Raw genomic sequence first — 144,179 nt, forward strand, 5'->3', positions numbered from 1 at the left:
AAAACAGATTCAGATATTTCAAGACTTACTTTAAAGTATGATTATAAATTATCAAAATAACAATAATGCATTGGCTTTGTGGACACACTAATGGAAGCCTTTTGCAGGGGGAGAGGGGAGATAGGAAATCAGAAATGAATTGCCTTTATTTTTACTTAATTTTTTAAATGTTTATTTTTGAGAGAGAGAGTGCATGTGCACACGAGGGAGAGGCAGAGAGAGGGAGAGAGAATCCCAAGCAGGCTCCTTGCTGTCAGCTTAGAGCTAGAGGACTAGAGACTTGATCTCAGAACCACCGTGAGATCAGGACCTGATCCAAAATCAAGAGTTGGTCACTCAACCATGTAAACCACCCAGGTGGCCCAGAAATGAATTTCCTTTCATGAAGGAAAGCTGTTTATAATTGAAGGAAAAATAGGAATGTAATTATTTGCTTGTTTAGAGCCTGAGTTGTAAATTCTTTCTGTGTGCTGATGAGGAAACAGAATTTATGATCTAGGTAAATGAGTAAGTGGTCTCCATATTTTTATGACACCTCTTTTCCAGTAAATATTTAAGTTATTGTATTTGGTAGATCTGCCATAACATGTATCGAAGGCTTGGTGGATCAAACAACAGAAATTAATTTTCTCACAGTTCTGAAGTCTGAAAGTCCAAGATCAGTCTGGAACCTTGTTGGCAGGATTGGTTTCTTCTGAAACGTAACTCCTTGGCTTATAGATGGCCTCCTTTTCCCTGTTTCTTCACATGGTCTCTATACTGTGTGTGTTTATTCTTAGCATCTCAGCCTGTTTAAATTTCCTCTTTTTATAAAGATACCAGTCAGATTATATTAGGACCCACCCTAAAGGCCTCTTTTAACTTACTCACCTCTGGAAAGAGTATTTCTAAATAGTCACATTCTGAGATACTGGGGCTTAGGGCTTCAACATACGAATTTTGAAGGGATAAGTTTCAGCTCCTAACAGTTATATACATGTTTGGCTGTACTTTGTACATGTACCTCTCCCTAATTTTTTTTAAGTTTTTATAAAGTTAAATAAAAATACAAGTTATATTTACTTCCCAGTCCCAGTGGATTGTTTGTACATACTACTTTGGGGACCAAAATAATAAAATGAGAGTCTCTGCTAATTAGCTACTCTCCTGAGGTGAAATTTCAAGATTGCCTCTAACTATGCTTTGTTCTCTTGCTTTGATTGTGAATTTCTCTGTTTTGTTTTTCTGCCATTCATTGTAAGGAGCTAATGGTCTTTTGGTATTAGATCATTTTACTGGAAAGCCTGTCTTTACCTTTTTGACACACAAACCTCTCTACAAACATGAGGGTTTTGAGAAATGTTTTATGTAAATATGAAAATTCATAAAACATACAGAAGCCTATAAAGTATACCTATGCTGAAACACTTTTTTAAAATCTTTATTTGTTTTTGAGAGAGAGACAGAGAGAGACAGAGCCTGAGCGGGGAGGGCAGAGAGAGTGAGACACAGAATCCAAAGCAGGCTCCAGGCTCTGAGCTCGATGTGGGGCTCAAAGTCAGGAGCTGTGAAATCATGACCTGAGCCGAAATCAGCCGCTCAATCGACTGGACCACCCAGATGCCCACTGAAACAGTTCTTATATCAAATGGCTTTGTGATAAAATTGCTTAGATATGTAAAAATTCCTTTCCTGCCCAGTGTAGGTCCTTATTAAGTTGCTTTATTCTTTAGTAATAATAATAAAATATATAATTGCTGGTATTTGTGTCAGCTCAATTTGTTATATCTGCAGTGATTTAAAACAAGTCTGCTAACAGTTTCTATTTTTAAAATTCAGTGTGGAGCTTTGTTTATTCTTCAGTAGCTATTTGGTGTGAGATAGGGGAAGTCCACTAACATTCTCATGATACATTAATGTTGATTCTAGATAGAGTAATGGGTTAAATATTAAACTGTAAAGAAAAAAAAAAAAGGAAGAAACAAATAATAGCTTGCCTCTGTGAGAAGAAATTTCCAAGCCAAAAAGCAATGGAATCAATTACAAAATCAATTGCATAAAACTTTAAAGTATTTCCACATTTAAAGTCAAAGGATTGTAAGAAAAAATGGGAAAGTACTTGAAAATGTGATATGGTTAACACTCTAATATAAATAAAAATAGCACTCAGGCATCTATAGGTAAGTGGACATGAGGTGATATTTACAAAAGATATGTCAAATTAAGGACATAATAAAAAAATTTATAAGGCTATCAGACATGCAAAGAAACATGAACAAAACTGTTGATCCATAGTAAGGGGATAGCTAGTGTAGTAACGTCCATACCTTGGAATACTGTGCAACTTTTAGAAATGATGTATATGAAGAATTTTTAATATAAGAAAATGCTTATAAAAACAGAGGATACATTATACATATTGTTTGATAAACCTTGAAAATGCAGGGGCGCCGGGGTGGCTCAGTCGGTTAAGCATCCGACTTTGGCTCATGTCATGATCTCGTGGTTTGTGAGTTCCAGCCCCGTGTTGGGCTCTGCTGACAGCTCAGAGCCTGGAGCCTGCTTTGGATTCTGTGTCTCCCTCTCTCTCTGCCCCTCCCCTGCTCATGCTCTGTCTCTCTCTGTCTCAAAAATAAAAAACGTTTAAAAAAAATTTTTTTAATGCATAAAATTAGAGGAATACACCAATATAACAATAGTGATGATCTCTAATGGCATCATGCCCATTTTTCATTCTCATAGGCTTTTGTTTTTACATTTTCTTCGGTAATCATTAGCTTACTTAATATCAGAAAATAGAAACATGCTAAAAAAGTAAAAATATAATAGAACAAATATGACCTCTTTCTAAGCGTTACACATCCCCTTTCCCTAATAGAAATAAAGTATATGATTTCTACTACCTCCTTAAAAGTCTTGACAATGTCTATTTTGCAAATATACTACCACATTAATTCATTAGATGCAGGATTCTGTAATGAGCACAGAAAAAATATAAAATCTCAAATATAGAGGCTGAAAGGTAGACTAATGACTTTTCCCTACACAACAAACTGCATTTAATCACTTGGCTCAATACTATAATTTTCTTCTGCACCAAATCTAAATGTATTTTTAGAATATGAATTCATATGCATTATTAGATTTAAAAAGGGGGGATGTGTAAATAAGTAAATATATTAAGCTTCTAATCACATTAGAGGTGATAAAAATTTTCATTTTACACTGTGCTAGGATTTATACTTGTGATATATGCCTATACTGACATTTTGAGCATCAGAGGTCTCAAAATGATGATGCTCATTAGATACCAGGGACCATATGAAGCCCTGATTTCCTGATGAATTGTTGATTGCTGTTACAAGGGAGCAACTGAATAGTAACACTAAAAGAGCAAATAAACTGGGTGTAAAACCTTCCTCAGAACCAGTAACACTGCCCCTAGTAAAAGTGGGTGGGAGGCTAGTGTGTAGGGTCATCTTGGTCTTGAGGCATTTGGTATCAGAACGTGATGATAACACTCTCGAAGATCATGAGAGTGAAGAGAATACATAGCAGCAGCTAACATTTGGGCATTTACTGTTTCCTCCTCTTTGTGCTAAATGCTTTACCGTATTTCAGTTAATAATTTAACCCTCCCTGTTAAAAGAGATTATCCCAATTGACCATCTCGAGGAAATAGGTGCCTTAATTTCTTCATCATATCCATCCCTTTTACCCTGAGTTCTGAATATCTGAGCTAAGTGTGAGGGTCATCAAACTTGGTAGATTAATGCAGTAACTAGCTTAGCTCCTGAGAACATTTTTCAACAATGATCATTATACAAATCCTAACAGTAACAAAGACACCTTTTCCTTTTCTTTCTTTCGTCTTTTTTTTTTTTTTTAAACTGAGCGGCAAGCACACAGCAATCCGTTTAATGTGAAAGGTTCAACTTGAAGCTCTGGCCTCTCAAGGCTCCGCCCCAGGATCTAGCCACGCCCCTGGGAGTAAGTAAGGCCTTTACCTGCCTCCCGAGGAAGGAACTTCGCGCGTGCCTCTCGCGGGATCTTTTTGGCGAGATTTCTATAACGCAGGCAAAGCAGTATCTCGCGGGAAGTTGAACCGGAAAAGTGAGGGTTGGAAGCGAATGCGGGTGAAGCTCGCGCGTGAGGCTGTGCTTTTGGTTTCCTGGAGGTTTTGGATGCTGGATGGTTAGACCTCTTGTTTGGCATCTCCCAGCGGGATAATGTTGACCCGGGTGAGGGCTGGGACCCAGCTGGGCGCCTCGGCGAGGGTGGGGGTCGGGATGGGGGGACTTCGCGAGCTGTTGGTTTCTCTGGCTTCACTGTCCAAAGCCCTATAATGATGCTGAATGCTCTGATGCCTTCTCGTGAGCGTTCTCAGTCGTTTTCTCCCAAGACTCCCCTGCACCCCAAGTAACTTGTCTGCAATCCAGTCTTCAAACTTTATGACCTACACCCCTCAGCTTTGAACACAATGCAAGCTCCTCAAGGGCTGAGACTATCACTGTTCTGTCCTGGGAGCTTAGAACGATGTTACGTACCAAGCCCTCGATTAAGTTTGGATGAGTAAGTGAAATCCAATTGCAAGGAAGTTTCCACAGGAATCGAGTGACTTTTTTTTTCCCCCCGAAATAAGCTCTTTTGTTTTAGAACACTTTACAAAAGTTGCAAAGATAATACAGACTTCCATATGCTTTTCACCCAGTTTCCCCTAATGTTAACACCTAGATTGGCTTATTTAATTTTGTTCCTTTAACACAGCTTTTGTTAATGCCACTAATTCTTTAACCTTTGTTTTCCATTTGAGCAATAATTATTTGAAGACACCCTCCTTTTTCATAAATAGCATGTCATAATACAGTTTTGTTGCATTTGAGGTACTGCTCCCTTGCAAGAACTAGTTATTATTTTAAAACATGTTCTTAAGAAAATAACTGTGTTAATTTGAAGTTGAATAAATTTGTAATATTAGATTGTGTCAGCAACGTTTTCTTGTTATAGCTGAAAACAAAATCAGAGAGGAAGCTTGCAAAACAAATTTGCAAAGTTGTATTGGATCATTTTGAAAAACAGTATTCCAAAGAACTTGGAGATGCCTGGAATACAATAAGGTTAGTGTAATATATCTCTTGATGCCTATGATAGAACACAAATAAACCCTTTTGGGGGGGGTGCTGTGAGGATAAGGGGTGAAAGAATCTAAACCTGGCTTTCTTTTTCCTACAGGGGCTAGAGAAGGAAAGAACTAGGAAGAGATAGATGGAATCGTAGGAAAATGGAAAGGGGAGAAAGAAAACTTTGTAGTGATAGTAAGAAAAAAATTGTTATGCCCTTGCTTGAGCAACTGTTTTGATCTTTGAAACAAGAATGCCCACCAGTTTGACAAAATTAATTCTGTAGCAGAAAAATCTGAAAACTTTTGTCTGGCTTCTGAATTCAGAAGAAACAACCTATTTACAGCTAGCACTGCTCTGTCTTAGCTAGAGTGACTTTATTTGATAATCCTATGTCTTCCCCGTGTCCATGTCTGGCTATGTTTTGAACACACGTGCACACACACACATACACAGATTCTTTAAATGTATTATGGAAAACAAACATTTCATGGATAGAAGTTTGATTTGTGTGTTTAGTGAGTTTTACCTTTGGTCAGAGTGTTACTCCATGGCTTCTTTACATTGAGTTCTTATATAGTATATCCCGTGCTCTGTGGTGTACAAAGCGCAAGACAGTCCCCGTGTCTAATTTGCTTGCAGTCTGGTGTTCATAGTTTATAAATTACTAATTTTGCAAATATCCTGATAGAAATAGGCAGGAGTACCTTGTCTTATTTAACAGAGCCTGAGGGTGCCAGCAAAGGCCTGAGGAGAAGCCAGGCCTTGGGACTTCACAGGCGTTATCTCAGCAAAAGGAACCAGGCAGTTTAGCCTGAAAGAAGATCCGCTAGTTCTGAAGCCAGGGGCAAAAGCTCAACACGTTTTGCTCAGGGAAAAGAAGAAGTTCTGTGGCTGTAAACAATGGAATTTGGTTGCATTGTTGTCTTAATCTCTTGTTGGATCAACTCTAACAATTTCTCATTTACAAACGATAGCTTTAAGCGTTTTTTAAAACAGATTACACAGTGACTGATGGTAAAGTCTGAGGCTGTTCTGAGACCATTTTAGGACAGATGACGCTGTTTTAGAAACTTGTAAATGCTAGAATATGAAAAAGTCGTTGATAATTGTGGTTTTTATTTCAAAAGTAGATTTTAAATGGGTGTCTTCTGGCACAGAGAAAGAGGAAAGAACGAGAGTGAAGTGCAATAAATTCATTATGTTTTTGGCGTGCAAAGTTACTTAACGTACTATATCCAAATAACCACACACCTACTGTATGTTTATTATGTACCAGATGATATTGACTCTGTGTGATCCTTAGAACAAAGCTCTGAGGTTTCCCGTTTCCCACCTGATAAAACCAGAGCAGGGATTTGTGTCCAGTCTTTCTGGTTCAAGAACTCCCACTGCTAATCCCTATTTGCACACCTGGGGTGTAATTAGGCATATATGGATGATTTAAAAAAAAAAAAAGATTTTGAAAGGTATATTGTTTTCAGACTATAGTAGTCTGGCTCCTCCTACCCTGTAATGAGTTATTTTTCTATTTAATGTGCTCAGACAGATTTATAAATTATTGTTTGACCCTAAACAAAATGAGCAATGAACCTCAAATCCATCTAATTAGCTGTGCCTTCTGCTTCATCTGTCTTTTTATTGGGTTTTCATGGTAATTTAAGTTTTGCATAAATGTGCTAAATTTGCCATGGGCAAAATAAAGGCTGAGTTTAGAAAATGGTCTGAGCATGGAAGATGGCATGGGGAAATAAAAACAAATATTTTTGGTTTCTTTAACTTTTATTTGGAAGACATGGTATCATGCTTGCAGAGTCTGTTTACTTCCAGGGAAAGGTGAGTGCATTTTTGTCCTCTGCCTAGAAATTTACTCAACATTTTTTGTTTCCTTTCTTATCTAACAGATTTAGATAGTGGGGAAGATTTAATATTTATTTAAATTTTATTGTTTTGTAATAGCTTTTTTTTTTTTTTTTAAACAAGTCACCCTTTGAGAATCCTTTAAAGTTGTTTACAGTGTGTTCAAGTTTTGCTGTGTTTGTTGCCTACATGTTACCCTTCAGGTAAGCCCATTCATGGTAGGACTTTAAACTTCCCTCAATATGCTGCCATCTCAAGCTTTGCGGTCCTCCACAAACTTTGTTCCGTAGTCCTCAGTATATTCTGGTGACTTCACTTGGTTTCATACTAGGCAATCTCAAAAGCGTGTTATTTTTCCCTTCCAAATCTGTGTTGTCATTTGCTGCTTGCATATCTTATCTCAACTGAAGGTGTCACCATTAATATGTTTCTTCTCCTCCACACCTTCAAGGTACAGAATGAACCTGAATCAAAAATAAGTTTGGCATTTGCCCTCAGCTCCTTGGAGGTTATCTGTAAGCCCTTGGAATGTCCCGCCTGAGAGTGTCTTTGTATACCCAGGGGACTAGGCCACACTGGAAAGTCTAACTGTGGTTTATGGTGGCGGCTGTGGGCCATGGTATCAGCTCGCCCTCTGACCTGCGACCTCCAGAGGAGCTGGAGACTAACGATTAGCCAATTGATCATGTTTGTGTGACTGAACCCCAGTAAAATCTACACTCCAAGGCTCGGGTGAGCCTTCCTACTTGGCAGTACAACATATTGACACATGTTGTTGCAGGGAAAAGTTGTCCTCGTCCGTGATTCCCCTGGAAAGGACAGCCGAAACCTTCACGCTTTGATCTTTCCTGCGCTCTACACCACGTGTCTCTTACCTGGACTGACTTTAATCGGTCTTGGGGGCTCCCAAACTATGTACTCCCATACACCACTACCCTGCCTCCATCAAAATTGAAATGCCCAGCTTTTGCTTCTTCCTGAGAAATTTCTTAATTTGGATTTCATTTTTATCCCCTCTATTACTGTTTAGTTAGGCCTTCATCATTTCTTACTTGGCCTATTACATTAGCTTCTTTCCATAGTCTCCTACCTTTAGTATTTATCTGTTGGCTTGTTAGCAGCTGCTTTATGGCATGATACTCCAGGCAATATTCTAATCACTTTTCAAATACTAACAATCCTCTGTACAGCCTTCTGAGGTAGTTATTACTATTGACATTTTACAGATAGGAAAGCCGAGACAGATAGAGGTTACTTAACTTGCCCAGTAATACACAGCTTATGTTTGAAAGAGCCTTGGGAGTTAGTTTTACCCTCTGTGTGGTGCTGCTTCTCATTGCCATCGTGTGCCATTGGGCCACCCCTGGAGTACACGCCTCCTCTGCTCCCCTGCTGTCTGCAGCATTCTGTTTGTACTAAATACATTCTCCTGGTAGACAGGCTCCTTCATCCCTTTGGGATCGGATATGCTATTCCCTCTGCAAGGAATGACACTCTCCTTTTTCCCTCTGTACAGTGGTTAAAGTATGGGTTTCAATCCTACCTCTGTATCTTGTAGCATATGACCTAGGTGAGTTACTTAACATCTCTGCCTCACTATCCTAATGTGTAAAATAGGATCTATCTCGAATAATTATTTGGGAAGATAAAATGATTTCCTATACATACACAGTGCTTAGAATATTATTTGACAAACTGTAAACCCTCAATACGTGATAGCATTATTTTTTTTTTTTTAATTTTTTTTCAACGTTTTTTATTTATTTTTGGGACAGAGAGAGACAGAGCATGAACAGGGGAGGGGCAGAGAGAGAGGGAGACACAGAATCGGAAACAGGCTCCAGGCTCCGAGCCATCAGCCCAGAGCCTGACGCGGGGCTCGAACTCACGGACCGCGAGATCGTGACCTGGCTGAAGTCGGACGCTTAACCGACTGCGCCACCCAGGCGCCCCTGCATTATTTTTATTACTATTACTGTTATTACCCGGTCCTCCATCAGGCTGTCTCATATACCCTTGACAAAATTAGTTCTGCCTTTGTGTTTCCATTGCATTTTGTTGATAGAGCTATTATAATTCTTTCAAGATTGTATTGTCATAATTTATTAAGTTGTCTCCCAACAAGGGAGGGTCTTGAAGAACCAATACCTTGAGACTTGAGCAATTCATCTACTTACTCACAATTTAGTGTTTAATAAACCAGGCATTGTGCTAAGTATTGGGATACAAAGATGGATTTTATATATATATATATATATGTATGTGTGTATGTGTGTATATATATATATATGTATGTATGTATATATATATAAAATACGGATGAATGAATGAAATATATATGTATATTCATTCTGCCTTCAAATATATATGAGGAGAGGATTACTTGGAAATCTTTACATGAACTTTGGAAATTTTGTGTGTGCTTTGTAGAAAGCAAAACAAAAGAGCCTCAGTTAAGTCTGGCATGTCTGTAAAATATATATTTTTTTTATTTAGACACTCTTCTCATTAATCCAGAGTTCACATAATTCACATATGGGGGAAAAGGTATTATATAACCAGATTCCATTACCAGAATCTGTGAAGGGAATAGAGTGGGATGGTTGGGGAAAACAGAAATGAACTAGTGTCTGTATTTCTTATTTTGTTCCTTATGTTGGCTTTACACAAATATTCAACTTTAATTTGTGCAAATTCCTGTGAAGTAATAACTTTTAGCCCCTTTAAAATTCGGAAGTTAGAAAGTACCAATTTTAATGGCCAATTCAGGCCTGTGATTTTAAAATCCATGCCTTTTCCTCTTACCGCATGTGCTGCTGTGAAGGGTCTGGAGTCCCAGCCCTGGGAGTATGTGCACACATCTCCTGATACAAGGGAGTAGATATGCAGCATTTTCATCCTTTTGCTGGTCTTTACCAGAAATACAAACCTTCACTCAGGACTTCCTATCTGAGGTACTGTAGATAACAAATATGGACATAGATTACCCTTCTATGAGAGATACTAAGAAAACAATGGCAAGAAACAGTAGGTGGTCAGTTCATCATTAGAATCTCTGAAGAATAAAAATAAAAGTCTCAAGCATACTTAGATGCTCTTAAATGAATCCATGAATTCATTCATTTCTAAACCAGACTTTTAAAATGATTGAATGACCACCTTCTAGTGGATACCAATAGTAATAAAACAAAAGGTTTTTTTTTTTTATGTTTAAAAATATTTCTTTATTTTGAGAGAGAGCATACGTGTATGTGGGGTGGGGGTGGGAGGGGCAGAGAGTAGGAGAGAGAATCCCAAGCAGGCTCTGCACTGTCAGAGCCTGAATGGGGCTCATCTTAGGAACCGTGAGATCATGGCCTGAGCTGAAATCAAGAATCTGGTGCTTAACTGACTGAGCCACCCAGCCTCCCCATAAAAGGGATTTTAATTTTTTTAACCATAAAAATTTAATTGATTTTGTAATTGGCAGGGTTATACTAATTTTGCTTAGCAATACCTAGATAAAATGATTTTTCATCCTCATCATTAGGTAGGAAGGTAGAGTGGAGAATAGAACAGTAAGAAGAACTCACAAAAAAATTGAATGAAAATAATATCAATGTATAAATCAAATAATTATAAAATAATACATTATATAATTTTTCAAGGGATATTTGGGCACAGGCAAGTTACAGCAATCAACTTCTAGATTCTCAGTTTTCATGTATGCTCTTTCAGAAAACCAGTTTCCTTATGTGCCTAAGAGAGTATTTACTCTCCTTTCAAAACCTGCCTTTCTGTTACTGTCTTTCTCCCACTTTACAAAAAAAAGACACACTTTAACCATCCTGACTCTTGCACATTGCATTTTTCCAGGGTGTCAACACCTCCACATGCCAGAGGCTGTTGGAATGTCATTGTAAGGGTTTAGAAAGTAAATGACTAATGACTAACAAATCTTTGACAGGTCACTGTGGTTTCCAAGGTTTGCTTTTAACAAAAGTAAGGAGCTCCAATTGAGTTGTCAATTAACAGATCATTTAAAGTATTTTTGAAGATAGGTCATTAAATAATTTGGGAAAATTACTCAGGAAGAAATACAAGTCAAAAGGGGAGATACTGCTATAGGAAAACATTAAATTCCCACCCATTTATGTAAGTGAAGTTTTTTTATCAACCTTTGTGAAAACAAAATAGGAATAAAATTGATTTGAACCCTGACTCAGTATAGCACTAGGTAATATTCATCTCTGGATGTATGGGGGCAGGTGAAGCTCATTTCATTGAGATCCATTTCCTATCACTTTTCCTTTCTTTAAAAAAAATTTTTTTTTAAGTTTATTTATTTAGAGAGAGCATGAGTGGGGTAGCATTAGAGAAAGAGGAAGAGAGAATTCCAAGCAGTCCCCATGCTGTCAGTGCCAGAGCCCTATGCAGGGCTCATATACCATGAGACTATGATCTGAATCGAGATCCAGAGTCGGATGCTTAACCAACTGAGCCACCCAGGCACCCCTCACCTTTTCTTTTTATGTTTAATTATTATCAAATCAGTAATAGGTTATTTTGATCAATTTTGTATTGACAGCTCTAACAAGTTTCCATTTTAACAGAGATTTAGGCCACAAGGAAAACAAATTTAGTATATATACACTTTGTGTGTGTGTGTGTAGCAGAGAAGTACAATAAGGCAATAAAAGATTTCAAGCACGAAAATGTATTAGGATAAAGTGATATGGGGAAATAGAATGTAAATAGAAAAAGGAGCTGTAAAATTTTCACCTGTTTAAGAAGAGTCAGTCCATGAATTTTTAAATGGACAATGATGGGTTTCAAAATCACTCTGGTATTTAGGTTCCATTGGATACATTTTAAAAAGTGGTATAATTTATATTTTAAAATGTCAATTTTTATAGTATGCTGGAAATTATATTCTTAAACATGTGGTGAAGATTTTGATGTCAACTTAAAGTGTGCCAGAGGGTACATAGTTTTTTTCAAAATGGTGTCAGTTGGAGGTACGAGCAAAACATTTGCAGGTCACTCATCTTGTGGGTCCCAGTTCATCTGGCTGCTGATGTACTTGAATTTCTGTCATTGAAGACCAGTAAGTGGAACAGCTTCAGACTCCTCATGAATCTTGAGAGTGGAGAATGTCTTCTTGAGTCCTCTAATGTACACCCCCTCCACTGTCTGATGGGTTACTTGCCCATCCAGTTAGAGTTTTGGACTTGAGTAGCCATTGGCATGCCAGCCTCAGGGGCATCATCCTGCCATCACAAGCACTGGAGAATTGTTTGTGTGTGTGTGTGTGTGTGCGCGTGTGTGTATGTGTGCGCGTGTGTGTATGTGTGCGCACGCATATGCCCATGCCGGAGGGAGGAACGCCACTGGTAGCTGGGTGCAGGGGGAGCTGAGATCTACATTAATAGGCAGTTTTGTTTTCTCAGGGCTAGGAAGCACCAGCCTGAGTAGCCCGTTCATCGAGTGGTCACATATCGGGTCCTCAGGGCAGTGTGCGTCAGGCTGTTCCCCAGTGTTAGAAGTGATGGCAGGCCACGGCGCTGACACTAAGTGAGGGTTAGGTGCAAATTCTCTGTCTCTCCCTGTGGTATGCCACTAATGCTGCAGTACCAGATCTCACACTATGTCAGCCAGATTTTTGAACCAGGTACTTCTGGTTAGTAGTGATGTAGCTTTGGGTAAGTTGCCGAATTTCTGAAAGTTTTAGTTACCTAAGTTCTAAAATGGGTATCATAGCTCCTCTTCACGGTAGTGATAGTTACATGGGGTAAGCATGCAAAATGCATGTTGTAAGTATATAATCAGTATTTTTATTATTAGTATCAGGGTGAGGTGGAGCAGGTTAGTTGGGTTGTGGGTAGAAAGGCTTCCCTGGGGAGAGAAATCCTAAACCACCCCCCTCAGCAGAGAGTAGGGGAGTCAACCAGGCTACAGGTGGGTCATTGTAGGTCAGAGGAAGGGTCATTCTAGGCAGAGAGAGCAGTTTATCCTGAGACCAGTAAAGGCTAAAGACAACATGTTCCAGGAACTTCAAGTAGTTCAGTAGGGCAGGGTGTATGTTAGGAGGAATCAGAATATTTACTTATTTTTAAACTTGTTTTATTTTTAATTTTTTTTAAATTTGCATCCAAATCAGTTAGCATACATGATTTCAGGAGTAGATTCCTTAGTGCCCCTTACCCATTTAGCCCATCCCCCCTCCCACAACCCCTCCAGTAACCCTCAGTTTGTCCTCCATATTTATGAGTCTCTTCTGTTTTGTCCCCCTCCCTGCTTTTATATTATTTTTGTTTCCCTTCCATTATGTTCATCTGTTTTGTCTCTTAAAGTCCTCATATGAGTAAATTTAGTCATATGATTTTTGTCTTGCTCTAATTTCACTTAGCATAATACCCTCCAGTTCCATCCATGTAGTTGCAAATGGCAAGATTTCATTCTTTTTGACTGCTGAATAATACTCCACTATGTATGTTTGTATGTATGTGTATATATACATATACACATGTGTATGTGTATGTATGTATCTGTGTGTACACACACACACACACACACACACACACACATATATATATACATATATATACCATGTCTTTATCCATTCATCCATCGATGGACGTTTGGGCTCTTTCCATAATTTGGCTATTGTTGATAGTGATGCTATAAACATTGGGGTACATGTGTCGCTTTGAAACAGCACACCTGTATCCCTTGGATAAATGCCTAGTAGTGCAGTTGCTGGGTCGTAGGGTAGTTCTATTTTTAGAAGGAACCTCCATACTGTTCCAGAGTGGCTGACCAGCTTGCATTCCCAAGAAAATTTGTTTAAGCAAGTTCTTGTTTTATCTAGTTGTTAAAGAATGAGGACAATTTCTGAAGATTTCCTGCCTCATCCTGCCATAAGTGTGTGTTTTTAAATCCAGTGAGGCTGTCTTCCCAAAGTCCTTCAATAACTGCCCATCACATACAGGATAAAATTTTAAAACTTTATCATCTTATACTTGACCCATATAATCTTCCATAAACCACACTAGACTGTTTTTTTTTTTTTTTTAATGTTTATTCATCTTTGAGAGAGTGGGAGTGGGGAAGGAGCAGAGAAAGAGAGGGACAGAGGATCTGAAGCGGATTCTGCGCTGACAACAGTGAGCCTGATGCAGGCCTCGAACTTAAACACTGTGAGATCTCCACCTGAGCTGAAGTTGGACACTCAACCAGCTGATACACCCAGGCGCCTCTAAACTACTTTTAATTCCCCAAATGGGAATGTGCCTGTGCATGTGCTATTGCCTTTGCCCTTGAACTTCTTTCTCATTTTGTCCTGTAACTAATTCCTCCTTATCCTTCAAGATTTAGCATACTGTATAATATATGAAAATAACTAGCATTCCTAAACTAACTGTCCTTTTATGTACAATAAGGTTGAAAAGAAATATGCAAGATTAATAACCTTTATACTAAGGAATCTAAAAGAAAATGTGAATAAATGCATAAACATATAGTTCAGTGTGGAGAGTAACTGCAATAAGGGTGTTAATTCTTCCCAAATTTAGTACATTTAATATAATCCCAGTCAAAGTTTCTATGTTCGCAGATATTTTATAAATTATTAACTGACACACTGATTTCTGAAGTTCATCTGAAAGAATAAACATTCTAAAATCACTTTGGAAATTCTTAAGAAAAAAAAGGGAATAAAGATTTGCTCTGTCAGATATTAACCAGTTGAAAGTGACCTACCTTTGTTAGCTAAAGAGATGGACACATGTCAGCCAAGCCACTCCAATCTGTATGAATTATGTTTCTGACCCTTATTTCTCTGTTACTGTGATTCAAAACTGTGAGTAGATTTTCATCCAGTTTGGAGGGTAAGATTAGGATGTACTGAAGTAAGAGTTACAGCAGTGACGTTCACAGATTTCCCTTTTGGGTCCATTTTAATGCATTGGTTCCCAAAGTATGGCCCCGAAGATTGGCAACATCATTCTCACTTGAGAGCTTGCTAGAAATGCAAATTCTCAGGTCGCATCTCCGACCCACTGAATCAGAAAGCCCTTGGGTAGGGCTCAGCAGTCTTTTATAGACACTGGATGCATGCTAAAGTTTGCAAAGCATGTTCTTAAAAAAAGAGGCTGGGCGCCTGGGTGGCTCAGTCGGTTAAGTGTCCGACTTCAGCTCAGGTCATGATCTCGCGGTTCGTGGGTTCGAGCCCCGCGTCAGGCTCTGCTCAGAGCCTGGTGCCTGCTTCAGATTCTGTGTCTCCCTCTCTCTGCACCTCCCACTCACACACACACACTCTCTCTCTCTCTCTCAAAAAATAAAATGTTAAAAAAAAAAAAGAAAAAAAGAGGCTGTCATCCTCCAGAATTCCTAAAACAGGTACTGGGTCCTATGATGATGCACCATCATAGTAAGAGGCAGTGAAGGAGAAAGCAGTTTCACATATTAGTCCCCAGTTGAAATTCACATGGCACAATTCCAGTCGCAGGTGTTACATTTCAATCCAGCCATTTCTCACATAGGCAACTCCAGGGTGAGTAGCAGCTGGAATTTATTTAATTGACCATGGTTAATGAGGCTCCCAAATAACTCAGCTAGAAAGGTCAGCTTGTAAATAAATTAAATATTTCCTGCTGTATCATCTGTCAGTTGATGTGAGCTTGTGACTGTTAAGAGATCTAGATATTGGACTGAATAAGAAATTAGGAAGGTAAAATCTGCTGGTGGAGGTGTGTGTGGGGGGCGGGGGTGGGTGGCATGATTTTTAAATCATCCTTGGTTTTGTATCATCTGAGCCATTGAGCGCCTCATTAACTCTGTTACGATAGAGTTGACTATAGTTAGTTTTCCATACTTTGATTTCATGAGAGGAAGACTTTAACACTCACTCCTTTAAACACTCTTTAATGATAGTATTTTTCCTTCCAATATTAGCAGTCTCAGGTTTTAAATTTTGTCTTTATGAAAAACCCTTCCTTGTGCAGAGTGATAGACTGACATCTATTTTGATGTGTTCAGAGGTATGTAAAAACAGACGTGTTTTTGGCAAGATGTTCTGCAGGAAGGGACTAGGCTGAGGCATAGGAGGCATTCCTTTCTGATGCAGATATTAAGGGGCCCCTAAAACCCAATAATCAAAATAAATGATTCCTTAATGGGCACAATTGATGCAAAAGAAAGAAAACCTATGATGAATAAAATGCCAAAGTTTTAAATAAAGGCAGGATGTCATAACACCAGTAGACTGAGCCATATAGTCTGACGCAAAAGGGCAAAGTTGATGGTAATAGCCCTGACTCTGAAAAAAAACACAGGTAAGTGTAGACTAAGACCCCATTCACTCAATACTTACAAAATTATATCGGTGTCTGTAATACTAATGTTTATTTGTTTTTCTATTTCTAGGGATATACTAATAACACCATCATGCTGGCAATATGCTGTCCTTCTTAACCGATTCAATTATTCTTTTGAACTGGAAAAAGATTTACGTTTAAAGGGCTATCACACACTCCTTCAAGGATCTTTACCCTACTATCCCAAATCAATGAAGTGTTACCTTAATAGAACTCCAGACAGAATGCCTTCAGAAAGACACCAAATTGGAAATCTAAAAAAATACTATCTCCTGAATGCCGCCTCTCTTCTCCCAGTGTTGGCTCTGGAGTTAAGAGATGGGGAGAAGGTTCTGGATCTGTGTGCAGCTCCTGGAGGCAAATCAATAGCTCTGCTGCAGTGCGCTTATCCAGGTAGTGTGCTTTTCTTTCAGTAATTGACAACTCTGAAATAGCCATGTATTACAAAATACTTAAAGTACATGGGGAGAAATGTAAGATTGAGTTTGCAGACTTTGGAAGCCTGAAAATCAGGACAGTATGTAGAAGAATGGAAGTTTTAGCTGAGGGAATCAATGTAATAGCATTTTTTTTTTCTAGCTAAATACTAGCAGATAATTTTGAACACAACTGCAGCATTTTATAAACACAAATCTGTCAGATAACATGAATCCTGATAAGCCAATAACAAACATTTTTTATTGTTACTTTCATACTTAAGAATCTTGTATTGATACCTTGTCATACTTTTAAGCAACAAAAATATACACATTTAAAACCATTTTTTGTATCATTGGTTATAAGTTCTGTCCAGTAGAAATATAATATGAAGTGTACATAAAATTTTACATTTTTAGGTACTCATTTAAAAAAGGTAGAAAAACACAGTTGAGATTACTTTTAGTAGTACATTGTAGCCCAATACATCCAAAATATTATTTCAGCATGTAATCAAAATAAAAGTTATTAATGAAGTATTTTGCATTCTAATTTTCTTAGAATGTCTTTAAAGTGGATATTTTAAAGCACATTTCAGTTTGGACTAGCTACCACCTTCTAAGGGGTTATAGTCACATGTGGCAAACGGGAATGGTGTTAGACAATGCAGTTCTAAAAGATTTTGAAAAGTTCTTTGGAAGTAACTTGTTACTATTAGTACAAAAATGATGAAATGTATTTAAATGTACATTTTTATAAATATTAAAAGTAATGAGTCAACATTCATCAAAAATTCTTTTCTTAATTAGATGATGAGACTGTTTCAAAAAATTATTTCAGATTTCCCTAGATAAATATTACTTACAGCTTGAGAAGACAGGGTTTAGCAACAGTTACGTCTGGTTTTTGTTTGATGTTTTTATTTTTATAAATGTAAATGCCTTTGTTCATAGAGATAAGATGATGGAAATGGTGGAAATTGTGTTACAGTAATTTCACTAAGCTCTTTAAACTCTTGAGTTATGACCCCAGATCACACAGATATTTTTAATCAAGCATTATTTTAATGATCTGTTAGGCGAGCACTCTTCGTTCTGCTTTTGATATTGTTGAAGGCAAAGGATTACAAACCATCTCAATTACAAAAGGCTACATCGCCTAGTTGTTTAACTCATTTACTTTCTCAGCCAGGGTACCCATGTGTTTAACTGCCTTTGGTGCTTTGGAAGTTTTTACACCCTGGCACAATTTGCAGTAATAAGATTCTGGATGGGTGGGAAGCATGCTCCTCAGTTATGAGGTTGGTGAAGGGTCGTTGTGAAAAGAGATGCCCTGGTGTTCTGCTTTAGAAAGTTGATGATCTGAAATTGATTCTTCTTCTTCTTCCTTCTTCCTTTTTCCTTCTTCTTTCTTCCCTGTTCTCCTCCTCCTTCTCCTTTTTCTTCTTCTTCTTCTTCTTCTTCTTCTTCTTCTTCTGTTTATTTTTTTATTTTGAGAGAGTGAGTGCACTAGTTAGGGGGGTGGGTGGGCAGAGAAAGGGAGAGAGAGTGCTAAGCGGGCTCCACACACTGTCAGCACAGAGCCTGAGGCAGGGTTCAACCTGACAATTGTGAGATCATGACCTGAGCTGAAATCAAGTCAGACGCTTAACTGCTTAACAGACCGAGCCTCCCAAGTGCCCCTGAAAATCGATTTCCTTTAAAATTGTCCAAGCTTCCTTATCCCTTAGAAAGTTGTTATATATCCCTAGGGCATACATATCCCAGTTTGAAGACTAATTTATATCTTCCTTATTTTTTTTTTTAATTTATATCTTCCTTTGAGGGCACTCCCTGTTGAAATAGATTTCAAAAACTTTTATGAGAATTGTGAATCCAGTTGTACCAGTCATTGGTATGAATATGTATTTAGGAGAAGACATGCTGTGTGTTTTCGAATTGTGGTTAAACCTCCATTATTGAAGCTTGCTATATTTTTTAATGTAAGAAATCACAACCAAAGAGATCATTTTGTAAGGTTATTTTATTATTTTTATAATAAATATAATAATGACCTGAAGGTTTATGGAATCATGTGTTATAAGGAATATTTTTATTTTCACTCTTTTTGTGTTCTTTTGACAGTATTCTTATTTTGGCTGTTACATCAGTTTTGAATATAGAATTTTTAATATTGTAAAAAAATGGAATAGAAATGTTGAATTTGGGTACCATTTTGAAGAGAGCATTTTAATCCTAAATTATCCTCATTAGTAGGTAGGCTATAAATATTTTACATACTTATGATAGGGAAGGTGATTTGATTAGGAATCTGAATGCAAACTGATATTCTAGGAGTTTGAAGTGGAGAAGAATCTTCCTGTTCTTACATCAAGGGCAATGAACTACAGGCAGTGTTCCAAGTAAAGTAGCTTTTCATCTAAGTAGGACTAATGATAATGGTTTAGTAAGAAGTACAGATGTCTTCATGCTGATGCTCAAAGCCCAAATTAGGTTAGCTACAGTGCTTGAATTTGGAATGCAGAAGCAATGCTAAAATAAGCTTTTAAAAGCAAAACCTATAATGATGGCTGCAACTAAATGTGCATTTATACGATGAATTTCTTTAGATCAGCACTGGCCTTTATTCTGGGCCAAGAGGCTCACAGCTTTGAATGATTAAAAAGCTCATATTTTAGGATGATTAAGGAAATTAGTGTAGTTCTCTTTTGGTCCAGCTGCACCCACCTGTTAGCACAGTGATGGATTGTGCCATTGTTTTTTTGTTGTTGTTTTTGTTTTTGTCAATACAGCCTTTGTTATGTCCTGGTCTTGGTGGAAAAAGAGCAAAGAATTCTACTCTAAATAGGAAGGCATTAACATACTAAGAATGACCTAGCTTGGTAGAGTGGCTTCATCAACTTTCTGGCTGAGGGCTGTATCCTTCCATGGAATTCTCTTTGCTGTCAGTAATACCTTTGCCATCTAAGTTAGCCTTTGGTGGTAGAAAAGGTGAGAAAGACTCCTTTCTTTACTGAATTGCTTTTATTCTGCTTCCTGCTTCCTTTTAGGCCTCCAGGCCTTTTACACACCCTACAGATACCACTTTTCTCTACCTCTTGCCCTGCTTGCTTTTTCATCAGATTTTCACTCAGGAATCAACTTTCTTAGAAAGCCTTCCAGAACTCCCTGAATTAGGTGCACTTTTTATTTATTTTGTTAGTAATAAAAACATTTTGGAATACCTAGTATGTGCCAAGGACTGTGTTAATCACATTGCATAAATCAAAATTTCTGTATAAATACGTTTATGAAATCCTAGGGCTCTGAGGAACACAGTGTGACTATCTCTGGTGTACATGATCTTAATTTAACCCTGCAGTCACATTAGTTGGGCACTGTTATCCCCATTTTAAAGATGAAACCAAGACAAAGAGAAGTTAACCTAAATTGTCCTAGGTAAGTGGCAGAGAGCTGTGCTCTGAACTCAGGTTTTCACGAATGTGCACTTGACTCTGTTTTGAGGTCTCCTGATGTTACCAGAATCCTCCATTAGACAGCTTCTTGAGAATAGCGCAAGTTCTCACTGGTGTGTGCAGCTGCTAGCACCACGCCCATTCCGTAACAGGTACTTAGTAAACCAGGATCTTGATGTGGGTGTATTCTCAAGTGTATTTTAATCTGTCATCAACCATGTTTTAACATATTTGTTGTTACTATTTTGTTCTTTTGTGAATTTGTAACATTGCTTTCAGATATCTGGGAGAACCTTATCATTAGCTTTCATAGCACTTGTAATACATGGACAATATTATTATTTCAATATTTGTGTTGAGAGGAAAATCTAATTCCTCAGACAATCATAATTAGGGCTTATGGCTCTAAGGAATAACGAACAGAAATGAAAATAGGCAGAATTGTTTTCTTTTTTTTCTTTTCAAGTTAGTTGCACCAAAATAAATTAATAAATGAAACTATCAGCTTCAGTTTCTTTCCATGGACGAAGGCTACCATATACAGATGTAAAGCTTCAATGACTTTTGCAAGTATTTGTTAAATTCACTTCCTTTCCTGCTTAGATGAAAAATTACCAAGAGTTGGTTTATTTTTGACAATTTAAGCTTGAAGTTAATTCTGCTTCAATGTAGGAAGTCTTAGTATTATATATATATATATATATATATATATATATATATATATATATGTATACACACACATATTATATACATATACATATATATACACATATGTACATATATATAATATATAGTATTATATATATGTGTATATATATATATATATATATATATATATATATATATATGAGACTTGGGTTGTGATGTCTTATATATTACATATTTTAAAAAAGTTTAACCAATCTAAGATTTTTAAAATAAAATCTACATCTACACCAAACAGTAATACAACATAAAGCTATATTTGAACTAAGAGGTATTTTAAAATGCTATGTTGAGAATCTTGACAAAAGCTATAATTTAATGAAAAACTGACCTGATTTTCAGTTTTAGCAATTCATTCTTTATTATAATGTCATGTTTCAAATCAAGTTAGCTGCATTTAGTGAGCACATACTACACGTGAAAGGCATTGGATGTGAAGGTGTGGAGATGTGAAGGATATAGAAGTAACTAAGACTTCGGTTCTTGCAGAATGACAAACTAGATCTCCTAACGAAGCCTCCCACTGAAAACAACTAAGAAATGTAAGATATAATATTAAAGAAAAACACAGTCAATGATCTCTAAATACTCAGTGACCAAAATCTAAGAGATAATGGGAACCTAGGAGATCAACTAAGCATTGAAGCTAGCTTTTCACTTGAGAGCATTTGCTTAACCTGAAAAATTTGCATGTTGCTTTTCATTACTTCCTGAAAATGTAAGAATAGAAGACTGAGCCTCCCCAAGAGAGCATCTACTAGGAGGTTAACTTACATAAAGCTGAGATTCCAAAATGGTATACCCTCCATGTAAGGTAAACTAGGAAGAAATTGTCCTCTCCAAGGGACTGAAAGGAAAACCATCTGTCTTCAACTTTGATGATGAGAGCAGAAGAACTCTCTGAATTTGTGTAAGCACAACTAAGCCAGTGTAGACCATTATAGTCAAGTTGTAGAACACTGAAAATAAAGAGAAGATCTTAATAGCAGTCAAGTGGACATTTTACCTTCAAAAGACAACCACCTGAAGATTGACCTCTGAGAGTAACAATGGAAACTAGCATTCAGAGGAATGCTATTTTCAATGTCCTAAGAAAAGATGACTGCAAATCCAGAAACATATTCACCAAAATATCTTTGAAGAGCAAAAGTAAAATGGACATGGTTTTTAGACAAAGAGAGAGACAGTATAAGTTTGTTACCAATGATTCTGAAGGATGTGCTTCAGGAAGAAGGAAAGACATTGTAGATGGATGATAAAACATACAAGAAAAAATGAAGAACAAAGATGATGGGAAATATATGGGAAGAATCTGCCATTGACTGTAGAAGACAATAATAATAATTTGTGCAGTTAAAAAAGGTAAGCCCAAATAAAACCCAAATACACAGTAATAATAGCATCTAGTTTGAGAAGGAGAATTAAAAGATTCTTATATCTTTTAGGAAAAATGGTAAAGGTTGACTTAATGTAGATTTTTTTTTTTTACATATGCATGTTAAAATCTTTAGGTTTACTAATAAAATAATGGAAATGGAATGTAAAACATTTAAACCAGAAAAAGGGATAAGTGGAATGAAAAATAATTAGAGACATGTTTTTCTCCTTTGAGTCTCTTAGTATCTGATGGGGACAAAGTGTGACTTTGGGGAGCTGCCTTGGCCCCATTTTCCGCTCCACCACAGATATGTTTGGCTTCACCTTTACTGTCATTCCTCACGTCAGGGCTGGAGACACCTGAATTGTTTCCAGACTGGAGAAACCCTAGAAAAGATTCATGCTATTCCTGCAGGTATCTGCTGCTGATGTTACTACTGCCACAAACTGAGGAGCCTCCAGATAGCGGCCAGCTGACCAGCAGAAATCACCACACTTAAGTGGTTGCTGTAACTGGCCTTGGGACTCTCTGGCTAGGGCCAGGTAGCACAGACCTGAAGTGTGTGGGAGTTAGCAGCTATTGAGAGGGACTTTAACCAGGGAGAGGCAGGAGGCAGGAAGATGCCAGCAGATTCATTGTTCTTCCTCCCTATATTGTTAAACCCCATAGTTTCTTCCAAGGCTCAGTATTTTCAGACTGTGGACATATCCTGAGAGACTGACCAGTGCTGTAGCCAGCTTGATTGCAAACCCTTTTACATTTGTGCTCTCCCTTTGCATGATTTACTTCCTTTTTTCTCTCACTCTGACTTCCTTGGGATTGCATCCCCTCCATAACAAACTTTTGTCTTAGGTTGTTTTCTAGTGATTTCAAGCTTTTAGACAAGAGCTTTTAGCCTGTCCATAAGCTGCCTTAGCAAATCCTTTAATGCCTCCCAAAATAAACACGTAAACTAATTTTTTAAAATTTAAATCTATGTTAACATATAATAATTTCAAGAATAGAATTTAGTGATTCATCACTTACATATAGCATCTAGTGCTCATCCCAACAAGTGTTCTCCTTAATGCGCCTTACCCCTTTAGCCCTTTATATTATATTACATTAACATATAATAATTTCAAGAATAGAATTTAGTGATTCATCACTTACATATAACATCTAGTGCACATGCCAACAAGTGTTCTCCTTAATGCGCTTTACCCCTTTAGCCCTTTCCCCACCCAACACCCTTCCAGCAACCCTCAGTTTGTTCTCTGTATTTAAGAGCCTCTTATGGTCAGTTTTGCTGATTGTTTCCTTCACTGTGCAGAGGCTTTTTATCTTAATGAGGTCTCAATAGTTCATTTTTGCTTTTGTTTCCCTTGCCTCTGGAGACTGTCTACTAAGAAGTTGCTGTGGCTGAGGTCAAAGAGGTTGTTGCCTGTTTTGTCCTCTAGGATTTTGATGGCTTCCTGTCATATGTTTGGGTCTTTCATCTGTTTTGAGTTTATTTTTGTGTATGATGTAAGAACGTGGTTCAGGTTCATTCCTCTGCATGTTGCTGTCCATTTTTCCCAGCACCACTTGCTGAAGAGATTGTGTTTTTCCATTCAATATTCTTTACTTCTTTGTCAAAGATTAGTTGGCCATACGTTTGTGGATCCATTTCTGGGTTCTCTGTTCTGTTCCATTGATCTATGTGTCTGTTCTTATGCCAGTACCATACTGTCTTGATTACAGCTTTGTAATACAGCTTGAAGTCCGGGATTGTGATGCTTCCAGCTTTGGTTTTCTTTTTCAGGATTGCTTTGGCTATTCGGGGTCTTTTCTGATTCCATACAAATTTTAGGATTGTTTGTTCTAGCTCTGTGAAAAATGCTGGTATTATTTTGATAGGGATTGCATTGAATGTGTAGATTGTTTTGGGTAATATTGACATTTTAACAATATCTGTTCTTCCAATCCATGAGCATGGAATGTTTTTTTCACTTCTTTGTGTCTTCAGTTTCTTTCATAAACTCTCTATAGTTTTCAGTGTATAGATTTTTCACCTTTTGGTTAGGTTTATTCCTAGGTATTTTGTGTTTTTTGGTGCAATTGTAAATGGGATCGATTCCTTAATTTCTCTTTCTGCTGCTTCATTATTGGTGTATAGAAATAAAATCAATTTCTGTACATTGATTTTATATCCTGCAACTTTGTTCAATTCATGTATCAGTTCTAGCATTTTTGGTGGAGTCTTTTGGGTTTTCCACACAAAGTATCATGTCATCTGCAAAGAGTGAAAGTTTGACTTCCTCCTTGTGATTTGGATGCCTTTTATTTCTTTCTGTTGACTGATTGCCAGCACTGTGTTGAATAACATTGGTGAGAGTGGACATCCTTGTCATGTTGGGAGGAAAGCTCTCAGTTTTTTCCCATTGAGGATATTAGTGGTGGGTCTTTCATATATGGCCTTTATGATCTTGAGGTATGATCCCTCTATCCCTACTTTGAGGGTTTTTATCAAGAAAGTATGCTGTATTTTGTCAAATGCTTTTTCAGAATCTATTGAGAGTACTATGTGGTTCTTATCCTTTCTTTTATTAATGTGATGTATCACATTGATTGATTTACAGATATTGAACCAGTCCTGAATCCCAGGAATAAATCCTACTGACCATAGTGAATAATTCTTTTAACGTATTGTTGGATCCAGTTTGCTAGTATCTTGTTGAGAATTTTTGCATCCATGTTTTTCAGGGAAATTGTCCTGTAATTCTCCTTTTTAGTGGGATCTCTCTCTGGTTTTGGAATCAAGGTAATGCTGGCTTCATAGAATGAGTTTGGAAGTTTTCCTTCCATTTCTATTTTTGGGAACAACTTCAAAAGAATAGGTATTGACTTTAATACCTATTAAATGAGTGGTAGAATTCCCATTGGAAGCCACCTGGCCCTGGACTCTTGTTTGTTGGGGGATTTTTGATTACTGATTCAATTTCTTTACTGGTTATGGGTCTGTTCAAATTTTCTATTCCTGTTTCAGTTTTGGTAGTTTATATATTTCTAGGAATTTGTCTATTTTTTCCAGATTGCCCAATTTGTTGGCATATAATTGCTCATAATATTCTCTTATCATTGTTGGTATTTCTGTTGTGTTGGTTGTGATCTCTCTTCTTTCATTTGAAACACATAAACTAAATTAAAAAAGAGTATACTACCCATGCAAATGCAAATAAGGTGACTTTCTTTTAAAAAAAATTTTTTTTAATTTTTATTATTTTTTTAAGACAGAAAGAGAGAGCAGTGATAGGGGGAAGGGCAGAGAGAGAGGGAGACACAGAATCCAAAGCAGGCTCCAGGCTCTGAGCTGTCAGCACATAGCCTGACGCGGGTCTCGAACTCACAAATCGTGAGATCATGACCTGAGCCAAAGTCAGATGCCTAACTGACCGAGCCACCCGGGCACCCCTTTAAGGTAATTTTCTACTCTTTTCTGGTCCTGACAAAATTGATGCCATCTCCTGAGCACTTTCCGTATAGAAGTCACGGCACACTGGTAGTAGGAAAGGTAAGCAAAACACACACAAACCTCTATCCTAAGACAAATTATGGTAAGTACTGTAAGAGAGGTTTGAAGTATGTATGAGAAGTGGACAAGTCAGTCAAATTTGGTGGAGCACAGAGTATGTTGATAAAATAGCAGGAGGTCGCAAAATTGAAAGGTTGTCGTGAGAGCTTATTATCACAGACCTTGAAATAAATCACTAGTTTGAACTTTAATGGATGATGGGAAATCATTAAAAGTTTTTAATCCTGGAGTGGCAATCAAAAAACAACAACATATGTGTAGATATATATAGATTTGTAAATGCATATATATTTATACAGATATATATTTGAGCAAAGGGTTTACAAAAATATTTCCCCTCTACATTAGAATTTCACCTTCATTTAGTACTCCAGCTTTGTTTCCCTGGTAACTGGACATATTGTCACTATGTTTCCAGGCAACATTGCTCATGATAAAAAAGGCCCTGAAAGGTAAAATCCATGTGCACTTGGAGAAAGAATAAATAAGCCCAGAGATCTCATGGGGATGCCCTGACTGGGCCTTCCTGAGTACACTGATTCTTGTAACTTGGTGTGTCCCTCATGGGGATCCTGGAAGCTGTGCCTATAGAGTTGTTAGAGGAGATCTTGTCTCCTATGGGACATGAAGCTTTTAAGCCAGGACAGCTCCTACACCTGCCCAGTGTGAATCTTATCATCTTGCACCTAAATTACCAACTGTGAGGATTGCCCAAGGTCTTCCATGAAAGAGGAGTGTCTCACCCTGCCCTCTTGGCAAGCTGTGATTCCTGTGGGATGAGGCCAGACATGGCCTGCATGAATGTTGAGCTGAGTCAGACCTGAAAATCTAGTCTGAATAGACTGCCTTGAATAAGACCAAAAAACCTAGAAATTATAAAAGTGGTATGATTGACTATTAAAAATTGTGAAACTTATCTTAGAATTAAGATACTACAAATAAATTCAGAATGCAATTTAGGAAAGATTTGCAGATCACATGGCAGATAGAGAGTTAGTATCTATACTATGAAAATATCTCTTACCTAGTAGAAAAAAATACAAATAGTGGAACAGGAAAAAAAAAAAAGGACAAAGAATAAGAATAATCATTGACAGAAAAGCAAAACCAAATGGCAAATGGAAAATTAAAAGATAATTGTGTTATAGATCAAGGATTATACTACGACATCCCATCTCGTGTTATACTACAACACCACTTTGATAATAACACTTCTTGTGGGAGTTTGCTGGAAGGACCGGGTAATATTTACTAAAAGTAAAAAATTACCCTGCCCTAACCTATCCATTTCTCTGGAACTGTCTCATAATAATAAAATCATATTATAATAGGATAACTGTATAAAGATGTTTACTGTGTTTATTAGTGACAGCGATGTGAATGCCCAATGATTGGTAATGGATGAATAAAGGATGGTGTCTCCATCTCATGTACTATTTAGCAGCCTTTAACAATTACTTATATTTCTACCTGTTGACTTGGTATTGTTTCTTTTAAAGTGTTGGCATAGTATATGTGAAAAATGAGGCTTATATTGGGTTGATAATTTAAGTTCCTTTTGATGGGCAGCTGGTGGAGAGGGTAGATGAAAAATGAGATGCAACAACTCGAGGATAATATATAATTCCACTTATATAAGTTTTATATGAGTATACACATAAAGCAATGTGGTGTGATTATCAAAATGTTAAATGGTTACCTGAAGACAATTGGTTTGAGGTAATTTTTGATGTTCTTTGTGCTTTTGTGCATTTAAAAATATGCCTGTAAAGGTGCCTAAGTGGCTCAGTCAGTTTAGCCTCTGACTCTTGATTTCAGCTCAGGTCATGATCTCATGGTTTGGTTCATGAGTTTGAGCCCCATGTCAGGCTCTGTGCTGATGGTGTGGAGCCTGCTTAGGATTCTCTCCCTCTCTCTCTGCCCCTCCCCTGCACTTACACATTCTCTCGCTCATTGTAAATAAATAAATAAACTTTAAAACATATGCTTGTATTTATAGATTATATATTTATATATATCATATAACTTCTATGATATATATAAATATATACAAACATGTAAAATAGCTGTTGGTGAAGATGTGGAGAAAGGGGAAACCTTTTGTACTGTTGATGGGAATTCAAACTGGTACAGCCACTCAAAAACAGCATGGAGGTTTCTCAAAAAATTAAAAACAGAACTACCCTACGACCCAGCAATTGCACTACTTGGTATTTATCCAGAGGATACAGGAGTGCTGATTTGAAGGGCCACATGCACCCCAATGTTTATAGCAGTGCTATCAACAATAGCCAAATTACAGAAAGAGCCCAAGTGTCCCATTGACTGATGAATGGATAAAGAAGATGTATATATACACAATGGAATAGTACTCAGTGATTGAAAAAAATGAGATACTGCCATTTTCAATAACATGCGTGGAACTAGAGTGTGTTATGCTAAGCGAAATAAGTCAGAGAAAGACAAATGTATGATTTCGCTCATGGGGAACTTAACAGACACAGCAGAAGAAAATAATGCTCCTGAAACTAATACTACACTCTATGTTAACTAACTTGAATTTAAATAAATTTTTAAGTGATTAAATTAATTTTAAGAAAATGTGTACTTAGGGGTGCCTGGGGTCACTCAGTTGGTTAAGCCTACAACTTAGCTTAGGTCATGGTTTCATGGTTCATGAATTTGAGCCCCATGTTGGACTCTGTGCTGACAGCTCAGAGCCTGAGGCCTTCAGGTTCTGTGTGGCTCTCTCTCTCTCTCTCTCTGTGCCTCTCTCTCTGCCTGCCTCTGCCCCACTTGTGTGCATGTGCTCTCTCTCTCAAAAATAAAGAAACATTAAAAAGATATGTACATATATATTTAAATAAAGGAAAGACAAATCACTATTTCACTAGGGAATAAACCATTTATAGGTGCCTTCTATAGTGAGAAGCAGTATATAGCATGATGCTTAAGAGGAGGTGCTTAACGATAGGTAGGGCTCTGGAACTGTCTGGATTTCTGGTTCTGAACTTAGGCAAATTACTTAACCTCTCATGGTCTAAGTTTCCTCATTAGTAAAATATAAATAACAATAAAAGTACCATGGGGAGCCTGGATGGCTCAGTCCTTGGGCATTAGACTTTGGCCCAGGTCATGATCTCATGGTTCATGAGTTCAAGTTCCATGTCAGGCTTTGTGCTGACAGCTCAGAGCCTGGAGCCTGCTTCGGATTCTGTGTCTATATCTCTGTCCCTCCCCTGCTCATGCTTGCTTTCTCTCTCTCTCCTCCTCAAAAATAAATTAAAAAAAAATTTTTTTTTAGTTTTAAAAAAAGTACCTACCTCAGGTTTGTGAGGATTAAATGTGACCCTACATGTAAAGTTTTTGTTTTTGATTTTTTTTTTAATGTTTATTTATTTAGGGGGAAAGAGCATGTGAGCTGGGGCGGAGCAGAGAGAGAAAGAGAGAATCCCAAGCAGGCTCCACGCTGTCAGCGTGAAGCCAGATGTGGGGTTTGATCCCACGAACCTTGAGATGACCCGAGCTGTAATGAAGAGTTGGATGCTTGACTAACTGAGACACCCAGGCCCACCCCCTGACATGTAAAGTTTTTAGAGCAAGGCCTAGCGCTTGATAAGGACTCAAGAATTGTTAATAATCATAAACAGTTGTTACTACTACTTTTGCAATCCTATGCTAGAAATACTACTAAAGTATCACGTTTTAAACTGAACAGGTTTTTAAGGCAGCCAGTGTAGAGGAGATAAAATTTTGCTGAGACTGACATAAAACAGGTTAGTATAAGTAAAGCATATAAATTTTGTTTAATAGAATTGTACATGTATATGGGAGTTGCCACAAGAAAACAAAGATCCAAAAAAGTGGCCAAGTCTAAGTGCTTATATTACTAGGTTGAACATAAAGTGCCAGTTGTGGAAAAGTAACCTATGTGGGGGAGAAGACAGGAAGAATTTTTAACAAGGTCTATTTGTGCAGATTTCTCTGTACCCTAACTCCTCATTTCTTGATGATCAGAATATTTCTTTCCTTCTGGTATAGGGAGAGTGTCTGTCATGTGAGAGTTCATCTCCGGCTTTCAGGAAGAAAAAGGAAGGCAGAGATGCTCTTTGTGCATCTGCTGTTATTCAGGTGCCTTTAACTCAAAATAATCAACAGGGCAAAGCGGCATGTTTTAGAGATGCATGTTCTGAATCCCTTCACTAGGTATAATATCCATTTGACACAAAAGGAAACTGAGACTCTTAAAGAAAGCTAAGAAACTTCCCCAGAGTCTTATAGCTCATAACTTGAGCCCATGATTTCCCATAGAGCCATGTGTCTTTTCCCATATACCATATACTTTCTTTTACTTAATATGTTCTTTCCTGGAAGGAGAAAGAAGAAAGAAAAGGGGAAGGGACAGGAGGGGAGGAGAGGTAGAAAGGGAAGGGAAAGGAAGAGAAGGAGGAAAGGAAAAGAAGGAAAGGAAAGGGGAGAAGGAAGGAAGGAAAGAAAGGAAAACTGGGGTGCCTGGGTGGCTCGGTTGGTTAAGCGTCCAACTTTGGCTCAGGTCATCATCTCAGGGTTGATGGATTCGAGCCCCATCTTGGGCTTGGTGCTGATGGCTCGGAGCCTGGAACCTGCTTCAGATTCTGTGTCTCCCTCTCTCTGCTCCTCCCCGACTCACTCCTCTGTCTGTCTGTCTGTCTCTCTCTCTCTCAAAAGTAAACAAAAAAAAAAAAAAAGGAAAAGAAAGATCATACACCAAATATATCATTTGCTCTTTAGAGCTTTAGGGGAGAACTGTGTTTGAGGTATTGGTTGCATAGCATATCTTTAGGAATCCATAATTAAATTTGAATGAGTGTGTGGTCAGAGCTGATGGGCTGTGTAAGGCATGACTATTATAAATTTGTGTGTGTGTGTGTGTGTGTGTATTGCTATTTTTTAAACATAATCATAATATTTATCTCTGCGCCCTATTTCTGCATGATTATGATGAATTTCTTTCTGAAATTTATTTGGTCAAAAGTGGAAATTTAACAGTTCTATTGCATTCAGTTTAAAACTTTTTAATCCTTTATATTTAGGTTATCTTCACTGTAATGAACATGATAGTCTGAGATTGAGGTGGCTGAGGCAGACATTAGAATCATTCATCCCGCAGCCTTTGGTAAATGTAATTAAAGTGTCTGAATTGGATGGCAGAGAAATGGGAGATGCCCAGCCTGAAATGTTTGACAAGGTACTGTTATTACATTGTGACAAACTGATGGACTCCCAATGATACCGCTGTTATGCTGCTTTGTTGTTGTTGTTTTCCATCTGCTTCCAGACATAGCCTGATACAATTTCTCAGTACTCTGGGAAATTTTGATAAAGTGAACAAGGAAGCAGTTTTATTTGGTGGTCAGCATGGTTCAAAGGAAGCAGTAACATTGGGATTGGGGATTATTGAATGTTTTTCATTTCCAAGTGCCTCAAAGATACTCAGGAAAAGATCAGATGTTATTTGGGTCAGTGTACAAACATGTGCACTGTATTGCTTTAATTTGGTAATATTTCATATCAGTGTATGACAGTTGAAGAAAAAGAGAACATTTCAATAAACCAGAATTGAAATATTAGTTCTTAAGAGTAAATGCTGAGAATTCAGAAATATAGTTATGTCTGTTTAAAATGAGTAACTTCTGTAAAAATTTTTGCTGTAGTTGTCAAGAGTATGAAATGTGATTATATGTTAGTAGACTTTTAGTTCTCCTGTTACCTCCCCACCCCCCCACCCCCCGCCCCAGAAAAACAAACCCTGGAAGTGTAAAGTATTACTGAAGAAAGGTCATGAAGAATTTAGCATGATATATTTTTGGCTTTAAAAGAAATGACTTTATTTATTAGCTATTTTTTTTATCACATTTTACATAGCTTCTCCATGTACTACGTATTTGCATCATATATCCTTTTTTTCTCTAGGTGTTAGTTGATGCTCCGTGTTCAAATGATCGAAATTGGTTGTTCTCTTCTGATTCTCAGAAGGCAGCCTGGAGGATAAGCCAAAGGAGCAATTTGCCTGTTCTGCAGATAGAACTCTTAAGGTGAGGGCTATTAATACAAAAGTTTATTCCGGCTTTTAATGTAATTTAAATAGGCATGACAAATCATGACACAGAGAAGTCCCCAAATGGAGGGTTTCCTGTGTAGGTGTTGGTAATTATTCCTCCAAAGGCTGTATCCAGAAAATTCTTAACCTTTTTCCTTTCAGCTCTCCTGCTCTAAGGACTCACTACTCCTATCCACTCAATGAAATTTGGTATTGCTGTGTATTGTCATTTAAAATTGTTTGCATATCTGGGCCGTCTCAGATCTAGGGTTTGGCACCCTATTCTTTCTTCAGGACCTGAACAGCACCCCCATAATAGTAGCTTTGGACCAGGTTGTATTTTGTTGGTAATGGACACATTGTTCTGGATGAGTCAGCCTCCTAGGAAGTTGTAGTTTATTGTTTGCACTTATCTACCCTTTAAGAGTTTTCTAGAAGCATGCGACCACCAAGAGATACTTGGCTTTCCTCTAAAAAGAGACACTGTGGGACATACTGTCCTGGTTTTAAAAGAGATTTCTACTTATACTCCACTCTCAAGCAATTCCTGTTGTTTAATGCTGAACAAAAATTCTCTGAAATATTTAAAATATGGTTAAATGATGCATTATCACCTATTATCTCTTACATGTGGAATGAGAATGATTAACATTTTGTATGCACTGCTGACAATGTGGTTTGCTTCCAACTTCTGACTGATACACAACAATGAATACATGCCATTATCTAAGTATTACAGTCAACTAATATGTAGTCTTGTTCTTGTACTGGATTAAGTATCAGCTCATTATGGCTATTCTGGTTAGCACCCATTAGAGGGTTCTTGTAGACGTTACTCATCTGGCATTTAAACTGTTCATATGATTCCAGTGTCAGCCTTTCATCTACTAAATCCTAAGATATTTTGAGAATTTTATATCACTTTTCCCCTTCTACGTCTTGGGTTATTAGCTTTGGCATGTTGATCTGGCTTCTTGGTTAATTATTCCAGCTACTCTGGGCCTTGCTATTATTATAACTTATGCCTTGTAATAGACAATAAGTGTTATGATGGCTTGTTACCATTGTGACCTCTAATTTTTTTTAAAGTGTGATTAAGCAACCAGGCTTCCTGAGAATATCATTGTTCTTTCTCTCATGAAAAAGCCTCCCTATACTTCTTTTTCTTCCTGTTCATTATTAAGCTTTTTGTGTTTTATATTCCGTCGATTGCTTTTCCTCCCATTTTGTCTCAATTCATGGTAATCTATTTTCTGTTCCCTTTATTCTTCCAAATATATGCTTGTTAAAAATACTAAAGATCCATTAAATGGATAAATAGATATTTTTCGATTTTAATTTTACTTGATCTCTTGATAGCGTTTAAAATATATATTTTATTATACAACTATTAAATGCAAACATTTTCATTGTAAACAAACTCAGATAATAAAAATGAAGCAAAAAGCCCCCTTGGATGTAGACCCAGCCAAATACCAGCTTTGTTCACTGAGTTAATTGTTGGACTTAAGTTTGGGGCACACTCTTCCAAACTTGTTCTATAGCTCATTTTACAATTACATGTTCATAGAGAAATACATTAAAAAATAACTGCTATCGTTGTGTATATATTGATCTGAAACTTGCTTTTTTGTACTTAATTTTTCTTAGTTTTTTTTTTTCCTTGTAGATTTACTTTGTTCTTTTCAACTTTTGTGAAATATTAAATAGCGTCAGTCTATCCTATGCTATTTAATCTTCTAATTTTGGATGTTTACATTATTCTTTTTTTTTCTTTTTACTTTTTAAAAATGTTTATTTTTGAGAGTGAGAGAGAGAGAGAGACAGACAGAGGGTGAGCAGGGGACGGGCAGAGAGAGAGAGAGACACACACAGAATCTGAAGCAGGCTCCAGGCTCCAAGCTGTCAGCACAGTCTCATGTGAGATCATTATGTTATATATAACATCATATAGCATTACAGTCGTCATCATGAAGGTCCTGCATTTATATAAACCTCACATAAGCACCTTCTTATGCCTTAACAACGAAGTCTCTTCCTTAGCGCCCCTCCCCTCCCCCATTGTCTTAGTCTCCAAAAGGAGTGGCTTTGGCGCTACATCATTTTAGTAGCATATCGAACAGGTGCAAAACTGACCTCTCAATCACTACAGGTGTAGATTTTCATGTAATCACATGGGGAGCACCATCATACCAGCTGTCTCGTATTCTTTTCCTTGAACAGCTACTCTGCACTTCCTGTCCCTGATGCTTGGTCTGTGTGAGAGTTTTCAGAGCCACTTAGACTAGTTGAAACTTTGGGTCCCTTTGCTGTATGATTATGATGATACCAGGGAAAGCGTGGGATGCCCAAGCTCTAGGCACAGAAAGCAGTTCTAGTTCCCTGACATCTACAAGTCTGGGAGTTAAAAAGATAAAGGAAAAAATGATAACTCTAGCCACAATTTCTCTTGTATCACCTGCCCCTGACTCCAGAAAATGAAATATGTGTGTGGGTGTGTACACACATATATAGTAATTTTCTCATAGCTCTATCACCATACCACATATAAAGAAGTTTCCTACTTTCTTCGAAATCTTTTTCACCTAGTTATTGCCTTACCTCCCTTTAACAAAAGGTATTCCTTTTATTCCACAATAAGAAATAAAAGGCTTCAAATGCAAACATATGCAAGAGAGTAAATATATTGATGTGTGAATTTTAGTCAAAAGTATAAAGGATTGATAGTAGATCCTTATTTACATTTGCAAAGAGCAATTAGAAGGCAAGCAAGCAAATATTGCCTGGCCTGATATTGTGGACAGAAGATGGCACTCAGGAGGGAGAAAACAAGAGGATAATTGAGAGGCAAATAAGGAAAACTTTTTGTACTGTTTTTTTGAAGACTAGACTTGTATTTGCATTTGTCAGCTGACAGGTTATGGTACACAAAGATACTTTATGTTCTCTATGGCTGTATATTCATTTACGTTATCAGAAATCATTCATATTTATATTAAATAGGCCATCTACACACTGTTTGCAGTTGTAGCTTTTGAAAACACAATACTCTGTAGCCAAATATTAATCTTACATGTTTTTATGAATGTGATACCTAAATTAAAATTGGTACTTTTTAAAAGTTTATTTATTTATTTATTTATTTATTTCAAAAGAGACAGAGAGAGTGAGCAGGGGAGGGGCAGAGAAAGAGGGAGAGATCCCAAGACGGCTCTGCACTGTCAGCGTGGAGCGGGAAGCGGGGCTTGAACTCACGAACCACCACGAGATCATGATCTGAGCTGAAACCAAGAGCTGGATGCTTAACCTACTGAGCAACGCAGGTGCCCCTAAAATTGATATTTTTTTAATAGAAGTTTCTTGATTTACACTTTTTTAAAAGACTAATATTAGTAGATATGTAAGTCTTTTTTAAAAAATTCTTTTAAAGATTATGCATATAATCATGAAAACACTGATCAAACCTGATTTTTCCTTTTAGCATGAAAAGCTTATTAGAGGGCATAATGATGACAGGAGATAGATACCAGAGCATATGGCTTCATTGTACACTTATTGAGGACCCTTTGATTTATCCATACAGAAATGGAAAAATTAGACTCTTCTATTTAATTTACAATACAGGAAGATAAAACTGTATACAACTCTCTTACACATCTGTCCCCAAACCATTTTCAGAAGATGAGAATGTAGGACAATGATATAAGGAATAATTGAACATAAGACATTTTTATTAATTGAATACCATTTGAAAGTGTATCTTTATTATCATTTCTCAAAATAATTTCTGAGAGCAGTCATTTCTGTTACAAACTGTGTACATACATAATCAGGTTCTCTTGCCTCATTTTTATTTAAATGTATTAGGATAAACAGCATGAGAAAATATGCTGAAAATGATATACATGTTGTCTCTAGAAAGTGCCATGGTGTTTGTGCAAGAGAAGTTTACATGATTTTTAGGTGGGAAAGCACGAACTGAAGAGTATGATTTATAACAAAAATATTGGTATGTTATTGCAGTAATGTATCATGTCATCTATTTACCCAGAGAAAATCAATCACATTTAAAATACTGACCCCTTCTGGTTCTCTTTTCTCACTACTTGACAAGTAAAATCCAATTTGTGAACTCATTGAAAAAGGAAGCTTAGATTATTCGGTAACATTTTGAAAATTTGTATAAATCATCCAGATAACTATCCTTAAAAAGTGGTACTCTGACAGCAAGAATTGTGTTTTAAAAGAAACATTAAAAAAATAAAAATCACCAACAATTCCTCTGTCATGCTCTTGAGCTGAGATAAGGGATACCTGGTGACTGTGAAGCCTGAGTCTTCATCATTCATCAACACAGTGACTAAAACGTTGATATATTCATGTTGGAAAAATAATCTTTGGACATACAGGTCTATTAGAATGGGAGATTTCCACCAGTGTTTCAGTTATGTATATATTTTCTTCTTAAAGGTCAACTAATTCAGTTAGCTTTGCATACTATCATGATATGCTTAGTCATATGTTTGGAATCCAGAAAACACAAGCAAACCCTTAATACCCCTACGGCTACTATTGCTACTGCTAATACTTCTCTTACTCCCCTACCTCCTCCTTTTTCTTCTTTTTCTCAAGTTAGATGGCAGGAGTCAGAGATTCTCAGATTAAAAATCTGTTATTTGTTTGAGGCACCTGGGTGGCTCAGTCAGTTGAACGTCCGACTTTGGCTAAGGTCATGATCTCACGGTTCATGGGTTTGAGTGCCCTGCATTGGGCTCTGCGCTGATAGCTCAGAGCCTGGAGTCTGCTTTGGATTCTGTGTCTCTCTCTCTCTGCCCCTCCCCTGCTCACACTCTGTCTCTTCCTTTTTCAATAATAAACATTAAAAAAATTTTTTTAAATCTGTAATTTGCACAAAGTACACACTTCTTTTTATTAAGATTGTACAGATCAAAATATTCCACATTAAATACAATTGTAAAAGGTTGAAGAGACATCCAAAGTTTGTAGCTATTGTATTTTCAACACTAAAAATGTCTCAAGTATAGATTGACAATATGAAATACAATCTTGAGTGTTATGCTAAGTGAAATAAGTCATACAGAGAAAGACAGATACCATATGTTTTCACTCTTATGTGGATCCTGAGAAACTTAACAGAAGACCATGGGGGAGGGGAAGGGAAAAACAAGTTAGAGAGGGAGGGAGCCAAATCATAAGAGACTCTTAAAAACTGAGAATGAACTGAGGGTTGATGGGGGAGGGGGGTGGGAGGGAGGGGAAAGTGGGTGATGGGCATTGAGGAGGACACCTGTTGGGATGAGCACTTGGTGTTGTATGGAACATGATAAATTTCATATTAAAAAAAAAAGAAATACAATCTTGAAAATAAGATTTTATCAGCATTTATTAATTTATCCAACATTTATTAAGTACTTTATATCAAAACTTTGCTAGGCATTGCAGATACTAAAATATATATGAAATGCTCCTTGTTCTCAAGGTCCTCAGGGCAATTGTTTTAAAATGTGGCAAGAATGTGGTAGTAGAATAGAGTACAAAGGGAACAAGAGGAGGGACACCCAACTTTGGTCATGTTAAGGATGGAGTATGGGTGTAACAAAGCAAATTTTACAAAGTAAGCAACAGATAAATATTTAAACTGAAGAGGTTTATTCTAATAACCTTTCCTAACATGGAAGTAGTATAGTCTCATAAAACATTTGAAATATACAAAGAAATATAAAGCAGAAAATAAGCCACCCATTGAAACTTACACCGACTTAACTTCTTTGACTGCATATAGTATTTATAATAGAAATCAGAATAGAATTCAGTATCTTTGTCTATTTAATTTATTATGATCATGTTAATTATTATTTTTAAGAATTTGAGAGAGCGAGCATGTGCGTGTGCACAGGAGGGGCAGAGAGAGAGACAGAGAGAGAATCCCAAGCAGGCTCCATGCCATAAGCACAGAACCTGATGCCGGGCTGGATCTCATGAACTGTGCGATCATAACCTGAGCCAAAACCAGGAGTCAGATGCTCAACCGACTGAGCCACCCAAGTGCCCCATGAACATGTTAATTAGTAAATAGTCTTTGAAAATATACTTTTGAGATGACTGCATATTAAATCCCTCATTCATTCATTCATTCATTCAGGTAGTTAGGAGTATCAAAGACTTTCTTATGATAGGATATCATAAATGCAAGAAATAGGTATAGGTACAAAACATCCTAGTGGAGGGGCGCCTGGGTGGTTCAGTTGGTAAAGCGTCCGGCTCAGGTCGTGATCCTGTGGTTCGTGGGTTTCAGCCCCATGTAGGGCTCTGTGCTGACAGCATAGAGCCTGAGGCCCACTTTGAGTTCGTTCTGTCTCTCTCTCTCTCTCAAAAACAAGTAAACGTTAAAAAAGAAATCCTAGTGGAGATTAAAACATCAGCCTTTTCAGTGATCCAGGAAGAGCTTGATAACTCTCTGGGAAAGGAGTTAGCAGCTGGGCTGTGATCCATTTCTCTTGATTTCTATGGAGGCACTCCCATGGAAAGAAAGAAGGCAAGTGACCCAGTTAAACATGTTGATAACTGACCTCCTTGGTGAATAGACTAATGAATTTTGCTGTCAGGAGAACTCCTACTTATGTCATTTTTTGAGCAGAATATCCCTGATTAGGATTGTGGTAAACACAGCCTAGAATCTGTAGATTTGTGAGGCACAGCTTTCTGGAGAACGTCATTCAAGCTTTTCAACTCCTTAAGATATATTAGAAATATGACATCTCCCCCATTGTGTGAACTTACCTGTGAACTTTGCTTAGAGAACTCATCTCTTATCTGAGCTAGAAAACATTCTGAGCTAGAAGCTCTGTTTGAGCTATTCTGAGCTATAAGCAAGACTGAGGTAGCCACTTTGGATGTCCCTGCCTCTTTTGTGCTCTTTGATTACTTGTGTACTTGAAACTATTAATATATCTTGATAGTAGGTAGGTTCATGAGAATCTGATTTGACAATCCAGTCCTTTGTATTAGCTCACCCTAAACCCCAACCCGGTGCCTCTGGTGAAACCTCTTATTCCAGTCCCACATCTAACTCTTAGAATTCATTCAATTAATCAGCAAACACTTAAAAAGTAAAACCCCTTCCCCTTTATATCCTGTGCAGTGAAACATGATTAAAAAGATGAAAGGGGAGGACTTGTGCCAGAGGTTAGTCAGGTCCAAGAGAACAAGAAAGTTTGTGATGTTCCATGAATAGTGATTTTTCCATTTTGGCTCCATCACTAGTAAAAATAGTAACAGTGGATACCATTCATTGACTACATTAGCTACTTCTCCTCCTTGTTTGCAGAGGCTCAAGTAAGTAGGTGGAGAGTCTTGCATTGTTTACTCCAACAAAATGCCTACCCCTGCCTTGTAGGTGGAGGAGGAAGAATCTCCTCTGTCTTCATACAAACATGTGGCAAGGATGGTGACAGTTCTCCCCTAACCATATATTCTTTCTAGAAGTATTTATTGAGTTCCTTTTATGTTCTGGGCACCAGTGGTAAAACAGGGCAGATTCAAATTTTGTTTGAATTGGCTGCTATTATTTTGTAGGTAATTAACCATCCATTAGTTCTGATTTAGGAGTTTCATGTCTTCTACCAACATCCCTGTAACTGGCATGCTACCTGTGTAACTTGCAAGAAGGATGAACATCAGTCCCTTCACAATTTTGTGGCACAAATATCTCCTCCCATATTGTGGCATGGTGGCTCACCCTTTCACTCTTCTTGGTGTTTTGGTTCTTTTATTTTTGTTTTACAAGAAGAGTTTATTGCTTTTTGTATATAATTTATTATATCTATGTCTTCTTTTAGGATTAATGCTTTTTTGTGTGCCCTATTTTAAGAAGTCTTTTCCAAACCTCAGATAATTTCTTGTGTTATTTTCTGGAAGCTTTATTTTTTAACTTTTACACTTAGGTCTATAATCCACCTCAGCTGATTTTTGCTTAGTAGTGGGAGGTAGGAATCTTATTTTCTTTTCTTCCGTCTTTTCCTTCTCCATTCTTCATTTTTTTTTTTTTAACTTTGTGCATGGATACTTAATTGTCCCAACAGCACTTATTGAAAAGTCTGTCCATTTGCCAGGAGTCTGTAGTGCTACTTCTTTTGTAAATCAGATGTCCACATTAACATCAGTCTGATTTCTGTTCTATTCAATTGCTTTATTTATAGACCCAACAGCTAATGCTACACTGACTTAATTACCATGGCATTAATATCATAATATGTAGACACAGATATTCCCTTGTTATTTCATTCTGTTTTGTTAAGAGTATCCTGACCATTTTCAGTTCTTTGCATCTTTATATACATTTTAGAATCAGCTTTTCAAGTTTCATGAAAAACTTGGAGGGATTTTGATTGGAATTACATTAAGTCTACCAATTCAGACAGTTTTGACATTTTCCTGCTATTTCACGATATTGAGAAATTTATTAAGTCTAAAAATTTATAGATTCTTTTGGATTTTCAACAAAAACCCTCATGATTCTATAATATGTAGAAATATATATAGGTGATTTTTTTTCTGGATTCTGTGTGATATTTTGCTTAGGATTTTTTCCATGTGTGTTCATAAGTGAAACTGGCCTATAATTTTTCATTTTTGAAATATTCTTAGAGTTTGGAATTAAGGTTATAGTAGCTTCATAAAATGAATTGAAGAGTAGGTTCTCATTTATATTCTCTGGAACAGTTTATGGCAAGTTGCAAGTATTTTTTCCCCCTGAATATTTGATAGAAATTGCCGTGGAAGCCATGATGGGCCTGGAATTCTGTGGGAAAATTTTTGACCATTGATTTAGTTTCTTTAAAGGTTACAGGACTCTTAAGTTTTCTCTCTCTCTTTTTTTTAATCAGTTTTATGAGAGTTTGTTGTTAAGTAATTTTCCATTTTATCCAAGTCAACAAACTTACTGATATAAAATTGTATACAGTATCTCCTTATTATCTTCTTAGTGTCTTCAGGATTTAAAATGTTCTCTTTTATTTTTGTTAATCAGTCTTGCCTGAGGTTTGTCAAGTTTTATGTCTTTTCAGGATCTAGTATTTAAATTTGTTCATCTTTTTTTTTTAATATTTGTGAGAGAGAGAGCACACAGGTGAGTGGGGAGGGACACAGAGAGAGGGAGACAGAGAATCTGAAGCAGGCTCTGTGCTGTCAGTGCACAGTCTGACTACCTGACGTGGGGCTTCAACCCATGAACCTGTGAAATTATGACCTGAGCCAAAGGCAGACGCTCAACCAACTGAACCACCCAGACACCCCTGTTGATCTTCTTTTACTGTGAGTTTGTTTCCAGTTTCCAAACATATGGGTATTTTTTGGCTATCTTATTATTTTTTAATTTTTATTGTGATCAGAGAACATGCTATATCAGCCTGTTGTTTTCCTCTAAACAATTATTTACAATAGTGGCTTTTAACCTTTGCTCTATAAAGACATAGGGATTCTGTAGCACTGTTGTAGGAGCCATCTTGAGGGGAGGGAGAGGGATGACTTATACTAACTAGATCCAACTAGAGGCGTATCTTCATCTGGTTAAACTTGTAGGTTGTCATTTGAAGAAAGTTTCTTTTTACTAAAGAAAAAAAAAAGTTTGAAAAAACTTTAAAAGACCACTTAAATCTGTAAGAAGCAATCTGTCTTCATTTATAAGCATGTTTGCCATGGGCCAAAATTTAGTCAATTCTGGTGGTTTTCTTCAAAGCTTTTCATTAGTTCTTTTTCTTTGTATGAGTGAAGAGACAATATTTGATAGTAGATTAAAGACCCTACATAAAAGTTAGGCAGACCTAATGTGGTCTGTTGTCACTCTTCCTAACTTAAACAACACAAAACTGGCTTCCTTTATATTCAGTCTCAGCAGAGAGCTTTTCAAACTTAACCAACCCTCCTGTGCTCATCTTAATGAGGTAATTAACAATTGAGAAAATATACTAAAGATCTCCAAGTAGAAATGTATAAGAAATGTATTAAAACTTGTTTATAATTTATTTCAGGAGTATCTAGCATCTTTTATCACACCACTCTACCACATATAAAAATACTATATAAAAAATATTCATTCTTCAAGGTAAAAAGTTCTGCCAGTGGAGAGGAGATAATTATCAGCATTATTTTTGTTTCTTAGGTTGATAAAGGAATAGCTGCTGGGTATGGCATCTCTGAAAATAGCAAGCTTGGTCATGTTTCTCTATCTTGAATTTGCAGAACTTCTTTGATAATAAACAGTTTGATATCTAGAAATTTGATTACTTACTGTGAGCATAGTGAAGGGTACCCTCAAGGCTTGTAAAATAATACTTTTAAAACTGATGATAGCACTAGGTAACTATCAACCCAGAAATATCTGTGTTTTAGATGCTTAAAGTACCTGAAACTTAATTTTGAATCTGCATTTATTTGATAGATTGTACATGAGCTTCAACTTTTCACCTTAATGTTTTCTTTGGTCATAGTACATAATAGTGGTATTTGCTTTCTTAGACTGCTATTTGCCAGCAGAAATAGTAAACTGATACAAACAGTGGAAATGATGAGAAACAGGCCATGGAAAAATGAAAGAAATAAGGAACAAAAATAGAAAAATTCTAAAGGAATACGAGAAGCCAACAATGTAACATGGGAAAAAAATATGGGATGATAAGGAAAAATAAATGAAATGGAAATATCCTGAAATACTCAGAGGAAAAAATGATACAAAAAATAGAGGAATTAAACTTTTAGGATTGTGGGGGGGACAGAAAAGGAACAACTTAAACATAAAAGCTTTGTGAGCTCCTAACAGTTGGCTAAAGTTGTGGTTTTATTATTTGTTAAATTACCTTGTAGTAATTAAAATATTTAGTATATCAAATTAGGCTAATAATTTTTTTAAGACTAGATTTACTTTCTTCCTTTTAAATCCAATTGTCTGCCCCCCACACTAACTTTCTCTGTTAAATTTCCCTTATGTGTCCAGAAAGACAGCGTCAGGGATAACCTTCATTTTTAAGTATGTCTTAATGGTATTTTTGGTGTCTAAAAGGGTTCTGGTATTAATTCCAATGTGGTAGTTGGGGGGGGGGGAAGTTCTCACCCACACCACTAAGGAATTCTCTGTGATATCAGCTAGGTGTCCTACAGTTTAACTCAGTCTGACACTCTCTACCTGCGGTGTCACATCCCACAGGTTCAGTCCCACAAGGCTGCCCCCACCCACATTTCAGATGCCACTTACAGGTCCAGGTTTGTCACCCTGCTTTTAAACAATGGGCTATAAATCACAGGTTCCCATGACCCCCTTGTTGGTTCCGTTTGCTAGAGCAGCTTATGGAACTCAGAGAATACCAATTCTATTAAAGAAGACAGAATTAGTAGATACTGGTAATATTAGAGATATCTTCTAAAGATAGAAGATAGATATTGGTAATATTTTATTACCAATTCTATTAAAGAAAATGATAAAGGATACAGATGGACATCCAGATGGAAGAGATGCAGAATGTAAGGTATATGGGAAAGAGCAAGAGCTTCCATGCACTCTCTGCGCATGTCGTTCTCTCCCAGCTTCTCTACATGTTCACCAACCCAGAAGCTCTCTGACCTAAACTGCTGGGTTTTTATGGAGCCTTTATTATGTAGGCATGGTTGTTGATTAAATTGTTGGCCATTGGCAGTTGTTAAATCTTCAGCTCATCATCCTTCCCTAGGGATTCTAGGGTGAGGCTGAAAGTTCCAATCCCCTGGTCATATGACTGGTTTCCCTGGAAACCAGTAGCCTTCTTTAGCTGAGGTCCAAAGTCATCTCATTAGTGTAACAAAAGAAACCTTTGTTACAATCACTCTTAGGAAATTTCAAGGTTTTAGGAGCTCTGTGTCAGAAAAAGGAATGAAGACCAAGATCACAAGATCTTATTATATATTATATATCACAACATCACAATACCACTTATCTCAGTTTTAAAGTAGTGGCCATGGTTTTCCCTATGGAAAGTCAAGTTCATTTACTAAAATTTACCAAACTATTCCATTCAATCAGAATTGAGACCACAATTGTTATGTAGCAACCTTCCTTAATAGATTATTTTACTTTTTTTAGGAGTTTATCTACCCCTGTTAGCAAGGGAAAAAACCTTCCATTTTTATAAATATCTCATTTTTATAAATTACCTGTTGGCAAAAGCTTTACTATTTTTTTTCCAAATAAAGCCTCTGGCCTCTAACATTTCCATCTGTTCTACAACATGAGAGTTGTAGTTTGCTTGAGCTGTTTGTTCCCTATTCAGAATTTTTGAGTATTAGTTGCAATGAAGCATATTTCTTTTGTTTTACACTGAAAAGTTCTCTGCCTGACCTACCTCTTAATTGAGGTGGCATTCATTCATTCATTCATTTATTTAATGAATATATTTTGAGGACATACTTTCCAGTTGTGCTATACATGAAAAAAGCAACAATGCATATCATATAAACCCTGTTTTCAAGGAGCTGAAAACTTCTTGCTTGGGAAAAATAGAAGAGGAAGGAATTTCATGGGAAGTCAGTGGAAGTTTCGGAGATTATGTGAACTTTGAAATAGGTCTAGAAGGATGAATAAAAGTTTGATCGAAAGGAAACTGGACAATAATTATGTAAGCATTAGAATTTACTAAACACCTAGAAAGATGAGGCAAAGAATGAATTTTAACTCCTTTACTGACTTGATAGTTACTTACACAATACTGTCTCATTCTACAGAGACCAAGGTATTCCTGACTGACTGTTAGTTAGGGTTTGGTCAGAGAAGAATCTCTGTAAGTGAAGTAAGGGATCTTCTAGGAATAAGATCTTACTGAATCCATAGAAGCTGGTTAAACAGTCTGTAGAAGTTGTGTATAATTGTGCCTCTACTTCTGGTGTGGAACCTGAAGTTAACCAGGGCTAGTAACCAGCACACAAAGTGGGGGGGTGGGGGGGGAGTACAAAGACACACTAGAACCCAGAAGGACAGAGTAGCCACGTTTTTCTAGCACCAGAACCTTCATAGGTCTCTTATCACCTCTAATCATCTGTTTATAATGATATGGGTGATCTGCAGACTAGCACATGCATTTCATTATGAAACTGCACAGGAACATGGTCTAGAATTCAGGGAAGCTGAAGGAAGAACCCATAATTGCTGGAGGAGCTACCCCCTACCCCACCTACAAGTTGAGCCAGTGGATCTGTAACATGTGCATACACGAGGCTGTATGTGCGTTCAAGGAATTTTGACAGTTACATAGGCATGTGTAACCCACAACCTTATCAAGATATAGAATATTTCCATTGCCCAGAAAGATCCCTGGTGCTTCTTCAGAATCCATTTGCTCCAGTCACCAAAGGCAAACGTTGTTCTGACATCTCTTACTGTAGATTAGCTTTGCCTGTTCTCAAACTATATAAAATGTAATCAAACAGCATGTATTCTTTATTATCTGGAATTTTTCTCTCAGCATGTTTTTGATATTTATTCATGTTGTGTATATCAGAAGTATGTTCCATTTTATTGGATGAGGTGTGAAAGAAACATCTTTGTTTTTGGACTAAATCCCACTGTCCGAATAAGAACATTTGCTCAGAAGTGCTAGAGCGAGACTTGAGGCCACTGTCTTATCTCTGCAAGAGCTGCCTCTTCAGGAATACCTTTTGATCACTGCTTTACTTTGGGGCATGGAATCTGTCGACTCTTTCAACCCTAGCAAGGCCCAAATTATCGAATTTCTTTGTTGATTTAGATTATAACCCATGGGCAGAGAGCCTTCCTTAGGAGAGCTGTATTCCTTCCAGCGCTCCTTCCAAATTACTGCGATCTTTTCAGAGCTTTCTTTCATTAACCTAGAGTAACATTTTGAGATTTTGTTCTAGTCACCCTAGAGTTCTATAAGCTTTGTTTAGCATATGGTCTGTCTTCCAAGATATGATAAACAATGATTTTATTAAATGTTTTTCTATGGCATAATAAGGGTTACTGGCTGTATTATTCTGGGTTCTCCAGAGAAACATAGGATGTGTGTATATATACAGAGAGGAGTTTTTTTTAAGGAATTGGCTCACATGATTATGGAGGCTTGCAAGTTCAAACTCTGCAGGATGAGTCAGCAGACTGGAGATCTAAAGAAAAGTTGATGTTGTGGTTCAAGTTTGAATGCTACCACCTGGTAGAATTCCTTCCTGCTCAAGAGAGGTGTCAGTCTTCTGTTCAGGCCTTCTGTGACTGGTTGAGGTCTGACCTCATCATGGAGTGCATTCTGCATTACTCAAAGACCACCAATTTAATGTTGATTTTACCCCCAAATACCCAGAAATACCCAGAATAATGTTTAACCACATACCTAGGCACAATGGCGTAGTCAAGTTCACATATAAAATTAATAGTCACTGGCTTTCCAGCCGGTAGTATTGTTTGAACATGCCCCCTATTGCCTTCTTACTAAGCCAGTTCTACATTTTAGATTCTGCTAAAGCAAGTCCACGTTTGGTGCCAAATTCGGTATAAGATCATTTTCCGATGGAGAAAGAAATAGACAAAGGGAAAGACTCAAAATAATAGTGACTTAAGTGAGTAAAAGCCTGAGTAGGCTTCTCAGGGTTGTTCCAGCAATCAGTTGATTGCCAGAGTCCATAATCATCAGAGATCCATGCCTCATCTTTCTTCTATCTCATGCTCCAAGGTGGCTATTCCAGCTCTTGCTGTTTAATCTGCATTGCAACTAGTAGGAAGGAACAAAAGAACATACCTCACATTACTTCTACTCACATCTCCTGGGTCATACTTAGTCCTATGACTACCTTTAGTGAAAGGCAATTTAGGAAACTAGCCTTAACTGTACCTAATTAAAAATTGCATTACTACAGAAGAAAGTGAGAACTGGTATTAGGGAACAGTTAAAAGTGTTTGTCACAGTTGGAAATCCCTTGATCAGATAACAATAACATTGGGAGGCTACAAAGATTTACAAGAATACCCTTTAACAAGAAAACCAATTTGAAAGAATTTTACAGTAGTCAAGAATTAGATGCCAAAGGCCTTAACTAACTGAATAGTAGGGAGATGTGTGGTTAGATTTGCAAGATAATTTCAATGGAAAATTAGTAGAACTTGGCGATTGATTGGCTCTGGAGTGGGAAGGAAAAGAAGGTGTCAAGGGTAACACCTCGGTTAACAGCATGAACTGTAGAGCTCTATTGCCTGGATTTGAATCTTGGTTTGTGTATTTACTGAGTGGCCTTGTACAAGTTGCTTAGCTATCTTGCCTTGGTCTTCTCATCTGCAAAGTGAGAATAAGAATTCATGTCTCAAAACTTAATTGAAAGATTGAATGAGATAACATGTAGCACATCGTACTTTAGGAAGAAGGGAGCCTGGCTGGCCCAGTCGGTAGAGCATGCAACTCTTGATCTGAGTGAGGATTGTAGGTTCAAGCTCCATGTTGGGTGGAGAGATTACTTAAAAATAAAATCTTTAGGGACACCTGAGTGGCTCAGTCGGTGAAGCATCCAGCTTTTGATTTCAGCTCAGATTATGATTTCACATGGATCCAGCCCCATGTCATCGAGCTCTGCACTGACAGCCTGGAGCCTGCTTGGGATTTTCATTTTCCCTCTCTCTCTGCCCCTCCCCTGCTTTCTCTCTCTTTAAATAAATAAATAAACATTAAATTAAATTAAATTAAATTAAATTAAATTAAATTAAATTAAATTAAAAAAAATAAACCAAGGATAAAATTCTAGGGAAGACTTATATTTAATGGATAGGAAGTAGAGGAAAGGTGGATAAGGAGGCTGAAAGGGAACTTTAGACTTTTGTAGAAGGAGGAGTGAACAAAGTGTCCAGGAAACCAAAGTTGGGGAATGTTTCTTGAGGTTGAGGATGAATGACAGAATCAAATAGTATGGTAAGATCAAAGCTGAAAATGAACCTTTTAGTCTGGTTTTGTAATCATTTTATCAATAAACTTCTGAGGAAAATATTATTTTTTAATGTTTATTTTTGCGAGAGAAAGGGGGCAAAAGTGCATGTGTGCGAGCCGGGGAGGAGCAGAGGGGGAAAGAGAGATAATCCCAAGCAGGCTCTGTGCCACCAATGCAGAGCTTGATGGGGGGCTTGAAGCCACAAACCTCTAGACCATGACTTAAGCGGAAATCAAGAGTCGAATGCTGAACCAACTGTGCCACCCAGGTGCCCCAGGAAAACATATTTTTATTTAAAACTGTGTAAATAATATTTGGCTAAATTAATTTCCAGATTCTTTGGAATTTGGAGTACTTACCGAATTATTCCAAATTATTTGGAATTTTAATGGAGTGACTAACTCAGAGGTTCTAACAGTTGAGTGTAGTTTGTGAAAATTCTTTACAACTATGATTTAGATGTCAGACTGTGGCGAAGAGGTTCAAATTATGTGTCAGCATGAAGTAATTGCTTTCATTTACCTCATCATAAATTCTGTGCTATATAGCACTTGAATAGGTGAAGGTTGTATATTCTATAAAAGGAACAGGTAACCAAGAGTTGCAGGTCATAGTGCCAGACCTATTAATTCTTAGTTTCTTTTTGTTAAAAGTACCTGGAAGTATATGATTATTCCTCACTGAAGGTGAGTATTTGGGACAGTTGAGATGACAAAATGTATGCATGTGGCATGGTCTGTCTTATTGCCCTAGATTCCATACTTATTTTAGCAGTGGTAACATTTGCTTCAGGGTATATAGCAGTGGTAAGGCTTGCAGTCCTTTTCCTGGTATTAGATTAGGATAACAGTCTTTGTGCTACATTAATTAACTGTGTAACTTTGAGCAAGTCACTGAGTCTTTGTGACCCTCCATTTGATAAATTGGGCCAGAATGTTTACCCTGTGCATCTCATAAGGTTTTATTAAGACTCCATGTGTGAGGTGCTCTTTAAATTAAGTACCAAATAAACATAAGGAAACATTACTAATTAGACTGATCACTTGTCCTTCACTTGACTAACATAGGAATCAACATCTCATTTGATTCCTGGACCAAATCCATATTCCCATTGATTCAGGAATATTCTCTTTTATTCTAAAAAAAAAAAAAAAAAAAGTAAAAATTTCTTCACAGAGAAACATGTGCTGTGTGTGCAGTGTCCTCTGGAAGCATTTAACCTTTTCAGTTTTGGATTTAGTTTGTCATTTGAGTAGTAAGATACAAAGACTGCCAGTAGTATTCATACATTTCTCACAGTATTAATTATACAAATGTTTTTCTTTTCTGTACAAGTTGCTAGTAACCTTATAAAGTAGTCTTAAATAGAATCTCTGAAATATGAATTGAATATTAAATGGTTACAGGGGACCAATTTCAGGATTGATGCTCCTATGCTCATTTAAAATTTTTAAAATTAACTACAGTCTTACCTGGTTTTAAAAAAAAAATGTTTAATACTAGAGTTTCTAAGAGGAAGGGAATAAGCTTGGGAATATTGTGGCAATAAAGGAATCTTTAAGTCCATTTCACTTGATTGCTTCCCTGTATTTACATCTAAAGGGATGGTAGCTATTGCCTTGATGCTTTAATGTTGGTAGAAGGGAAGAGAGGAAAGATGAAGAATAAATATATTAATCACAGTAATGTTTAGCTGTATTCTTAATTTTTCAAAAGTACAGACATCTATGATTGCTTTACTTCTACACCAGAAATTGTTGTAAGAGGGTCAGTGACTGTCACTTCAAACATGTTACAAGGAAGATGTACAAAGATGTTGTTTATCTCCTGATAGTAAATCATGAGGAATTAATGAAAGGGGGAGAGAATCACTTTCTGCTTTGGTCAAAAGATGGCACTATTGCCGCGCTGATTATTTTCTTCTGCAGTTTGGTTCAGTCTTTTTAAATGCAGAAAACAGTTAAATTTAGTGATCTAATTAACACTGACCCTCCCAACAGAATGCCAGATTTCTAATCAAGGACCGAAAGAATAGACCAGAAAAATGGAATTTGTATTTTAAAAATGTGTTAGGTTGTTTTAGGAGCTATTCAAATAACATTCTCTGAGATTCAGAGATTTGCCTTAGGAACAACAGAACACCCTACATCATGTTTTCAATTTTGGTTAAGTTAAATAAATACCTTCAGTTTGGAACTTTGATAGCTGCCAGGGTTCCAAGACATGTTAGTTAGGGGTGTGTGTGTGTGTGTGTGTGTGTGTGTGTGTGTGTGAGTTTAGTTTTTCAAGGTCATTGAACTTATGCTTTGATTAAGGAAATAATACATTTTATTTTCAAGGTATGACAGTCAGGTAATGATTTTTTTTCCCCCACTCAGCCATTACATACTTTACTTCTTGGTAGCTGGAAGACTGTGGACCAGTCTGTAAATATAAAGGTGATCTCCCTTCTTGTGCTGGGAATGCAATGTCCCCTCATCTTATTTCTTTTTTTTTAATGTTATTTTATTTAAAAATATTTTAATGTTTATTTATTTTTGAGAGACAGAGCACAAGCAGGGGTGGGGCAGAGAGAGAGAGAGAGAGAGAGACAGAATCTGAAGCAGAATCCAGGCTCTGAGCTGTCAGCACAGCCCAACACGGGGCCTGAACTCATGAACTATGAGATCATGACCTGAACTGAAGTCAGATGCTTAACTGACTGAGCCACCTAGGTGCCCCGTTCTCATCTTATGTCTAAGCCAGTACCTTACATGGCTGTTGGGGTTTAATTCTCTGTTTCTCTTTAAGCAGATCTTTCAAGGATAAAGAGATTCAGTGAAAAGCAGTGAACAAAATGACAAAATAAACTCCTGATAAAAAGGTTTTATTATTGATTGTACAAAGTGTTCTTTAAAAATACAAAAAGAAATACAAAAAATAAAATAAAAAATACAAATGTACAAATCAAAACACTTTTTTAGGGAGAAGGGGGAATCTTTGGTGTATTGAGAGAACACAAAACCAATTTTTTTTCTTACTTGATGTTAGAATAGGAAAACACTGATGGACTCTTGTATACAGACTGAAGACGTACTTATCTGATGCTTTTTAAAGTTAAGATTTTAATGGTTTACTTTTAAAAGTAATTAAATTAAGCTTTCATCAGTTAACGATGTGGCTAATTTATCATGTAGATATAGTACAGAAGATATTTATGTAACTTTGCACTGTAACTCATTTGAATCTAAAATACAAGTCTAAAACCTTAGTCAAAATCATTGAGGCCAGATGTGTTTCAGAATTCTGATTTTTTTTTGGATTTTAAAAAGGTAATGTAGTAGATATTTGGTATGTCACCCGCTGCCCCCAGTAGGGTCTGAGGCCACACCCTGTCATCAAACATTAATATGTTTTCAACAAAACCTAGGAATAGTTATGTCACATGGGCTAAGTCTTGACCATAAATAGCCTCACATCAATTTAGGTCAGATTTTGAGGCCAAATGAGTCTGCCACAAACTTAGAACAACTGTAGGTTGCAGAGCATTTGGATTTCACAAAGGCATGTAAGAGATAGTAGACCTGAAGCATCGTTCGGTGTGCTCTGTGAAGTGCCAAAAATCAGCTAAGGTTTTCTGTTTGTAAATGGGAGAATTTAGTTTAACATTTTATTCTTAATTTCATGGCTTTTTAAAGAATATTTTTTATTTTGTTTTTAGTTGCTTCATTAACTAGGTGGTTCAAGCACAAAATGCTTTTCAGCTTATTTCATAATATACTGAAAGACAACCAAAGATTTGGAGACAGTAGTATAGCCAATACCTGCCATAAAGCAACAGGCTATCTAGCATAGGTTCTGTGGCAAGAAAGCCATCATTCTTTTTCTATTAGTGCTTGAGGTAAAAACATTTCCCACTTTATTCTGTGCTATAGTATTAATACCAGCTTTATTTCCTACAGCAGTGTTGTGAGGTAGAATCTTAATTTCTTATTTCAAGTAGTATTAAGTGTGATAACCACTTAGATTGGAGGTTTCTGAAGACAATATGTATGTTTCAGGGATATGATAGAGGGATTATATTATGTGGCATATCTGCTTCCTTTAGGAGTACTTCCCCCAGTTCTGCATTATAGTTAGGCATTGTGTATTCAGTAATATAGCTAACCCAAGATAATGTCTACTAGTTTCTATTTCACCTTAAGGTATTAGGTTAGCCTTCTACCTAATCTGATCAAAATAATACTTCTGCTCCATCTATTATAGTCAGTCATGACATCTTTTTCTGCCTTCTGCTGGCAAGTATAATTAGCTCTGCTGACCATCTCTCTAGCATCTGTTATAATTCAGTGGTAAATAATGGCAGTCTTAACACAACTTGGTTTGTAGTAATTCGATGCAGTAGAGTTAGTGTTCTGTCATAGATGAAAAATATCCCATTACTCAGGTTCTTGTTAAGCTGTGAAATTTACAGTCATTGAGAAACCACAGGGCCACAGCTCATCTGGAAAAGGTTAGCAGAGGATACCATTATGCCACAATGGATGTTGCTGAGTTAACTTAGTCTTTCCTATTATTAAAAACCAAAAAAGAAAAAGAACTTTTCATGGACAGAAATTTACACAATCATAGAGAACCTTTTTGCCTTCTACCAGACCCCAGATCCAACATGTCTTATTTTTCTTCTCTAGTCCTGACTTACGTATTTATATGGTCATGACCACAGCTTTGCCAGTTTACTTGTATTATTCAAGTCTCTCTGACTTCTAAATGTGTTTTCCCTCTCTCTGGAATTTTAAATTTCTTACTGGGCTTGTTAAGATCTATTAAGCAGTATCTTTCTTCCATTCTGATTGTAATCATTTCTGTCTTGAAGCATCACACCCTTCTCCCACCATACTGTCTAAAAAATAATATATGGTCTTTTTATGATTGGGATGAAGTAATAATTACTTGGTTCTTATGGACTGTTTCCAAGTGTGAATTATTATAGAAGCAGATGATTTATCCTAGACACAACTGTAGTAGGCAAAGTAGTGCATATTTAAGTACTTATATTTTAGAAGTGTGTTAATTTTCACTTAGTATATTGTAAAACACATACTAAATTAATTTATCAAGATGCCAATACCAGAAGTATTGATTTTTAAACCATTAAACTAATGTGATTATGCAGTTGTTACATACTGTAGCCTTAACTAAAATTAAGTACCTGTTGCCATTTATGTGTCAAACTGAAGAAACTATTATATGTTTTGATAAATGCTCATTATAAAGATATCTTTATACTTTACAATAATTCCCAGCTGTCTGAACCTTGGGAGTGAGTTTTTTCACATTATCTATTTTCCTTGATTTTTTTTTTAATGTTTATTTATTTTTGAAAGAGAGAGAGACAGAGCATGAGCAAGGGAGGGTCAGAGAGAGGAGACACAGAATCCGAAGCAGGCTCCAGGCTCTGAGCTGTCAGCACAGAGACCGGCACCGGGTGCGAACTCACCAGTCATGAGATTGTGACCTGAGCCAAAGTCAGATGATTAACCAACTGAGCCACCCAGGCGCCCCTTCCTTGATCTTTTAATACAAAATCATGGTATTCTTGAAATCTATAACTACTACAAGCAAAAGGACAAAAATGGTATACAAACAACCATCAGCAGCAGCAAAATAGCAACAACCATTTTACAGAAATCCCTAACAGTTTGCCCTATGGTGTTGAGATTAACCCAATTTGTAAAAAGGCCTTTGTGTTGCCACATATTATTTCCTTCTGTAGAAATTAATGTGACCAGTTAACTTATACCAACCTAATTTTAGAAACATAAGTTATGAATGTTGGAAAAAAAAAAACACAGAAGAATTAGCCAACATTGCCAACATTGTAGAAATTAATTAAATTTCCATTAGGCCAGGAACATATTGTTTGTAGATGATGAGGCTTCTGTGTACTTTTGTATGATTGTAATAAGAAAGAATCATACTTACTTGATTAGGCATTGGCTTTGCAAATTGTGGAACTAGGAACAAAGTCCTTTTAGTGGGGGTTTAAAAGATCTCCATTCAAACTGTGTATATATCCCTTACACAGTAATCTGAGTTTTTTAAAGAAAATCTTATACCCATTGCTATAATCAGAAAATGATCCAAAATGAGTGTAGTTGTAATTTATGCAGTTTTAGAAAAATCTGCTAATACCTTAGTAGGTTACTGTAAAAGAAAAATTAAAAAAAAGACAACCTGTCACTAGGTGTGTATTAATTTTTTATTGTTGCTATAACAAATTACAACAAAGTTAGTGGCTTAAAGTAACACAAGTTTATTATCTTACACTTCTGAGGGTTCTAAGTTCAAAATGAAGGTGCTGGCAAAGCTGCAATTCCTTCTGGGTGCTCTAGGTTGGTGCTATAGACTGAACATTTGTGTCCTCCCAAAATTGATGTTAAAATCCTAATCCTAAAGGTGATGGTTTTAGGTGGTGGGGCTTTGGGAGGTGATTAGGTTATAAGGGTGGAGCCCTCATGAATGGGTTTTGTGTCCTTATAAAAGAGACCCCAGAGAGTTCCCTCAGCCCTTCTGCCATGTGAGGACACAAGGACCATCAGTGAACCAGAAAGCAGGTCCTCACCAGACACCGAACCTGCTGGACCTTGATCTTGGACTTCCTACCGTCAGAACTGTGAGGAATAAATGTTTATTGTTTAAGCCACCCAGTCTGTTATTTTTGTTACAGTAGCCTAAACAGACTAAGATGGAGGGTTGCTTCCTTACCTTTACAGTTTCTAGAAGCAGCTCACATTCCTTGGTTTATGGTCTTTGTCCAGCAATCCTGTCACTCCTGCCTTAGCTATGGTTATCAACTCTTCCTCTGACTCTCCTGCCTTCTTTTTGATTTCTAAGGATTTGGGGGATTACATTGGGCATACTCAGATAATCCAAAATAATCTTCCCATCTCTAGTTCCTTCATTTAATCACATCCGCAAATACCCTTTTGCCACTTAACGTGAGATGTTTAAAGGTTCTGAGGATTAGGATATGGACAACTTTGCCGTGGCCATTATTCTTCCTACTACAGGCTCTACACAAATGTGAACACATTAATGGTTCACATGTCTGGTGTCTAGATAGGAGCCTTTTGTGTGTGTGGTGGGCGGGGGATGGGGGGGATATTTAGGGCACAGTGAACAGTTAAAAGGTAAACACAAGAAATTTTTTAGACACTGCCAACAAACACTGAAGGTTAAATAGGCTTTCAGTGGTAAGAAATTCCCAAAATATATTTTAATCAGTAAACGAATACATGAAGAGCCTAGAAATTCTGAATACCATAAAATTTTAGTTATCTGGAACCTCAGGGAATAAGTTTTCTAGAGAGTTAATTCCTTAAGAGTAAAAAAAGAAAATAACTGACATCTGTAGGAACATTTTTGCTATTTATCCTACTGTCATAGCTCCTTTAATTTGTATTATCATAGGAAATACACATATGAGTAAAAATTGAAAATAAAAATGAGCCTTTACTTAAAGGAAATTTACTCCTACCCCTCCTCCCTCTTTCCCTAGTCTTATTCCTCATAGGCAACACTTCTAATTATTTCTGTTCTTTACTTATTCTGTGCATAACTCCCAAACCTCTGACTAGTACGTTTAGCTGTCATTTCTTAACCTAACAGCTTTGGACGTTGACTACTGACTTCTTGCTCAGGTTTGTCTCACTTACGCCGCCCTTACCTCTTCACACCACACTCTACACCCTGAGTTCTTACCCTGTTCTCATTTCTTCCTCATTCAGCCTAGAAACTTAGTACACTGCATGCTTATACTTATGCTTCTTGTTCTGTTAGTATTGGAATGTGTCTCTGGCATACTTCAAGCTTTATTCTTTTTTGCAATAATCAGGCCACTATCTCCTGGTTTCTCTCTTTGTGTTACAAGAATATTTGTACTCCCATTCTGCCTTCCATTTCTCCCTCCCTTCTTCCCAATGTCTGTAGCTTTATGTTTGGGTTGGACAGTATTCTTTCAGGGACGTAAAAATCTGTTCTGAAGCATTACTAAGATCAGTCTATGCAATGATTCTGAACATTGAAGACCCATAATCAGTGTATGTTAATTCTGTAAATATTGTTCATTGCAGAATGGACAGATACTTTGGAATTAAATTTTCTTTTCTATTGCTTCAGTGTAATGATCAAGTGCCACTGAAAGGAAAATTTTCCTACAGTCCAGTTTGATGGGAAAATCTCTCTCTTCTTTTCCTCCCTCCCCCCAGCCCCAGTCTAGTTGCATATACCAGATCTTCAAGGTTTTCTTAGTTTTCAGTCATTTCATCTCTTCATCCCTTCTCACTTCCCTCTAATGATCTCCCTGTCATTCTAGCCTGGAGTAGTTACCTCTAGGGCTCCTGAGTAGTCATCATCCTGGGCTTCACTCCCCTCACTGCTTTTCTGTGTTACATTTACTATTTTCAGTACATTTCTCCCCCTTTTTTAAAAATATTTTTTTTAATGTTTGTTTATTTTTGAGAGAGGGACAGAGAGAGAGGGAGACACAGTATATGAAGTGGGCTCCAGGCTCCAGGCTGTCAGCACAGAGCCTGACACGGGGCTCTAACTCACGAACCGTGAGATCATGACCTGAGCCGAAGTTGGACGCTCAACCGACTGAGCCACCCAGGTGCGCCCATTTCTCCCCTTTCTTGATTGAGCTCCTCATTTTGCTAGAGGTAAAATTTTTGAGTCATCAGATATCTGAAAAGTTTCTGTATTTCTCCTCTATATTTATTTGACGGTTTGGCAGTAAGTAGCATCCACTTTAAATTGCTTTTTTTCCAGGGTTTGGGGTGAGCGACACCATTGATACCAGTCAGTTTCATGAACCCTTATTGGTGACCCATTTTTCTTTCTGGAGGCAGTTAGCATCTTTTGTTCTTGAAATTCTAAAGTTTAACATTAATGCATCTAAGTATGGATTTTTTTTTTTGTTCATTATAAGACTGAAGCTTTTACAGTAATATAAGACCTTCTGCACCCCTCCCCTCTTGGCTTTCTGATCTCATCTCACCCTGCCACCCCCTTGCCCACCTTGCTTTAGCCACTCTAGCCCCTCTTTCCTCTTTCCTCTTTCCTCAAGTATGCTATAGGGTCTTTGCACTGGCTATTCCTTTTGTGTGGAATGCTCTTCCCTCAGATATTTGCATGACCACTTCCTTACCTCCTCAGATCTTTGTTCAAATGTCACTTCCTGAATGTCATCCTGTTCCAACTACCCCATTTAAAATTGCAATCGTCTCCTCCATCCACACTCTTCTAACCCTCTTATCCTGTTTGAATTTTCTACATAGAACCTATTGCTAGATTAAAAAAAAAAAAAAAAAAAAATAGGGGCTCCTGGGTGGCTCAGTCGGTTGAGCGTCCGACTTCGGCTCAGGTCATGATCTCACAGTTGGTGAGTTTGATCCCCGCATCAGACTCTGTGCTGACAGCCTGGAGCCTGGAGCCCGCTTCGGGTTCTGTGTCTCCCTCTCTCTCTGCCCCTCCCCCACTCATGCTCTGTCTCTCTCCCCTTCAAAAATAAACGTTAAAAGAAAATAGGCAAACTGTGATATTGTGAAAATATATTTGGTCTTTGTTCCTGGATCCTGGCCAGGGCTCCTAAAACTTTTGAAATTTCCTCAATGGTAAGAGGGATAGGAACATCTATTGTTATAATGTTTGCATTTTGTAAAGATGAAAGGAACTTTTGTTATTGATAAACTTTTCTCAACCACACCTTGGTTTATGTTAATGAGGTGGCTTTTGGAAAGTTTCTAAGGACTTTCTGGGAACCAACCATGTGTTTAGAGGGTTGGAACTTTCAGCTTCCCTCCCATCTGCCTCCCCTGCCAGAGAGATTGGGTAAAATCACCAATGGCTAATGTTTCAATCAATTACACCTCCTTAATGAAGTCTCCATAAAAAAACAGTGAAGGGATTTGGAGGGCTTCCAGGTTGGTGAGGAAGAGGTGCTGGGAGGGTGGCATGCCTGAAAAGCCCACAGTAAACCTGCACCCCTTTTAAAACTCATACTCTTCCATCTCTGCAACTCTACCATCTGGCTGTTCCTGAATTGTATCTTTTTATAATAAAACAGTAATCTAGTAAGTAAACTCCTTTCCTGAGTTCTGTGAGCCATACCACCAAATTGTTGGACAGGGGTTGTGGGAACGTTTAACATATGGCAGGTTAGTCAGAAGTGGCCTGGATTTCCGGTTGTCATCTGAAGGGCACCTTGTAGGGCTTAGCCCTTAACCTGTGGGATCTGACGCTAACTCCAGGTGAATAGTGTCAGAACTGAGTTAAGTTGTTAGACATGCAGTCACTGTTTTGAGAGACTTGGAGAATCGTCTGGTGAGGAAAAAATTCATAAACACACATACACCCATATACAGTAAAACCTTGGTTGATAGGCATAATTCTTTCTGGAAACATGCTTGTAAGCCAAAACACTTGTATGTCAAAGCGAATTTCGAGAACCGTTGGCTCAGTTGTGATCATGTGACATTCAGCATCCTGTACTACTTGTATTGCAAAACATTGCTCATTTATCAAGTTAAAATTTATTAGAAATGTTTGCTTGTCTCATGGAAAACTCGCAAAACAAGTTACTTGCAATCAAGGTTTTACTGTATATGTTGTGTGTGTATATAAATATATACATATATATATACATACACATATATAGAGAGAGAAAATGTGTGTGTGTATATATATACATATACACATATACACACATATATATGGTTTAGGTTTATGGTTTATATGTATGTGTGTGTGTATATATGTATTTGTTTACACTCACACTCACAAGTTGTTTTTTGGTGAGTGTATACTTTGTATTAGTTTTCTAGGACTACTGTAAAGTACCATAGACAACAGAAGTTTATTTTGTCATGGTTCTGGAGGATAGAAGTCTGAGATCAGGGTCCCCAGGGTTGGTTTCTTCTGAATCCTCTCTGGTTGGCTCGTAGATTATCTGTCTTTTCCTTGCGTCTTCACGTAGTCTTCTCTCTGTAACTCTGTGTCCAAATTTCCTCTTCTTATAAGGACACCAGTTATATTGGAATAGGGCCCACCCTAAAGATCTCATTTTAAATTAATTACCTCTTCAAAGACCCAATCTCCAAATACAGTAAGATTCTGAGGTACTGGGGGTTAGGACTTCAAATGAATTTGGGGGGGGGGGACACAGTTTAGCTCATGACAGACTTACTATTGGTATTATTTTTTTAATATTCTGTCTCCCCCAGCTAGAATGTTAGCTTCATGAAAGCAAAGGGTATTGTTGTTGCAATTGTTGTTGTTCTATTTTAATATATACCTAACTTCTAGAACAAAGCACAACATAATAGATGCTCAATAAATAATAATTCTAGCCTACTGATGAGTTCTTTCTAGCCTACTGATGAACACTGCTTTTATCTCTGGAAATTACTCTTATTATTTCATTGATTTAATGTCCCTCACTACCAGTTCTCTGTATTACCTTTCTGGTATTCCTGTTAATTGAAATTTGGATCTGCTTGACCTTACTTGTCTCATTTTCAGTCAATCTGTTCTACTTTTTTAGAAGATTTCTTCAACCTTAACTTCCAAACACTTCTACAAAATATTCTTTATCATGATGAACATATATTTAATACCTATGAGCCTTTTCCTTGGTCCTGTTCCATGGCATTGTGTTACTGTTCTGTGGGTGCTGTATCTTTACTGATCTTTCTGCATTTATTAGGTCTTATTATGTCTCGTTTTCTGAATTTTCTGTTTTTTCCTAGGCCATTTTGTTGTTGTTGTTTGTTTGTTTATTTTGTTCTTGCTCTTACACATTGCTTAAGCATTTTTCAACTGAAATTATCTGGCAGGTTGTACTTTTTTATTTAATGGGACAATAAAGTACTAGGAAGTTTATTATAGGGGTGGAATTTTTTGCCTCGTGATGTCACTTTATGAGAAGCTGGCAGTTACCCTGGAGGTTCTCCTCAAGGTATAATGTAGAGGTCTTTGGTTTCGGGGACAAACACTTACAGTGACTGTCTTAGGTCTCCCGAAACAATTTATTCAACTTCTTTAGACAAAAACTTTGCAACTTTTTCTTGGCTTCCTGACTTGCTAAATATGGGAGTATGGTTTCTTTCTCTTTTTTTCTTTTTTTAATGGTGATGTATTTTTTTAAGTTTACTTATTCATTTTGAGAGAGAGGGAGAGAGAGCGCACGCGCGCTGGCGAGGAGCAAAGACAGAGAGAGAGAGAATCATGACCCGAGCAAAGATCAAGTGTCAGATGCTTAACCAACTGAGCCACCCACGTGCCCCTCCATGGTTTCTTACATATGCTTTGAATCAGTATCTTTGTTTTCACTTTTTACTCCCATCACATTACCTCTGGTATTTCCTGGTCCCAAACTCTTCTGTAGTTCAACAGGTCAAATTATGCCCTCTGTGGGTGCTGTCCTCACCATGAGAGGCTTTCTCCACTCTGGTGAACTGCTGCCACTCCCTGTCTGCATATCATCTTTCAGAAATGTGTTGAAATCTTTTGTTAGTAATTCTGTCCTATTTATTGTATTGAGTCTGTACTTAAAAATATACATATGTATATATTTTTTACCTTACTGTTTAAGTGTGTCTAGGAGGTTTGAGGAAAGAAAACCTTGTCATCAGTTTCTTTGTTTTGAATTAGAATTCTTCAATCCTTTAATAATTGAAAATAGGGAATAGAATTTGAACTAGTTTTGATCATGTGGGTAACCTCATTTATTGGCCTGTGCTCTAGTTTTTTAAATACAGATGTGAGACATGGGGCTGTCTGTACACTTAAATCTGGTACAGATTCTAGAACATGGATTTCTTAAAAAAAAAAAAAAAAATCTTGAGTAGTAATTGCTCAGAGGTTATCACCACAGCAGCAGAACTAAGACTTTCTAGTTTTCTCTCAGGAGATTACCTTACCTCCCACTCCCCTCTTATTATCAAGGCTTTGTGTCATGAACTTTTGTTTACCTTCCAACATCCTAGTTCCCTGTTCATGCTCCCACATTGTTTCATATGAAGAGCTGTAACCCCTCTTTTCTGAAGCTAATAACTCTTTCATTCGAAGCGTGAAGTCCTGGGACTGTTCTCCTGGATCTGCATTTACAATTATGTTTTAAGTCATCCCCTAAAAGAAATAAAAAACAAATAAACAAAAACCACCTTCCGGGGCGCCTGGGTGGTGCAGTCGGTTAAGCGTCCGACTTCAGCCAGGTCACGATCTCGCGGTCCGTGAGTTCGAGCCCCGCGTCAGGCTCTGGGCTGATGGCTCGGAGCCTGGAGCCTGTTTCCGATTCTGTGTCTCCCTCTCTCTCTGCCCCTCCCCTGTTCATGCTCTGTCTCTCTCTGTCCCAAAAATAAATAAAAAACGTTGAAAAAAAAAATTAAAAAAAAAAAAAAAACCACCTTCCTTTCCATATTTTCTCAAAGCTACACATTCATCTGGTGAAGCTGCCTTTATTTCCTTTCTAAGTTTTGCCTCCCTTTAAATGTAGGTATTCTCTTAGTGTCTGTCTTTAGTTTACTTATTTTCTTTCTTTCTTTCTTTCTTTTTTTTTTTAAGTCTGTTTATTTTGAGAGAGAGAGAGAGAGAGAGAGAGCAAGCCCGGGAGGGGCAGATAGGGAGATAGAGAGAATCCCAAGCAGGCTCCACACCATCAGTGTAGAGCCTGATATGGGGCTCGAACTCCTGAACCGTGAGATCATGGCCTGAGCCAAAATCAAGAGTCAGACGCTTAACTGAACTACTTAGGCACCCCAGGCCACTTATTTTCTTCTCTTTTCCTGGGAAATCCTATTTACTACTATGACTTCAGCTATCACTGAACCTTAACTCCTTTCCTGAAGTTCAGATGTTTTCTTCCCACCTACCTATTAGTACCACTCAGTATATTCAAAGACAAACCCATTACATTAACAGCTCTGAGCTGTCTTCACAGAGGCCGATGTGGGGTTCAAACTTACAAACCATGAGATCATGACCTGAGCTGAAGTCAGATGCTTAACCCACTGAGCCACCCAGGTGCCCCACCCATCTTCCTATTCTTAAAAAAAAAAAGAAAGAAAAAGAAAAAACAAAGCAAGGAACCTGTCAAACACAATGCCTGTTTTTCCCATGTTGATTAACCTGATTGTCATTTTTCTCAAGTCATCCAGGGATACATTAGAAAGAAATAGTTGTAAGGGTAGAAAATATCCAAAGTTCTTGCAGCCTGAATCAGAGTAAGGGTAGTTTCAAGTATATAAGCTTCCTTGACCTGTGACTTCATCTGTTTCTTTTAATGAATCTAACCAAACTTCTCCATTTTCCTGATGACACACAGGTCTGCAATTAAGGCCTTACGCCCTGGAGGGTTACTTGTGTACTCTACATGCACACTTTCCAAGGCAGAAAATCAAGATGTCATCAGTGAAATTTTAAACTCCTACAGTAACATCATGCCCGTGGACATTAAGGAAATGGCAAGGACTTGCTCCCAAGACTTCACATTTGCTCCCACTGGCCAGGAATGTGGACTGTTGGTGATACCAGATAAGGGCAAAGCCTGGGGCCCAATGTATGTGGCCAAATTGAAAAAATCATGGACTACGTGAAATTGGTGACTTGCATTTTGTAAACCATGTCAATGTGTTATTTTATTTGGTTTCCTGAGCTCTTTCTGTTTTAACATTTAAATAATTATGGAGTCATTTTCCCTGGGTCTGTTTGGAATCCTATTTACTTAATAGTTGGCATCTCAGAATTTAGGCTTGAGAATTTTCCAGGTGTATTTTTTTCCTGAAAATACATCTATAGCACTGGTTTAAGGTGTTGCAGATGGTGTTTGTTCTGTATAATACATCTCCTGTCTTTTAGTTGGCATTTTGTAGTTAAATTAGTCAGAATACATGGTTTTATGCATAATGTGTTTAGGAATACATTCTATCCATGATGTTGGTGCTTTGAACCTTTAAAAATGCACATTTCCTGGCCCTTTCATAATTTTTCTCCTTATCAAATATACAGATTCTTTAGAAGTCCCACCCCCTATCCTTTTCTGTAAGAACTGATTAGAATTCTGAGACTAACTTCTTAAGCAGCACTATTTCTAGTTCTAGAAAATAGGTTTCTTATTTGCCACGTTGTTTTCTGCTAAGGACTGTCTTCTGTTTACTGCAAAGGTCAGTGACTCTATTGACACCAGCTTTATTTCTCCACTTTTTTTTGTATTCACAAATACAAATTGAAAGGGTAAATTATGTTGAAAGGCTGTTAGAACAGCAGATTCACATGCGCAAGTTTGACTTTCGACATTCAGGTTGTAGAATAATGGAGTCTATCCAGCAGGCTATAAAGCAAGTACTTGAAACAAAACCAGAATGATTAATAACTACAATAACTGAACTATATTTGGAGAGTTTTGTTACATAATTGCAGTCATAATGAGCACTACAGAATCTGATTATCTTACCGTTGCAATCTGGAGGGGCTTTTTATTTCACTCTGCTATGAAATGTTATATGAGAGTATGATGTCACATATCAATGCACAAGAGGGAGATGCCTAATGAGAGTGGATTATACTATTACCAGAGCCCAATACCATTTACTGAGTGACTCTTTCTGTTTACATATATCTGGGAATCTTGTATACATTTCTGTATATGAACTTAGGGTTTTAGCTTCAGGTTTGGATCATGTGTTTTCTCTAGAAATTACTTCACTTAGAGTCCAAATGTACTTTTCCAACTATTAAGAAAAATTCTGCAGCATACTTCAAAAGAGAATATCTATTTGGAAATTAACTTAAAAAAATAAACTGACTATAGAAATAGAAAATTCTGCTGAAGCTGAATCTTTTTGAATTTGTTTACTATATTCTATGCATTTAAACTACAGACTGCTCATTAACTGGTTTTCTTTGGTATGTTTCTTTGTTGTTTTTTTTTTGTTTTGTTTTGTTTTTTAATTTGCAAGCATATATAACGAGTTTCCTATAGCTGGGAATGAAAAACCAGATCTCTTGGACTCAATGAAATATACTGGATTAATACAGAAAATTAATGATAATGGAAAACTTATTATTTATTTATTTATTTAAGTTTGTGCTTGTTTTGTTTTTTTTTCAGTTTGAAACCCTGTCTTCAGTTATTATAGATTTAAAAGTGCATTTATTCTGTGTAGGTTAATCACAAAGTAAATTTTCACAGTGCACTTTGTTGAATGTCATTATTTTTCCATTATGCTGCCATGAAGCCTAATCTGAATACTCAGTGTGCCATTGGATTTGACCTTCCTGTGATTACTGACAAATGCAAATAGAGATGTGTGTGTGTGTGTGTGTGTGTGTGTGTGTGTGTGTGTGTGTGTATAACTTATGTTATTATTAACATTAATTATAATGAAGCAGCTGGCATTTGTGGAGCATCAAATATTATTAAGTTCTCTATATACATGTTATCTTTTTTGATCTTCAAAACAACTTGAGGAGTGAGTATTGTAACTGCCTTATGTGAATGAGAAAACCCTAGCTCAGTGCCATTTGTACTATTCTGGTAAGTAAAGAATGGAGCCAAGGTGAAAACTAGATCCAAAGGCCCAGGCCCTTCAACCTACACTATGCTGTCTCACAAGACATAGGTTATAGGAACCCCCAAATTTATCAGCTGGCCCTCCTTACTCTCCATCACTCAGTTTTTCACTTGTATGCAATTCTTTAGTCACAGAGCATCAAAGGTTCATCGGTACTTGGAAAAAAACTAGAGTCTTCAGGGTGTGTTCTAAAATACTTCTGATTGCCATACCCACAAATCTCCCATGGAGGTGCTCTGTGCCTTCCTTTTCTTTGCAGATGCTGAACTGAAGAATAGAAATTTGGAGCATCCCTGCAATGTCAATTGAAAAGCAAGGAGTAATTGATATTACTTTCTGTGGCATTGAGTTACTTTCAAAATAGCTTTATAAAAATTTAGGTTGCTTACCAACACATTAACTTCTCTCTGCCTTCAGCACACTGAATAGCCACTAGTTTCAGAAATAGACTGTGAATAAATGTAATGCATTTAAATGGTTTATACTGAATTTTTAAAGCATTGGATATTATCTATGGTTTGGAATCAAGGCGGCATACAGTCCTTTATTGTATTATGTGTATTCATATAGCCTCATATTCAAGATTGCATGTTACCCCCTTAGCAGTATTGTAAAAAATATCCTTTCCTACAATGTGAGTAGGTGTAACATAATAGGTACCAGAACACTTGCTACATGACTAAATAAAGTAATCACAAATCTAATAGGCCCTATTCAAGAAGGCTTTATACCTAGAAGATAAGCATCAGATGATCTGCATAGGCTAATGCAACTCTCCTGGAATACAAAGAGACAATTGGAACCAATAAGCAACAGTTTTATTAGATGCAAAGAAGTCCTTTGATGCAATTGAATGGGACTACTTACATTATGTGTTAGGTAAATTTGGCTTTGGGGACAAATATAACAGATAGCACAACCCATTTATATGGTTCAAACCAGTGGTTTACAATCTCCCTTCCTTGCCTTATTGCTGCAGTGGGGAGGAAGTAAGGGTGGTACCCATTACTGCTGTTACTTTTCAGGCTGACATTGGAGCTATAATATCACCCAGACCCCATGGGTATCTGAAGGATATTCAGATGAAGGTTCACAAGTTAACTAACGTCTGCTGATATCCTACCAGTTGTGCTGAAAGCCCTAACAGCATCTGTCCTGAAAACATTACAAGTAATGTCAGAATTTGGATTGGCTTCAGGCTGCAAAGTCAATGGGAGAGAATCAGAAACGCTATCTTAACAGAATAGTTTCTATTAATATTACTTACTGTGTGACATTTAAAATAAGATGAAAATTTAACAAGAATTGATTTGAGATTCTAATTAGGGGCTGATTAAACAATGGAGTAAAAACAAAAAACCAAACACAACTTTAAAAAATTGACCTGTAATTTAATGCTAAGATTTTTTAAAAATAGGTTTCTCTAAGTCTGAGGAGGAAGAAAGCCTGGTAGACCAGAGAGCTCTTTAAAATTTAATTAGCTCAATCAAATGTCATTCCTGTAACTTCACAAATGAAAAAAAGTAATTTCCTTAGTTATGTGAGATCATATAGCCATGTTGAAACTCGGTGAAGTCATATGCTACCTTAGAAAAAGGGCTTTTTTTTTGCCTCCCTGGAAGCTATTTGATGGCATACGTCATGACTCAATTAAGCTTGCTATGGCTTGTCAAAAGGAATTTTCTGCTGCATATTGCTATGGAAGAGCCTATTACACACAAATAACTGTACAACCTAGAAGAATCAACAGAGACTAAAAACGTATAGCCTATTGAAAAATAAGCAGGACCCAGCTTCTTTCTAGTTCTTAAAAACAAGTAGGAGTAAAATTGCAGGTGTTAACATGAATGGACGAAGTAAGAGAGATTAATGTTGGTGATAGAAAAGGGGGACTGAATTTATTTCAACTTACAATTATTAAGTTAGAGAAAGACTAATAGTTACTAATCCAAACAAGGTGTAATAGCCTTTCCAAAACAGTAAGTATTTTTCTCCCACTGTTACATTAATCATGGGGGTGAGGGATAGAGAAATGAGAAGACTAAGGAACCAGTGCTGACTCATGAACTGGTGTGAGTAGGCATGGATTACTGTGGACTTATAGCTCATAACTGCCAACTTTTTTTCTTTTTTTTAAGTTTACTTATTTTAAGAGAGAGCGAGAACACACATGCAAGCAGGGGAGAGGCAGAGTGAGAGGCGAGAGAGCCAAGCAGCCTCCCCACAGTGCAGAACCCAATGTGGAGCTTGATCCCACAAACTGTGAGATCACGATCTGAGCCTAAATCAAGAGTCAGATGCCCAACTGACTGAGCCACCCAGGCGCCCCCATAACTGCCAACTTTTAAGAAAAAAGAGAACATGGTGGTGGCAATTACCTCTGATGCTACTGGAAATCGTTCGGTATGATATAGCCATGAATAGCCAACTAGCTGTACCACATTTCTTAATTTTTTTTTTAATGTTTATTTATTTTTGAGACAGAGAGAGACAGAGCATGAATGGGGGAGGGTCAGAGAGAGGGAGACACAGAATCTGGAACAGGCTCCAGGCTCTGAGCTGTCAGCACAGAGCCCGACGCAGGGCTCGAACTCATGGACCGCGAGATCATGACCTGAGCCGAAGTCGGCCGCTTCACCGACTGAGCCACCCAGGCGCCCCATACATTTCTACACATTATCCCAAGAGAGATAGATATGCCTCTTGACTCAATTATAAAAAACCTCAGTGTAAGTCCTAAATTATAACAAATGTGTTTAATAAGCAGAATAGACATACACAAACTACCTGTGGTCTTCAATTAAGAAGGATTGCTTTTGTCATATATTCTATAGCTAATCTCTGTTAAATGTTTTATATGAAACTAGAGCTCTGCCCATAGGCACATTATTTTCAACTACCTAGTTGACCTGACTATATAGGGTTAACAGGTTTCTTTTCCACCCCACAGTGTTGAGTTGGCCAAAGCAAGTTGATGGAGCTTCAGAAGAGGTGATTGTTGAACAAGGAGAATGGTTCAGGAGAGGTTTAAGTAGGATCTGGAATATCACTCTGGGATAGGGTCTAGATTGAGTCAGTCAAGTGTGTTTCACAAATAAAGGACACTACACTAGGCCTAAAGGGTTTTAGGATACACTGTCATTAGGAAGCACATTGCAACTCCATACAAAGGTTTTGTGTTCATCTACCTGCTAACACTCTGCATTCACTGAGGACTTTAGTGTCTAGCTCATATCTTCTCCATTGGAACTCCTGACAAAGGCTGAATTCAACACCTTTATGGAAAGCCCATCCAATATCCTGCCTTTCTGGTTCCTTTACTGCCTCTCTCTCAATGCCTTTTGTCTTCATTGTCTTCAGAGGCTCACACTCTTGGGCATTTTCTAAAACTTGGCATTATCTAGGGACACACTCTCCAATGGAGCTTTGTATATGATGGCAGTGTTTTACCTGACCTGTGCAATATGGACAGTATGGTAGCCATGCATGGCTACTGAGCACTTGAAATGTAACTAATGTGACAGAGGAACATAATTTTTTTTAATATGAAATTTATTGTCAAATTGGTTTCCATACAATATCCAGTGCTCATCCCAATAGGTGCCCTCCTCAATGCCCATCACCCACTTTCCCCTCCTCCCCACCCCTCATCAACCCTCAGTTTATTCTCAGTTTTTAAGAGTCTCTTATGGTTTGCCTCCTTCCCTCTCTAACTTTTATTTCCCCCTTTCCCTCCCCCATGGTCTTCTGTTAAGTTTCTCAGGATCCACATAAGAGTGAAAACATATGGTATCTTCCTTCAGAGGAACATAATCTATTTTTTAATTATTTTAAATATAAGTAGCCACTGTGGCTATTGGCTAATAACCATACTTGACAGCACAGATCTAGAATTTCTGTAGTTAGGAAAATTTAATCTCAGTACCCCCTGTCCTTCCAACTTTTTTACTCTCTTATTCTCATTAAGACTATAATTCAATTTCTGGGGTGCATCCAACTTAGGCTCAGGTCATGATCTCATGGTGCATGGGTTCAGGCCCCATGTCAGGCTCTGTGCTGACAGCTCAGAGCCTGGAGCCTGCTTCAGATTCTGTGTCCCCCTCTCTTTCTGTCCTTCCCCTGCTGGGACTCTGTCCCTCTATGTCTCTGAAGAAATAAATAAACACTAAAAGAACACCTATAATCCAGTTTCCTTGACACCTGTAGTTTTTAAAGCTTCATTCTCTTAAGACTATTCATTCCTCTTTTGTTCTCCTTTCCTTATCTATCATACTAAACACTAAGATTGATGCCTTAAAAATTTTTTTCGAACAGTGCTTTTATCTCCCCATACTTTTGGATTCAACTGCCTCTGATATTTAAAATTGCAACTCTGGATTAGTCCAGTAGTCCCTGAATCTGCCTCTGTCATACCTAGATGGCCGAGCATTATTTGGGAAAAAAGAAAACCGTATAGTAGTGCAGATTGATCTCATTACATATTCACACACCTGTGCAGATTAATTTCATTACAGATTCATGTTCACCTGCCTCCCCTAAGACTTTTACACTGCTCAGTAACTTTGGCTATTCTTGAGCCAGCTTCCTTTTCCCTTCCCATTAGTGACTTTCCTGAACTTCCACTATTGTCTACAATTTTTCTAGATAAACACTCTCCTCTTCTCCCTCAGAAGATACTCCTGCCTCCTAGTTTCTTGAGAAAATTGTGGCCATCTGAGTGAATGTCCTTAATCTTTCTCTATGCATACTTCTCATTTTATTTAGAAGCACCTCCATCCATCTGGCTTCTCAAGCTGGAAACCTGGGAGTCATGTTCAGTTTTTCTCTTTCCTTTTTTTTCACTCTTACCTCTAGATAATAACCAAGTTTTACCCTTTTTTATTGTTCTGTCTTAATACCATTGGTGTTGCCTTAGTTAAGCCTACCTGAGCTATTGAATTTTTTCCTACCTCCTGCCTTACACTTCACAATCCACTGTTTTTTTTTTTAATATATATTTTTTCTAATTCTTTTTTTATTTTTTATTTTTTTAAATATGAAATTTATTGTCAAGTTGGTTTCCATACAATACCCAGTGCTCATCCCAAAAGGTGCCCTCCTCAATACCCATCACCCATCCTCCCCTCCCTCCCATCTCCCATCAGCCCTCAGTTTGTTCTTAGTTTTTAAGAGTCTCTTATGCTTTGGCTCTCTCCCTCTCTAACCTCTTTTTTTTTTTTTCCCCTCCCCCATGGACTTCTGTTAAGTTTCTCAGGATCCACATAAGAGTGAAAACATATGGTATCTGTCTTTTTCTGTATGACTTATTTCACTTAGCATAACAGTCTTCATTTCTATCCACGTTGCTACAAAAGGCCATATTTCATTCTTTCTCATTGCCACGTAGTACTCCATTGTGTATATACACCACAATTTCTTTATCCATTCATCAGTTGATGGACATTTAGGCTCTTTCCATAATTTGGCTGTTGTTGAAAGTGCTGCTATAAACATTGGGGTACAAGTGTCCCTATGCATCAGCACTCCTGTATCCCTTGGGTAAATTCATAGCAGTGCTATTGCTGGGTCACAGGGTAGATCTATTTTTAATTTTTTGAGGAGCCTCCACACTGTTTTCCAGAGCGGCTGCACCAGTTTGCAAATGGTGCTGGGAGAACTGGACAGCAACATGCAGAAGGATGAAACTAGACCACTTTCTTACACCATTCAGAAAAACAAACTCAAAATGGATAAAGGACCTGAATGTGAGACAGGAAACCATCAAAACCCTAGAGGAGAAAACAGGAAAAAACCTCTCTGACCTCAGCCACAGCAATTTCTTACTTGACACATCCCCAAAGGCAAGGGAATTAAAAGCAAAAAGGAGCTTTGGGACCTCATGAAGATAAAAAGCTTCTGCACAGCAAAGGAAACAATCAACAAAACTAAAAGGCAACCAACGGAATGGGAAAAGATATTTGCAAATGACATATCGGACAAAGGGCTAGTATCCAAAATCTATAAAGAGCTCACCAAACTCCACACCTGAAAAACAAATAACCCAGTGAATAAATGGGCAGAAAACATGAATAGACACTTCTCTAAAGAAGACATCCGGATGGCCAACAGGCACATGAAAAGATGCTTAACGTTGCTGCTTATCAGGGAAATACAAATCAAAACTACACTCAGATACCACCTCACTCCAGTCAGAGTGGCTAAAATGAACAAATCAGGAGACTATAGATGCTGGAGAGGATGTGGAGAAACGGGAACCCTCTTGCACTGTTGGTGGGAACACAGTCCACTCTTCTTTGCTGCTGAAGTTCTCTTCCGACAACAAAATCCCATCATGTCATTACCCTGTTTAAAATTCTTCAGTGTCTCCCTGTTGCCTACAGGATGAAACCTGAGCCCTTAGCATTTCATGCTAGGTCCTCTTGCTTTGAGATCTGTATCTTTCTCACTGTCACTCTCTTTCACACACACAGACACACAATTACATCCTCTTTAACTTCATCAAAATTTGAATACTCAGGTTGAGGAAACCTAACATCACAATGTATGAAGTGTCCCAGCTTATTGGTTGGGATATCCTTAAATAACTTGCCAGCACTTCCACTCTAGAATTAGTTGAAGTTCTACTAGAGGACTTGTTATTTTTTTCAAAGTTGATCTAGATTTTTAAGAATATAGTCTTGTTGTTCTTACACTCTTACATGAAAACAATACAGGCATATTTTAGGCTGCAATACTTAAGTTTTCCATAGTGAATTGGAAGAATAGTCAAATCATTTTCAAAAGCTTGTGCATTGGACTGAGAGATGTAAATTAAATAGAGAACCCACTGTATTATGAGCATGCTTAGGCATGCATACAGTGTGGGAAAATTTTAAAATGAAATAGGCTCAATAATAAGGTTGGAATGCCAATGGATAAATCCATAATTGTCTTCTAGAGGATACTTCAAACCTACAAGGAATATCCAAGGGCAGAACAGCAGATGAGAATGTCTTAAAATAGAAAAAGAAATTGTACTTCAGCATATCAAGGGCAGTCAAAAAATAGATTATTAAAGTGGCACTTGCAGAAACTATAGAAAAATCTTATTCTCCATAAACTTATCAGTTACTCCAGAGTTTTTCTTTTTTCTTTTTTTAAAATATGATTTGGAGCCACTTCTGCCTTTAACTCTATCTGTAACATTAAATAGGTCTCTAACTTTCTAAATGTTGGTTGCCTAATTTTTAGAGTAAAACAGATTGTCTCTAAATATGTTTTGAGCCATTACTATATTTCAGGCGTTGTTCCTAAGTATTTACATACTCGTTATTTTATTTAATCCATTCTCTTCTCTTTTGAAAAGTTTCTGAGCTGAAACAGATTGAGGTAAAGGGCTACTAATACCGTGTATATTAAAGAAAGAAAATAGACAATAGTGAACCAAAATACGTGTAAGAAGAGTTGATAAATAGAAGAGTAAGGTCTGAGTAGGCAGTGTGTCCGACAAGGGAGAAGCAGACAGGAGAGAGCCTGGTTGAAGAGGGCACATGCCTGTGTTACTTCATACTCTTGGCAATAACAATCATTTTGCTAAACTGACATTTCTTTTAAGCCAATGTGCCAGAAAGCCTGGTTGTTTCCATTTCTTTTTCTTAGAACACAACTTTTTGTTTCCAAGCATGATATTTTTCACTGTAATGTATCTCAAACTTTGGTAATATGGGAGCCCCCTTTCAAGGAGCAAGAACATTTTCTGAAGCTCCAGTGTTTTATTATTTATTTAAAAAGAAACAGAACGGTGTATAAAATTCTATATACATATGGTTTTACACAACTCTCAAATCCACAAAACCCTATATTTTCAAAATTGAAAAATAAAGTTGAAATAAATAGCATTAGTTAATACCACAGATGACACTGTTCTATTGAAACTGTTGCCACTTGAAAACTGAGCATGGTATTAACTGGTAAGGTATAGGGCTTTAGATTTCAGACTGTCTTGGCTGTCATGCATCACTTAATTTCTCACTTCTTCCACTAATTTTCTCTATTTGTACTAAAGTAAAACCTTCATTTTTGTGGCGTGCTATGATGCCATTCTGTCTCCAACTTTTCATGAATACAGGACATATATATACTAAGAACACCTTTAGTGTTCTTAAGTTATTATGTCCCAGATATTATAACAGTACTGCTTAATCTTAACTGGATAACAGAAACACCTTGAGCACAGCAGTCTTAATTGTGACCATCCAAACGATAGAGAGTATGCCTACATTCTTCTTTTTTTTTTTAATTTAGAGTAACTTTAATGAACTTTGGTCTGAGAAAAGTTTTCTGCTCTTTATTGACACTTCTGAATAGGAAAACATGGAGTTTCCTCTGACAGGTATCTCTCAGAGGGCTTACCAGGAGAAAGAGAAGCATGAGAAAATCCTAATTTGAATAAAAGGATAGAACATCTTTGGTAGCCAGGTTGTCCCTACAGAATATTTCCAGGCCAGGGACATTTTTCCTTACTGTGGAAAGGGTGGTCACATAATTTGTCATCCATCCAGGACATTTTTGAGAGTGGAAGGGCAAGCTATTAATAATTTCAGCCAGACAAGTGATGAAACCACAACTATCATGGACCCATAGGTCATTTGGTCAACCTAATTGTGCATGGGGCAGGGTGAGGGGAGTACTCATGCATTTGAATATTTCAAATATGGTTCAAATATGGGGCTCCTTGGTTAAATGTTCAACTCTTGATTTCCTCTTAGGTCATGATCTCACAGTCGTGAGATCCAAGTCCCACATCAGGCTCTTGGCTGTGTTTAGAGCCTGTTTAATATTCTCTCTCTCTCCCTTTCCCACTTGCCCTCTCTCTCTCTCAAAAAAAAAAAAAAAAAAAAAAATAGATCAAATACATCTCAGGCTTCATGAGAAAAATGTTTGTCCCTCCTGTACACTTTCCTGCAGTTCTCCATCTCAGCACAAATAGAAACGTCTTTAATTCAAAAATGGCTTCCTTTCCACTTCTTTGCCTTAAATCTGAAGCATGAGGGTCTCCTTTTAGTCAGCAACTCAAAATGCTAACTCCAAACACTTTGTAATGACTTCAGTTTAGGTGATCTTTTATGAAGCTGAAGCTTTGACAGTATCCCAGCTGAATAACTGATATTCTGACAGGGTGAATAGCATAAATTAATGAGTGTCTTTTAAACTTAAAAAAATGTAAATCATATTTATAAGATGATATGTACATATAAACCCACTAACATACCAAAATTTTTATTATACAATACAGACATGCCCCTTTATTGCAGTTTATTACACTTCATAAATATTACAGTTTTTACAAATTTAAGCTTTGTGGCAACGCTGCATGGACCAAGTCTGTTGGTGTAATTTTTCCAACAGTATTTGCTCGCTTCGTGTCTCTATGTCACACTTTCTAAATTCTCTCAGTATTTCAAAGTTTTTCATCATTATTATATTTGTCATAGTCATCTGTGATCAGGGATAGCAACTCGCTAAAAGCTCAGATGACAACATTGTTTAGTAATAAAATATTTCTTCAGGTAAGTACATTTTTTAAAGTTTAATTTTATTTATTTTTGAGAGAGAAATAGAGTGAGTGGGCGAGGGGCAGATAGAGGCAGACAGAATCCCACGGAGGCTCCACATGGTCAGCACAGAGCCTGATGCGGGGCTTGAACTCACAAACCATGAGATCATGACCTAAGCCAAAATCAAGGGTCAGATACTTAACTGACTGAGCCACCCAGGCACCCTGCTATGTACATTTTTTATTAAGTTTTTTAAATTCTAGTATGGTTAACATACAGTGTCGTATTAGTTTTAGATGTACAATGTAGCAATTTGAGACTTCCATACAACACCCGGTGCTCATTACAAGTGCTCTCCTTAATCCCCATCACCTATTTAACCCATCCCCCCCACCCACCTCTGGTAACCATGAATTTGTTCTCTATAGTTAACTAGAGTCTGTTTTATTGTTTGTCTTTTTTCCCCCTTTGTTCATTTGTTTTGTTTCTTAAATTCCACATGAGTAAAGTCATGTGGTATTTGCCGTTCTTTGACTGACTTACGTTGTTTAGCATTATACTCTCTAGCTTCGTCCATGTTACTGAAAAAACCAAGATTTCATTTTTTTTATGGCTGAGTAATATTCCAGTGTGTGTGTGTGTGTGTGTGTGTGTGTGTGTGTGTGTGTGTATTCCACATATACATTGTTTTTAAAAAATGTAATACTATTGCACGGTTAATTTACTACAGTAGAATGTAAACATAACTTTTATATGCACCAGGAAACCAAAAAATTCATTTGATATTCTTTTGATTTCAGTGGCCTAGAACCAAACCCACAATATCTCCAAGGTATGTCTATATTTATTTTTGAACTTGTGATGTATTCCCCCTCTTCAACATAAATATATGCCTGTATAATTTTTTAAAAACTGCCTGTGACTCACTTAGCTAATTTCATGATCACTAATGGTTCGTGATCTGCAGTTTGAAAGGACTGCTAACCAGCCATTCCCACTGTGTCAAGTAAAAAAGCATATACTGTACTTTATTAATTAATTTCTACATGCTTTCATGAACTTCACTGTACTATTTTGTTCTTGGTTTATAATAATCTCAGAACATGTCAAAATCTTATATAAGATACAGTGTACAATGTCATTCAAAATCCTCCCCATGTAAGGACCCTAGTTATGAATTTTTCTTAGATTTCAGTAAATGTTTTCAGATTAGGAAGGCTGTGTAAATCAAGTTATCTCCCATTTTGCCTTGGGTGCTGAGAAACATAGATGAATTCTGTGACCAATTGCAGCAAATATCTGTCTCCCTTCACCTACCTCATTTTATGCATGGCTGTTATTCTCCTTTTCAAATAAAATGGTCGTGTTGTGGAATGTGTCCTAGTGTATGTACCAGAGTCAAACTTCAGAGTTTGTGATGTTAGTCAAGTTACTTAACCTCTTTGTATCCGAGTTTCCTCATCAGCAAAATTACAGTAACCATAATAATAATTTCTATTTTGTTGGGTTTTTGAGAACTAAATAGGATAATAACTTGTAAGTACTTTGAACATTGCTTAGCTTACAGTGAGGGAACAATAAATGAAGTTATTACTGGTATCATCTAAAGTTTTGGAAGCAAACATGCAATTACTTATTATTTATTTCCCAATCTTACAGAACGAGGAAACCCCCATAAATATAAAATCTTGTCTGAGAGCATGAAAACATGTCTCTGCATCTTACTCTATAAATACCCTTTTCTCAGGTACATTAACAGACAAATGTTTTCTCTTGGAAGCTCCAGGCTGGGTAGTTAGTTCCACCCTGCCTCCTTAGTTACTCCTTTGTGTTATTTATGTATGAATTCCTTTTCCCACTGTGGTGCAAGAAGCTTAAGGGTCAGGCTCAGTCTGATCAGTCTGAGTTCCCCCAGCACTTCCTTCAGTGCTTTGTTACGGTAGGCATTTCACAGATGTTTAACGAAAAAATTTAACTGGTTCTTTGCAGTGTCAATAAAGTGAGGAAGTTCTCAGTAAGGAGTGAACAACCATGCAGAGCTTGATGAAAGCACAGAGAGAGTTTGAGATGTTAGCAGAGGCAGTAAGGCCTATTAAGAATGCTCAGCTTTCCTATCAGTGGCGGTTAAGAACATGGGCTTTGTTGGTAAATGTGGATATAAACTCTTGTCTCTGTCACTTCCTAGTTATGCAAACTTGGGCAGAGTATGTACCCTCTCTAAACTTCAGAACCCTTAGCTCTACAATAAAGGTAATATAAAGAATCATAAAGTATTTAGCACACATTATTCCTACGTGTCAGACACATAGGAAGCTCATGTATTAGGTTTTCTTTTGCTGTGTCACAAATTACCACAAACTTGCCAGTTTAAAATCTATTATTTTACAGTTTTCATGGGTCCATAGTTCAGAACGTTTTAAGTGGGCCTTCTGTTTATGGTTTCAAAAAGCTAAAATCAAGATGTAAGCCAAGTATACCCTCATCCAGAGATGAGACTAAGGGAGATATGTTTCCAAGCTCTCTCGACTTGTTGGCCCAATTTTGATATTAACTGTCAGCTGAAATCATTCTCAGCAATTGGAAGCAATTGGCAGGTCCTTGTCCTGTGGCCCTCTCCATATGTCATAGGCCCTCTCACTCTATGAATCTCTTAAGTCTCTTCATTTCTTTCTTCAGAAAAGTCTCCAAGTCACTTTAAGCACTCACCTCATTAAGTCAAACCCACCTAGGGTAATCTCCCTTTTGATGAACTCATAGTCAACTGATCCGGTAACTCAGTCTTGGGAGTGAACTTCATCATATTCAGAGGTCTGGCCCACACGCAGTAGGAGGAGGGTGTGTGGGTCATAGGGGAGTGGGAATCTTAAGGGCCATCTTAGAATTCTTCATAACATAAGAAGTAGTTTCAGATCCCCTCTGAACAAGCATTTAAGTTTTGGGAAACAAGTGACTAAAGAGAGAGAGAATTTACATTTCATTCCACCATTCCACATTCAGTGAGTCCATACACTGTAATAAGTATGAGAAACATGTTCCCTCGCTGCATGAGTTGTACTGTGAGCATCTTGCCATTCTGAGTATGATTTTACTACTTGTATATACATATACATTATATAGCATGGCTCTTAGCTATTTAATCAGGGGATAAATTGAAGAAACAACATTTTTTTTTTAGATTGGAAGAAAAACTGGCTTTGTTAAATTTTTTGACACCAGGTAGATCTCCAATATAGCACTTCCCTAAGAGATTTTTAAAGGAATTTTGGTTATATAATATTTGCACTTAATACTCTGTTTCTAGAACCCAAATTCAATAAAGAAACAGCTCTACTATATTTTTCTTATTGTTATTGTCATCTAGGACCCCTTGAGGTAACCGATCAGAGAAAAATGATTGAAAGGATGAGTTAGGAAGGTACAGGTCCTCTTTCATATCCCTTCTGTATCAAGTGGTTTAAACAGAAAATTTTTTATGATTTTCCATTGTATGAATTATATTCAGTGTTGTAGGGAGTACAAAGTAATAAGAAGCTACCTATAGTGTCAACAGATTTTCAACCTCGCTGCAAAGGTAAGACACAAATATGAAGAGCTAAGTCATGGTAGAAGGCAGTATGTAATTATAAGTCAATGAATAGTGACCGGTAAATGATAGAGTCATAATTAAAAACTGGGGATGTTGAAGATTGCTAAGGGAAGTAGGGGACCACAGCTCAACCTACAGAGATGGGAAGGGTGTCACCAGATAGAATGGAAGAGTGGGTCCCACCATTTCAAGTGGGTGGAGCAGTATGAACAGAAATGCAGAGGCACATACAATGAAAGACATTCATGGAGTGGCAGTCAGCCTGGAATCCACAGTCCATCTCAGTGAACAGGAAGAGATCAAATTGAAAATGTAGATCTTCTTTGGAACTTCAAGTGCAAAGCCAAAGAGTTTGGACTTAATTAAATAGGCAATGGCAGTCCATTGAACATTTTTCAAAGAGGGATGTTGCACAGAGTAAATATTGACTAAGCATTTGCAGAATAAATGAATACATAATGCATATGTTATTTTCAGAAGAATACTAGTTTGGGGAAGGTTAAACTGGAGGAAATAGAATATTGGTCTGGTCTGTATTATTGGAAGGATCTGAGACATGGCCTGTGCAGTCATAGGATCTGAGGTCATATCATAACAGTGAGATTTCAAAGGCAGGTATAGATGGAAAGGAAGAATTAATGGGATTTGAAGACAAATTTAATATAGGGGTAAGGGAAAGGGAGAGGAAATGAAAATACCTCTGGATTTCTAGCCTGGAAAATTTAAAAAAATGATGGTAGCACTTTACACTGTTTCTGTATATAAAATGAAGAAAATAAACAGTATTTACCTCATAGTAAGCACATTTCTGTTATTATTGTTATGTGCCTAAAATATCTAACACATTGCTTGAGTGATTGTTAGCTTTCATTAAATAATTGTTATTTAATGTTGTCATCATTAATATTATTTTTTTAACTTTTTTTTTTAAAGTTCATTTACTTTGAGAGAGAGTGTGAGTGAGGAGGGGACAGAGAGAGGATCCCACGCAGGCTTCATGCTGTTGGCACAGAGCCCGATGCGGGCCCAGACCCGCAAACTGTGAGATCTGACCTGAGCTGAAATCAAGAGTCAGACAGTTAACCAACTGAGCCACCCAGGTGCCCTCATCATTAATATTCTTTAATTCGCAATCCCTGAATCCAAAAAGCTCTGGAAAAAACTTGTTGATAATGCATTCAGTAACCTGAAGTCCTTTGACAGCAAAACCTTACTTGAACTGAGAAGTTATTTGTATCTTTATTTACTGTGTCAGTAACGGTATCTTTTGCTCCCTAAATGTTAACATATTTATAGTGAGAGAAGATGTTTGGTTCAAGCTTTGTGACCTACCTTTGCCTGTTTCCCTGACTCAACTCTTTCAGCATAATTATGACAGTAGCATTCATGTTGTTATCTAGCTCAATGAAAGGAACAGATTTGGATTCTGACTGAGATACTCCTGGGACTGTTAAAAAACATGTGGTAAATAGAATATGTTGCTCTTCTAATGTTTGAAAATATCTAATTTCAAGTTCCATCTAGCTCAAGGGTGTTACTTACAGGATAGTGAACCTGTAATGCTGTTGATGGGAAAAGAAAAATAGAGCTACGTTAAAGGGACAAATAGTTGATCTGGATACGTTGGGTTGGAGGTGGTTTTTCTCATCCAAATGAAACACTGTTTTTCAGGAAATTGGAGATGCATGGTTGGAATTTCAGGCAAATGAGTGAGAACAATATCTCAGTGAATTTTTAAGCTGTGAGTAGGATGCGATCTTCTAGAAAGACTTTGAGGAGGGAGGAAACGAGTACTGAGGGATTACTGAAACCTGGGGTGTGCACACCATGCATGTAATGAAAAGCCCAGGCTAAGCTACCACAGTGCAGATGCTTGGTCAGGGTGGAAGCCGAGTCAGTAGGAATAGTTTGAAATGGGAAAGGTGTGGGATGGCTCCAGAGTTGGCAAGGAAGGAACTAATTTTAAGAAGGAGCAGCTGATCACTAGAGTCATGTGTGACAGAGAGGTCAGGGAAACGGGGAACAAGAACAACAGATTGGATTTGGTAATTTTGAAGGTTCAGAGGTGGTGACCGTGTATGCTGAACTGCTAGCAGGGAGGTGAGAAGAGAAGCCTCAGGATTTCAGCGGGGGGAATGGCAATGACCCGTCTAGATTTTATTACTTCTTCTTCTTTTTTTTTTTTTTTTCCCTTAATTATACCCATCCCTGCTTTATCCAAGAACAAAAAATTCAAAGAATCATAGAATTTCCAGGCTAAATCTGATCATGTATTCCAGCCCTCATCCTTTGCAGTTAAGGCTGCTAATATCCCCAAAGTAGTTAAGATTCTGATACTGCTGAGTTAGTGGCAGAGCTAAGACTAGACCATGAGTACTAAGACTCCCAATGTAGTGCTATTTGTGCTATGCCTTATGTGTCCAAGCAGGAGACTCTGCTACGGGTGCTGTTTGAATGCTGCCTGTAGATATCCTTAGCACAGAAGCAAAGCTAGTCCTCCACCAACCAGCTCAAGTATAAAAAGGCTGTATATAGGCTACATATATCTTGCCTATATGTGTCCATATATATGTATATATGGTGGTTTCTATTACAAAGCATTTTTCTTCACGCTAATTTGCCTCTCACACAATTGGTATTTTATGGAAAATTGAAAATCTCACACATTCATATATTTTAACTTCCAGTGCGCCCAGAGAACCGTTCCTTTGTATCAGTGTCCATGACAGGAGATCAGTCACTCTGTCCATAAACTCTCTCGGGAGTTTCATTTTTCTTTGGCTTAATCTCTATAACTTGCAGAATCCCAACAGCTTTGAGAGGAGCGCCACAGCATAGTGAGTTTTTAAAGGCAGGGGCTTTATCTTACTTATCTTCTGTCTGTGGCATCCTAGAACAATGTCCGGGATACAGTATATATTCAATAAATGCTTGTTGAATGAATGAATGAATGAATAGGCAAAGAAACGAATGAAGGAAGGAAGGAATGTAATGGTCAGTAAACCTCGTCCAGAGACCGTGGCGAGAAAAGATATTTGGTTCAATCTCCTGACCTAGCTTGTGCCTGTTTTTTTTCTCACTCAACTCCAATAGAAATGGCCCTCAGCATATTTGTAAGTACAACAGTAGCCCTCAGTCAAAGCATCAGATCTGAATCGTCCCTCAGAATTATTGTTAACAGATTTACTTCTTTGGGTGCCAGTAACCCTGAATAAAGATTTGGGACTTGAGGAGGGGGTCACAGGGATGGTGGTAGAACGCATTGATCCTGGCCCTCTAACATTCTGGTTATATATTTCTTTGCTACTCAGTCTCTATTTGGGCTTCTTGTTTCTTCTGACATGCAGCCTAGAAAGCAAAAAGATATACCAGAAAGTCCAGCCCTATTTGGAAGGTCTCTGTCGAAAATGGCTTATCAATACTCACCACTTTGCCAAGTTTAGTGCACAAATAGGCCTCATTTCAAGAAATGTGAGAAGTATTCATCATATATTTCACACTGTACTTTAAGAATTTTTTTTTCTTCTCTGAGTGTGATGGATTTTCAACTTATAACATGTAGTGTCACAGATTTCTAGCACTGCCAGATTAAAATTCCTCAGAGGCCTGATTCCCAAGGATCTCACAATAGGCCCGATCTCACTAAAATGCCTGTACTTTGCCCAAGGACCCATGTATTATGCTGGCAGTCTGCCTCACTAGTGAGTTACCTTGGAACAAAAGCTTTGTCGGCAGTGGGACACTCTTTTTCTCTGTAAAACCTTTTATTTATTCCCCACTCTCCTCCCCCAGCTAGGTCAACCTGTATTTTAAAGCCACGATCATAGAGGCGCCTGGGCGGCTCAGTCGGTTAAATATCTGACTTCGCTCAGGTCATGATCTCACGGTTCGGTTCGTGAGTTCAAGCCCCACTGGGCTGTACTGACAGCTCAGAGCCTGGAGCCTGCTTTGGATTCTGCGTCTCCCTCTCTCTCTGCCCTTCCCCCGCTTGTGCTTTCTCTCTCTCTCTCTCTTTTTCTCTGTCTCTCTCAAAAATAAATAAACATAAAAAAAAATTAAAGCAGCAATCATAAAGTACTTAGCTAGTTTGTCAGGATTTCTAGATAAATTAGCTTATAGAGCTACATAAGTGGAATTTACCTCCCTGGCTTCTCTGCCAGCCTACCCTGAGAACATTCTGGCTTAATTCCTACCTTTAACAGGACCTAGAAGACAGTCTTTGCATATCCATGTGCAGAGTATTTACATATTCAGAGATCAGCTTGGCAAACCACAACTAAGAATATGGGGAATAAACATTGTCTTCATTCTTTTTTTCCTCCTCAAAGTTGAGAATTTAATTCTTGAATATGGTAAGAGCTAAAAATTGGCAAAGGGGAGATGACAGCAGTGATGTGGCATCTGTCAGAAACTCATGTTGATCAGGGAAGCCTCTCTGCCTACCTGTGCACCCTCGGACTCTTGTGAGCTTGACAGGTGTTTCCCTTTTTCCCCTTCCCTTCCCCTGAACTGGCTGCCATAGGCCTTAGAGAGGCAGAAGCAAACATTCCACAGCTCACACCGCCTGATTTAAAATGCACGGTGGGTAGAAATTAAAATTAAAATGAGTTCTTTTTTAAGCAAAAATGTCACCATTCTCTTGCAAAGATGAGAATGTGAGTAATGACTCTCAAGAGAAAAGATTGGTGTCAAATTATGAGGTTGTGCTTAGTGAGCTTATGATTGATGTATAGGGATACTTAGTTTTTTAATCAAGAGCAAGATGAGGTTGAAATTGTATTTATTTGGCAAGCTAACATTGGCTTCTTTTACCTTTAAGCCATTAGCATACGTTTTATGTGTCGTGTACACTTATTCAATATCATACAGCAAGGACATGACTGTTCATGCTCAAAACTAGGGCAGGCACTCATCCACTAGACCATTGCAGGAAGTCTCCAAAGAATTCCATGGGATGAGATCTCTCTATGTTGTGATGTGTCTAAACCATTCATTTTGTTCCTAGGAGTGTGATTTCTGTAGCTGTCCGCTCTGTCTCTCCCTTTTGTCTATTAATGCTACAAAGATTGGTCTTTTCCCTCAGGCAGGTGGGAATTTCATATAACGACCACTAGCTTTTAGAAATTCTTTGGAAATTTATATTCAGTTCTCCCTATTTCTCTCCCCAGAAAGGCGTGCTATTTTAGCAGTCAAGGTATTTGTGTACCAAAAATAAGAATTGTAAATCACCTCGTCTGTCTTCACTAAGTAATAATCACGAATGTGATTACGTGTGAGATTTTCCTGTGGGTTCCATGTGACCTCTTGAAGGCCTGGGGGCTGTTCCCCCACCGTCTGCATTGTCATCATGACGGCTGCTCTCTAAGATGGCTCTTCCTGATCCTTTCCTCCTGGAATTCATACTCCTTTGCACTCCTCCTCAGTGTTGAATAGGGATGATCTGTGCAACCAATAAGATATTGTGGAAATGATTATGTGTAATTTCTGAGCATAGGTCATAAAGAACACTGCAGGTTCAGCCTTTTTCTCTTGGATCATTTGCTTTGGGGGAAGCCTGGTGTCACGTTAGAGGACATTGAAGAAATCTCTGGAGAAGACTGCGTGGCAAGGAAGTGACACCTGTGAATAAACCATCTTGCAAGTGCATCCTCCAGCCCGAGCCAGAACTGCAGTCCTGGCCAAATTTTGTCTATGCTTTCATGAGAGACCCTGAGCCAGAACCATCCTGTTAAGCTGCTCCCAAACTCCTGACCCATAAGAACTATGAGATGAAACCTTTTTTGTTCTTGTTTTAAGCTACTAAGTGTTGAAGTAATTGTTACACAGCAGCAGATAGCTAATATAATCATCACTGCACTCCCTGAATGCCTTCCATATACAAGCAAGTATATCAGTTCATTCTTGTACTAATCCTCTGAGTTTGTAGTCATATCCTCACTATACATGTGAGCAAATGGAGGCCCAGAGAGGTTGTGCCACACATGCAGTGAGTGGATGAGCTAAAATTTGAACACCGACTTTGTTTTTAACCAGTGTTCAGTGTTCTATTCTAAGTAGTATAATCTTCAGAGTATAAGGCTGTTGCTGGCAATGTCTGAACATGATACCTGGGGAACTTGGTACCACAAACCACTCTCAGTAATGTTCCTCTTAAGGCACAAGGTTGGGATCCCTAGGTACTTTGAGTTTCAGGAATTATTCGAAGCTTCCCAGAATCTTCTAAGATAATGCATAGGTTCTATATAGTAACAATCTTTGTCTCATGCTAAGTTTTTAATTAACTAGCTAGTCCGTTCCCAATGGAATTGAACACAAGAGGGAAGTTTGGATGGTAGAAGGGGATCAGGAATAGTGACATTGAAAGATGAGAGAGATACATAGAAATCTTGATTTTAAAATGTGATAATCTTTCATAAATCATCCGCCAAGTCTGGCCTTCAAAGAAAGGTATACTTCTTTACTATTAGTAAATGACTAGTAGCTTCCCTTGTTTTCCTTGGTTCACTACTCTAGTATTTCATCTTAAAAATGGTTATATCCAATAGGGAGGGGAGAACATAAGAAATCCCCAACCTGAACTTTATTCACATCCACTCCTATTTCCTATCAGTCTGAAATAGAATTACATGTAATTAAAGTAATTTTCCCAGTAGAACCCCAGCAAAGTAATGTGAATTATATGTTCTGATTGTTTAAAATGTTTACATGAAATTAAGACACAAAGCTTATGTCTGTGAAACAGGTGCAGGCTTAAAAATCTAACTGATGAGTACTTAAAGATGACAGTCTAATTTCCCCAAATATATAAACCACCTCATAATGCCATTTTTGTGCTCAGTACTCCCCTTGTCCTTTGTGTTTTAAATTCTTTTGCTGACTTATTTCCTGTGTCAGTTTTCCACAGTCAGCGTCCTTTAAAATTGGCTTAGAATTTTGCTACAGAAAATGCTGAAAAAATCCCTTGCTGATTGTGTATGGCATATACCCCACATAAAACACACCATATCTCATTTTCTTTTTGACTAGTGGTTCTTAGAAACATGAAATTACAATGGAGTTGGGGAAACTATCTAGAAATGAACAAATGGTTGATATGGGTGTATGGCAGACTCTTTATGGGCACTCACACTATATAAGACCTTGAACCTAACTCCAAAAATACAAGGACACAATATAGAAAAGAGGAGATTGGGCGTCCATACAAATAGCCAAATGGGAAATGGATTCAGCAGGAAACTTACTGAACCAGTGGGGTATTGTGGCAGCCAGTAAAGCTAACGGGCATTTAACAGAAGAATGCAGTTTAGAATGAAGAAGATGATAACCGTACTCTGCTCAGACGTTTGTTGGGAGATTGCATTATATTCTGAATAGCAAACTGTTAAATAAATAGAAACAAACCAAGCTATATTCAGAGAAGAAAATTTTAAATGTTGGATTATTTCAAATCTATGTCTTATGAGAAACATATTCAAATGTTTAATGAGCTCTGTGGAATCAAGGTTAATGTATATATTTAATTTTATGTTAATATTTTTTAAGTTTTTACTTAAATGCCAGTTAACATACAATATTAGTTTCAGGTGTAGAATTTGGTGATTCAACACTTCCATACAACACCCGCTGCTCATCGCAGCAAGTGCCCTTCTTAATACCCATCACCTATTTAACCCATTCCCCCCTGCCCCTTCTGGTAACCCTCAGTTTGCTCTCCATAGTTAAGAGTCTGTTTCTTGGTTTGTCTCTCTTTCTCTCTCTCTTTTTTTTCCTTTTGCTTGTTTTGCTTCTTAAATTCCACATATGAGTGAAATCATATGGTATTTGTTTTTCTCTGACTTATTTCACTTAGCATAATACATTCTAGCTCCATCCATGTCATTCTAGCTCCATCCATGCAAATAACAAGATTTCATTCTTTTTGATGGCTGAGTAATATGCCATTATGTATATGTATCTACTACCTCTTTACCCATTCATCAGTCAATAGACACTTTGGCTGTTTCTATAATTTGTCTATTGTAGATAATGCTGCTATAAACATCAAGGTGCATGTATCCCTTTGAATTAGTATTTTTGTATTCTTGGGTAAATACCTAGTAGTGCAATTGCTGGATTGTAGAGTAGTTCTTTTTTTAGTTTTTTTGAGGAAACTCCATTGTTTTCCACAGTGGCTGCACCAGTTTGCATTCCTACCAGTGGTGCAAGAGAGTTCCCCTTTCTCCACATCCTTGTCAATACCTGTTTTTTCTTGTATTGTTGACTTTAGCCATTCTGACAAGTAGGAGATGGTGTCTCATTGCAGTTTTGATTTGCATTTCCCAAACGATCAGTTATGTTGAGTATCTTTTCATGTGTCTGTTGGCCATCTGTATGTCTTTGGAAAAATGTCTATTCATGTTTTCTGCCCATTTCTTAATTGGATTATTCAGGTTTGGGGTGTTGAGTTGTTTATTTATATATTTTGGATACTAACCCTTTATCAGATATGTCATTTACAAATATCTTCTCCCATTCAGTAGGTTGCCTTTTAGTTTTGTTTCTTGTTTACTATGCTGAAACTTTTTATTTTGATGAAGCCCCAATAGTTTATTTTTGCTTTTATTTCCCTTGCCTCAGGAGACGTATCTTGGAATTAGAAATTGCTACAGCTGATGTCAAAGAAAAGTTACCGCCTGTGTTCTCTTCTAGAACTTTATGGTTTCCTGTCTCACATTTAGGTCTTTAATCCATTTTGAATTTATTTTTGTGTATGGTGTAAGAAAGTGGTTCCATTTCATTCGTTCACACATTGCTCTCCATATTCCCCAACAGCATTTGTTGAAGAGACTATCTTTTTCCCATTAGGTAGTCTTTCCTGTTTTGTGAAAGGTTAATTGACCATATTGTTGTGGGTTCATTTCTGGGTTCTCCATTATGTTCCATTGATCTATATGTCTATTTTTGTGCCAGCACAGCTGGGACAATATTGTTTTGATTACTACAGCTTTGTAATATAACTTGAGGTCCAGAATTGTGATGCCTCCAGCTTCACTTTTCTTTTTCAAGTTTGCATTAGCTATTCAGGATCTTTCATGGTTCCATACAGATTTGTTTGTTTTAGCTGTGTGAAAAATGCAATTGGTATTTTAATAGGAATTGCACTAAATGTGTAGATTGCTTTGGGTAATATAGACATTTTAATAATATCTATTCTTCTAATCCATGAACATGGAGTGTCTTTCCATTTCTTTGTGTCATCTTTAATTTCTTTTATCAGTGCTTTATAGTTTTCTGAATACAGATATTTTACCTCCTTTGATAGGTTTATTTCTAGGTATCTTATTGTTTTTGGTCTAATTATAAGTGGTATTGATTCCTTAATTTTGTTTTCTGCTGCTTTATTATTGGTGTATAGAAATGTAACATATTTCTGTACATTGATATTGTATCCTGTGACTTTACTGCATTTATCAGTTCTAACGGTTTTTTTGGTGGAATTTTTTGGGTTTTCTATAATATATAATATGTCATCTGCAAATAGTGAAAGTTTTACATTTTACTTGCCAATTGGGATGCCTTTTATTTCTTTGTTATGTCTGATTGATGTGGCTGTAACTTTCATTATATGTTAAATAACAGTGATGAGAGTGGACATCCTGTCTTGTTCCTGACCATGGAGGAAAGGTCTCAGTTTTTTCCCATTTAGGATATTAGTTGTGGGTTTTTCATGTATGGCCTTTATTATGTTGAGGTATGTTCCTTAAGTTTCATATTTTTAATTAAGTTTTCAAATTATGGACCTGAGCCTATGCATAGAAGAAAATAGGCTGAATCAAAAGAATTAAGGAGATAAGTAGCTGCTTTAGGAGGTGTGTATTTTTGGTTATTAAAGGTGCTCAAATGTAGAAAACTACTTGTGAGAGAATGTGTACATAGATGCATCATCTCTTAATATAAAGTTGTCTCAGGTTTTGCCCAATCAATGTCCAGGATTTAGACCAATCAGATTGGCAAATCCTCACTGCTTAGTGGGGGGCAGAGCAGCAGAAGCCTGGAGGAGGACTAGTTACTATTATTTCTCCTGCCACACACACACACACACACACACACACACACACACACACACACAAAACAATATTAGTAAATTTATCTTCCCTGGAAAAGAACTAGAAAACTGTTTGGCAATAAAGAGTAGGAACTTTAAAGATGCTCGTGTCATTTGATCTAACAATTTCACTTCCAGAGTATGAAAGATATAAATGGATGTTGTGAGAAAACTTTATATACAGAAATGCTCAGGGCGCCTGGGTGGCTCAGTTGGTTGAGTGTCTGATTTCAACTCAAGTCACAATCTCATGGTTCGTGGGTTCGAGCCCTGCATTGGGCTCTGTGCTGTCAGCTTGCTTTGGATCCTTTGTCCTGCCTCTCTCTGCCCCTCCTCCACTCATGCTCATGCTCTCTCTCTCTCTCTCTCAAAAATAAATAAACATTAAAAAAAAAAAGAATGCTCATCACAACATTATAATAGTAAAAAAGAAAAAAGTGTGGGATCTTTTCAACTTAGCAAATATTTACTGAACACCTGCTCTGTTACAGATATTTTGTAGGTGCTTGGGCTGTATCAATGAGCAAAAGAGTTTCCTGCTCTCAAGGAGTTTATGGTCCAACAGGGAAGGTAAAAGTAAATATAAATACAGTAAACAAATATTTATATAATAATATTTATATAATATTTATATAATGGTAGAAGGGAACAAATGCTATGGGGCAACCAAAAAGCAGAGAAAGCAGCCGATGTTGGAATGGGTGGCTGCAGAGTGACGAGGGTAGATCTCATTGAGGAGGCAGGATGTCCAAAGACTCGGTGATGCTGGTAGCTGTGCAGATATCTGGAGAGAAATAACAGTATGTAAACTAATAAGAATGCCTTAGTAGGAAGTGAAAATCTGATGAAATAGGATTTCTTTCATTAAAATAGGCAATGGTAACAATATAGTATTCAGTGAAATAAGCAGGGTATAAGTTGTATATTCAGTATTGCAGTTTTTCATTATGTACATGTGTATATATTCATTTATTCCATAAATATTTATTGAATACCTATTTATTTTATAAACATTTATAGAGCACTTACTATATTCCAGGCCCTATTCTAAGCATTTCCAAATATTAATGACATTGAATCTTCCAAACATTGTTATGAACAAGGACTATTTTGACCTCACGAATGGAAAAGATTCTAATTAATTAATTACCTAAGGTCACATTGTCAATGAAAGCAAACCGCAGTTTTGCTCTGAGTCTGTTTTCTTTTTTTTTTCTTTTTTCCCCCCTTTTTTAGTGTTTATTTATTTTTGAAGGAGAGAGATACAGAGCGTGAGCAGGGAGGGGCAGAGAGAGAGAGAGGGAGACACAGAATCCAAAGCAGGCTCCAGGCTCCGAGCTGTCAACACAGAGCCCAATGGAGGGCTCAAACCCATAAAATGTGAGATCATGACCTGAGCAGAAAAAGTCGGATGCTTAATCGACTCAGCCACCCAGCCGCCCCTGAGTCTGTTTTCTTAATCCATGTGATTCTGTCTCTTTGCTGGGCACTGTTTGCATGTTGGGGAGAGAGTAAGACACATAAATATATGCCTAGAAAAAGTTCTGGAAAGATACATGCCAGATGTTAATATTGATTTTTCTGTGTGGGTGGAATTATAGATAATACTCATTATTTTGCGTAGGTTTGTGCTTTTTTAAATTTTCTATAATAAAGATATTTAAAATTATGACTAGAATATTACATATATTTTAATAGTGTAATGCCTTTTACAGTACTTATGATGCTTATGATAATAAAAGCATAAACAGAGTTTGAAGGCAGAGCTGGAACAAGACTTTGGTCTCCCTTATTTAGTTAATTTTTTTCCATCCTTAGCTGTGTTTCTTTTACATAGTATATTAACATACTATGGTAGAGAGATGATTTTACTGGAAGCTAGACTCCAGTCCTACTTCTGACTCTAATAGCCTCTGCACCTTCAAACAAGTTGCTTAACCAGTCTGTGCTTCAGTTAACTCTTTTGTGAAATTAGAGAACTGGACTCTTCCGTATCTGGTCCCCTTTCATTTCTGACTTGCCTTGATTCTTTGTGAGTTTCACGTTCTTATCTTAACCAAAAGGCAAATTATTCTGAAGTAGACATTGGAATACCATTGGAATACCAATGTCTTTATTAGCTTGTAAAATGAATTATGTGGCATGTGGACAAAAACCTTGGAGGTCTGTATTATTAATTCATTTTCTTCATATAGCCAAGTTACTGTTTTGAAGATCAAAACAATAGGCAAATAGTAACAAATTGGTAATGTTTAACTTAATACATGGAAAGACACAGTAATCAGCCACTTTGTTGATTAAATTTGAAGTTACTATCACATGCATAGAGATACTGGAGGTTCCAATAGTTAGAAAATTTTGCAATATAGACTGACCAGCCTTGGAGTCTGAAGTTTGCTTGGTGAGTATGGAATCAGAGTAAGGTATTAGAAGAATCAAGCTGTCTAATGCCATCAGCGTAAGATAGTCTGAAACATCTATGGATCCACCTGGAGACTCAAAATCTGTTGCCTATAACTGCCATATGCCAGCCCCACCCATCCTTTCTAATGAGACTAGTTGTCCTTGAAATCTGTTGAAATGTTGAAGGCTCTCTCTTTTGGCGCATTGCCAAAGTTAGGCTCTGTCCCGACTGAGAAACCTATACCTTTTCTTCCTCTGTTTCCTGGCTGGGCCCAAACTTCTTTCTCTGGAGGATTGGCTTCTTTGGGTTACTTTGCATATCCGTTTCATCCAGGTTATAGTTTAACGCCCTAAAGGCTTTTTCTTTTTATCGATATCCTAGTTTTTGAAAGAGGGGAGCAATTCACCATTGACCTGCAAGTATTGGTAACACAATTTGCTCCTTTGGTCCTGTTTGGCTAGAAGAAGCAACTTTTCCTTAAAATCTCAGGCTGAGAATAAATTAAAGTTACCTGTGAAGCCACTAGAGCACCCAGGCACCTCTACAAAGCTGTTACTAGCAACTTTGCTGTCCAAGAAAAGAAGCACCAAATGCACCCGCAAATCAGCTTCATAATTCACAGATGGGCGTTATTAACAATGTGCACCATCTGGCAGCTTCCTCTTTTTGACTAATTTGTCTTGCTAACTAGGCTCAGTTATGGTCTATGCTGCTGAGGAAGTTCATGTGCTGTCAACATGTATATATAACAAATTTTAAGACTGCGCAACCTTCAAATCATTACTTTAGAAGTTTTTTTTTTTTTTTTTAAGTTTTCACCACCCAGCCCTAGGTTATTGCTGTGCTTTTATGTAAATATCCTCAGTTTTCTCATATATCCTATGTTGACGGGGAAATTTTAGAGGATTTTTCTTTTAATCAATATGGAGAAATATCTATGGAGCACATAGACAGTAAACAGTGGAAGGTTACAAAAGCCTCCACGTTCTAAAAACCCAACAAAATTATTATACCAATTATTGTCTGTTTTATAGTTTCAAACTCCGTTTCTTATATGAATTCTGTGGAATATCTAAGGTGGTCTATACATTTAACACTATTCTATGGTATTTCTATTCTGAAAATTGCTATCATTAATCTTCCATTTCTTCCTGCTCAATATCCTCTCTATTTTAACTAGGAAAGGGCAAATTACATCATTCCCTGGTATATAGTTGCTGTGGAATTGATTAAATACAGTTTCAATAACTTTTCCATTATAGCTAGACCTTGCACTTTTTATGAGAGATTATCTTGCCTATTAACAGATTGTCAGATCTTTTTAAGTTATAAGGGGCAGAAACTCCACTCAGACTAGCTAAGCAAAACAGTGGATTTTATTGATTCACCACCTGGGGGAAAAGAAAAGGAAATGGCGCCAGTTACGGCCAGATCCAGCATGCACGGATATTTTCAGAATCTCTTTCTCTTGACTGTTCAGCTCTTTCTGTCTCGGTGTGTTAGTCTCAATCCCTCCTGTTGCTTTTCAGCTTTCTTTTGCTGGAAACTTCAGGCCTGTAAGAAACCAGCTTAGCACCTTCGAAGATGGGAGTGAGCACCAACTCTTTTCCCCAGTGTCCATATTGCAGTCTCGGGAGAGGACTCCGTTGGGTTTTGGTTAGTCACTTACCACCAGTGAATGAATCCTGGAGATCACAATGGGGTTGTGTGCTCCCATGCCAATCTTTGGTTATTCTTTTGGCAGGAGGTGGGGGACTGGGTAGTATTTGTCAACAGAAAAAAGGGAAAGTGTGCATTCATGTTAAATAGGCAAACACAGTAGCTACCCTGGTTTACTATAGCATCTAAGAATAAAGTCATTTGCAGTATTATATTTAACTTTTCATTATGGTTAGCCAAACATTCTGGATCTTCTGGAACAATCCTGATTTTGAATACTCTCTCCCACCGAGTGGCCATGTGTTCAAAGTTTTGAATTGGAAAATTACATCATTCTGCTCTAAGGCATACAGTGATTGGCTCTCACAGCAGAACATTTTGATAGCTTTTTACATGACCATCTACATGTTTTTAAAAAAGCTTTAATTATTAATGGACTGGAGTATACATTCAAGGGGAACATAATCAACAAAAGGTTGTAAAAAATGTAGCCAAATACTCTTGTAAAAGAAAAAAAAATAATTTGAGGATTTTGGTAAGCCCTCAAACCTTGCCAGCAAATATCCTTTGCCATTTTGAACTTATGTAACTCTCAGTGCTGACACGTAAGCTACTGTTTTCTTGGCACTTTTCGTGAGTTCATTAATTATGCTTTGAAATTTTACTTTACAAACTATTACTTTTTAATGAGAGAGCTCATTATCTTGCAGTGGAAGTGCTTCCCTGCCAAGTGCTACCATTTCGTAGGAGGTAGGCAGACTTTAATTTAAGCGGCAGCACAAGGCTCCATTATGCTTTTCTGTTCACATTGGCCCCAGTCCTCTGTCCTTGCCCCTCCCTGCCAAAATAAACATTTCCCCCCACCAGGCGTACATTTTCAATCCTTGGAACTTAAGCAGCTATCAGGAGTCTACAAATTAATCTGTTCTGCCTTTGCTAACAGATGCTGCACTGGCACCGGGCACATGGGCTGAACTCAAGGGATTCGTAACATTAAGAGTAAGTGCGAAAACTATAAGCATTCGAAAGGCACTTATTTTGTTTAATTCACCAGGCCTTGGCATTTTATTAAAAAATGAAAGTACAAACCCCTTTCTCATTACCCCTCTCAAGTAATTTCTCCTTTATTGAAAAACAGGGCTCTTTTTAATAAGCCCCCCAATAAGCACAACAACCAGATGTGACCAGAAAAACTGCATGAAACCATACAAACTAATTATCATAAAATGCCACCAAACGCTTTAGGACCCAAGGGACTTTTTCTTAAGGTCACTGCCCACAGTACTGCTACAATACATGCATTGTGAGGATAGAGGGAGAACCACCAGACAGAGGAGAATAAGACGTGGAAACCGTGTGCCTTTCCAGGCAAGTTACTCAAGAGGCAGTGCCTGTGTGGCGGTGGAAAAGTGACAACGTGTTTTGGAAAGTAAATTTAAAGGACGAGAATACTTTTGCCACCTTAACGCCATAAAAGGGAGAAAGTACACAACGGGCTTTTAGGAATCATGAGAGAGTTGGGGCATGCAGTGTTCTGATTTAAAATCCTTTTAAAGACTGCCCATTTTTTCTTACTCTTTCTCATTTCCTGACAATAGAACAGAAAGCACTCCATGGTATGCAAGTGACACATCATTTTATGCATCCAAGTGCTTTCTTCGCTTAACCATCTTTTCCAGCAATTTAAATAAATCACAGAGATGGAATTAGATTTTCCTGAAGAGCTAGAGAAAGGCAGTGAGAGGCTGAGTCACAGTTAATTTCTACTGAGCTGATAGGAATCTCACTCCCTCCATTTAGGTGATACTCATGTAGTTTGGAGAGTAATGTCTGGCATCTTATCAGCCTACTATAAAGGCTGCTTAAGCTCCTGACTAATGAGTCTCTGAAATGTTTCTAATGAATGATGGGGGGAGGAGTATGAAGTGCCCTCATGTTTATTCATTTCCTCCTTGTAATGCTAGTTGATAGACTGACTAAAAGATTGAGCACTTAAATAATTAACTCATTTAAAATGTGAATTATATGCATGATTTGCCTGACATGCTACTTGCGAAGTGGAACACACACGAAAACCTCTGCACTGGTAGAGAAGAGAGCAAGTTATTTTAGGTCTGGTGACTCTGGGAAGGAACATTTAGTGAAAGGATGAGACATTAAAGGGAATGAAGAAGCAGAGGATCATAAACTCAATTTTCTTCCTCCAGGGCAGGGGTCTACAGTCTTTTTTAGTAAAGGGCCAGATACTAAATATTTTAGGCTCTGCAAACTATTTGGTCTCTGCTGTGTCTCCTCAGCTGTTCCAAAGCAGCACAAAAGCAGCCATAGACAGTATGTAAACGAATAGATGTGGTGGCATTATAGCAAAGCATCATTTATTGGCATTAAATCTGAATTTCATATAATATGAACTGTCACAAAATATTCTTCTCTTGACTTTTTCAATCAGCAAAAATGTAGAAGATTTGCTTAGCTCACAAGCAGGACAAACTGTCAGCGCCCCTGTGAGTGGTAGTTTACAGTCTCAGGCTGGAAGACTGAATTAGGTTTCTCCATTTAATTACGAAGTGACTGTGTCCAGGGCTTGAGGTAGGACATAGAGTTATAAAATTCTAGAATGTTAGATCCGAGTGGCCTTTAAAGATTGTCCGGTGCAACATGCTCACTTTAATGATCATCCTTAGCATTTCTAGTTCACCGTTCAGTATGGTAGAATATAGATATAATAGTATGGTACAAAGAGTATCGTATCGTCGATGATTTGGCTTGGTATAAGATCTGCTTTTTGGCTTTGCAAGTCCAATAACACTTGTCAGTACTTTAGATTTCCTTAGACTAGGTGAGGCTGGCTCATGGTAATTCCTCATGAGTAATTAACCTCTTAAAGCCCCTTTTCCTTTTGCAATATTACAAAGCCCAAGGATCTCATCTCAGAAAAGCTTTTTAAAAGCATAAAATAAAATGCACTTGCCAGTGATTGTTTATAATGACACAAATTATGTTAAAATACAGTTGTAAAATTACAAATGAATTGTGCTATGGTAATGGTTGTTTATTGTTTATGGTATGCTTGTTTTTAACTCAAAATAATAAGATTTAGTGAAGAAGGGATGAATACACATGATATTTTGCAAACAATGTTTCGTGTCACAATGTGATCTGAAAAGATTTGTAATTTATATTGGAAATGAAGCCTTAAGTCCTGTTAAAATCTCGTAACATAGTGAAGTATATTAACAAGAATGCTAATGTATTAGTTTTCAGTAAGAACTATAAATACGAAGGAGACCAAGTCTTCCTACTGTCTTTACTGTATTGTTCCTTCTATAGGCCAAATGCATAAGAAGTTAAAGCACAGGGAGGTTGCTTTATGAGCAGAGAAGTATATAGCAAAGGTGGTTTTGATTCAAGTAAATTGATTCCTCCACCCCCACAGTGGAGAGTCATGGAGAAAACAAGGTCTACTTGGCAGTGTCCTCCCCTGCAGAGTACTGGGCTAGATACTGCCAGTACTTCCTATGGTGGCAGCTTTGTTCTGTGTCCCTTTGAAACAGCGACTCTGAAGGACACATTCTTTATGTAACAGGCTTTTCTGTAGTTCATCTGCTGAGCAAGCTTCCCAATCATATGTGGAGTCCCTTAGTAGGTACCTTACATATGCTCCCAACAAGAACTCTTCCTGCATTACATTCCCAAAATGGCCATACACGCACACATACACTCACTCACACCCCTTCTATCTATACTATTAATACTTTTTTTTTTAAATTTTAGTTTTACATTTATTCATTTTTGAGAGACAGAGACAGAGCACAAGCGGGGGAGGGGCAGAGAGAGAGGGAGACACAGAATCCGAACCAGGCTCCAGGCTCTGAGCCATCAGCACAGAGCCCGACGTGGGGCTTGAACTCACGAGCTGTGAGATCATGACCTGAGCCGAAGTCGGACGCCCAACCGACTCAGCCACCCAGGCGCCCCTATACTATTAATACTATTGATACCCTGCCTCCCACACCACTTCTTAGCTCGACTGTATGGTATGCTTTGGCCGATGGGACATGAGCAAAATGACATAGCAGGGTCATGAAGAGCACTTGCACTTAGGGGTTTGCTCCTCTGTTCTTGAAACCTAGAAACCCTGCATGAGAAAGTCAGGGCTCACTGGCTTGGTGACCGAAGACACGTGGCTCATAACAACGTGACTCTTCTACGCCTTGCAGCTCCTTTCCAAATCCCGCAAGTGACGAGAAGAGATACCAGTTAAATATGTCCCAAATCTACAGGCTCTCGCAGCCAATGCATGGATTCCAGAGCAATAATAAATGTTTGCTGTTTCAAGCCTCCATATTGTATGATACATTGTTGTGAAGCAAAAGCCAACTGCTGACAGCACCATTCCCTTTGCCCTCCAACTCCATCCCTTTCCAGCACGCTGTCTTCAAAGCTTAAGGAGATGCCACTGTGCTCCAAAGGCACTCTGCTGAAGTACATTTCTTCCCAACCTTCGCCCACCATTCCTCAGTGTTACATTCTCCCACCGAGATCCTAGACAAGTTGGCTCAAGCACCCCAAATGTAACACAGATATCTTGTGGAAATAACTCACTGGTTTGATTCCAAAGGGTATCTCTTCTGTGACAAGGAAGGAGCATGACAGTATAATAAACTCATCTTTAGGGGCATTTGAATGTAGGATATATCGCAGAGAGAAGGCGAGGCTTTGAAAAAAGGAATAAACTGCTAGTGATAGAATTTTAGGAATCGGGTGCCTGGGTGGTTCAGTTGGTTAAGTGTCCACTGCTGATTTCAGCTCAGGTCCTGAGACTGAGCCCTGCCTCATGCTCTGAACTGGGCATAGAGCCTGCTTAAGATTCTCTGTCCCCCACTACCTCTGCCTTCCCCTCCTCTTTCTCTAAATAAATAGAAAGAAAGAAAGAAAGAAAGAAAGAAAGAAAGAAAGAAAGAAAGAAAGAAAGAGAAAGAATTTTAGGAATCAATTGAGATATTTATAGGCAAAATAGGTTTCCTAACACATTTTAAAATGAAATAAATGCATTTACTGAACTTATTATACCATATCTGTAGCCAGGGCTAGGACTAGGGTAAAGCCAGCAATGTTTGTAGGACACAAAATTTGAGAAGGTGTTTACTCTCAGGGCCCCCCAAGTGTACAGAGTGAATGCATCCCTAAATTTGGTGCCCCAGGTGCCCCAATCCCAGCCCTGTCTGCTCTGCAGCCTTCTGCAGAGCATTGTACTTACCAATATTTGCTCTCACTGTGGCAGGACACTGTTGGTTGTAACCGTAACAGCTATTTCTCTCCTTTTCTTTCTTTCTTTCTTTTTTTTTTTTTTTAATATTTATTCATTTTTAAGACATAGAAAGAGACAGAGCATGAGCAGGGGAGGGGCAGAGAGAGAGGGAGACACAGAATCTGAAGCAGGCCCCAGGTTCTGAGCTGTCAGCACAGAGCCCGACACAGGACACGAACCCACGGACCAAGAGATCATGACCTGAGCTGAAGTCAAACGCTTAACTGACTGAGTCACCCAGGCGCCCCTTTTCTTTTTTTTTCAGGGAGAGAAAGAGAGAGGCAAATGGAGAGGGAGACAGAATCTTCAGCAGGCTCCACGCTCAGCATGGAGCCCAACGTGGGGCTCAATCTCATGACCTCGAGATCATGATCTGAGCCAAAATCAAGAGTCAGATGCTTAACTGACTGAGCCATCCAGGTGCCCCTCTCCTTTTTGTTGTGCTGATACAGACTGAGTTTTGTGCAGGTGCCTTCACAGAGCTTTGTGTTTATGCATTAACGGGCTCCCAACCTACCCCAGGAGGCAATCAGGGTAAGTCTAAGGTATGCATCGTGCCCCACACCCCTTGCCAGTGATTGCTCTCCACGAGTGGGGTTTAATCTTAAAGAATGGGACCTGAGGAAAACCTGCTGTGGTGCTTCTGGGAAAGGTATCCTCCCTAATCAAAAGAAATGCACCGGAGGGAAGCCTCTGTTCCTTGCTAAACATGGTCTTCTTTGCAAATGCTGCCTAGGCCTGCTACAACCATTTACAACCGTGAGGGGTGGATCGCTGACATGCTGGAGATGGCAGATGAAAGCGATGTCAAGCACCCGGGTCCTTAATGACAAGGCTGAGTCACAGAATTAACCGCAAATGAGTGCTACCTCTGGACTCTTAAAATATGAGATAGAGTTTTAAGCCGCTTCTAGTCAATTTTCTGTTAATTGAAGCTGAAAGTGTATGTGATGCAACCGAATAGTCTGAATTTACAGAAAGAGAGCTTGCTGATGGGGGAGACTGCACTTCCTTCATGCTTTAATTAAACAGCGTACAAAATATCTCCTTTCATTTCAAGCATGGCTAAAGAAACAGCAAACAACTTATGAGACCTGAGATCTTATGAATCCATGTAATTTAATTTGTGGAGTGAGCTGTATAGCCACAGGCTACGTATTAATGAATGCAGAAAGGATTCTGCAACCTCTGGTTACAGAGATGGCATCTCAGGACACCAGGGTGAGAAACACAGGTACTAATAAGCAGAGTACCTCTGGTTTTTACTATGAGAACAAGAAGAGCAACCAAGAAAATTGGTGGAGAAAAAGGCTCACTTACTTTTAATCGACTGAGATACACATCAGTGATGATTTAGAAAAGTTGATGGACTGATGGCTACCTATCTATAGAAACAAACCAAGAGAAGACATGTCTTGCTCTGGAGACTTTATTATTTTTTTAATGATTATTTATTTTTGAGAGAGAGAAAGAGCACTAGTGGGAGAGGGGCAGAGAGAGAGAGAGAGAGAGAGAGAGAGGGAGAGGGACAGAGACAGAGGATCCATAGCCAGCTCTACGCTGACAGTAGAGAGCCCGATGCAGGGCTCGAACCCACGAACTGTGAGGTCATGACCTGAACTGAAATTGGACGCTCAACTGACTGAGCCACCCAGGTGCCCCATGGAGTCTTTATTTTTAAGAGAAATTAGAGGTATGAGAAGAAAACCATGACATCATAACTGTATAGGTTGTACAGGCTGGGCTTTTCTCCACAGCTCTATTCCATCTCTGCACTGGGAGTGTGAAACCAGAGAGGAAGTTACAAATGGGAGGGAAAAGAAGCTAGAGCACTGGTTGAGGGAAACACAAATCAGGAAAATCTGAAAACACGCAAAGCAAAATGATGCACTGGGACGAAGAGATGAGAGACGGAATTGATAAGAGAAGCCAGGGAGGGCAGCTGTGTTCACTGCCTACCTACCGTGTGCCACGTTGGTCATCACACCTGCTCATTTAATTTGCACAACAATCTTGCAAAGAAACTATTTTTACCTCCATTTTACAGATACGGAAACTCAGACAGTAAGCTTATGTGACTTGCTCATCTAGGTGATTGGGTTGGGATTCACATTCAGGTCCAGCCTGTCACACTCTGCCACAAATTAAAAGTCTTTGAATTTACAAGTGCAAGGCTGTAAGATGGGAAAAAAAAAAAAAATTAAGTCTGCCTTAGATATTCACATGTGGAACCCTTCAAGTTGTGAGTCAACGCAAGACCAAATGAGCTGACTGATCTAAGGCACTGGGAAAGCTAGGTGTCTGGCATGAAGTGCGGGGAGAGGGAAAGGTAGGTTTCTGGGAGATGCCAAATGGACATGAAGTGGTCTTGAGTGATGCGATTTCATTGGGAGGGGTTCTTCCATGAGGTAGGGAGATAGAACAACAGAAGAGGACACAAGACAAACTGGGACTGGGGGTATAGAGGTATGGTAAGCCAAGCTGTTTGCTCGGTGCCTGGAACTGTCCCACATGGTCAGTTGAAAGGGAAAGATAGGGAGACAGAGAAGTAATTGGTTGGGTTTGGCAGTGGTCCTGTGAGGCACCACGGTTTTTATCTGCAACATAGTCCTATTGGCTTCTCGTTGTCCCTAACAACAGTCCAGCTTTCTATCCAAGTTAGAATAGGCTTCCTAAGAGGGATGTATCCCAAGTGCCAGGAGAATATGCTTCTGCTTGGATTTTCTGGGTTAGTTCTTCCTGGGGAAGGTAGCCAGGAAGAGTTGCCACAAGTTACCAGATCAGGAGGAAGATGGCCATCAAAAGAAACCCCAGAGCATCAATCTCATATAACCTCTATTTGCCAGGTTTCACAGATACCTTACTTCCAGCATGTCCCAAACCAAGCTCATTTTCTTTTTTCTAACGCTGCTCTTTCTGTCTTTGTAACCACAGGTCATAACATCAAGACACTCATGCCAGAAACCATGGTATCATTCTAGACTCTTCCCTCTCCTCCTTTGACACATCCCGGGTCCCTCCAACTTCTCTCTTCAATCACCCTTTCCTCTGTTAACTCCTTCCACACACAGTTATCATTGCCCTGCACCAGATCCTCACCATACCATATCTGGATTCTTCTAGCTGTTCCTGCCCTTCTCATCCAGTCCCTTTTCAGTTCACTCCCCACACTGCCCAGAGTGAAGTTTCTACCATACTCCCTTGCTATGATTAGCTCTTGGTGAGTTACAGCATCAAGCACAAGCTCTTTGGCTACTCATTGTAGTACATGAGTCTCTCCAATAACTAGTGTTAAGTACTTCTTAGTCTTTGTCTCTTCCTATGATCTGTTTTGAGCTTTATTATTTAGCAATATCTAACAGTTTATAGTTCTCAGAACATACCATACTGGTTCATGCCTTAGGTATTTGTTCATGTCTGGATGTCTTTGTCATCTTTCACCACCTTGCTAACTCCTTAATCATCCTGTCCAGTACATTAGTCATCTTCTTCAGGAATCCTGAACCAAAGGTGAGGCTAAGTACCACCCCCTCCCCGCCCCCCTTCGCTTCTGTGCTCCAAATAGAGCCCTCATTAGATCCCTAATTTAACATATAGACATTTTCTGTCTAGGTATCTGCCTCCCTCAGAAGATCATAGAAGTCTAGATGGCAGGACCTTGAGACTTGCTTAGCTTTGTATGTTCAGTCATCTAAATAATAGACATAGTAGGCAGATAATAAATGTTTAATAAACCCAATGAAAATTCTCTTACATTGACCAAAGTTTGCTGTTTGCATTCATCACAGACACAGTCTCACATGCCATAAACGTACTTTGAGCTGGAGGGATACCCCTGGGCTGGTGGCCTGGGTAATACTTGTTACACTGTCCAATTAATAATACTTCTGTTTTTAAAGAAGCAGACAGAAGTGTTATTTTTAGAAATACTTTTTTAAAATTATGTAAACAAGATTTTGGAGACTAATGTCTAAATCATTGCAAGAGGATAAGGGTGTCTGTGTGGCTCATTTGGTTAAGCATCTGACTTTGGGTCAGGTCATCATCTCACAATTGAGGGGTTCGAGCCCCCTGTTGGGCTTCGTGCTGACAGCTCGGAGCCTGGAGCCTGCTTTTGATTGTGTCTACGTCTCTCTCTGCCCCAGCCCCCACCAAAGATAGATAAACATAAAAAAATTTTTTTTAATTAAATCATTACAAGAGGATATACTATAGTTATTTCTTTGCTGAATTACCATCTGCAAGTTAAATTCAACCATGAACCTCCAGGAAATGTCATTTTGAGATCGATGTATTGTATGTCCTTGTTTCTTTGTCCTGTTCACTTACAAAAACTAGTTTGAATCTTACCATATTGCAAGCTAAGTGCGGAGTCCATGGACTAGCTTGTGGATAAGACACACAAGAGCCCTCGTTAGTTTTAAGAGCTTATAGAGCGGATGACGTATAGCCATTATGCTTTCCTCGGTATCGAGGATAGTTGAAAAATTGATGTTTTTCTCTTACAAAAATAGACTTTTTGCAAACTATGATACTGGAAGAAATGAATTTTGTACAGTTTATACTGCAGGCATAGGTATAGGTGGGGGGTTTTCCCCCCTATTTTATGTGGAAGGATTGTCTTTTTGCTGATCTACATGGACACTTTCAATTGGTTTCTTAATAGGTGTCAAATTTTAAGAAATAACGATTATATACACAGAGTGTTGAGTGCCCCGAGTATGTGTGGACCCAATAGGTGTTGGTTGTTGACAGTGTGATATTTTACCTCTCCCATCACAATGAGTGGAAACGCGCCGGAGATAGGCCTCATTCCAGCCCTGCTCTGTATAGCTAATAAGGTTTGTGCTCTTAGAAGAGCCCAGGGTATTCTTTGGGCCTCAGTTTTCTCATCTGTGAAATGTAAGGGTTCAACTTTATAGTCTCGAAACCAAAGTTATATTTGGTACTGAACACTGCTAAAAGCTTTAATGCTTGGATGATAGATTTGTGATCACATTTACCTTTCTTTTCTACTTTTCTGTGGTTTCTGTTCTTCTCAGTATTTTTTACTGGCTTGTTCTAGAAAATGAAAATAATGTATGGAATTACACTGCCTCTAAAACAACTAAATAGCATTATTTAAGTATCCGTTATACATACCACGATACCAGTAAGTAAATTATCTCATTTAGTTATTACATCTGCACTGAGAGTTAATTATCTCTACTTATGATAAGGAACCTAAGGGCAGAGAGATGAAATAGCTTTCCCAATGCAACTAGTTAAGTTAGAGAATCAAGATGCTAAGCTCTACATACACATTCCTAGTAGGCCATGCTGCTTCTGTTTATAATATTTTAATATACAAGGAATTTGGGAATAAAAAAAAAAAGATTGGTCTAAGGAAGTTAGCCTGACCTAGGGACAATGCTAATATAGGCTGTGATTAAAATGCTTTAGGGTATTTTCTGTTTTCTAGTGGTTGAATTTTAAACTTTACCAATGTCATAGCTGGCTGAAAGTACGCTCACCATCTGTTGTTAAAATCTCCAATCTTCTGGCTGTCCTTTTCAAATAGAGTAGTGTATGCACGTCTCCTCCTTAGTGATGTATGCTGTGCTTTCTATGAGCCACCGATCCGCCATCAATCCAGCTTCTCTACTAGCTGTTACCCAGCATCAGTGACAGATTTCAAGCAAAACTCTGCAGACTTGGCCTACAACCAATTCACGCTGCCTGACTTTAATTGCTTCTTAATCCTTTCATTAATCTCTTGTTGATCCTCTAACACAGACTGCACAAGAGCTATTCCAAACCTTCGCTCACTTTCAATTCAGGGTCCCATCCCTCCCTCTCATTTTGAAGTGGACAGCTTCCCTTCTTTATCAAGAAGTTAGAGACTATGGGAGCCTTTTTTTTTTTTTTTTCTTTTTTTACAGTTGAGCATAAGAAGAGCTTTTCTTTCGAGCTAATGCTTCCACTTGAGTCCCAGGTGCCATGGCTTAATCACCTCTCCCTCCAGCATCATTAATCTTTTTTTCTCTTACTTCGACCATGTTGAAATATACATTCCTTAACCCTACACTCTGCATCACTCAACTTTCGTTAAACATCTTCCTTTAATTTCTGAAGCTGTTCTATTTATCTATATTCAGCATCTCCAAATTTGCATTATCTATCCCCTCTCCATTTCCTTAAAATATTTATTTTGAAGCTCCATAGTCCAGTGAAGCTGCTCTCTCAACAGAGCCCAGGGCCCATTTTTCATTTTCTTAAGAAATATAATGACTGTTTTATAGTTCTTTTTGACATCTCTTTAAGTACTTGATTTTTAATCTCTTTGTCATGATTTTTTTCCTCATTTCTAAGACCTTTTCATGACTCTTCTGGCTCCCCCGTGGCTCTTCTTTCCAGCTTCTATATGTTCTTCTGTTACATGATGTTTCATTTCATAATGAGTCTCTGAAATATCTGACAACAAACTCGTATCTCTTCTAAGTTCCAATCCTCGGTATTTAGATATTCTATTAGTTTTAGTGCTCACTCTAAAATAATTTTTGTTTCCTCCATCATTTTTTGCTCTTTTCATCATGTCTTGAGTGATAGAAATAGTACTGCCAGTGCCCCATTTATCCAAGTTTCTCTTCACCTGAATCCACGCAATTATCATCTAGCTGTATTAGTTTTCTATGCTATATAATAACTTACCACACATTTAGCAGCTTAAAATACATTTATTATGTCGTATTTTCTCTTGGTCAGGATTCTAAGCATGGCTTAGCTGGGTCCTCTGCTTAGGGTCTTATGAGACTACAGTAAAGATACTAGCTGAGAATGAGGTCCTGTGTGAAGTCTCAACTGGGAAATGATCCATTTCTAAGCTCCCACAAGTTGTTGGTAGAATTATTTTCCTTTTTTTTTTCTTTTTTTTGTTTGTGGAGAAGAGGTGTGTAGCTTTAGAACCAAGGGTGGCTTGCTTCTTCAGTGCTGTTGTGAGATCAAAATTGATAGGAGATCTGCTGCCTATCTGACTATCTATGTTAAACAAGAGAGTGGTAGCCAATCACTCTTACCATGTTTTTTGTTTTGTTTTTGTTTTCATTTTGTTGTTGTTGTTGTTTGTTTTTTGGCTACAGGCAAGTCATAGGTCCTGCCTACAGTCAAAGGAGAGGGATGATACCCAGCATAACGCCAAGGGGCTATCTTAGAATTTTGCCTATTTTCTACAGGACTCAGGCAAGGGAAAGAAGTGCCTCTTATCCATGCTTCTGGAACAATTTTGGAGCCAAATTGCATAAGCATATAAAATGCACAAAAGACACTTTAGTTAACTACTAAATCCCTGAGATTCCAGGGAAGGAATCAAATTGGGTTTAGAAAACAGATAAGATGGGTCAAACAGCTGCCATTAACATCTTCCCCAGATGGTCTAAGTCAGTGCTTAAGCTACCTGTGGTAATAGATCAAGATTTTTATTTGTGTGTTTCTGTGTTTGTTTGTAACATATCCAATCTATTACCAGAATTTTTGTAAAAGTAAATATGTGTGTGTGTGTGTGTGTGTGTGTGTATAGAAAATGAAATAAAAAAGAAAACAAAAAACATATAAAATGTGAGTCCAAATTTTTAATTATAGATAAAACAGACATAAAATCACTCTGTTAAATTTCTATAAAAGTTTCTAAATGCTTATTTTTAATATCCTTTTGTTTGTTTGTTTTTTATCTCAAGGACACATGACTGTTTGAGGAACAGCATTGTCTACAGTCCATACTCTGAGCAGGACTGATTTAATGCACTCCCACAGCATAAATTCTCCTGGGTATACATTAATTCCCTTTTCTAGATTCAAGTGTAGATCTCTTCTCTGAGCATTTTTGTTTATTTATTCACAAATGAATTACTGAGCACTTACTGTTGGTCAGGCACCATGCAGCATGAGACAAAATGCTAGCTAAATTGATGGCTTCTCTTTACACATCTTTACTTTAGGATTCAAATGATCTCAAACACAGCATGCACGAACTTTGAAGAGTAAACTTACCATCTTCCCTGTCGCCTGCTACCCCTACTGTGTCTTCTAGTTTCACAGAAACTGTGAAAAAGAAACCAGATTACTTACTTCCAGATACAGATTTAAAATGCACTGTGAAAAATTCTGCCAATAAATCTCTTTCTACAGAAAAACTAAGATCAGAAAAAAAAGAAAATAAATTGATGATTTACCCATAGAAGATGAAATCTTGGAACAGTTATTCAAGAACACAAAATCAGAGTTAGAAATTGGAGTGAAAGTTCAAAAATAAGAGGAAGATGTCAATATTAGAAAAAGGCCAAGATTGGGTATAGAAACAAATGGCACCTTGACTGATGAAGCAATGCCACGGGTAACAGAATATCTCATGAAAATGAAATTGGGTAGAAACATAAGCTCAAGAAAGATTCACTATGGTCCACTGAAGAAGAACTATCTATCAAAGATAGACGTCGGGATGATGGTGGTATGCTTCCAAGTAAGGTGTTACTGACTGAATTTAGATCACTGGTGGTTAGTAACTTTACCTCCAGAAATGCATCCAGTGTAAACAGTGATTATGGTCAACTAAAGAATTTCAAGGATTTCAAAACGGTAACATTTCCTGAGTAGGAAAACATTCACACATCATTGGAGGATCAGATCTAATAGCTCATCATGCTTGGAAGAATATAGAATTGGAAGAATGGTTAAGGCAGGAAATAAGGTACAGAATCAACATGCAAAAGAAGAGTCTCTTGGTGATGATCTCTTTAGATACAATCCTAATGTAAAGAGGAGAAAATAGCTAAGGATTTTATAAAGAAGCCACAGACAAACATTTCCCATCAAGCATTTGTGTCCATTTCCTCTGGGATACATGAATAAAGTATATAGAAGAGATTTAAATTACAAATTTTTTCTGGCCTAAATTTGTTGAATAAAATGCACAAAACTCCAAAAAAAAAAAAAAAAAGTCCCCAAACAAGAGACTAGAGTGCTGTTCTCTCTCCTTGCTCTCACTCTTTATATCTAGCCTTCAGTCCTTGTCAGTTCTCCCGCTGACACTCCTCCATTCCACCCAGCTGTCTGGGCCACCACCTCTTCTCTGGCTCTTTTAATCTACTTTGACCCTCCTCCAGTTCGGCCTCACACTTCTTTCTAAACACAGATTGATTGTCTCTCTTTCTTTGTAAACTCTTTGGTAGCTCCCGTCACCTCCCTGGAAAGTCCTGGTTCCTCTAACTTGTGCTGGTTCCTGCTGCTCTCCACAACCTGGTTTGTGCTTTCCACTTCCATCCACAAATTGCCAAAGTCAGAATTTTACTTATTTACTCTTTACTCCCTCATGTTTTCTTTCCAAAATTTCAAATGTATCTATTGACATGTATCTCCAGTACTCCTACATTGGTTCAGACACCCAACATTTCCCATTGGGACCAGTGCTCTCCTTGACATCATTCTCGCTTCTCTTCATTCAGCTGCCACAGTACATTCAAGAGGATCTTTCTTTTTCTTTTAATTTTTTAAATGTTTATTTATTTTTGAGAGAGAGAGGCAGAGTGAGAGCAGGGGAGGGGCAGAGAGGGAGGGAGACACAGAATCTAAAGCAGGCTCAGGCTGTAAGCTGTCAGCACAGAGCCCAACATGGGGCCTGAACTCCTGAACCATGAGATCATGACCTGAACCAAAGTTGGACGCTCCACCGACTGAGCCACCCAGGTGGCCCTAAAGAAGATCTTTCTAAACTCTAAATCTCATTATGTCATTGCTTTGCTTAGGACCCCTCCTCAGAGGCTCCTAACAGCTTACCTACCAAAAGACCTGAAAATCTATCAAGGTCTATTTTTTTTTTTTTAATAGACTGATTCCTGATTACATCTTCTTCTCTTGCCTGACTTCCTCTCTGAAACTTTATTCCAACCACATTGAGTTATTTCAATACCTAGGATTTTCCATGCTGTTTCTTGCGTCAGTTTTGTATGTTTGCTGAATTTCCTCCCTGACACATCTTTCACTTGATCCTTTATTTGAGTACTTCTTGTGGCCTCAACATTGGATCAGGGTTTTTGTTTGTTTGTTTGTTTGTTTGTTGTGTTTTTGTTTTTTTCCAGGAAAACTTCCATGGTGCATCCCCAGTCCCTGTTGGTGTCTGCCTTTATGGTGCAGCACTGTCAAATTTGGCTGTAATACAGAAAGGAAATGGCTGGAATATTTTCCATCATTTGACTGTGAATACTTGAATTTAGAAATTCCATCACATTTTCACTGACATTTTGAAATGGATATATGAAAGGATTCTAGAGAATGGGTTTTTACGCATGTTTTGGGGGCAAGCTCAGCCCCCTTTAATGAGGTCAAATTGATCTGTCCTTCTCCAGTTCTTGCTGTCACCACCCTGGTTCAAGATCTCATCATGGCATATATGGAGTATCACTACAGCCTTCTCCTCACTTTTTGGGAATCCATTTAAATGCCTTTTCGGAGCCTTTAACTATGCATTCAGAGATAATAAATATTTGGTTAAAGGCATTTCATTTTTCAACCAAAAAATTTTTTTGAGTACCTACTCTGTGCCAGTCACTCTTCTTGATACTTGGGCCACATCAGTCGGAAACAAAATAGAAACGAAACAAAACGTAGTCTTGGGAACTTGCGTTTATTTTATTACATTTTTGGTGATGACATTTGTTTTAACCACTGAAATGTATCTACAGCTCGAATTATATAGATGTAGTTGCATATTACAAGTAAAGAAAGCCATGGCTCCTTATGCATTTGCAAATGTTGCATCCATTACCCTATATCGGTTATATATCACACCACAGTGTATTTATTACTGTGCAGTAAACCATCTCAATCTCAGTGCCTCAAAAGAATACACTTGTATTATTTCTCATGAGTCTGTGAGTCAGCTTGACAGTTCTGCTGATCTGGACCAGGCTCAGCTGCTCTCAGCTGGGTTAGCTCACACATCTGTGGAAATCTGGCGGATCAGCTAGAGGCTGCTTCATCTAAAATAGTCTTACTCATGTCTGGCTGTGTGCTGGTTGCTGGTTGGGGTGATGAAAATGACCAGGCCAGATATGTCTCACCATCTAGCCATCTAGCTTGGGTTTGTTCACATTCTGGTTACAAGGTCCCAGGAGAGAGAACAGAATAGATCAGGCCTCTTGGAACCTTAGGTCAGAACTGGCACATGGACTCATCTGTTGGCCAGAATAAGTTATAAGGCTAGTCCAGGTTCAAGGGTAGAGGAATGGATTCTACCTTCGGAAGGAGGAAACGGTCACATTGCAAAGTGGGTGAAGGATTGAGGACATTTTGGCAATCAATCTACAACAGTTTCCTTCTTTGCAGATTCAGTCCGTGATAGAATGCTTAGAGAGGTTTTTGCTTGCCAGTCATTGTACACAATTAGCTTATTTCTGTATGTGGTTCAGAACTTCCTGTGATACATAAAACTAAAATGTTAAACCCTTAAGTTTTTGTGAGCTTCTTGAGGACAAGGAACATACCTAATTCATCTCATCTTCTGTGGGACATAGCACAGCACATTGCACAGAATAGACTCTCAAAATACTTGCTGAATCAGTTATTCACGAAATCAGTCATATGAACCTGCAATAAAGAGTAGGAGAGTGCCCTAGTGAGATGTCCCTTCACATATACTTGACTTAAATGGAACATGAAAGCACTAATTCAAAGTACTTTCCCAATATTATTTGGCTAGCTAAAATACTTTCCTATTTGATGGGGGGAAAGAGCTGAAATCCATTATTTTTGACTCACCCACAGTCATGTGATACTTCTGAGAAGAGATAAGGATTGATTTCTTCAGATAGTTAAAGTGCTGGCTAACAACAACAACAACAACAACAACAACAACAACAACAACAACACAACCAGGAAGGGAAGAGGAGAGATCAGATGTCCTGCCATATGCCACAGTGAAGTTAAACTGGGTAGAGCTAAAGCCCTATCATCCTGTGTTTGGGGGAAGTAGGAAGGTGTGGTTAAAAAAAAAAAGTCTATCAAACTCTTGCCTTAGCTGAGCCAAGGCTAATGAGGTTAATAAAGAGTGAAATAAAGCTTCCAGGGAAAGCATCTAAATTACTCCCAGGAGACCCTATCTGGAGATAAGGTCCATGTAAAAGATAAAATACAGGTAAATTATAAAGGCAAACTATCCTCATTCATAGTGTTTGAGAGATATGTTACTGCTAGAAAGCTCTGATATTAATAACAGAGTTTTTATTTTTGTTTTTGTTTTTTTTCATTTTCCCTCCAGGATGTCTCATATAACTATATGATGCTGAGAGAAGATGGGGACAAAAATAAAAGAAGAAGAAGAAAGTTCCTTAGCTTTAAGAATTTGCATTTTGGGGGCACCTGGTGACTAAGAGTTGGTTAACCATCTAACTCTTGATTTTGGCTCAGGTCATAATCTTACAGTCTGTGAGACTGAGCCCTGCATTGGGCTCTGTGCTGACAGCGTGGAGCCAGCTTGGGGTTTTCTGTCTCCTCTTTCTCTGCCCCTCTCCTGCTTGTTCTCTCTCTCTCTCTCTCTCTCTCTCTCTCTCTCAAAATAAACGTTAAAAAACCACAAAAAACCTTATTTAAAAAAATTGCTTTTTGCATTTGTAAATGTAATTCTGTCAACTTTTAAGAGTTGGAAGGAAATGAGATAGATATATGTTTTTAAAAATGACTTTAGAAAAATTGGAAAGAGGAGTTAGATTTTCATTTATTAAAGAATATTCTGTTTTCTTTAGGATAGACTATATTATTTCATATGATATTTACTTTTGAAAGGAAGTTTGGAATTGTTTAAGTGAAATTTGAATTTTAAGACTTTGTTTTAAATAAAACTAACACCAAAGTATACTCAAAAAGGAGAATAGAATCTCTGTTAAGGGTCATGTAGTATAATTACTACAGAGTACTAATTTAATCACAATAGCCTGTAACATATATGGAATAAAGTAATAATATTGATGTAAACTATTATATTAAGGAAAGTTCATCTTTTTTGAATAACATGGGCAGTCAGGTTTAAGTCTTACAACCCCAAATTTGTATTTTGCTCAAGCAATCCGGATCTTATTACATTAGGCAAACACTATTCAGGAGAACAGTGGATCATGTAAATACCTTTAATATTATTCATGAATTTTACTTCCACAGTAGGTTGGAAATATGCTACAGATATTCTCTTATGAATGACCTTATTTAACTTCTGATATTGCATTTCTGACTTTTCTCATAACAATTTAAAGAGGCTCTGATTTACCTTCCTGCTACAGATTTAGTGTTCTTTTGTCTCTACATTTTACTCCAGTTTTCTGAACAGTTTCGCCTCTTTGTTTACCTTCCTTTTTTTTTCTTCATCCTTACAGGTCTCTTGGCACTAGTTCATATCAACAGTCAGGATTATAGGCCTATGTTAATAAGTTTGGCTTTAGACAACACACGTTTTGTGTGTGTGTGTGTGTGTGTGTGTGTGTGTGTGTGTGTGTGAATCAGCCTGTAATTTATGACTACTTCATAGAAATGAGACCAATGAACTCTTGTGCTACAGGACAGCTTTGATAAGCACACTGCTCCTGTCATGTGGCGTCTTTTGGGTGTATTGTAATCTCAGAAGAATGAAAAGAAATATACAACATCAAAAACTAGACAAAACACCTTTGGTACTTCTATATTAACATATTTCTTAATCTCCATAAATAATTTTTCCACTTTAATAAAATAATTTTGAGTTAAGCTGAACATCCTTAGGAAATGGGGTCAGGAATGGGGTAAAGACCAAAAACAATTAATGAAATTTATTTCCCTTTATTGTTCAGTTACCTTCAATCACATTAACTCATGCTCTTTATTCATTCAGTTATTCAATAAATATTTATTGGGTACTGATAGAGCAGTGAACAAAACAAAAGTGTTGATCTCTTGGAGTTTCTATTTTTAGTTGAGACAGGAAAGAATTAGAAAGTTGACTAGACTAGGTGCTAATAAATGCTAGAACGAAAAGTAAACCAGGAGAAAGGCACCCAATGACAGGTAGAATTTTAGGTATTTCGTTCGGTTGCATCATCACTGGCAGGTGATTTTTTGATCCAAGCCCTATGTGAAATAAACAAGTGAATAGTGTGAATCTCTGAAGGAAAGAGTTTACCTCACAAAGATGTTTGCTGGGTGTGTTAAAGACAAGGGGAGAGGGCCAGTTCAACTGCAGGGAATGAGTGATGGGAAAGTGGGAGATGAGGTCAGGCAGGTGGGTGTGGGGGTTGGTGTAGACACTGTAGAGAGTGGTAGTGGGGGCAATCATGCTTAGCCCTCTGGGCCGAGGAAAAAGTTCAGGATTTTGCTGAATAACATGTGAAGTTATGGGAGGATTTTGAGTTGAGGAAAAATAAGCTCTACCATGATTCAAAAAAAAAAAAAATCAAGTACCAGTTCTCTATATATTGTTCGGTAACATTAACTATATTTATATCGCTGTGCAACAGATCTCTAGCTCTTTTTCATCTTGCACAATTGAAACCTTATACCCATTGAACGAAAACCCCCCATTTTCCCCTCCCCCCAGCCCTTGTCAACCACTGTTCTACTTTCTGTTTCTATGAGTTTGAATATTTTAGATACCTCATCTAAATGGAATCATACAGTATTTGTCATTTTGTGATTGATTTCTTTCACTTTGACATGACTTTTATATTTTTGACTTAATTGTTATGTTTTCTTTATACTATAGCTTCTATGTGGAGGGGATATATACACGAAGAGAGGGGCAAAGGTGGAAGCAGAGGTTCAAGTTTTGAAGCCATTGCAGTAACTATAGGTAAGAGATGATGGTACCTTGAACATGGCTGTACCAGTAGATGTAGAGAGACTCTGGATAGATTTTTAAGGTAATGCTAATGAGATTTACTGATGTTTTGGACATGCGATGTGACAGAAAGAGGAAAGGCTATGAATTATTATATAGTGAATTGTTTGAATCATTTAATCACCAATCCCTTATTCATCATTGAGGATAATCTTTGTAAAATCTCTATAAATGCTGCATGGCTTCTATAAAAGTGTGCCGATGCCAAATCGGCTTAGTTGATGGCTTAGTGTTATTATTTGAACTTCAGTTGTTATATAGGTGTCCTAAATAGACATGTGGATGGTATAAAACCTAGGATGTGAGTATGTCAGGAGAAATGATATGGGAAATCTGGCTGGGCCAGGCAATGACGGACATTTTCTGGTAGAGGAAAAGAATGTCTGATTTTGACAGTAAGTTGGCTCCACACCACCAAATATTTTAGAACATTATCGAGATGTTATAGTGCAAACTGTCATCCTTATAAGGTCTACTCAGTGCTCTGTGAGTGTGGGATGAGCTGTAGAAATGTGAAACTTAGCAAAACTTAAGACCTGGAGAAAACAGGAGGGGCAGAAGGGGAAGAATCATACTTTCCTTTCCATTTTTAGGTTAACATTGGAGACAAAAGAAAAAAACAATTCCATAAACAGATTTTTCTAAAGCTAAATGTGTAGAATACTAAAACATAGCCAATGAGGAATATCTCTACATGTTCGAAAGTTACTGGTTATTGGCTTAAACTGTACAATGAAAATCCATTTATGGGCAGCCTGAGATTTATAAAAAATCTGGTTATGTGTGGCATGCCACATTTCTTATGAGACAATGAGAGGTGTAATGAAAGGACACATGGTCTCCTAGGCTGTGCTTCTCCCTAAGATTGTGTTCTGTATTTTCTTGATTGACAAGAGGAGATGCCGTGGGTGTTGGGGAGCTGTATGTTGGCCATGTGTACTTTTTTTTGACCGTTCTTAAAGCATGTCAGGCAGAATTTTGTAATTAGTTGAAAAGGCACCCAATTCAGTTTCACTTTGCTGAACCCAATCTTTAGGATTGACAGCATGCCCTTAATAGATTCCTTCAGTAGATAATTAGACCAGTTTAACGCAAGCACTGCATGAATTAACATTTGCACTTGGGTATGAATATTCAGGGCTACAGTGCTTTCTATGGTGTGCGTTGTTTTGCCAGGATTTGCGGGAGTGACTATTAGGTGCTTGTAATGTATTGATTAGTACAGAATGGCACCAATTAGAGGGTATGGAAACATCCCTGGAGTCAGAGATGATATGCTTATTGGTGGTACTTATGCTTTTTCCTGTAAACCTTAACCCAGACAACAGATTGCTTGCTTTAACTAGGCATGCGCTTCAGTTTTGATGTGAATTTTAAATTGCCATGCAGAAACCTATGAAGTTTCCTGGCCTTTCCTGGAATTATGCCATCTGTTCATTTCTCCACTCTCTATGAGATTTTTCAACTGTGAGATTAACCCAAAAGATCATATGCTCTAGATGTTATAGATAAATAATTGAATAAATAAATAAAAGAATCATTGGGCCACTGGAATTTGCTTTTTATAGTGATAAAAATTGCTTTGGCACAGATTGCTAGTGCATCAAATATTGGCTCAGAACTTTGTTTGCATTTATTTGGGAATTTCAAAGAACTTTACACTCTTTACAAAATCATCTGAGAAAATAAAAGCTTAAATGTGCGTTCCTTTAGGGTAAACCTAGTCAGGGAACATGGAGGTGGAGGGGGGGATTGGATAGCTGAGAATAATCAGGTTAATATCTCTGTATGATGATTTAAAAGGGAAATAAGATTTTAAAAACTTCAAAAATAAATTTTCTGAAAACCGTAAGTTGTATAATGTGGTGATAAACAGTGCATTCTGGAGCCAGAATGCCTGGGTATGAACCCAGCTCTACCAGTAGTTTACTAGCTATGTGACCTTGGGTAAACTACCTAAACTTTCAGTTCCCTCATCTGTAAACAGCACGATAACAATAGTACCTACCTTAGGTTTGCTCTTCCTATTTTCTCATTAATATATGTGTAGCACAGACACTTTGAAATGGTCTTTCCTAAAGTATATAAAACATTGAATGTAAACCTTAAAATATTTCAAATACTTCTTACAAGACGCAACAACTGTTCACAAAGTGAGGTATGCATTTGACTGCCTTCCCTTCCCTAATCTACAAGTCCCCAGCCTCCTCCTCTGCTCTTCCCCACCATCCGACACTGAACATGCATTTTGAAGGTTAATGTCTGGTCTAGTTCACAGGTAATTTTCATGGCCTGGAAAGCAACCAGATGATTTTTAAGTGTACCGTCTCCATGATTTTCAATACTCCAATCCTACATCTTTGGAGTGCTGCAAAGAAGCTTATATAAATCGTATGTGAACACCAGCTTCCAACCAGTGCATTGTCCCACACTGGATTTTAGGACGTTTGGATCATGATATGGAAAGAATGTTAAGAAGCTTCTGTTTGCCATAATTGAAAATGCCTCCGGGACTGAATCACAGTAGGAGTAGACCCATGCTGCTGTCAATAAAAGTGAAAGGGAAAATAAAGCCCCTCTGTAGAAAAGTAAGTGGATTCCCTACCCAGCAGAAATTAGGAATTGTATCACCCTGGGGTCATTTAGGAATAGCCTGAAGGCCACCTATTCTTTCTTTATGGATTTTCTAAGCGTTACATAAATAAAAGTTGCTTAAATCGAGTTGGTGAGAGACCTCAGCTCTCAGAGTTCTAATGAACGCTAAATGCCAATGAGAGCATAGGTGTCCTTGCTCTTACATATTCCTCTAATGGCGGAGTTCTTACACTTGGAAACACTGCTTCTGCAGAGGCAGAGACATGGGAGCCGGATGAGGCTGTATTCCCAGTATGTCTAAGAAAACTGAGGGATGCTTTCAGACCCATACAAATTATGTTAAACCGAGCTTATCTGTGGCTTTTTAAAATTAAGATTAATCAAATACTGTATAATCATAACCTTTTATATTTTAATCGTATGGACAATGAATGCCAATGTCTTATATCTGCAAGGAAGTCATTCATTTTACTCACCATTCCGCACATTGATGAATCTAAAACTCCTGATTTCTCAGTAAAAATAATGTCATACTCTCCAAGTTATTTGTTGATTTAGAGATATTTCTTTTTGAGGATTGAAGCAATTGATTTTATATAGGAAGTGCTTCCGTTGAGAGGAGTATTGTGAGAACACAGGGTGAATGCTTTGGAGCCCCCCCAGGGCTTTTTGGTGAGGAAAGCGGGTACTGTGTGTATGTGTGTTGCGGGGGGGGGGGGGGGGGTGGGAGGGAGGGCAGAGGGGCATTCTGAACTTGGTCTCAGATTGAGGATAGCCGTCCTGTGTGCATTGATGTCAGCATCCTGGAGGATGCCTTTTGTCAAAGCATGGGGAAAAACGATTTCCCGCAGCCAGATAAATAAGAATGAAGATTTGCTTTTCAAATATCAGATTAGATGAGAATGCCAGCATCATTCTGCTCCTAATTTTTTTTCTCTTTAGGCTTATATGTGCAAACAGAAAAAGAACAAACATTTGTCTCTCCCAAGGGTAAATCAGCTAGGATTTTCCTAGTTTCCTTCCTTTCTGACTTTAATTTTGCCACTTTACAAATTGAAGTTGTGAGAAAAAAAAAAGCAAGATTAGCATTTTATGAATTTCCAGAATTTCCCATAATAATTAGGGTACTGCATATATTTCAATATATACAATATATTAGGATGTTGCAACATTGGAGGAGAAGGAAATATATTATTGAAATAAAGAGAAATATAAGATTTCATAATCAGCTGATTTAAAATTTAGGATTGGTAACTGCCTTACTTTTGGGGTCTAGGAAAAACTTACAGAATCTTGGTTGCTCTGCCTCCTTCATGAAAATGCCAAGTTAAGGAGTAATGATTTTTGTAGGAAACTTTAAAGTTATACATTTTGCCATGATACTGCACTATTTTCAGGGGATAATTTTCCTTGAAGAAATGATGGCCTTATGGTTAAATTCCGATGTCAAAAAAATCTGAAAGTGTAGTCAACAAAAGGAATTTTACAAGTTGGAACAAATGAAGTCACCCATTTGTTTCTAACGAAAATTATGTGCATTCTCCTCCTGCAGCTCCAGTTTCATTCACACTAAATGTGAGAACAGATAGTGTAATTGACAGTTAAGTCTATTACTTAAGATGTCGCCTTTCATATGGGCGTGTGGGATGTGAGTTATGCATTAGAAGTTGTCATTATTGTTCTTAAGTGCATACTCCCCAGCATCTGACATCGCTCTCATTTGGGCTTTTTATTTTTCTCTGCCATTTATTTCTCAAGGTGTGTACTCATTAGTAAGTTAAAGTTGTTTGTTTTGTTTTGTTTTGTTTTGTTTTAATTTAAGGCACATTTGTGTAGCTGAAAATAACTTTCCTAAAACTTATTTCTCAAAGTTTTTATGTCTGAAACTTTGACAAGTTTTATAAAGTATGAATGACCCGAGCTGAAGATTCTGTGAAAATGTTACAAAATAATATACTTATCTCCCCTCAAATTGCTTTATGTGTTTTCCTATAAAAGATGTAAATGTTGAAGCAGGTAATTCTTCCAGACTTGAGACCAGGAGTACTTTATTTATTTATTTATTTATTTATTTATTTATTTAGTAAGTATCCAAGTTAGTTCAATAATGATTTCAAGAGTAGAATCCAGTTATTCATCCCCTACATGTAACACCTAGTGCTCATCCTGAGACCAGGAGTACCTTACATTACATGGAACTCAGCAGGGTCATGTGTCACAAACATGTTAAAGAGTGGGAAACCTGGTGGAGAACGTCGAATCTGAATGGCAAAAGAACATGATGTCAGACAAATATGCTTGTATATCAGGGCTGAAACTTACTGTCTAGGTAACCTTGGTCAATATACTTAGCCTTCATGAACCTCAGTTGCCTTCTCTGTAACATGGAGATAATAATACATGTGTACCTGTTTCCTAGGGTCATTATGAAAGACTGGATGGAATGGCTTATGTCAACATTTTGCATAGTGACTAGTTCATCGTGGGTTCTCAAAACATTGTAGTTAGTTCTTTCCTTCCTCCTAAGAAAAGGAATTTGTATAAGGCTACTGCTGGTGTTAGTACCCTCGATTCTCTAGCTTCTGTTTTCATTAATTTAAAACTAATTATTTTTCTTTTCTTTTTTGGTGAAATAGGAGAACCATTATAAATGGATGGTAACTTTGCTCTATGGTGGGTAGGAATACAAATGGGTTCAACCTTTTACATGATACTCTTGTAATATAAATGCATATTATATGTAATATAAATGTTATAAATGTTTATGTAGTATTGTTTATAATGCTGAGGAATTGGAAGCAAACTAAATGTATATAATTAGGGGACTGGGTAAAAAATATTTAAGATATGCCCATAATGGAATATGTTGAAGCTATTAAAAATAATGTCACAGGGGCACCTGGGTGGCTTGGTTGGTTAATAAGTGTCCGACTTCGGTTCAGGTCATGATCTCACAGTTCATGGGTTTGAGCCTCGCATCGGGCTCTGTGCCAACAGCTCAGAGCCTGGAGCCTACTTCGGATTCTGTGTCTCCCTCTCTCTTTGCCCCTACCCCGCTCATGCTCTGTCTTTCTCTGTCTCAAAAATAAATAAAACATTAAAAAATTTTTAAAAAATGATGTTGCAGAAACTTATACATTCATATGGAAAGATGATCATTCTATATAATTAAGAGAAAGAAATATGTAACAAAACTGTATTAACCAAGTTAAAAGTATCTTCACAATTTAATATAAATAAATATCTAATTGGGGCACCTGGATGGCTCAGTCGGTTAAGCATCTGACTTCGGCTCAGGTCATGATCTCACGGTTCATGGGTTCGAGCCCTGTGTCAGGCTCTGTGCTGACAACTCAGAACCTGGAGCCTGCCTCAGATTCTGTGTCTCCCTTTATCTCTGCCCCTCTCTTATTTGCACTCTCTCTCAAAAATAAATAAACATTAGGAAAATTAAAAATAAATAAGTAAATAAATAAATATGTAATATATCAGTTGATATCTGTAGACAATGGTTGCTTTCTATTTTGTATATTTTCTTATTGTCTATATATTGAAAAACAAGCAAGTATTGCTTGTGTTTGCTTACTTGGGAAAATGTCCATTATTTTAAAAATCATTTCATTAATATATAAAATTATTCAGGTAGCACATGCTATTTAAAAGTTCAAACAATGCAAAATATATAAAGTAAGAAATGCAAATTAATTCTACCACCCCTATGTGTTTCATTTATATGCCGTAAAAAACAATAAAATTTTTTCCTGTTAATAAAAATAATCAGACCCTTACTAATATAAAACGTCATCATGAGAGCAAGAAGTAGAAATAGAGCATAGTAGAGGCAGTTTATTGCCTAAATGGTTTGGTTGACAAAGCCAAGGTGTTCTGAGAACCGTGACTCTCATTGTTAACTTCTCCCTTTCTGATGCTGCCATTGGAACCTCATTTGAAGCTTTAAATGAATTCAGAATAAAAAACTTGTTGCATTGGCAAAGAGCTTTCCTAATATGCAGAACACACATGCCCACCCATTGTGTGAAATTGCACTGACAAGATTCTATTGGAAGCTTGCTGAGCCACAGTTAACTGTAAATGTATGCCAGTCTACCTAGGTTGAACCGAGAGGTGCTGTATGGAAAGGGCCTGCAGGAGATTTGGCTAAACGCAGCCAGGAAATCACACCTGGTTTAAATATTCGTAATCACAATTAAGGTTGCTTTCTCTTAATTGACACAGAATCTCCTGAAAGGTGTCTGTTACATAATCCTCCTGAAGGGCAAATGCATCAAAGTACATGTGGTCGGGAGAAATGTTCATTTTTGGTCTTAGATTGCATTAAGCATAAATGGATCTCAAGGGATTTTAATCATGTAGGAACAGAAAATTATCCTTTTTAGCAGTTTTGGGAAGTAAGGCATCAGTCAGATATGTCATCATTAGTTTACCTCATCAGGATGTTATCACTATCAGTAAATGGTATTTTGCCGCATTGTATCCTATAAATTAAGTTTCCCTCTCTCTGAGCCATCTTTGTTTTGAGGAACATGAGATATCTGCAGTCTTCATAGGAAGCTGCCTACTAGAAGAGTCTTGTGTTAGGGGCTCTCCACACCTCAATGCGGGCCAGGGTGAGGGCCAGGGCACTGCCACAGTCACCAGGCTTGGGATTTGCTTTTCTACCTTGTGCACACTCCTTTGAATCTTACCTTTTGCATTTGTGAAACGTGGAGAATTTATTTGTAGACACCAGGCACTCCACTAAGAACAGAAAACTAATGCAATGATATGGTCTGTATTCTTTTTTTTTTTTAAGTTTGTATATTTATTTTGAGAGAGAGAGGGCGAGAGAGTGAGAGAGAGAGAGAGAGAGAGAGAGCAGGCAGGAGGGGCAGAGGGAGAATCCCAAACAGGCTCCACACCATCAGCACAGAGCCTGATGCAGGGGTTGATCTCACAAGCTGTGACATCATGGCCTGAGCCGAAATCAAGAGTCTGACACTTAACTGGCTGAGCCACCCAGGTGCCCCTGGTCTGTCTTCTTATGATCTATAACAATCAGAAGGTAGTATGAAACAGGGAATATAGGGATCATAAGTATATTTCCTTAGTTCATTCTTCAGGGTTGTGAATGAGAAGGGCTCAAGTAGTTCAAACATCAGTATTACAGACTCTTTTATGCTTTTCCTGTGGAAGCTGTAAAGTAACCAACAATATAAGACAGCATGCTGTAAGGTTTCCATTGTTTCAGATATAAAGGCTTCTCGTGAATTTCGTGATGCACCCAACATGCTTTCAGCTTGTAGCAGACATGTCAAGAAATGAGCTGTTGGGAAAATTAACTGCCTATAATCTTTTTTTTTAAAGTTCATTTCTTCTCATTTTTTATCTTGGTAAATCACTAGAAAGTATTTAAGGTAAAATTGTTGAGTAAATGAACTCACACGTATAAAACCTCTCCTTTAAAAAAATCAAACATGGAAAATTGTTTCCTGTGACTTTATGTAAATAAAATCCTTTGAATCATAATCACTAATATGAAAAAAACTGGCTAATTGAATATGAATAAGTTTTATGTTTCAATTCCTTAATATACTCTTTCCCACACCTTTGTAAACTTTTTCTTTAACATCTGAAATTCTGGGAAAATGCCCAAAATCTTGTAAGTATTTAGTAACTCACTCTCTGCCATGCTATCCCATTTTCTCATTGCAAAAATGTGCCTGTTGTATAGGTTAAGGTAAAACAAACAAACCAACAAACAAACAAACATGGAATGAAAAAAAAACGAATTGCTTTCTAGAAGCCCTCCCTAATTTCATTCCAGCACCAGGATGCGCGAAGCTTTTTCAGCCTCGGAATATCTATAAACCAATCTGTGGGGAATGAACAAAAGCATAAAAGTGGAAGGAATAGGGAAGCTAATCAAAGGGTTTTTGAGTTTTTCTCAAACGCGTTTCTCTTTGGAATATACCTGGCTCTTTCTTTTCCCTGGTGGCGATCCCATTCTGGGATGATGGTGTGGTGACGCTGTTCATCCTGCCACTGCCACTTCTGCGGACTTCCGCCATCAGCCACAAGGCACAAAATTACTGCATGCTAATTCAGGCTCTCACTTAAGATATGCTTCCTGTTAACTTCTTTCAGGATGAAAGGCTAGCCTTTTGTTTACTAAAATGACATCTCTATAATTTTGCCTTTCACTTCCTGAGGGAAGTTTCCTCTACTGACTAGTTTGAGGAAGAGAACCAAATAAACTATAGTGCTGGCATACTCGTGCTCTGTCAGGTGTCATCTCTTACTGAACAGTGAAAGGCAATGCCCGAGGCATTCTTTCAATTTCATGGTGGTTTTGGGGGATTCCTGGCCCTTGACTTTTCTGAACAATTTTTGTCCTGGTTTTAGTTCCTAGTCCGTTTCCTTTGGTCAAAATCAGATTATTACAAAATTTCCCCTATTCCAACTGTGAAATTCAGGAACGATGTCCCACTAATGCTGGGATAGGTAATAATGAGCAGAGAGAAAATAGACTTTCAAATTATTTGATTTTTATCACATTTCTCCATAATTAAGACCTATTTCAAACATACAAAACATTTCTCTCTTTAAAATTTTGTTATTTATTTTTAAGAGAGAGACAGAGTGCCAGTGGGGGAGGGGCAGAGAGAGAGGGAGACACAGAATCTGAAACAGGCTCCAGGCTCTGAGCTGTCATCACAGAGCCCAACGCAGGGGTTGAACCCACGCACCGTGAGATCATGAGCCTAAGTCCGACGCTTAACTGAATAAGCCACCCAGGCACCCCAAACACCCAGAACATTTCAAAGAATGTTATATAAAATGTAGCCCTTTTGTTTTACTTGCTTTAAATTTAAAAAATGAAATAAAAGTTTATAGATAAAGTTGAGACTACCTTGGGTACCTTTCTCCTATCCATTTACTCTCCCTTCCTTTCTTGAGATAAATAAGCCCAAGTTAGTATTTATCATTCCAGATTTCTACACAGCAACTAAAACTGCATGTATTCGTAAACAATACATAGCACTATTCTGTGTATCTTCTAGATTTAAACAAATACGATTATTTTATGCATCATACAATAACTCACTCTTTTCATTCAATTTTGGTTCTGAAATCAGTCCATGATGATGCATGTGATTCTAGTTCAATCTTTTTAACAGTTGTATAGTGCTTCATTGAATAAACATATCATGGTTTACTTTATCATTTCTTCCTGGGAGACATTTAGGTTAAACAAAGTTGTAATCAACATTTCAAGTACATATTTTTTTCAGTCCCCTGGGAAAAAGTATCTCTAAGAACAGCTGAGCATTTTCATTTTAACTTTATAAGATATTGCTCAATTGTTCTCTAAAGTGGATATGCCAACTTATCCTCCCATCACTGGATGTAAGTTTTGTATGTCTCCACTTCCACAACAGATATTAGGCTTTTGAAATTTTTTACCGAACTGGCAATTGTGAAATGATATCTCACTGACGTTTTTAGCTTGTGTTTTCCTGATTACTAGTGAGGTTATGCACCCATTTTATTTCTGTTGGCCATTTGGGTTCCTTCCTTTGTGAATTCTTATTCATTTTTTTTTACTGCTTTTCTACCGAATAATTTGTATTTTTCTCTACATATGGTCTGGACCTGCATGAGTTACAAATATCTTTTCGCAGATTGAAGCTTTAAAGTAATTTTTTGTTTATGGTGTCTTTTGTTGACAGAAGTTTCTATTTTAATGAGTCAGATGTATCAGTCTTTTCATTTGTGGCTGGCACTTTTTGTATTTTCCTTAAGAGGAATTTCTATAAAATGTCATCTATGCCCATTTTTATTTTTTAAAAATTTAAATTAATAGACTTTGTTTTTTTAATAGCAGTTTTAATGTTCACAGCAAAATTGAGTGGGAAGTGCCCCAAGTTCCCCATAGGTACCCCTTGTCCTCACACACGTACAACCTCCCCGACTATTGACATCCTGCCCTAGGGCGGTACATTTGTTACAATCAATAAGTGGTACAAACATTACAATTACCCAGGGTCCTTAGTTTACATTAGGGTTTGCTCTTCTTCTTTTCATTAGGGTTCACTTGGTATTGTACATTTTATGGGTGACAAATATATAATAACATGTATCAATCAGTGTACTATCTGCAGAATAGTTTTCACTGCCTTAAAAATCCTCTGCACTCAGCCTATTCATACCTCCCTCCACTCTAATCCTGGCAACCAGTGATCTTTTTACTGTCTCCATTGTTTTATCTTTTCCAGAAGGTTACATGGTTAGAATCATTCAGTATGTCGCCTTTTCAGATTGGTTTCTTTCACTTAGTTACATGTGTCTTTTCATGGCTGGATAGCTCATGCCTTTTTAGCATTGATTAATATTCTGTTGTCTGGTTGTACTACAGTTTATTCATCCACTTACTGAAGGACATCTTAGTTGCTTTCAAGTTTTGGCAGTTATGAATAAATATGGATAGAGTTGCTACGAAAATCTATGTGCACATTTTCATGTGGATATAAGTTTTCAATTCATTTAGGTAAATACTGAGGAGTGTGTTTGCAGGATTATATGGTAAGAGGATGTTTACTTTTATCAGAAACCACCAAAATGTCTTCCAAAGGGGCTGTACCATTTTGCATTCCCACCAGTAGTGAATGTTGCTGCATGTCCTCACAAGCATTCGGTGTTGTTAATGTTTTGGATTCTGGCCATTCGAACAGGTGTGTAATGGTATGTTATTGTTGTTTTCATATGTAATTGCCTAATAACATATGCCATTGAACATCTTTTCATATGGTTACTTTTCATCTGTGTCTCTTCTTTAATGAGATGTCTGTTCAGGACTGTTGACCTTTTTTTAAAAAAAATTTTTTTTTAAATATTTAGTTTTGAGAGAGAGACAGAGAGACAGAGTGTGAGCAGGGGAAGGCAGAGAGAGAGGAAGACACAGAATCTGAAGCAGGCTCTAGGCTCTGAGCCCTCAGCACAGAGCCCAATGGGGGGCTCAAACCCACGAACCATGAGATCATGACTTGAGCTGAAGTCAGAAACTTGACCGACTGAGCCACCCAGGCACCCCTGTTGACCATTTTTAATTGGGTTATTTTCTTGTTGTTGAGTTTTAACAGATCTTTGTATATTTTGTGTAGCAGTCTTTTATTAAATGTGTCTTTTGCAAATATTTTATAAATCCTCAAGAGTGTGTCACTATTAGAGAGAGAACAGTGATTACAGCAAGAGAATATAAGCGATCAAGAATGCTCATGTTGGAGGGAGCTCAGGTAGATCAATGTTTCCCAATATGCAAAGTATGGTAATTGCAGTCTTCAGATGACTCTACCAGTGTCACTTTGCCTGATCTTAGCCACATGAAGGACTCTGAGTGAGAACCAACCAGTTCAGTCCAATCAGCCACTAGAGCCATGACACCTAAGAACAATAGTATTATTGTATCACTGTTCGTTTTTTAGCTCATTAATTATATTATGGTTATATAACAAATTAACATTAAGAGAAGTTTGGTGAATGATATATAAAAGCTCTCTGTGCCATTTTTGCAACTTTAGCAAGTATCAGGTGATTTCAGATTAAAACGCCTGAAAAGGAGACACAATGTTGTTTTATGTCACTAAGATTGGAGTAGTTTATTTCACAGCAATAGACAATCACATCACAACACTGAGGTAAAATATTGTCCCCTGAAGCTCATAGAGATGGGGGTGGAGGTTGCACTTTTTTAAATTAACTTTTAATTTGAAATCATCTTGCACTTACTAAAAGTTGCAAAAAGAGACAGCTTTTACTATTAACCCAACTTCCCCTGATGTTAATATCTTGCCTACTCATGATAAAATTAATGACTGCAAAAAATAAACATTTACAGAATAATATCATTAACTAACCTAGAGATTTCGAATTTTCCCAGGTGTACCACTAATGCCACTTTTCTGGTCCAAGATTTAATCCAGAATCCCACTTTACCTTAAGTTGTTACATTTTATTAGTCTTCTCAAATCTATTATAATTTTTCTGTCTTAGTTTGTCTTTTATGACCTTGACATTTTGAAGAGCAGGGACCCGTTATTTTGTAGAATGTCACTTGATTTGGGTTTATCTGATGTTTCCTCATGATTAAATTCAATTTATGCATTTTTTGCCAAGAATATCACAGAAGTAATGTTATAACCTTCTCAGTGTATCATATCAGGAGGTATGGTATTAAGAATTCATGGTACCTTATGCAATTCCATTTTTTTTCACTTGCTTAAGGTAGGATCTGCCATGTTTCTCCACTGTATGGTTATTTTTTCATTTGTAATTAATAAATGTCTTGTGAGGAGATATTTTGAATGTGCAAATATCCTGTTTCTTATCATATTTTTACCTACTAATTTTAACATCCATCTGTGACTCTTGCCTGTAATAACCATTACTGTGGTATTTGCCTAATAGTGATTTTCTATTTTCATCATTCCATCTGCATTTATAATTAGAATTTGGCTATAATAAAAGCCATCCCTTCTCATTATATATTTACTCAATTACTTATTTATATCACTATGGCATATGGATTAAAATCAAATATATCAGTTAGTTCATTGTTCAGATTTACTCAAATTTGGCCATTGAAATTCTTCAAGTTGTTCTTTAATGTGTTCTCATCATTTTCTAGTATTTCCTTCTTTTTGGTACGACAGCATATTCCAGGATTGTCTGATATTTTTCCTACATCGGCCCTGGAATCCACTACTCCTCTAGGAGCTCTGCTTTGTTTTTTTGTTTTTTGTTTTTATTGGAGGAAAGTATTTAGAAACTAAAATCTGGGTGCTAGATATTTATATTCCTACTGGAGCAGTATTGCTACTTAGACTTTCTCAGTGGACATACCTGAGCAATATACATACGTAAACTCACCTATGCATATAGGCATATCTGTATTTTGTATTTATTTCTGTATCTATCTATTCATATTTATATTAAAACTGATAAGGCATTTGGATTCTAATCTACCACAGTGAGAAAACTCACTCTTATTTCCACAATACCTTTATATATAAAAATTGACTTTTGTTGGTTACCAAAGAGACACTCCCCCTTATAGCTTCCCTTTTCCTACTTCTAACTTCAACTACTTTCTTGGCATTTCAGATCTTATAAAGGTAAATTTGTCAATAGAGACAAATGGAAACTACCAGTTCTGTACAGTTATGCAGTTAAATAGTGTACAGGGGATAGGGGTTGATAAGCAAACACAGACATTTAATTAATGTTTTTTAGTAACTCCATTTTACTAGGCTAATTTCATATTGGCTTAAGAAAATCAATCATTTAATGGATTTTGTTGAGTGCAGTGCTAACACCCTTCATCAGGATTTACAATAAAAATAGCAAACTGAGACTGAGTATATCTGGTAATATATGTCAGACATGTCCCAGAAACTGAAAACAAACAAAATTAATATTATGAGTTATTTTAATTTTGTAAAGGATGTTGGAATACTCTTTCTGTGAATGATGCCATACAAAACTAGTTTGCACTGTTCTGGTTATATAGTGACAAGAATAAATGAATATCAATTAGATGTTTGTTTTTCAGTTATTTTAAGCTTAAAAAATGTTAGCTGTATCATTTGAATAATGTATGTACCTATTTTAACTAATAGTCTTATTTTTTTTCAGCTACTTAGTTTAGAAATGATAATTTTAGCTTTAAAGCATGTTTTGATTTGCAAATTTGTTACCCAATCTTTTTGCTTATAAATAGATTTCTAAATATCCATAACTTTAGAAATAAAGTACTTGTATTATGTTCATGAAAGTCCTCATCAGTGAGTTGGATTATCTTGCATGATTTATTTTTTTAAATATAGAAACAACAGTTGCCATGGCAAGTGTGAGTTTTAGACTCAATATTCACACGAAGATTGTCTTAGGAAATGTCATCAAACATAAAGGGTGAATGTTGAACAAATTGTACCAGCTTTTTGCAGACTATCAAAGTATGCACAAGAGAACCGGAGACTTAAATTAGGGCAAGGAATTTAAATTTAATTCTGAGGAGTGATTTTCTTATGGTGAGAACTGTTAAGCCCTCAGATATTCACTTGAAGGCAAAGATTTAGAATTTATTCTCTCAAGGTCTTTCTAAGCTAGTAAATTTATAATTCCAAGATGGTTTAGGTGTATCTCACTTTAATATAGAGTCATAGACTCAAGAGTCTCCCAAAGGTTCCATCCTAGCCTCAAGATTCTAAGAGTGCCATTTGTACTTAGAATTTGCATTTGAATGGGACCAAGGAGGCTATCTGGTTCCACCTGTCCACAGAGAAGTGATATCTATAGAAATGATGTGAGACAACTCTGGTATGCATACCTATGCATTAGTAGGTTTGGACCAGAGCTCCCTCTGGTATAGTGGAATAACAGTAACAGTAAGAGCTTTTATGTAGTAGGCTACATTATGATTTTTTTTAGTGTATATTTTATTAGTGCAACAACACTATGAAGCAGAGAATATACTATTTCTTCTACATCTTCAGGGAAACTGAGGAGCAGAGATTTTAGAGTACTCGCCTAAGGTCAAGAAGCAGAGGTAGGCCTTGACTGTTTATTGTTTGACATAACCATTGCTCTTTCCATTTAGCTGCTGCCTTTTGTTCACAAATATTTGGGGAAACAATGGAAATGGCAGACATAAATGAAGATTGCATGTGTGTGGACTCAGATAAAAATGTATTTGTTGGAGGAAGGAGGCATGTAGTTTCAGTGGCTGACCAGTACTTCTGAGAGTGTCCTCTGAAGAACGTTGTTCTAGGAGATGATGATAGGTGTTACGCTGTATTCGTTAGGACTTGATTCAACCTTGAGCAACAGAAGAACAAGGTAACACTGCTATATACAAAACTGAAGAATTATTTCTCTCTCACTTAAAGGAGTTGGAGGTAGGCACTGTGTGGCCCATGTGGTGGCTCCACAATGATGAAGTATCCAGGTTCGTGCTGTCTTGCAGCTTTTTCCTCTTTAATGAGCATTTTACAGGTTTAAATACTAAGGCTGAAACTATTACTCTGCCTTCTGGCCAGCCGAAAGGAGGAAGGGAGTGGTACAAAGAAAGGTGTGCCCCTTGCCTTTAAGGCTATTTATAAGTTGTTATACGTATCATTTCTCATTGGTTACCTCATTGGTTAAAACTTAGTTTTGTGGCCAAGACTAGCAGCCAGGGAAGCAGGAAATATAACCTGTTGTCTAAGTATCAGTGTGCCCAGCTAAAACTGGATTGGGCTGCAGAAGGAGAAGAGAGGGATGGATATGGGAATTGGCTGTATCAATGACTGCTACACACACCCATAAAACTGGGCTCAGCTTTAAAGAAAATAAAAGGAATTTCGTGGTCAAACAAGCCTTAGAAGTACAAGGTTAAATATGTTAATCAGATCTCTTTAACGCCAGGGGTAAGCAAAGATGCTAATGAACTTTGTGACAATCTAAGAGATATACCACGTAGAGTTCTCACACTTATTTGACCTTAGAACTCTTGCTCATGGAACATCAGTTGGGATTAATGGTCCACAGAGTATACTTTGAGGAAATGCTGCTCTAAACTGTTGACTCCAGGATGAGTAATTCTTCTCTGTTCACCGCTGCCAAGTACTGACTGAACAAAACCTTGTGCCTCCTCTGATTTACTTAACTTGATTTTATTCTATGTGTAAGTCAGGGATATGGTGAAGCATATATAATAAGCATGACTGTGGGGCAGTTTGCAAATATAAAGGATTGTGGAAATGCCAAGTAATTGGACATTAAAGAGGAAATTCTTAAATTTCTCCCTAAAAACATGTCAAGCAATTTTAGGGCAGGTAATTCAGTGTTGTCTAATACCTCTGTTAAGGGAGAGGGTGCTTTTGAGTAACACAGTAATAATAGCTGCCACTTGTTCAACACCCAGGGAACCTTGGATCCTGCCGCTAGGGTACCCAGCTTGGACTGTGGACACTCTCATGGCTCTGGACCAGGCACATCAAGTACATCTTTGATTTACCTGACAATCATGCTGTCTTTGCCTAATTCACTCACTCTCCCACTTTCTCTCTCCTCTCACATCCAACTTCTTCTCCCTTATCCTCACTTTCTGTATATGACCTATTTCCCACCTTACGGTGTACTTAGAGAAACTCAGAGGAACGTCCATAGACTTCCCTTATCCACTCGCCTAGCAGCCTTTGTACCTGCATACTTTACTTTCTCACCTGCTACAGAGAAGAACTACACACATCTTATTCTAATGTCAATCTCTCCTTGGGCACTGGATTTTATCTCTTTTGCACAGTCAAGGGCATTGGCCCCATGATTTTTACCTCTATCTCCTATATCACCAATATTTTTTTTTCCCTTTCTACTAGGGTGTTTCATTAGCCCACAAATCTGCTCCCCTTATCCCCGTTTTTAAATAAGAGAGAGAAATATTTTCCTTTTGGTTTCATTTTTCTGCTCCGATTTGTTTTCTTTTTTCTTTATTTTTTTTAAATTTTTTAAACTTACACCCAAGTTAGTTATCATATAGTGCAACAATGATCTCAGGAGTTAGATTCCTTAATGCCCCTTACTCATTTAGCCCATCCCCCCTCCCACTACCCCTTCAGTAACCCTCTGTTTGTTCTCCATATTTAAGAGTCTCTTATGTTTTTTTCCCCTCCTTGTTTTTATATTATTTTGGCTTCCCTTCCTTTATGTTCATCTGTTTTGTATCTTAAATTTCTCATATGAGTGAAGTCATATGATTTTTGTCTTTCTCTGACTAATTTCACTTAGCATAATACCCTCCAGTTCCATCCACATAGTTGCAAGTGGCAAGATTTCATTCTTTTTGATCATCAAGTAATACTCCATTGTATATATATATACCACTTCTTCTTTATGCATTCATCAGTCAATGGACATTTGGGCTCTTTACATACTTTGGCTATTGTTGATAGTAATGCTATAAACATGGGGGTGCATGTGTCCCTTCGAACAGCACACCTGTATCCCTTGGATAAATACCTACTAGTGCAATTGCTGGGTCATAGGGTAGTTCTATTTTTAATTTTTTGAGGAACCTCCATACTGTTTTCCAGAGTGGCTGCACCAGTTTGCATTCCCACCAGCAGTGCAAAAGAAATCTTCTTTCTCCGCATCCTCACCAATATCTGTTGTTGCCTGAGTTGTTAATGTTTCTGCTCCAGTTTGTAATAAACCTCTTGCTGCTTTCAAGTTTTCTCCTTTCTTCACATTTAGCCTGTCAAGTCAGGCTTTTGCTTCTACCAGTATGCTGCAACTGCTCTTGTCTGGGTCCCCCGTGATCATCATTTGCTAAAGCCACTGGCCAATTCCAGGCCTCATCCTTCTTGCTCGGCAGCATTTAGTGAAGTAGATTGCCCTCCATCACACAACACACTTTCTTCATTTGGCATTTAGGACATTACCGTCTTCTGGTTTCGTTTCTATACCATTTTCTGATTGAAATTTTCTGATTGGGCATTTTCTGATTGAAAAATGTAGTACATTAGTCATTCAACATACCAAGATGGAATCTCAATCTCAAGTCTTTGGGAATGTCTAGGAGGTTTCAAAAGCAAAAACAGGGTGAAAAAGTAGATTGCGTAGATTGTCTGAGTTAGTTTCTTTGGGTGTAATGTAGAAGGCTTTGGACTGTATGGTCTTGAAGTTATCTTGCAATGCCCCAATTCTTAGCACTATATGATCTACAGTTAACCAGATAAAGAGACAAAACCCTGTGTTCTACTGTATCATCCATTCTAATAGCCTAGGTTAATCGCATAGCTCTTTTAAGCCTTAGCCATCAGATCTGTTACATGGGGAATCCTATCTTTTCTACCTTTCTAAAGAAAACCCCGTTATAAATATCAAAGTAAACGAAGGTTTGTATATGAATTTACTCAAGAATGCTGCAACACTGTGATAAGGAAGGAAATGAGTATGTTGTCTAAGAATCAAAGAGGCAAATTTAAAGCACAGTGGAATATTTTGATATAAAAATTTCATGATGTAACATTCATTCCCTCTGCTAGTCTTTTCCATTACAGAAAAGGAAAAGTTCTTTTTCAGTTGCTCGGGCCAACCCAACCTTGGGATGGTACATTTCTTTTCTGTTCTGCTTACAGCCAATCACATTAGAAAATACTTGAATTTCTACCTTCAACATCTGTCTGTAGCCCAATTACTTCTTACCACTTTCCGCCAACTTGTCACCATCTTTCTGGTATGTACTAACGTCATCTTTCACTAAGATTGTTGCAGTAGCACCCTGGACTCTGGCTTTTGTACTTAGCTCAGGTAGTCTGTTCTTTGCACATGAGCTGCAGTGGGCCTGTTCCAGCGTTTAGAGATTATGTCACCTCTCACTCACGACCCTGATAGGCTTTCAAATTTCATTCAAAATAAAAGGCAATGTCCTCAAATGACCTACCCGGGCACATTCCACTCTTCCTTAACTCTCTGAACTCATCTCCTGCTGAACTTTATGCAGTCTGTTTCTCTGCCATGAACACTTATTCCTCAAATTTCTACATAATTAATCCCCTCCCCTCCAAAATGTGTCATTTTCTTTTCTTTTTTATAAAGTTTATTTATTTATTATTTTTGAGAGAGAGAGAGAGAGTGAGTGGGGGAGGGGCAGAGAGAGAGGGAGAGAGAGAATGTCAAGCAGGCTCCACACTGTCAGCACGGAGCCCAGTGTGGGGCTTGAACTCATAAACCATGAGATCATGACTTGGGCCAAAACCGAGAGTCGAATGCTTAACTGACTGAGCCACCCAGGGGCCCCTCAAATGTCATTTTCTCAATAAGGCCTACCTTGTCTTCCTTATTGAAAATTGCAATCCATTCACCACTGTGACTGTTTTAATCCCCTCCCTAGTTTTTATTTTTCTACATCATCATCACCCTCTAACATAATGTAGAATGTACATATTTATTATATTTATTATTATATTTAATACATTTATTATTTATTGTCTCCCTTTCCCAGCTGAATAATGCAGGGAATTTTGTCTTTTTCTTTTTGCATTTAATGTATCCCAGGCTCTCAAGAGAGTAGCTGGTCCACAGTTGGCATTTGATGTTTAAGTTTTGAATGATTGAGTTCTGAAGGCAATACTCTAAGTGGTATTATAACTGTTTTGTAGCTACATAAACTGAGGTGTGGAGAGGGCAAATAACTTCTCCAAAACCACACAGTGGGGAAACTGCATGGTCTGGATTCAGGTCACAATTTTGCATTGTGTCTTTTTCTGTATGGTGATTCTGATGGCTATGTTCAGATCCAGAGGATGAGAATGTTTCAAAGAAGGGAATTGTCAGTGGGCTCAAAAACTTTCAGAAATTCCAGAAAGAAGGAAGAGTAAGAAAAAAGGCTACAGTTCTTTGTAACTAAATGATAGTGACCTTTGTAAAAACTATTTCAGTAGCATTGGAGCCAAAAACAAAGATCAGTGGATGAGAGAGGGAATGGAAAGTAAGTTAAAGGGGAGGGGCACCTGGGTGGCTCAGTCAGTTAACTTTTCAACATCAGCTTAGGTCATGATCTCATGGTTTGTGAATTCTAGCCCCGCATGGGGCTCTTTGCTGACAGCTCAGAGCCTGGAACCTGCTTCAGATTCTGCCTTCCTCTCTCTCTGCCCTTTCCCTGCCCACACTCTGTCTCTGTCTCTTTGTCTCTCTCTCTCAAAAATAAACAAAAACACTAAAAAAAAAAAAAAGGAGAGAGTGAATAATTATTGCTCTTCAAAAATTTAGGGGATGAGGAGGAGAAAAGATTGTAGCTGCCTGGAAACAAAATGTTCTTTTTTCAAGGTGAGTAAGACTTGAGCAAATTCACAGGAAGAGGGAAAAGAGATTAAAGACAGGTAAAAATATCGGTGTAAGTATAGAGGCAAATAGAAGGAACTGCTTTCTAAGAAGAGCCAACTTAGTAGGTAATGTGACACATTGACATTAATGGAATTTCCTGGCCATGTTATTGTGGCTGTGCTGTGGGTCATGGGGCCTTTAGTGAAGCAGGTATCAAATTATCCCTCCACTTCACTTTTCCTTGTCCCTTGAAAAAGAAACTGTTCGCATTTTCCTCAGAAGCTTTTCCAACTAGTTACTATTTTAATCAGTCCTGCTACCTCAGTTCCAAATACCACTGTCTGCTCTCTCTGAAGCATGTGACATTACTACTATCTTTGTGGGAAAAGAGTAGCCAGTAGGCAAGGCTCTTTCAAATCATCTCCTCACTTCTGATCTCATTTGCATCATCACTGACTTTACCCCCTTTCCTCCCATCTCAATGGAAAGGCATCCCTGTGTTTTCCCTGAGGTTAAAATGTAAGTCTGGAATCATCATCTGTCCTTAAAGATTTTTTATAAATTTTTCCTTCATTCTGAAATTATTCAAGTTCTTTTTCTTTTTTTAAAGATTTTATTTTTTTGAGTAATCACTGTACCTAACATGGGGCTTGAACTTACAACCTCAAGATCAAGAGTCGAATGTTCCACTGACTAAGCCAGCCAGGCACCCCCATCAAGTTCTTTATCTGTACTTATAAACAAGATCTCCTGTGCATAAAGTGTTCCCTCTAGATATCAAAATTCTGAAGTTTCAACCAAAATGTAATGATTTCCTTTACTCAACCAGCATGTATTTAGCTTTGATCATCTGGAAATCGCATTTGGCATTGAGAAAATCTAAGATTAGTTTCTTCAGGCCTAGAGGCTGAGGAAGATAGAAACATAAACAGGTTATAATACCCTGTATTAAGTATAACAGTGCAGATTTTTCACAGTAAAATGACATCTCTTACCATGAGATACTCTTTCTATAATTTATTCTTGAGTGACAGATTTTCTTTGTTCTCCTAAACTCATTTGAATTGGGTTTCTGTGGCTCAGAGACAAAGAATATTGATTAATAGACTCAAGTTATCTAACTCAGTAGTTGTCAGAGAAGGCTTCCAGGAAAGCTTTGTGGAAGAAGAAATGAGTAAAGTGAGTAATTATTAAATGAGTCAGAATTAGGCTCTAGCCAGAGGAAGGGGAAAAGATGGATATGAGGAGGCAGTCAGGGTAGAAGAAATAGCACTCCTCTGAAGGGAGACACAGCTTTGTGTGTCTATAGGAAAGTGTCGGTTGGACACTGGAAAGGGAAGTGTGTGGCAGGAAATAGGTGAAAAGACTGGAGAAATGACCAGGGATCAGAACACAGAGTATCTCAGCAGGCCACGTGAGTGACTTTGGACATTCTGTAGGTAATGGGGAGCCAGGCAGGGGAGTCATGTGACCAAGTTTGGCTCCTTTGATGATGGATATAAATAGGACAGGTCTTGAAACATATCATCTTCAATCTTGAACCCATTTTCTGATGGCCAGTTCCCCTTAAACTTCCCATTGCTTCAATTTTTTTTTTTCTTTTTAAATAGGAGGGCATTTGTGGCTTGCTGCTGCTTAAAGATGGTGACCTTTATTCTTCCTCCTCCTTGACATCTCACATCAGTATTTTAAATCATATTCATGGACATTTTTGTTTTGCAATTGGAAGAGAAGAACAAAACTTGGGACGAGAAGCAAGTCTGAACAGAAGAATAGCGAAGCAGGAGAGAGGGCATTTGTGCCCAAAAGTTCCCTTGAACTGAGTTTGAGCCACATCTTGAAAGTGGAAGACATAACTCCAGTGATGGACTAGGACAAAAGGCCTTTCACTCAAGATGGTTGGGATCAGTAGTTGTTTGATGAGAAATTTTTATAAAATATGGAGTAATAATCCTAAAAGAAGTATATACATATGTAATTCTATTTTAACCTAAATACATATACTATAAGTAAAAACGATTTGCCAATCTTTTGATTTAGGGCCAATATCCAATTAGCTGCACTAACTAGAAATTTTTGTCTTGTTTTTCTTTAAACCACAGCCTCAATTTTTCACATTTAAATTTCTTTAAAAATTTTTTAAATGTTTACTTATTTGTAAGAGGCGGGGGGAGCACGAGTTGGGGGAGAGGCAGAGAGAGAGGGAGACACAGAATCCAAAGCAGGCTCCAGACTCCCAGCTATCAGCACTCTGTCGAGCCCAACACGGGGCTTGAACTCACAAACTGTGACATCATGACCCGAGCTGTAGTCTGGCGCTTAACGGACTAAGACACCCAGGCATCCCACATTTAAGTTTCTTTAAACTGATGTAAAAATTAAATTAATTGTGGAACAACTTGAGGTGGTGACAGAACTCTTTTGTATTTTGACCACTTTAACATCAGTATCCTGGTTGTGTTATTGTATTACAGTTTTTCCAGATGTTACTACAGGGAAGATTGCTAAAGGGTACAGTGGATCTCTCTGTATTATTTCTTAAAATTGCATGTGAGGATATAATTATCTCAAGCTTTATTTAAAAAAAAGTATTTATTGAGCCCCTGTTATATGTCAGGCACTATTGTAGATACAGAAGATATTGCGGTAAATGAAACAAAAATCTCCGCACTCCTAGAGCATACGTTCTAATGGAGGAGAAATTCTAGCAGTGAGTCCAAATTTGCCCAGTGTTCTGCCTTGGCATGGAGCACAGTGCCATTCTGGAGGTTGTAAATGTGGAAGCCATACTGTCACTTAGACGTAGTGTCCTTGATATGGTCATTGACAAGGCATGTTCTTGTGACAGATGGAGAAGTTGCTCCAACTTACTTTGCAGGCAGCAGATGTGGGTGAGTGGGAGCCCAATCAAGAGAAAAAAGTCATAGGTGGTGCAACATAATGACTAGTCAACTTACTGGTTTGTGGGTATATTAAAAAAAGAAAGCTTTGTGGAGGAAGCAGGATCTGCTGCTATCAGATGGAAGGCTATTGAAAAATTGACATTTGGGCTATATTTTCTGCCTTGGTTAAGAGCATCATCTACTTTGTCCCTCATACAGAGAAATATTTTTTTAATATATTTTTTAAAATTTATTTTAAGAGAGATACAGAGAGAGTGCAAGTGGGGGAGGTGCAAAGAGAGAGGAGGGCATAGGGCCCAAAGCAGGCTCTGTCCTGACAGCAGAGAGCCTGATATGGGACTTGAACTCACCGTGAGATCATGACCTCATGAACCATGAAATCATGACCTGAGCTGAAGTTGGGCACTTAACTGATTGAGCCATGCAGGCCTCCCCACCTCACGCAGAGAAATCTGCTAACATATAGTGTAGCTAACATACAGTGCAGTCTTGGCTTTGGGAGTAGAGTCCCGTGATTCATCATTTACATACAACACCCAGTGCTCATCCCAACAAGTGCCCTCCTCAATGCCCATCTCCCATTTTCCCCACCCCTGACAACCTCCCACCCCCATCAACCCTGAGTTTGTTCTCTGTATGTTTCAGAGACTCTTATGGGTTTGCCTCCCTCTGTATCTGTGGCTTATTCCTTCCCTTCCCCTCTGGTCTTCTGTTAAGTTTCTCAAATTCCACATATGAGTGAAAACCTGTTATCTTACTTGTCTCTTCTCCTTACTAACACTCTATATCTAATCTGTCCACCTGGAATCTTCACCTCCTCACTTTCCCTATACTTCCAGTACAAGTTAGATCATTATAGTCTTAGTGTCTTCATTCCTCAGTATCTATTCAGTAGTTTCATTTGTTATCCCAAATCTCACCACCATCATAATTCATGATTTATACCCTTCTCCAACTTACCTTTTAAAAATAAAAATCTGACCATGTCATACTCCTGCCTAAGGTTAGCCTCAGGTCCAAAATCGTTAAACTGGCTGACAAAATACCTCAGTACATAACCCTATCAAATATTTCCGAACCCTATTCTAAGCAGTTCGCACCACACACCCTGTCCTATTCATCACTGACTTCCTCATCATTTCCTAAATACCCTCCTTGTTTTTGCATATGCTTTCCCTACCATCTGGGTTTCTACCCTGGCATTCTGCCCAAACTCCAACTCGTGATTTAACATCTGTCCTAACATAACCTCTTTTCTGGAACTTTCCCTAAAATCCTTACATCTCAAAGTCAAGGAAAGGATTCTGTCTTTTACCACCATAGCAGGTTTTATATACCTGCATTATAGCATCTGTCTCATTGACTTGCAGTTTTTTCTTGCAGAATCTATCTCCACTACAAGTCCTGCTACTAAGTAATATAGGAAGGATTGGGAAATACTTCTGAAAAGTAGATTAATTCCTGTAATTGTCTTGGGAAGGAATTTTGTTCCTTGCTCATTTCTCCATTTGTGTGTATGCATTCTTGATCCTAGAGTATTTGGATGTTCAAGTTTCTGTTGGAGGCAAAACAAGATCAAACCCAGCAGCAGCCTGCCTTCCCCCTGCTCCCCAGCTCCTAGATGACTGAGCCCATCAGCAGTGCCCAGAATATGCCTTCTTGTCACCCAGAAATGATTTACTTGAAAAAAATCATCACTATCTGTCTTCTTCATGTGTTCCATCTACTGACCTTGTGCTAAGGACAGTAGCTGTTATCCCAACCATGTCCGTATTTGAACCTTTGATTCAGGGAGATTTGTGTTAATTCAGGTATCACTGAACTATGAACTCTGTTTCAGAGATCATCGGTTTTTTAAAGATTACTCATACAGAGGACACTATGTATTATTGCGCTTGAGATCTCTGTAAATTTGGTTGTCGTCTATGTAGTGCCTTGAGGCTCTTTAATATCAAAGAAATATATAATGCTCTAATTTATCCACATCCTTACTACATCTACCAAGTAGATGCTATATTGTCATGCTGATATATTCAAAACATTTCAGAGCCACACAGACCTTTACACTACTCTGCAAAATAATTATCAGAGCTTCTTGCCTTTGCCAGTGCTTCTGTAATGATACATGGATAGCAGTGGATATCAAGGTCCAGAGAAGGACAGTTAGAGTGCCCTGAGACATACTCTGTGTTTTTATTAACACCTTAACTCACCCATCTCACTTTTTTTTTTTTTTTTTTTCAGATCTCGTACTAGGTTATTATCACTGTGGTCATACACCATAATCGCACACACAGAGACACAGACACCTATACAGGGTGATGGTACGTATATTTCTATTGTTCTCTTGAAGACCCTTAGTATTACGCATGTTGTTTCACACTTGAAACATTTAACAACACTAAATTGAAAGCAGAAGAAGCAGGGGAGGGAACAGAAGGTGACACATGCAGAGGGGGAGGGAGAGTGGGAAGGAAATGTGTAGCAGGAAGAGGCAAGGCATATGGGAAGACGGGGTACGTCAAATTCATAGAAAATAGCAAGTCAATATCTGATTGACAACATGCATTTGTCGTGTGTCTCATGGCACTTCAACTTGAGAGGTGCTGTTGATGAGACAGGTAACTGTCTCACGGTGACAGAGATCCCTATGTCTGCAGCAGCCGTTGATATAAAACTACTGACCTGGAAGTGTTCTCCAAACACTGGAGCATAGTGTTGGCTTCCTTTCACTTATTTTATTCTTTCTATTCACATTTGAGAGGAAATCCCATCTTTTTTTTTTTGTCCCAGGATCCCTGGAGGGCAGATTTATTCACCTACAGTTTCTAGAAGCCATCTGATTATAATCACCATGGATAAGTCCCAAGTTCTCTCCCTCAACCAGCAGTAAAAGCAGTTCAGGGAGCAAATAGCCTGAGCTCACTCAGCTGCTCCTTCCGTGGCACTTTCAGTGGGTTTTGTGCTTCTTGGACGCCAGACATGCCCAAGCACACAGTGGAAAGAAGGGCTTTGAAGTTGCACAGACCTGAATTGCAATTCTAGCTCTGAAATAATGTGACCTTGGGAAAATTACTTAACTTATTCAAGTCTCTGTGTCCTCAATAAGATTATTGTAAGGACTGACTGTACCAGCATTAATAACCTGGCATACCAAATCCTATAAATGGAACTTTATTTTTTCTTTGTATCTACCTCAGCTGTTCACTATTTGGGAATCTCAACTCAGACAGAAACAAACTCCTTAAGATTCTGACATCTCTAGACATGTCTGCCGACTTGGGAAGTCTCTGCCAGCCATAATTAGCAGTGGTGATACCTTGGGGAGAAGGCTGTCCCCAGTGGAATTGGTGGCTTCACTGATAACCGTAACTTCAGGAATAGCCATCACAAGGAGTTCCAGCGGGGAAGGGAAAAAACCAAAGGGTTATTGCTGAAGGAACTGTGTTGATAACTAAATACGTAGGCATTACCTGTAGTTGGAGGAAAGTCTAAAGCCAGTCTGGAGATATAGTGTCAGGACAAAACAATTACTGTTTGGTGTCCTTATTAACGCCTGGGTTTACCCAAGTCTAAAAGAAGCCAAGAGGCTCCTGCTGCATAACAGGATTACTGGTCCTGGTCAATTTTGCCCTCCCTACTGCCTTACTCCAGGATGATTTTATGTGGATTGCTAATGACTTCACACTATAACACTCTGAAAGAACACAAAAGGATTTTCAAATCTTCTTTTGGTTCCCTCATCCAGAAAGTCAGCTGTAACCTTGGTCAGAAAAATCTTTCCTAAATATCTGTGTTTTCTGTTATCATGTGGCTAGTGTCTTTAAGAATCACTAAAGTTTTGGAGCAAAACATTCTAAATATAACCCTAGGAAGACATATCTAAATTCTTTCTGAAAAATGGAATTGTGGGAGGTAGGCCCTGAATGATGGACAAGATTTGAGCATGTAGTGAAGAAGAGACAGGCCATTCTTAGATGAGAAATGAACAGATTTGTGCCACCGGGGATGGTCTTGGCTAATTCAAAAAGTTTAAACACCAGGTAGTGAGGTTTCAGGGGAAATGAAGGAGGCAGGAGGAATCTCTGTGAGAAGGTGTCAGCACCCATAAACTTTTCAGCCCCTCGTACCTGACACAATTAGGCAATATGTATTTTTTTTTTTAAGATTTTATTTAAAAAAATGATTTTACTTTTAAGTAATCTCTACATGCAACATGGGACTCAAACATATACCCCTGAGATCAAGAGTTGCAAGCTCTACCAACTGAGTCAGCCAGGCACCCCAGCAATACATGTTTTTGAGCGCTAAGCAATTTACTTCATTACTGGCAAGAAATCAGAAAACCTTTAAATCTTCAGATTATTTCCTGTCAATGCTTTAACAGTGACCCCTCATGTGAGAAGTGCAAAGACCCTAGATGACACTGTGGACTGTGAAACTATATTTTTTTCTGTTAATAATGGGGGGCATGCTTTCCTGAGAGCCCCTCTCAGGTTGGTGATACGGTGGCTCAGAATGCCCAGGTTGGAAACAGGGGACTTGACAGATTTCTTTCATCTAAGAGTTATGTATTTATTTTTTGTACTTGACACTGCTTTGAAGGTATCAAGAAGGAGCAAAAACAGCACCTTGCAAGGACAGTGAGATATCAATTACTTTTAATTACTCCCCAGCTCTCTCCCTTAATTACCTACTGTGTTAGCTGGGATTTATTGCAGAGTAATAATAGTGATGCTTTGCATTTACATAGTCCCTTTCTCCAAGGAGTTCAGTGTACTTATAGATATGACTTTGCTATTAATCCCTAAATTTAAAATGTTACAAAAACATTTCCATGAATAAGGAAGTTATAAAAGAACTATATTCCCATTTTTCAGGTAGGACATATTCTAGAGATAGTTCACAGTAACAGCCAAATTTGAGGGATCCCAATAATAACCTTTCCCCTCTATATTTTACCTGTTTTGTTTATTATACATGGTTCTTATGTTTACTCATTAAACATAAGTGGCACCTGGGTGGCTCAGTCAGTTGAGCATCTGACTCTTGATTTCCATTCAGGTCATGATCTCACAGTTTGTGAGATTTGAGCCCTGCATCAGACTCTGTGCTGACAGCTTGGGATTCTCTCTGTCTCTCTGTCTCTCTCTCTTTCTCTGCCTTCCCCTGCTTGCACACTCTCTCTCTCTCAAAATAAGTAAATATTAAAAAAAAATACTTTCCAAAATATATAAAATGAAAATATCACTAGATTAAATAATAACAATCCTACCAGGAGTGCAGTACTTTGCACATTCCAAGATTCAAGTAATGGATCCCCAACTTATGGTTTTTTTAGTATGAAAATTCTTGCACAGTAGCAAAATATTATGAATGTGCCAAAAAGATGGAATTTGCATTTTTAGGTCCGTTGATTGGAAAATATGCAATTAGAAAATTTACTATGAATTACGCTGGAATATTTTTTATTCCATCCATTATCCTAAAAAAAAAAAACCAAAACCATGAGCTAAGTGAGGGTAGCTGTCATTAACCTCATTCTATAAATGCAAAATGATATTCTGTCCAGTCTACATTCCATGCACTTGCATCCTTATCGTTTCCGATCTTGTGACCCTATTGCTTTTCATAGGTCTGCCTCCCAGCCTTGAGAACAACTGGTTTAAGTTTTAAAACCGTTGTTGTCAGGAACAGTTGCCATATACAGAATAATTCTGTTGAACTTAAAGAACTGAAGAACATCCATTCAACATTTGAGAGCTCCTCAATAGTTGGTGAGCTACCCTTTAGGGTTAAACCTACTTAAACATTAAAACAATGGAATTTACATGCTTCAGAGGGTTTCTTTCCCCTTATCTTGTCTGTTAGAATTAATAAGTTAGAAGCATTCTGCTCACAATGGAGGCTTGATTGCATGCCTTTTGCTAAGGATCTGAGACGTGAGGAGACTGCAGTCTGAGATACTTACAGAGTAACCACCTTTTGGACCTGAAACTGTCTTGCAGAGTTTCTGTCTTTATATCCTTTTGTTTGTATTTAAACACACTCTATTGCTTATAATATACTAAAAATTATAAGGTCTTTATGCCCAGGCTGGAGATGGTAATGGAAACTAAGTGCGTTTTTTTTCTAATTTATCCTATTAGAGTAGTAAATCATGGCACGCAAGATCAAAAAGCATTAGGATTATCTTCTTTTAGAATTTTTATTTAGTAGTCTTCACCTCTGGTTATTATAGATAATCCTAGAAAACAAGTGAAGTTTGGAAATAGGCAATGGGATTTTGATTAGGAGGCATTTATTCCTAATTCTTGTTTAGATTTTACCTTACATTGCTTTGAGATGCAATTAGAATTGCCATAACCAACAAAACTAAATTTATGTAGCACCTATTTTTTAAGGAAAGTAAGAGGTTGGAAGGAACATTTTGTTTTGGGTAGCATATTGAAAAGAAATTCGTAAATCAGTGATTGCCTCTGAATCAGTTACTTGATTATATTAATTATCTGTTATGCCTCGGTTCTCCATTTACAGAACGAGGTTAATTATAGCTACCCTCACTTATCCCAGAGGATTTTTTTAGGTGAATGGATGGAATAATAAATATACCACTATGTCTAAAGTGAGATATTCAAAATACAAATTATAACACTATAACACTGTCTTAGTACAGGAATATACTACAGAAAGGATTTTTTTTTTTTTAAACTGAGAATATGTACTATAAAAGAAAGATCCTCAGAACTGGATGGAAAAAAAAATGTAGATGGAGAGGGTAGGGGTGAAAAAGGATAACAGGGAAGGGAAGAGATAAGATTATTTCATCAAGAAAAAGAATTTAAGCTCTCTGCTGTATCATTTAATTGGAGAGAAATTCTGATGTCGGGCTTGGGCTCCGAGAATGACAGGGCATGGTAGATGAGGAGGGGACTTAGATCTCCGTGCCCAGGGAATTCTGAAGGGCAGGGAATAGAACAGCCATTACTAGGATCGAAAGTGGACATGTCTGAAGCTGAAGTTATGGGCTGCCTCCATAAACCAGCTTCTGCTCAGTTTTTTCTCCTCAGTTGTTCATTGAGATGGCAATTCTACTCTAAACCCAGAAGTGGAAATTTTAGCCACTGTTCTCTTTTCTCTCTCCTCATCCTCCATGCCCAAGAAGCCTTAAGATGCCATTAAAATTTTTTTCGCGGCATTATCACTTCCAGTTCTGTCTGCCTTTTCACTCAGCGTGGACAGTGGGTTCCTGCTGCTCTCGTTTTGTACCAGTTCTCCAGGTCTCAGAACACAATCACTCCTCTTAAGTGAATACTTTCACGACGTACACCGTCTCTTCATAAATCTTTGGTGAATCCTCATCTGCAACTGAATGAAGGTCAAACCCTTCGGTCTACTCTACTTGAAATTGCCAAAATCTTATCCAGACTCACCGTTTATACTCTTACCAGACTGATCTCCCACCATCTCCCTTAATACTCCATGCATTGTCCTGACACAGAGGCTATATTGCAGCTGTTCCTCTCAACTTGGAACTTTTTCTACTCTCTAACATTTTTTTTTCTAATTCAGTCAGTCCTTCACGGCACCCCTCAAATTCCAACATTGGTGTGCTGGAGCCTGAAACAAATGTATTCAACTCTGTGTTCAGGGACATCTCCTTAGTAGTTTGGAACAGGTGGTGGTGGGAATTTTCGCACAATAGCAAATGGTGAACAGTAAAAATCAGGATCCTCTACTCCACCAGAACCAGTTTTAAACCAGTATGCCATTGCTAATACCTCTAAATCTTTGATTGTTCACACTCACTTACCTTTTGTATCACTCGTTTGGATGCTTCTTTATGTGCTAAGATAACTATTTTTATTTTTTATCTTTACTTTTTTTAAAAGTTTATTTATTTGTGAGAGAGAGGAAGCACAAGAAAGGGAGGGGGAGAGAGAGAGGGAGACACAGAATCCGAAGCAGGCTCCAGGATCTGGGCTGTCAGCACAGAGCCCAACATGGGGCTCTAACCCATGAGCCATGAGATCATGACGTGAGCCGAACTCGGACACTTAACCGACTGAGCCACCCAGGTGCCCCATAAGATAACTACTTTTAAATAATTGTTTATAACTTGACTTCCCAACCTGTCTTCTGAAGTTCATTGGCCAAGTCCCATATTTTCTTGTGTATCCTTCTCAGTTTGTACTGAGTGAAAGTACTCAGTAAAGTACTTACTGAGTGAAAAATGAGGCATTATTATGATGAGGTTTTGGGGGTAATAGTGGGATTCGTGGGGTCTGGAGCCGATGACCAAGAAAGAATTCCTGAAGGTGTCTTTGGTGCAAAAAGGTGATTTTATTAAATCACGGGACAGGACCCGTGGGCAGAAAGAGCGTGGGACCATGAGGAACGACTGGTTATAACTATGGAGTTGGGGGAGGTAAAGTCCAGGGGAAGTTTCCAGTGAGATTTTCATGTGCTACAGAAGACTTGCAGGACACTGGAGGCCTAGCTATTGTCAAGCTAAGGTTGTTTTTCCCTTTAGCAAAGAATTAGCATTAAGACAGTAGGGAGCTCCTGCTCTTCCTGCCTCAAGTATTTGTCAATGGGCTGCAGATTATAAGGAGATTTAATTTTATCTGCTATTTCCTTCTGCCTTTGTTTCCCACATCACTATACAACTCTTCTTGTCCTCTGTGCCTCTGGAGATTGTTGCCTTTACAAATTCAGAAAATGTCTCATTATTTTTTCTTTTCTATCCATCTAGTGCCTACTATGATGTCTCAGTTATCACATGTATTCAAAACTTTTTTTGAAGAACCTCTGCATGCTCATGGTGGATGCTAAACAAATACTGATTTTTATATGACAGTACAGAGCCATTAAG

At 37.8% G+C, this 144,179-nt stretch overlaps 1 protein-coding gene and 1 long non-coding RNA gene across 4 annotated transcripts; both read left to right on the forward strand.

Annotated features, from left to right (window-relative positions):
- Positions 1 to 3,263: 3,263 nt before the first annotated feature.
- NSUN3 (NOP2/Sun RNA methyltransferase 3) lies at positions 3,264 to 64,193 on the forward strand. 3 transcript variants are annotated; one of them, XR_009612394.2, is made up of 7 exons: positions 3,265 to 4,220; positions 4,987 to 5,096; positions 16,365 to 16,708; positions 30,895 to 31,049; positions 31,775 to 31,896; positions 35,057 to 35,224; positions 62,230 to 62,314. XR_009612394.2 is itself a non-coding variant. In XM_078452916.2 (6 exons), the coding sequence occupies exons 1-6, from the start codon at positions 4,171 to 4,173 to the stop codon at positions 62,498 to 62,500; spliced, it is 1,005 nt and encodes a 334-aa protein (XP_078309042.1). In that variant the 5' UTR covers positions 3,264 to 4,170; the 3' UTR covers positions 62,501 to 64,193. The 3 variants fall into 3 exon arrangements, 2 of the variants coding, with proteins under 2 accessions (XP_078309042.1, XP_060496191.1); XM_078452916.2 differs by lacking the exon at positions 35,057 to 35,224 and having other exon boundaries at positions 3,264 to 4,173; positions 62,230 to 64,193; XM_060640208.3 differs by lacking the exon at positions 35,057 to 35,224 and having other exon boundaries at positions 3,266 to 4,220; positions 62,230 to 64,192.
- A 23,983-nt stretch (positions 64,194 to 88,176) lies between these two features.
- LOC132682773 (uncharacterized) lies at positions 88,177 to 92,834 on the forward strand. The gene is made up of 2 exons (XR_009611853.1): positions 88,177 to 88,253; positions 92,690 to 92,834. It is a non-coding gene; the product is annotated as an uncharacterized LOC132682773 (long non-coding RNA).
- The last annotated feature ends 51,345 nt before the right edge of the window (positions 92,835 to 144,179 follow it).

The sequence above is a fragment of the Panthera onca genome, chromosome C2 (assembly GCF_046562875.1).
Source record: "Panthera onca isolate mPanOnc1 chromosome C2, mPanOnc1 haplotype 2, whole genome shotgun sequence".
Classification (NCBI taxonomy): Eukaryota; Metazoa; Chordata; class Mammalia; order Carnivora; family Felidae; genus Panthera; species Panthera onca.

What these genes read in the sequence shown, in the direction of transcription:
- NSUN3 (XM_060640208.3), top strand. An exon ending in GCTGCAGTGCGCTTATCCAG is followed by an intron (nt 16,709 to 30,894) that starts GTAGTGTGCTTT and finishes CTTTATATTTAG; the next exon opens with GTTATCTTCACTGTAATGAA. An exon ending in AGCCTGAAATGTTTGACAAG is followed by an intron (nt 31,050 to 31,774) that starts GTACTGTTATTA and finishes TTTTTTCTCTAG; the next exon opens with GTGTTAGTTGATGCTCCGTG.